General features: G+C 42.0%; 3 protein-coding genes across 3 annotated transcripts; 2 read left to right on the top strand and 1 right to left on the bottom strand.

Moving 5' to 3' along the window:
- Positions 1-37,077: 37,077 nt before the first annotated feature.
- On the bottom strand, positions 37,078-78,324 carry MOV10L1 (Mov10 like RNA helicase 1). Its single transcript, XM_060279556.1, has 27 exons — positions 78,125-78,324; positions 71,289-71,473; positions 66,650-66,806; positions 65,891-66,003; positions 64,144-64,334; positions 63,681-63,821; positions 61,911-62,062; positions 61,600-61,777; positions 60,243-60,437; positions 58,229-58,343; positions 57,465-57,642; positions 56,873-56,943; positions 56,188-56,279; positions 55,427-55,485; positions 54,908-55,017; positions 53,416-53,506; positions 52,780-52,958; positions 51,585-51,731; positions 50,669-50,790; positions 49,963-50,062; positions 46,900-47,064; positions 44,861-45,034; positions 43,009-43,158; positions 41,741-41,848; positions 39,695-39,832; positions 38,035-38,126; positions 37,078-37,306 (listed from the first exon to the last, which is right to left on the bottom strand). The coding sequence occupies exons 1-27, from the start codon at positions 78,210-78,212 to the stop codon at positions 37,297-37,299; spliced, it is 3,501 nt and encodes a 1,166-aa protein (XP_060135539.1). The 5' UTR covers positions 78,213-78,324; the 3' UTR covers positions 37,078-37,296.
- A 2,743-nt stretch (positions 78,325-81,067) lies between these two features.
- On the top strand, positions 81,068-100,405 carry MLC1 (modulator of VRAC current 1). The gene is made up of 12 exons (XM_035127804.2): positions 81,068-81,172; positions 82,068-82,251; positions 87,469-87,558; positions 90,206-90,259; positions 90,394-90,495; positions 91,172-91,273; positions 92,929-93,000; positions 93,091-93,207; positions 94,882-94,938; positions 96,043-96,165; positions 98,371-98,538; positions 99,774-100,405. The coding sequence occupies exons 2-12, from the start codon at positions 82,072-82,074 to the stop codon at positions 99,846-99,848; spliced, it is 1,140 nt and encodes a 379-aa protein (XP_034983695.1). The 5' UTR covers positions 81,068-81,172; positions 82,068-82,071; the 3' UTR covers positions 99,849-100,405.
- Positions 100,406-104,622: 4,217 nt separating this feature from the next.
- On the top strand, positions 104,623-138,206 carry TTLL8 (tubulin tyrosine ligase like 8). Its single transcript, XM_035127743.1, has 14 exons — positions 104,623-104,698; positions 106,121-106,216; positions 108,546-108,637; positions 110,484-110,634; positions 112,665-112,732; positions 115,308-115,436; positions 118,300-118,414; positions 119,687-119,812; positions 123,555-123,735; positions 125,133-125,281; positions 126,862-127,108; positions 131,485-131,920; positions 134,219-134,690; positions 138,001-138,206. The coding sequence occupies exons 1-14, from the start codon at positions 104,623-104,625 to the stop codon at positions 138,204-138,206; spliced, it is 2,544 nt and encodes an 847-aa protein (XP_034983634.1).
- The last annotated feature ends 5,973 nt before the right edge of the window (positions 138,207-144,179 follow it).

Raw genomic sequence — 144,179 nt, 5'->3', positions numbered from 1 at the left:
CAAAAATCTGACGTTCTCCAATTAACTCAAGAATGGTGCCAAAATGTTGCAAAGACTCCCCTGATACGTTTGGCGGTCGAAACAGAGGGGTTTTAATCATAGGAAATGAAATCAGACCTCGACAACTTAACCTGCGGGAAAGCATTTTTTTTTAAAAAAAAAACCCTGACCGGCGGGTCAGAATTTCACCAAAAATCTGACGTTCTCCAATTCACTCAGGAATGGTGTCAAAATGTTGCCAAGACTCCCCTGATACGTATGGCGGTGGAAACAGAGGGGTTTTTATCAAAGGAAATAAAGTCAGAGCTCGACAACTTAAGCTGCGGAAAAATATTTTTTAAAAAATAATCCCTGACGGGCGGGTCAGAATTTCACCAAAAATCTGACGTTCTCCAATTTACTCAAGAATGGTGCCAAAATGTTGCAAAGACTCCCCTGATACGTTTGGCGGTGGAAAGAGAGGGGTTTTTATCATAGGAAATGAAATCAGGCCTCGACAACTTAACCTGCGGAGAAACATTTTTTTGAAAAAATCCCTGACGGGCGGGTCAGAATTTCACCAAAAATCTGACGTTCTCCAATTAACTCAAGAATGGTGCCAAAATGTTGCAAAGACTCCCCTGATACGTTTGGCGGTCGAAACAGAGGGGTTTTAATCATAGGAAATGAAATCAGACCTCGACAACTTAACCTGCGGGAAAGCATTTTTTTTAAAAAAAAAAAACCCTGACCGGCGGGTCAGAATTTCACCAAAAATCTGACGTTCTCCAATTCACTCAGGAATGGTGTCAAAATGTTGCCAAGACTCCCCTGATACGTATGGCGGTGGAAACAGAGGGGTTTTTATCAAAGGAAATAAAGTCAGAGCTCGACAACTTAAGCTGCGGAAAAATATTTTTTAAAAAATAATCCCTGACCGGCGGGTCAGAATTTCACCAAAAATCTGACGTTCTCCAATTCACTCAGGAATGGTGTCAAAATGTTGCCAAGACTCCCCTGATACGTTTGGCGGTGGAAACAGAGGGGTTTTTATCATAGGAAATGAAATCAGGCTTCGACAACTTAACCTGAGGAAAACCTTTTTTTTAAAAAAAAAACCCTGACCGGCGGGTCAGAATTTCACCAAAAATCTGACGTTCTCCAATTCACTCAAGAATGGTGCCAAAATGATGCAAAGACTCCCCTGATACGTTTGGCGGTGGAAACAGAGGGGTTTTTATCATAGGGAATAAAATCAGGCCTCGACAACTTAACCTGCGGGAAAACATTTTTTTGAAAAAATCCCTGACCGGCGGGTCAGAACTTCACCAAAAATCTGACGTTCTCCAATTCACTCAAGAATGGTGCCAAAATGTTGCAAAGACTCCCCTGATACGTTTGGCGGTGGAAAAAGAGGGGTTTTTTATCATAGGGAATAAAATCAGGCCTCAACAACTTAACCTGCGGGAAAACATTTTTTTGAAAAAAATCCCTGACCGGCGGGTCAGAATTTCACCAAAAATCTGACGTTCTCCAATTCACTCAAGAATGGTGCCAAAATGTTGCAAAGACTCCCCTGATACGTTTGGCGGTGGAAAAAGAGGGGTTTTTTATCATAGGGAATAAAATCAGGCCTCAACAACTTAACCTGCGGGAAAACATTTTTTTGAAAAAAATCCCTGACCGGCGGGTCAGAATTTCACCAAAAATCTGACGTTCTCCAATTGACTCAAGAATGGTGCCAAAATGCTGCAAAGACTGCCCTGATACATTTGGCGGTAGATACAGAGGGGTTTTTATCATAGGAAATAAAATCAGGCCTCAACAACTTAACCTGCGGAAAAACTTTTTTTTTTGAAAAAAACCCTGACCGGCGGGTCAGAATTTCACCAAAAATCTGACGTTCTCCAATTCACTCAAGAATGGTGCCAAAAGGCTGCAAAGACTGCCCTGATACGTTTGGCGGTAGATACAGAGGGGTTTTTATCATAGGAAATAAAATAAGGCCTCGACAACTTAACCTGCGGGAAAACATTTTTTTGAAAAAATCCCTGACCGGCGGGTCAGAATTTCACCCAAAATCTGACGTTCTCCAATTCACTCAAGAATGGTGCCAAAATGTTGCAAAGACTCCCCTGATACATTTGGCGGTGGAAAGAGAGGGGTTTTTATCTTAGGAAATAAAATCAGGCCTCAACAACTTAACCTGCGGGAAAACTTTTTTTTTGAAAAAAAACCCTGACCGGCGGGTCAGAATTTCACCAAAAACCTGACGTTCTCCAATTCACTCAGGAATGGTGTCAAAATGTTGTAAAGACTCCCCTGATACGTTTGGTGGTGGAAAGAGAGGGGTTTTTATCATAGGAAATAAAATCAGGACTCGACAACTTAACCTGCGGGAAAACATTTTTTTGAAAAAATCCCTGACCGGCGGGTCAGAATTTCATCAAAAATCTGACGTTCTCCATTTCACTCACGAATGGTGTCAAAATGTTGCAAAGACTCCCCTGATACGTTTGGCGGTGGAAATAGAGGGGTTTTTATCATAGGGAATAAAATCAGGCCTCGACAACTTAACCTGCGGGAAAACATTTTTTTGAAAAAATCCCTGACCGGTGGGTCAGAATTTCACCCAAAATCTGACGTTCTCCAATTAACTCAGGAATGGTCCCAAAATGTTGCCAAGACTCCCCTGATACGTTTGGCGGTGGAAACAGAGGGGTTTTTATCATAGGAAATAAAATCAGGCCTCGACAACTTAACCTGCGGGAAAACATTTTTTTGAAAAAATCCCTGACCGGCGGGTCAGAATTTCACCAAAAATCTGACGTTCTCCATTTCACTCAAGAATGGTGCCAAAATGCTGCAAAGACTGCCCTGATACGTTTGGCGGTAGATACAGAGGAGTTTTTATCATAGGAAATAAAATCAGGCCTCGACAACTTAACCTGCGGGAAAACTTTTTTTGAAAAAATCCCTGACCGGCAGGTCAGAATTTCACCAAAAATCTGACGTTCTCCAATTCACTCAAGAATGGTGCCAAAATGTTGCAAAGACTCCCCTGATACGTTTGGTAGTGGAAAGAGAGGGGTTTTTATCATAGGAAATAAAATCAGGCCTCGACAACTTAAACTGCGGGAAAACATTTTTTTGAAAAAATCCCTGACCGGCGGGTCAGAATTTCACCAAAAATCTGACGTTCTCCATTTCACTCACGAATGGTGTCAAAATGTTGCAAAGACTCCCCTGATACGTTTGGCGGTGGAAACAGAGGGGTTTTTATCATTGGAAATGAAATCAGGCCTCGACAACTTAACCTGCGGAGAAACATTTTTTTGAAAAAATCCCTGACGGGCGGGTCAGAATTTCACCAAAAATCTGACGTTCTCCAATTAACTCAAGAATGGTGCCAAAATGTTGCAAAGACTCCCCTGATACGTTTGGCGGTCGAAACAGAGGGGTTTTAATCATAGGAAATGAAATCAGACCTCGACAACTTAACCTGCGGGAAAGCATTTTTTTAAAAAAAAAAAAACCCTGACCGGCGGGTCAGAATTTCACCAAAAATCTGACGTTCTCCAATTCACTCAGGAATGGTGTCAAAATGTTGCCAAGACTCCCCTGATACGTATGGCGGTGGAAACAGAGGGGTTTTTATCAAAGGAAATAAAGTCAGAGCTCGACAACTTAAGCTGCGGAAAAATATTTTTTAAAAAATAATCCCTGACCGGCGGGTCAGAATTTCACCAAAAATCTGACGTTCTCCAATTCACTCAAGAATGGTGCCAAAATGTTGCAAAGACTCCCCTGATACGTTTGGCGGTGGAAACAGAGGGGTTTTTATCATTGGAAATGAAATCAGGCCTCGACAACTTAACCTGCGGGGAAACATTTTTTTGAAAAAATCCCTGACCGGCGGGTCAGAATTTCACCAAAAATCTGACGTTCTCCAATTCACTCAGGAATGGTGTCAAAATGTTGCAAAGACTCCCCTGATATGTTTGGCGGTCGATAGAGAGGGGTTTTTATCATAGGGAATAAAATCAGGCCTCGACAACTTAACCTGCGGGAAAACATTTTTTTGAAAAAATCCCTGACCGGCAGGTCAGAATTTCACCAAAAATCTGACGTTCTCCAATTCACTCAAGAATGGTGCCAAAATGTTGCAAAGACTCCCCTGATACGTTTGGTAGTGGAAAGAGAGGGGTTTTTATCATAGGAAATAAAATCAGGCCTCGACAACTTAACCTGCGGGAAAACATTTTTTTGAAAAAATCCCTGACCGGCGGGTCAGAATTTCACCAAAAATCTGACGTTCTCCATTTCACTCACGAATGGTGTCAAAATGTTGCAAAGACTCCCCTGATACGTTTGGTAGTGGAAACAGAGGGGTTTTTATCATTGGAAATGAAATCAGGCCTCGACAACTTAACCTGTGAGAAAACATTTTTTTGAAAAAAATCCCTGACGGGCGGGTCAGAATTTCACCAAAAATCTGACGTTCTCCAATTTACTCAAGAATGGTGCCAAAATGTTGCAAAGACTCCCCTGATACATTTGGCGGTGGAAAGAGAGGGGTTTTTATCATAGGAAATGAAATCAGGCCTCGACAACTTAACCTGCGGAGAAACATTTTTTTGAAAAAATCCCTGACGGGCGGGTCAGAATTTCACCAAAAATCTGACGTTCTCCAATTAACTCAAGAATGGTGCCAAAATGTTGCAAAGACTCCCCTGATACGTTTGGCGGTCGAAACAGAGGGGTTTTAATCATAGGAAATGAAATCAGACCTCGACAACTTAACCTGCGGGAAAGCATTTTTTTTAAAAAAAAAAACCCTGACCGGCGGGTCAGAATTTCACCAAAAATCTGACGTTCTCCAATTCACTCAGGAATGGTGTCAAAATGTTGCCAAGACAACCCTGATACGTATGGCGGTGGAAACAGAGGGGTTTTTATCAAAGGAAATAAAGTCAGAGCTCGACAACTTAAGCTGCGGAAAAATATTTTTTAAAAAATAATCCCTGACCGGCGGGTCAGAATTTCACCAAAAATCTGACGTTCTCCAATTCACTCAAGAATGGTGCCAAAATGTTGCAAAGACTCCCCTGATACGTTTGGCGGTGGAAACAGAGGGGTTTTTATCATTGGAAATGAAATCAGGCCTCGACAACTTAACCTGCGGGGAAACATTTTTTTGAAAAAATCCCTGACCGGCGGGTCAGAATTTCACCAAAAATCTGACGTTCTCCAATTCACTCAGGAATGGTGTCAAAATGTTGCAAAGACTCCCCTGATATGTTTGGCGGTCGATAGAGAGGGGTTTTTATCATAGGGAATAAAATCAGGCCTCGACAACTTAACCTGCGGGAAAACATTTTTTTGAAAAAATCCCTGACCGGCAGGTCAGAATTTCACCAAAAATCTGACGTTCTCCAATTCACTCAAGAATGGTGCCAAAATGTTGCAAAGACTCCCCTGATACGTTTGGTAGTGGAAAGAGAGGGGTTTTTATCATAGGAAATAAAATCAGGCCTCGACAACTTAACCTGCGGGAAAACATTTTTTTGAAAAAATCCCTGACCGGCGGGTCAGAATTTCACCAAAAATCTGACGTTCTCCATTTCACTCACGAATGGTGTCAAAATGTTGCAAAGACTCCCCTGATACGTTTGGTAGTGGAAACAGAGGGGTTTTTATCATTGGAAATGAAATCAGGCCTCGACAACTTAACCTGTGAGAAAACATTTTTTTGAAAAAAATCCCTGACGGGCGGGTCAGAATTTCACCAAAAATCTGACGTTCTCCAATTTACTCAAGAATGGTGCCAAAATGTTGCAAAGACTCCCCTGATACATTTGGCGGTGGAAAGAGAGGGGTTTTTATCATAGGAAATGAAATCAGGCCTCGACAACTTAACCTGCGGAGAAACATTTTTTTGAAAAAATCCCTGACGGGCGGGTCAGAATTTCACCAAAAATCTGACGTTCTCCAATTAACTCAAGAATGGTGCCAAAATGTTGCAAAGACTCCCCTGATACGTTTGGCGGTCGAAACAGAGGGGTTTTAATCATAGGAAATGAAATCAGACCTCGACAACTTAACCTGCGGGAAAGCATTTTTTTTTTTAAAAAAAACCCTGACCGGCGGGTCAGAATTTCACCAAAAATCTGACGTTCTCCAATTCACTCAGGAATGGTGTCAAAATGTTGCCAAGACTCCCCTGATACGTATGGCGGTGGAAACAGAGGGGTTTTTATCAAAGGAAATAAAGTCAGAGCTCGACAACTTAAGCTGCGGAAAAATATTTTTTAAAAAATAATCCCTGACCGGCGGGTCAGAATTTCACCAAAAATCTGACGTTCTCCAATTTACTCAAGAATGGTGCCAAAATGTTGCAAAGACTCCCCTGATACGTTTGGCGGTGGAAACAGAGGGGTTTTTATCATTGGAAATGAAATCAGGCCTCGACAACTTAACCTGTGAGAAAACATTTTTTTGAAAAAAATCCCTGACGGGCGGGTCAGAATTTCACCAAAAATCTGACGTTCTCCAATTTACTCAAGAATGGTGCCAAAATGTTGCAAAGACTCCCCTGATACATTTGGCGGTGGAAAGAGAGGGGTTTTTATCATAGGAAATGAAATCAGGCCTCGACAACTTAACCTGCGGAGAAACATTTTTTTGAAAAAATCCCTGACGGGCGGGTCAGAATTTCACCAAAAATCTGACGTTCTCCAATTCACTCAAGAATGGTGCCAAAATGTTGCAAAGACTCCCCTGATACGTTTGGCGGTCGAAACAGAGGGGTTTTAATCATAGGAAATGAAATCAGACCTCGACAACTTAACCTGCGGGAAAGCATTTTTTTTTTTAAAAAAAACCCTGACCGGCGGGTCAGAATTTCACCAAAAATCTGACGTTCTCCAATTCACTCAGGAATGGTGTCAAAATGTTGCCAAGACTCCCCTGATACGTATGGCGGTGGAAACAGAGGGGTTTTTATCAAAGGAAATAAAGTCAGAGCTCGACAACTTAAGCTGCGGAAAAATATTTTTTAAAAAATAATCCCTGACCGGCGGGTCAGAATTTCACCAAAAATCTGACGTTCTCCAATTCACTCAAGAATGGTGCTAAAATGTTGCAAAGACTCCCCTGATACGTTTGGCGGTGGAAACAGAGGGGTTTTTATCATTGGAAATGAAATCAGGCCTCGACAACTTAACCTGCGGGAAAACATTTTTTTGAAAAAATCCCTGACCGGCGGGTCAGAATTTCACCAAAAATCTGACGTTCTCCAATTCACTCAGGAATGGTGTCAAAATGTTGCCAAGACTCCCCTGATACGTTTGGCGGTGGAAACAGAGGGGTTTTTATCATAGGAAATGAAATCAGGCTTCGACAACTTAACCTGAGGAAAACCTTTTTTTTTAAAAAAAAACCCTGACCGGCGGGTCAGAATTTCACCAAAAATCTGACGTTCTCCAATTCACTCAAGAATGGTGCCAAAATGATGCAAAGGCTCCCCTGATACGTTTGGCGGTGGAAACAGAGGGGTTTTTATCATAGGGAATAAAATCAGGCCTCGACAACTTAACCTGCGGGAAAACATTTTTTTGAAAAAATCCCTGACCGGTGGGTCAGAATTTCACCCAAAATCTGACGTTCTCCAATTAACTCAGGAATGGTCCCAAAATGTTGCCAAGACTCCCCTGATACGTTTGGCGGTGGAAACAGAGGGGTTTTTATCATAGGAAATAAAATCAGGCCTCGACAACTTAACCTGCGGGAAAACATTTTTTTGAAAAAATCCCTGACCGGCGGGTCAGAATTTCACCAAAAATCTGACGTTCTCCATTTCACTCAAGAATGGTGCCAAAATGCTGCAAAGACTGCCCTGATACGTTTGGCGGTAGATACAGAGGAGTTTTTATCATAGGAAATAAAATCAGGCCTCGACAACTTAACCTGCGGGAAAACTTTTTTTGAAAAAATCCCTGACCGGCAGGTCAGAATTTCACCAAAAATCTGACGTTCTCCAATTCACTCAAGAATGGTGCCAAAATGTTGCAAAGACTCCCCTGATACGTTTGGTAGTGGAAAGAGAGGGGTTTTTATCATAGGAAATAAAATCAGGCCTCGACAACTTAACCTGCGGGAAAACATTTTTTTGAAAAAATCCCTGACCGGCGGGTCAGAATTTCACCAAAAATCTGACGTTCTCCATTTCACTCACGAATGGTGTCAAAATGTTGCAAAGACTCCCCTGATACGTTTGGCGGTGGAAACAGAGGGGTTTTTATCATTGGAAATGAAATCAGGCCTCGACAACTTAACCTGCGGAGAAACATTTTTTTGAAAAAATCCCTGACGGGCGGGTCAGAATTTCACCAAAAATCTGACGTTCTCCAATTAACTCAAGAATGGTGCCAAAATGTTGCAAAGACTCCCCTGATACGTTTGGCGGTCGAAACAGAGGGGTTTTAATCATAGGAAATGAAATCAGACCTCGACAACTTAACCTGCGGGAAAGCATTTTTTTAAAAAAAAAAAACCCTGACCGGCGGGTCAGAATTTCACCAAAAATCTGACGTTCTCCAATTCACTCAGGAATGGTGTCAAAATGTTGCCAAGACTCCCCTGATACGTATGGCGGTGGAAACAGAGGGGTTTTTATCAAAGGAAATAAAGTCAGAGCTCGACAACTTAAGCTGCGGAAAAATATTTTTTAAAAAATAATCCCTGACCGGCGGGTCAGAATTTCACCAAAAATCTGACGTTCTCCAATTCACTCAAGAATGGTGCCAAAATGTTGCAAAGACTCCCCTGATACGTTTGGCGGTGGAAACAGAGGGGTTTTTATCATTGGAAATGAAATCAGGCCTCGACAACTTAACCTGCGGGGAAACATTTTTTTGAAAAAATCCCTGACCGGCGGGTCAGAATTTCACCAAAAATCTGACGTTCTCCAATTCACTCAGGAATGGTGTCAAAATGTTGCAAAGACTCCCCTGATATGTTTGGCGGTCGATAGAGAGGGGTTTTTATCATAGGGAATAAAATCAGGCCTCGACAACTTAACCTGCGGGAAAACATTTTTTTGAAAAAATCCCTGACCGGCAGGTCAGAATTTCACCAAAAATCTGACGTTCTCCAATTCACTCAAGAATGGTGCCAAAATGTTGCAAAGACTCCCCTGATACGTTTGGTAGTGGAAAGAGAGGGGTTTTTATCATAGGAAATAAAATCAGGCCTCGACAACTTAACCTGCGGGAAAACATTTTTTTGAAAAAATCCCTGACCGGCGGGTCAGAATTTCACCAAAAATCTGACGTTCTCCATTTCACTCACGAATGGTGTCAAAATGTTGCAAAGACTCCCCTGATACGTTTGGTAGTGGAAACAGAGGGGTTTTTATCATTGGAAATGAAATCAGGCCTCGACAACTTAACCTGTGAGAAAACATTTTTTTGAAAAAAATCCCTGACGGGCGGGTCAGAATTTCACCAAAAATCTGACGTTCTCCAATTTACTCAAGAATGGTGCCAAAATGTTGCAAAGACTCCCCTGATACATTTGGCGGTGGAAAGAGAGGGGTTTTTATCATAGGAAATGAAATCAGGCCTCGACAACTTAACCTGCGGAGAAACATTTTTTTGAAAAAATCCCTGACGGGCGGGTCAGAATTTCACCAAAAATCTGACGTTCTCCAATTAACTCAAGAATGGTGCCAAAATGTTGCAAAGACTCCCCTGATACGTTTGGCGGTCGAAACAGAGGGGTTTTAATCATAGGAAATGAAATCAGACCTCGACAACTTAACCTGCGGGAAAGCATTTTTTTTAAAAAAAAAAACCCTGACCGGCGGGTCAGAATTTCACCAAAAATCTGACGTTCTCCAATTCACTCAGGAATGGTGTCAAAATGTTGCCAAGACTCCCCTGATACGTATGGCGGTGGAAACAGAGGGGTTTTTATCAAAGGAAATAAAGTCAGAGCTCGACAACTTAAGCTGCGGAAAAATATTTTTTAAAAAATAATCCCTGACCGGCGGGTCAGAATTTCACCAAAAATCTGACGTTCTCCAATTCACTCAAGAATGGTGCCAAAATGTTGCAAAGACTCCCCTGATACGTTTGGCGGTGGAAACAGAGGGGTTTTTATCATTGGAAATGAAATCAGGCCTCGACAACTTAACCTGCGGGGAAACATTTTTTTGAAAAAATCCCTGACCGGCGGGTCAGAATTTCACCAAAAATCTGACGTTCTCCAATTCACTCAGGAATGGTGTCAAAATGTTGCAAAGACTCCCCTGATATGTTTGGCGGTCGATAGAGAGGGGTTTTTATCATAGGGAATAAAATCAGGCCTCGACAACTTAACCTGCGGGAAAACATTTTTTTGAAAAAATCCCTGACCGGCAGGTCAGAATTTCACCAAAAATCTGACGTTCTCCAATTCACTCAAGAATGGTGCCAAAATGTTGCAAAGACTCCCCTGATACGTTTGGTAGTGGAAAGAGAGGGGTTTTTATCATAGGAAATAAAATCAGGCCTCGACAACTTAACCTGCGGGAAAACATTTTTTTGAAAAAATCCCTGACCGGCGGGTCAGAATTTCACCAAAAATCTGACGTTCTCCATTTCACTCACGAATGGTGTCAAAATGTTGCAAAGACTCCCCTGATACGTTTGGTAGTGGAAACAGAGGGGTTTTTATCATTGGAAATGAAATCAGGCCTCGACAACTTAACCTGTGAGAAAACATTTTTTTGAAAAAAATCCCTGACGGGCGGGTCAGAATTTCACCAAAAATCTGACGTTCTCCAATTTACTCAAGAATGGTGCCAAAATGTTGCAAAGACTCCCCTGATACATTTGGCGGTGGAAAGAGAGGGGTTTTTATCATAGGAAATGAAATCAGGCCTCGACAACTTAACCTGCGGAGAAACATTTTTTTGAAAAAATCCCTGACGGGCGGGTCAGAATTTCACCAAAAATCTGACGTTCTCCAATTAACTCAAGAATGGTGCCAAAATGTTGCAAAGACTCCCCTGATACGTTTGGCGGTCGAAACAGAGGGGTTTTAATCATAGGAAATGAAATCAGACCTCGACAACTTAACCTGCGGGAAAGCATTTTTTTTTTAAAAAAAACCCTGACCGGCGGGTCAGAATTTCACCAAAAATCTGACGTTCTCCAATTCACTCAGGAATGGTGTCAAAATGTTGCCAAGACTCCCCTGATACGTATGGCGGTGGAAACAGAGGGGTTTTTATCAAAGGAAATAAAGTCAGAGCTCGACAACTTAAGCTGCGGAAAAATATTTTTTAAAAAATAATCCCTGACCGGCGGGTCAGAATTTCACCAAAAATCTGACGTTCTCCAATTCACTCAAGAATGGTGCCAAAATGTTGCAAAGACTCCCCTGATACGTTTGGCGGTGGAAACAGAGGGGTTTTTATCATTGGAAATGAAATCAGGCCTCGACAACTTAACCTGTGAGAAAACATTTTTTTGAAAAAAATCCCTGACGGGCGGGTCAGAATTTCACCAAAAATCTGACGTTCTCCAATTTACTCAAGAATGGTGCCAAAATGTTGCAAAGACTCCCCTGATACATTTGGCGGTGGAAAGAGAGGGGTTTTTATCATAGGAAATGAAATCAGGCCTCGACAACTTAACCTGCGGAGAAACATTTTTTTGAAAAAATCCCTGACGGGCGGGTCAGAATTTCACCAAAAATCTGACGTTCTCCAATTAACTCAAGAATGGTGCCAAAATGTTGCAAAGACTCCCCTGATACGTTTGGCGGTCGAAACAGAGGGGTTTTAATCATAGGAAATGAAATCAGACCTCGACAACTTAACCTGCGGGAAAGCATTTTTTTTTTAAAAAAAAACCCTGACCGGCGGGTCAGAATTTCACCAAAAATCTGACGTTCTCCAATTCACTCAGGAATGGTGTCAAAATGTTGCCAAGACTCCCCTGATACGTATGGCGGTGGAAACAGAGGGGTTTTTATCAAAGGAAATAAAGTCAGAGCTCGACAACTTAAGCTGCGGAAAAATATTTTTTAAAAAATAATCCCTGACCGGCGGGTCAGAATTTCACCAAAAATCTGACGTTCTCCAATTCACTCAAGAATGGTGCTAAAATGTTGCAAAGACTCCCCTGATACGTTTGGCGGTGGAAACAGAGGGGTTTTTATCATTGGAAATGAAATCAGGCCTCGACAACTTAACCTGCGGGAAAACATTTTTTTGAAAAAATCCCTGACCGGCGGGTCAGAATTTCACCAAAAATCTGACGTTCTCCAATTCACTCAGGAATGGTGTCAAAATGTTGCCAAGACTCCCCTGATACGTTTGGCGGTGGAAACAGAGGGGTTTTTATCATAGGAAATGAAATCAGGCTTCGACAACTTAACCTGAGGAAAACCTTTTTTTTAAAAAAAAAACCCTGACCGGCGGGTCAGAATTTCACCAAAAATCTGACGTTCTCCAATTCACTCAAGAATGGTGCCAAAATGATGCAAAGGCTCCCCTGATACGTTTGGCGGTACATACAGAGGGGTTTTTATCATAGGAAATAAAATCAGGCCTCGACAACTTAACCTGCGGGAAAACATTTTTTTGAAAAAAATCCCTGACCGGCGGGTCAGAATTTCACCAAAAATCTGACGTTCTCCAATTCACTCAAGAATGGTGCCAAAATGTTGCAAAGACTCCCCTGATACGTTTGGCGGTGGAAAAAGAGGGGTTTTTTATCATAGGGAATAAAATCAGGCCTCAACAACTTAACCTGCGGGAAAACATTTTTTTGAAAAAAATCCCTGACCGGCGGGTCAGAATTTCACCAAAAATCTGACGTTCTCCAATTCACTCAAGAATGGTGCCAAAATGCTGCAAAGACTGCCCTGATACATTTGGCGGTAGATACAGAGGGGTTTTTATCATAGGAAATAAAATCAGGCCTCAACAACTTAACCTGCGGAAAAACTTTTTTTTTTGAAAAAAACCCTGACCGGCGGGTCAGAATTTCACCAAAAATCTGACGTTCTCCAATTCACTCAAGAATGGTGCCAAAAGGCTGCAAAGACTGCCCTGATACGTTTGGCGGTAGATACAGAGGGGTTTTTATCATAGGAAATAAAATAAGGCCTCGACAACTTAACCTGCGGGAAAACATTTTTTTGAAAAAATCCCTGACCGGCGGGTCAGAATTTCACCCAAAATCTGACGTTCTCCAATTCACTCAAGAATGGTGCCAAAATGTTGCAAAGACTCCCCTGATACATTTGGCGGTGGAAAGAGAGGGGTTTTTATCTTAGGAAATAAAATCAGGCCTCAACAACTTAACCTGCGGGAAAACTTTTTTTTTGAAAAAAAACCCTGACCGGCGGGTCAGAATTTCACCAAAAACCTGACGTTCTCCAATTCACTCAGGAATGGTGTCAAAATGTTGCCAAGACTCCCCTGATACGTTTGGCGGTCGATACAGAGGGGTTTTTATCATAGGAAATGAAATCAGACCTCGACAACTTAACCTGCGGGAAAACATTTTTTTGAAAAAATCCCTGACCGGCGGGTCAGAATTTCACCAAAAATCTGACGTTCTCCAATTCACTCAAGAATGGTGCCAAAATGTTGCAAAGACTCCCCTGATACGTTTGGCGGTACATAGAGAGGGGTTTTTATCAAAGGAAATAAAATCTGGCCTCAACAACTTAACCTGCGGGAAAACATTTTTTTTTTTTAAAAAAAAAACCTGACCGGCGGGTCAGAATTTCACCAAAAACCTGACGTTCTCCAATTCACTCAAGAATGGTGCCAAAATGTTGCAAAGACTCCCCTGATACGTTTGGCGGTACATACAGAGGGGTTTTTATCATAGGAAATAAAATCAGGCCTCAACAACTTAACCTGCGGGAAAACATTTTTTTGAAAAAAATCCCTGACCGGCGGGTCAGAATTTCACCAAAAATCTGACGTTCTCCAATTCACTCAAGAATGGTGCCAAAATGTTGCAAAGACTCCCCTGATACGTTTGGCGGTGGAAATAGAGGGGTTTTTTATCATAGGGAATAAAATCAGGCCTCAACAACTTAACCTGCGGGAAAACATTTTTTTGAAAAAAATCCCTGACCGGCGGGTCAGAATTTCACCAAAAATCTGACGTTCTCCAATTCACTCAAGAATGGTGCCAAAATGCTGCAAAGACTGCCCTGATACATTTGGCGGTAGATACAGAGGGGTTTTTATCATAGGAAATAAAATCAGGCCTCAACAACTTAACCTGCGGAAAAACTTTTTTTTTTGAAAAAAACCCTGACCGGCGGGTCAGAATTTCACCAAAAATCTGACGTTCTCCAATTCACTCAAGAATGGTGCCAAAAGGCTGCAAAGACTGCCCTGATACGTTTGGCGGTAGATACAGAGGGGTTTTTATCATAGGAAATAAAATAAGGCCTCGACAACTTAACCTGCGGGAAAACATTTTTTTGAAAAAATCCCTGACCGGCGGGTCAGAATTTCACCCAAAATCTGACGTTCTCCAATTCACTCAAGAATGGTGCCAAAATGTTGCAAAGACTCCCCTGATACATTTGGCGGTGGAAAGAGAGGGGTTTTTATCTTAGGAAATAAAATCAGGCCTCAACAACTTAACCTGCGGGAAAACTTTTTTTTTGAAAAAAAACCCTGACCGGCGGGTCAGAATTTCACCAAAAACCTGACGTTCTCCAATTCACTCAGGAATGGTGTCAAAATGTTGCCAAGACTCCCCTGATACGTTTGGCGGTCGATACAGAGGGGTTTTTATCATAGGAAATGAAATCAGACCTCGACAACTTAACCTGCGGGAAAACATTTTTTTGAAAAAATCCCTGACCGGCGGGTCAGAATTTCACCAAAAATCTGACGTTCTCCAATTCACTCAAGAATGGTGCCAAAATGTTGCAAAGACTCCCCTGATACGTTTGGCGGTACATAGAGAGGGGTTTTTATCAAAGGAAATAAAATCTGGCCTCAACAACTTAACCTGCGGGAAAACATTTTTTTTTTTTTAAAAAAAAACCTGACCGGCGGGTCAGAATTTCACCAAAAATCTGACGTTCTCCAATTCACTCAGGAATGGTGTCAAAATGTTGCCAAGACTCCCCTGATACGTTTGGCAGTGGAAACAGAGGGGTTTTTATCATAGGAAATGAAATCAGGCCTCGACAACTTAACCTGCGGAAAAACTTTTTTTTTTGAAAAAAACCCTGACCGGCGGGTCAGATTTTCACCAAAAATCTGACGTTCTCCAATTCACTCAAGAATGGTGCCAAAATGATGCAAAGACTCCCCTGATACGTTTGGCGGTGGAAACAGAGGGGGTTTTATCATAGGAAATGAAATCAGGCCTCGACAACTTAACCTGCGGGAAAACATTTTTTTGAAAAAATCCCTGACCGGCGGGTCAGAATTTCACCAAAAATCTGACGTTCTCCAATTCACTCACGAATGGTGTCAAAATGTTGCAAAGACTCCCCTGATACGTTTGGCGGTGGAAACAGAGGGGTTTTTATCATAGGAAATAAAATCAGACTTTGACAACTTAACCTGCGGAAAAACTTTTTATTAAAAAAAAACCCCTGACCGGCGGGTCAGAATTTCACCAAAAATCTGACGTTCTCAAATTCACTCAAGAATGGTGCCAAAATGTTGCAAAGACTCCCCTGATACGTTTGGCGGTGGAAATAGAGGGGTTTTTATCATAGGGAATAAAATCAGGCCTCTACAACTTAACCTGCGGGAAAACTTTTTTTTGGAAAAATCCCTGACCGGCGGGTCAGAATTTCACCAAAAATCTGACGTTCTCCAATTCACTCAAGAATGGTGCCAAAATGTTGCAAAGACTCCCCTGATACGTTTGGCGGTACATAGAGAGGGGTTTTTATCAAAGGAAATAAAATCTGGCCTCAACAACTTAACCTGCGGGAAAACATTTTTTTTAAAAAAAAATCCCTGACCGGCGGGTCAGAATTTCCTCAAAAATCTGACGTTCTCCAATTCACTCAGGAATGGTGTCAAAATGTTGCCAAGACTCCCCTGATACGTTTGGCGGTGGAAACAGAGGGGTTTTTATTATAGGAAATAAAATCAGGCCTCGACAACTTAACCTGCGGGAAAACATTTTTTTGAAAAAAACCCTGACAGGCGGGTCAGAATTTCACCAAAAATCTGACGTTCTCCAATTCACTCAAGAATGGTGCCAAAATGCTGCAAAGACTGCCCTGATACGTTTGCCGGTAGATACAGAGGGGTTTTTATCATAGGAAATAAAATCTGGCCTCAACAACTTAACCTGCGGGAAAACTTTTTTTTGAAAAAATCCCTGACCGGCGAGTCAGAATTTCACCAAAAATCTGACGTTCTCCAATTCACTCAAGAATGGTGCCAAAATGTTGCAAAGACTCCCCTGATACGTTTGGCGGTACATAGAGAGGGGTTTTTATCATAGGAGATAAAATCAGGCCTCGACAACTTAACCTGCGGAAAAACATTTTTTTGAAAAAATCCCTGACCGGCGGGTCAGAATTTCACCAAAAATCTGACGTTCTCCAATTTACTCAAGAATGGTGCCAAAATGTTGCAAAGACTCCCCTGATATGTTTGGCGGTCGATACAGAGGGGTTTTTATCATAGGAAATGAAATCAGACCTCGACAACTTAACCTGTGGGAAAACATTTTTTTGAAAAAATCCCTGACCGGCGGGTCAGAATTTCACCAAAAATCTGACGTTCTCCAATTCACTCACGAATGGTGTCAAAATGTTGCAAAGACTCCCCTGATACGTTTGGCGGTGGAAACAGAGGGATTTTTATCATAGGGAATAAAATCAGGCCTCGACAACTTAACCTGCGGGAAAACATTTTTTTGAAAAAAATCCCTGACCGGCGGGTCAGAATTTCACCAAAAATCTGACGTTCTCAAATTCACTCAAGAATGGTGCCAAAATGTTGCAAAGACTCCCCTGATACGTTTGGCGGTGGAAATAGAGGGGTTTTTATCATAGGGAATAAAATCAGGCCTCGACAACTTAACCTGCGGGAAAACTTTTTTTGGGAAAAATCCCTGACCGGCGGGTCAGAATTTCACCAAAAATCTGACGTTCTCCAATTCACTCAAGAATGGTGCCAAAATGTTGCAAAGACTCCCCTGATACGTTTGGCGGTACATAGAGAGGGGTTTTTATCAAAGGAAATAAAATCTGGCCTCAACAACTTAACCTGCGGGAAAACATTTTTTTTAAAAAAAAATCCCTGACCGGCGGGTCAGAATTTCACCAAAAATCTGACGTTCTCCAATTCACTCAGGAATGGTGTCAAAATGTTGCCAAGACTCCCCTGATACGTTTGGCAGTGGAAACAGAGGGGTTTTTATCATAGGAAATGAAATCAGGCCTCGACAACTTAACCTGCGGAAAAACTTTTTTTTTTTGAAAAAAACCCTGACCGGCGGGTCAGAATTTCACCAAAAATCTGACGTTCTCCAATTCACTCAAGAATGGTGCCAAAATGCTGCAAAGACTGCCCTGATACGTTTGGCGGTAGATACAGAGGGATTTTTATCATAGGAAATAAAATCAGGCCTCGACAACTTAACCTGCGGAAAAATATTTTTTTGAAAAAATCCCTGACCGGCGGGTCAGAATTTCACCAAAAATCTGACGTTCTCCAATTCACTCAAGAATGGTGCCAAAATGCTGCAAAGACTGCCCTGATACGTTTGGCGGTAGATACAGAGGGGTTTTTATCATAGGAAATAAAATCAGGCCTCGACAACTTAACCTGCGGGAAAACTTTTTTTGAAAAAATCCCTGACCGGCGGGTCAGAATTTCACCAAAAATCTGACGTTCTCCAATTCACTCAGGAATGGTGTCAAAATGTTGCCAAGACTCCCCTGATACGTTTGGCAGTGGAAACAGAGGGGTTTTTATCATAGGAAATGAAATCAGGCCTCGACAACTTAACCTGCGGAAAAACTTTTTTTTTTTGAAAAAAACCCTGACCGGCGGGTCAGAATTTCACCAAAAATCTGACGTTCTCCAATTCACTCAAGAATGGTGCCAAAATGCTGCAAAGACTGCCCTGATACGTTTGGCGGTAGATACAGAGGGGTTTTTATCATAGGAAATAAAATCAGGCCTCGACAACTTAACCTGCGGAAAAATATTTTTTTGAAAAAATCCCTGACCGGCGGGTCAGAATTTCACCAAAAATCTGACGTTCTCCAATTCACTCAAGAATGGTGCCAAAATGCTGCAAAGACTGCCCTGATACGTTTGGCGGTAGATACAGAGGGGTTTTTATCATAGGAAATAAAATCAGGCCTCGACAACTTAACCTGCGGGAAAACTTTTTTTGAAAAAATCCCTGACCGGCGGGTCAGAATTTCACCAAAAATCTGACGTTCTCCAATTCACTCAGGAATGGTGCCAAAATGCTGCAAAGACTGCCCTGATACATTTGGCGGTAGATACAGAGGGGTTTTTATCATAGGAAATAAAATCAGGCCTCAACAACTTAACCTGCGGAAAAACTTTTTTTTGGAAAAATCCCTGACCGGCGGGTCAGAATTTCACCAAAAATCTGACGTTCTCCAATTCACTCAAGAATGGTGCCAAAATGTTGCAAAGACTCCCCTGATACGTTTGGCGGTACATAGAGAGGGGTTTTTATCAAAGGAAATAAAATCTGGCCTCAACAACTTAAACTGCGGGAAAACATTTTTTTTAAAAAAAAATCCCTGACCGGCGGGTCAGAATTTCACCAAAAATCTGACGTTCTCCAATTCACTCAGGAATGGTGTCAAAATGTTGCCAAGACTCCCCTGATACGTTTGGCAGTGGAAACAGAGGGGTTTTTATCATAGGAAATGAAATCAGGCCTCGACAACTTAACCTGCGGAAAACTTTTTTTTTTGAAAAAAACCCTGACCGGCGGGTCAGAATTTCACCAAAAATCTGACGTTCTCCAATTCACTCAAGAATGGTGCCAAAATGCTGCAAAGACTGCCCTGATACGTTTGGCGGTAGATACAGAGGGGTTTTTATCATAGGAAATAAAATCAGGCCTCGACAACTTAACCTGCGGGAAAACTTTTTTTGAAAAAATCCCTGACCGGCGGGTCAGAATTTCACCAAAAATCTGACGTTCTCCAATTCACTCAAGAATGGTGCCAAAATGCTGCAAAGACTGCCCTGATACATTTGGCGGTAGATACAGAGGGGTTTTTATCATAGGAAATAAAATCAGGCCTCAACAACTTAACCTGCGGAAAAACTTTTTTTTTTTAAAAAAACCCTGACCGGCGGGTCAGAATTTCACCAAAAATCTGACGTTCTCCAATTCACTCAAGAATGGTGCCAAAAGGCTGCAAAGACTGCCCTGATACGTTTGGCGGTAGATACAGAGGGGTTTTTATCATAGGAAATAAAATAAGGCCTCGACAACTTAACCTGCGGGAAAACATTTTTTTGAAAAAATCCCTGACCGGCGGGTCAGAATTTCACCCAAAATCTGACGTTCTCCAATTCACTCAAGAATGGTGCCAAAATGTTGCAAAGACTCCCCTGATACATTTGGCGGTGGAAAGAGAGGGGTTTTTATCATAGGAAATAAAATCAGGCCTCTACAACTTAACCTGCGGGAAAACTTTTTTTTTGAAAAAAAACCCTGACCGGCGGGTCAGAATTTCACCAAAAATCTGACGTTCTCCAATTCACTCAGGAATGGTGTCAAAATGTTGCCAAGACTCCCCTGATACGTTTGGCGGTCGATACAGAGGGGTTTTTATCATAGGAAATGAAATCAGACCTCGACAACTTAACCTGCGGGAAAACATTTTTTTGAAAAAATCCCTGACCGGCGGGTCAGAATTTCACCAAAAATCTGACGTTCTCCAATTTACTCAAGAATGGTGCCAAAATGTTGCAAAGACTCCCCTGATACGTTTGGCGGTACATAGAGAGGGGTTTTTATCAAAGGAAATAAAATCTGGCCTCAACAACTTAACCTGCGGGAAAACATTTTTTTTTAAAAAAAAAAACCTGACCGGCGGGTCAGAATTTCACCAAAAATCTGACGTTCTCCAATTCACTCAGGAATGGTGTCAAAATGTTGCCAAGACTCCCCTGATACGTTTGGCAGTGGAAACAGAGGGGTTTTTATCATAGGAAATGAAATCAGGCCTCGACAACTTAACCTGCGAAAAAACTTTTTTTTTTGAAAAAAACCCTGACCGGCGGGTCAGAATTTCACCAAAAATCTGACGTTCTCCAATTCACTCAAGAATGGTGCCAAAATGCTGCAAAGACTCCCCTGATACGTTTGGCGGTACATAGAGAGGGGTTTTTATCATAGGAGATAAAATCAGGCCTCGACAACTTAACCTGCGGAAAAACTTTTTATTAAAAAAAAACCCTTACCGGCGGGTCAGAATTTCACCAAAAATCTGACGTTCTCCAATTCACTCAAGAATGGTGCCAAAATGCTGCAAAGACTGCCCTGATACGTTTGGCGGTAGATACAGAGTGGTTTTTATCATAGGAAATAAAATCAGGCCTCGACAACTTAACCTGCGGGAAAACTTTTTTTGAAAAAATCCCTGACCGGCGGGTCAGAATTTCACCAAAAATCTGACGTTCTCCAATTCACTCAGGAATGGTGTCAAAATGTTGCCAAGACTCCCCTGATACGTTTGGCAGTGGAAACAGAGGGGTTTTTATCATAGGAAATGAAATCAGGCCTCGACAACTTAACCTGCGGAAAAACTTTTTTTTTTTGAAAAAAACCCTGACCGGCGGGTCAGAATTTCACCAAAAATCTGACGTTCTCCAATTCACTCAAGAATGGTGCCAAAATGCTGCAAAGACTGCCCTGATACGTTTGGCGGTAGATACAGAGGGGTTTTTATCATAGGAAATAAAATCAGGCCTCGACAACTTAACCTGCGGAAAAATATTTTTTTGAAAAAATCCCTGACCGGCGGGTCAGAATTTCACCAAAAATCTGACGTTCTCCAATTCACTCAAGAATGGTGCCAAAATGCTGCAAAGACTGCCCTGATACGTTTGGCGGTAGATACAGAGGGGTTTTTATCATAGGAAATAAAATCAGGCCTCGACAACTTAACCTGCGGGAAAACTTTTTTTGAAAAAATCCCTGACCGGCGGGTCAGAATTTCACCAAAAATCTGACGTTCTCCAATTCACTCAAGAATGGTGCCAAAATGCTGCAAAGACTGCCCTGATACATTTGGCGGTAGATACAGAGGGGTTTTTATCATAGGAAATAAAATCAGGCCTCAACAACTTAACCTGCGGAAAAACTTTTTTTTGGAAAAATCCCTGACCGGCGGGTCAGAATTTCACCAAAAATCTGACGTTCTCCAATTCACTCAAGAATGGTGCCAAAATGTTGCAAAGACTCCCCTGATACGTTTGGCGGTACATAGAGAGGGGTTTTTATCAAATGAAATAAAATCTGGCCTCAACAACTTAAACTGCGGGAAAACATTTTTTTTAAAAAAAAATCCCTGACCGGCGGGTCAGAATTTCACCAAAAATCTGACGTTCTCCAATTCACTCAGGAATGGTGTCAAAATGTTGCCAAGACTCCCCTGATACGTTTGGCAGTGGAAACAGAGGGGTTTTTATCATAGGAAATGAAATCAGGCCTCGACAACTTAACCTGCGGAAAACTTTTTTTTTTGAAAAAAACCCTGACCGGCGGGTCAGAATTTCACCAAAAATCTGACGTTCTCCAATTCACTCAAGAATGGTGCCAAAATGCTGCAAAGACTGCCCTGATACGTTTGGCGGTAGATACAGAGGGGTTTTTATCATAGGAAATAAAATCAGGCCTCGACAACTTAACCTGCGGGAAAACTTTTTTTGAAAAAATCCCTGACCGGCGGGTCAGAATTTCACCAAAAATCTGACGTTCTCCAATTCACTCAAGAATGGTGCCAAAATGCTGCAAAGACTGCCCTGATACATTTGGCGGTAGATACAGAGGGGTTTTTATCATAGGAAATAAAATCAGGCCTCAACAACTTAACCTGCGGAAAAACTTTTTTTTTGAAAAAAACCCTGACCGGCGGGTCAGAATTTCACCAAAAATCTGACGTTCTCCAATTCACTCAAGAATGGTGCCAAAAGGCTGCAAAGACTGCCCTGATACGTTTGGCGGTAGATACAGAGGGGTTTTTATCATAGGAAATAAAATAAGGCCTCGACAACTTAACCTGCGGGAAAACATTTTTTTGAAAAAATCCCTGACCGGCGGGTCAGAATTTCACCCAAAATCTGACGTTCTCCAATTCACTCAAGAATGGTGCCAAAATGTTGCAAAGACTCCCCTGATACATTTGGCGGTGGAAAGAGAGGGGTTTTTATCATAGGAAATAAAATCAGGCCTCTACAACTTAACCTGCGGGAAAACTTTTTTTTTGAAAAAAAACCCTGACCGGCGGGTCAGAATTTCACCAAAAATCTGACGTTCTCCAATTCACTCAGGAATGGTGTCAAAATGTTGCCAAGACTCCCCTGATACGTTTGGCGGTCGATACAGAGGGGTTTTTATCATAGGAAATGAAATCAGACCTCGACAACTTAACCTGCGGGAAAACATTTTTTTGAAAAAATCCCTGACCGGCGGGTCAGAATTTCACCAAAAATCTGACGTTCTCCAATTCACTCAAGAATGGTGCCAAAATGTTGCAAAGACTCCCCTGATACGTTTGGCGGTACATAGAGAGGGGTTTTTATCAAAGGAAATAAAATCTGGCCTCAACAACTTAACCTGCGGGAAAACATTTTTTTTTTTAAAAAAAAACCTGACCGGCGGGTCAGAATTTCACCAAAAATCTGACGTTCTCCAATTCACTCAGGAATGGTGTCAAAATGTTGCCAAGACTCCCCTGATACGTTTGGCAGTGGAAACAGAGGGGTTTTTATCATAGGAAATGAAATCAGGCCTCGACAACTTAACCTGCGAAAAAACTTTTTTTTTTGAAAAAAACCCTGACCGGCGGGTCAGAATTTCACCAAAAATCTGACGTTCTCCAATTCACTCAAGAATGGTGCCAAAATGCTGCAAAGACTCCCCTGATACGTTTGGCGGTGGAAACAGAGGGGGTTTTTATCATAGGGAATAAAATCAGGCCTCGACAACTTAACCTGCGGGAAAACATTTTTTTGAAAAAAACCCTGACCGGCGGGTAAGAATCTCACCAAAAATCTGACATTCTCCAATTAACTCAAGAATGGTGCCAAAATGTTGCAAAGACTCCCCTGATATGTTTGGCGGTGGATACAGAGGGGGTTTTATCATAGGAAATGAAATCAGACCTCGACAACTTAACCTGCGGGAAAACATTTTTTTGAAAAAATCCCTGACCGGCGGGTCAGAATTTCACCAAAAATCTGACGTTCTCCAATTCACTCACGAATGGTGTCAAAATGTTGCAAAGACTCCCCTGATACGTTTGGCGGTGGAAACAGAGGGGTTTTTATCATAGGAAATAAAATCAGACTTTGACAACTTAACCTGCGGAAAAACTTTTTATTAAAAAAAAACCCCTCACGCCGCGGCGGGTCAGAATTTCACCAAAAATCTGACGTTCTCCAATTCACTCACGAATGGTGTCAAAATGTTGCAAAGACTCCCCTGATACGTTTGGCGGTGGAAACAGAGGGGTTTTTATCATAGGGAATAAAATCAGGCCTCGACAACTTAACCTGCGGGAAAACATTTTTTTGAAAAAATCCCTGACCGGCGGGTCAGAATTTCACCAAAAATCTGACGTTCTCAAATTCACTCAAGAATGGTGCCAAAATGTTGCAAAGACTCCCCTGATACGTTTGGCGGTGGAAATAGAGGGGTTTTTATCATAGGGAATAAAATCAGGCCTCGACAACTTAACCTGCGGGAAAACTTTTTTTTGGGAAAAATCCCTGACCGGCGGGTCAGAATTTCACCAAAAATCTGACGTTCTCCAATTCACTCAAGAATGGTGCCAAAATGTTGCAAAGACTCCCCTGATACGTTTGGCGGTACATAGAGAGGGGTTTTTATCAAAGGAAATAAAATCTGGCCTCAACAACTTAACCTGCGGGAAAACATTTTTTTTTAAAAAAAATCCCTGACCGGCGGGTCAGAATTTCACCAAAAATCTGACGTTCTCCAATTCACTCAGGAATGGTGTCAAAATGTTGCCAAGACTCCCCTGATACGTTTGGCGGTGGAAACAGTGGGGTTTTTATTATAGGAAATAAAATCAGGCCTCGACAACTTAACCTGCGGGAAAACATTTTTTTGAAAAAAACCCTGACCGGCGGGTCAGAATTTCACCAAAAATCTGACGTTCTCCAATTCACTCAAGAATGGTGCCAAAATGCTGCAAAGACTGCCCTGATACGTTTGCCGGTAGATACAGAGGGGTTTTTATCATAGGAAATAAAATCTGGCCTCAACAACTTAACCTGCGGGAAAACATTTTTTTGAAAAAATCCCTGACCGGCAGGTCAGAATTTCACCAAAAATCTGACGTTCTCCAATTCACTCAAGAATGGTGCCAAAATGTTGCAAAGACTCCCCTGATACGTTTGGCGGTACATAGAGAGGGGTTTTTATCATAGGAGATAAAATCAGGCCTCGACAACTTAACCTGCGTAAAAACATTTTTTTGAAAAAATCGCTGACCGGCGGGTCAGAATTTCACCAAAAATCTGACGTTCTCCAATTTACTCAAGAATGGTGCCAAAATGTTGCAAAGACTCCCCTGATATGTTTGGCGGTCGATACAGAGGGGTTTTTATCATAGGAAATGAAATCAGACCTCGACAACTTAACCTGTGGGAAAACATTTTTTTGAAAAAATCCCTGACCGGCGGGTCAGAATTTCACCAAAAATCTGACGTTCTCCAATTCACTCACGAATGGTGTCAAAATGTTGCAAAGACTCCCCTGATACGTTTGGCGGTGGAAACAGAGGGATTTTTATCATAGGGAATAAAATCAGGCCTCGACAACTTAACCTGCGGGAAAACATTTTTTTGAAAAAATCCCTGACCGGCGGGTCAGAATTTCACCAAAAATCTGACGTTCTCAAATTCACTCAAGAATGGTGCCAAAATGTTGCAAAGACTCCCCTGATACGTTTGGTGGTGGAAATAGAGGGGTTTTTATCATAGGGAATAAAATCAGGCCTCGACAACTTAACCTGCGGGAAAACTTTTTTTTGGGAAAAATCCCTGACCGGCGGGTCAGAATTTCACCAAAAATCTGACGTTCTCCAATTCACTCAAGAATGGTGCCAAAATGTTGCAAAGACTCCCCTGATACGTTTGGCGGTACATAGAGAGGGGTTTTTATCAAAGGAAATAAAATCTGGCCTCAACAACTTAACCTGCGGGAAAACATTTTTTTTTAAAAAAAAACACTGACCGGCGGGTCAGAATTTCACCAAAAATCTGACGTTCTCCAATTCACTCAAGAATGGTGCCAAAATGTTGCCAAGACTCCCCTGATACGTTTGGCAGTGGAAACAGAGGGGTTTTTATCATAGGAAATGAAATCAGGCCTCGACAACTTAACCTGCGAAAAAACTTTTTTTTTTGAAAAAAACCCTGACCGGCGGGTCAGAATTTCACCAAAAATCTGACGTTCTCCAATTCACTCAGGAATGGTGTCAAAATGTTGCCAAGACTCCCCTGATACGTTTGGCAGTGGAAACAGAGGGGTTTTTATCATAGGAAATGAAATCAGGCCTCGACAACTTAACCTGCGGGAAAACTTTTTTTTGGGAAAAATCCCTGACCGGCGGGTCAGAATTTCACCAAAAATCTGACGTTCTCCAATTCACTCAAGAATGGTGCCAAAATGTTGCAAAGACTCCCCTGATACGTTTGGCGGTACATAGAGAGGGGTTTTTATCAAAGGAAATAAAATCTGGCCTCGACAACTTAACCTGCGGGAAAACATTTTTTTTAAAAAAAAAAACACTGACCGGCGGGTCAGAATTTCACCAAAAATCTGACGTTCTCCAATTCACTCAAGAATGGTGCCAAAATGCTGCAAAGACTGCCCTGATACGTTTGGCGGTAGATACAGAGGGGTTTTTATCATAGGAAATAAAATCAGGCCTCGACAACTTAACCTGCGGAAAAATATTTTTTTGAAAAAATCCCTGACCGGTGGGTCAGAATTTCACCCAAAATCTGACGTTCTCCAATTAACTTAGGAATGGTCCCAAAATGTTGCCAAGACTCCCCTGATACGTTTGGCGGTGGAAACAGAGGGGTTTTTATCATAGGAAATGAAATCAGGCCTCGACAACTTAACCTGCGGAAAAACATTTTTTTGAAAAAAATCCCTGACGGGCGGGTCAGAATTTCACCAAAAATTTGACGTTCTCCAATTCACTCAAGAATGGTGCCAAAATGTTGCAAAGACTCCCCTGATACGTTTGGTGGTGGAAAGAGAGGGGTTTCTATCATAGGAAATAAAATCAGGCCTCGACAACTTAACCTGCGGGAAAACATTTTTTTGAAAAAATCCCTGACCGGCGGGTCAGAATTTCACCAAAAATCTGACGTTCTCCAATTCACTCAAGAATGGTGCCAAAATGTTGCAAAGACTCCCCTGATACGTTTGACGGTACATAGAGAGGGGTTTTTATCAAAGGAAATAAAATCTGGCCTCAACAACTTAACCTGCGGGAAAACATTTTTTTTTAAAAAAAATCCCTGACCGGCGGGTCAGAATTTCACCAAAAATCTGACGTTCTCCAATTCACTCAGGAATGGTGTCAAAATGTTGCCAAGACTCCCCTGATATGTTTGGCGGTGGAAACAGTGGGGTTTTTATTATAGGAAATAAAATCAGGCCTCGACAACTTAACCTGCGGGAAAACATTTTTTTGAAAAAAACCCTGACCGGCGGGTCAGAATTTCACCAAAAATCTGACGTTCTCCAATTCACTCAAGAATGGTGCCAAAATGCTGCAAAGACTGCCCTGATACGTTTCCCGGTAGATACAGAGGGGTTTTTATCATAGGAAATAAAATCTGGCCTCAACAACTTAACCTGCGGGAAAACATTTTTTTGAAAAAATCCCTGACCGGCAGGTCAGAATTTCACCAAAAATCTGACGTTCTCCAATTCACTCAAGAATGGTGCCAAAATGTTGCAAAGACTCCCCTGATACGTTTGGCGGTACATAGAGAGGGGTTTTTATCATAGGAGATAAAATCAGGCCTCGACAACTTAACCTGCGTAAAAACATTTTTTTGAAAAAATCGCTGACCGGCGGGTCAGAATTTCACCAAAAATCTGACGTTCTCCAATTTACTCAAGAATGGTGCCAAAATGTTGCAAAGACTCCCCTGATATGTTTGGCGGTCGATACAGAGGGGTTTTTATCATAGGAAATGAAATCAGACCTCGACAACTTAACCTGTGGGAAAACATTTTTTTGAAAAAATCCCTGACCGGCGGGTCAGAATTTCACCAAAAATCTGACGTTCTCCAATTCACTCACGAATGGTGTCAAAATGTTGCAAAGACTCCCCTGATACGTTTGGCGGTGGAAACAGAGGGATTTTTATCATAGGGAATAAAATCAGGCCTCGACAACTTAACCTGCGGGAAAACATTTTTTTGAAAAAATCCCTGACCGGCGGGTCAGAATTTCACCAAAAATCTGACGTTCTCAAATTCACTCAAGAATGGTGCCAAAATGTTGCAAAGACTCCCCTGATACGTTTGGTGGTGGAAATAGAGGGGTTTTTATCATAGGGAATAAAATCAGGCCTCGACAACTTAACCTGCGGGAAAACTTTTTTTTGGGAAAAATCCCTGACCGGCGGGTCAGAATTTCACCAAAAATCTGACGTTCTCCAATTCACTCAAGAATGGTGCCAAAATGTTGCAAAGACTCCCCTGATACGTTTGGCGGTACATAGAGAGGGGTTTTTATCAAAGGAAATAAAATCTGGCCTCAACAACTTAACCTGCGGGAAAACATTTTTTTTTAAAAAAAAACACTGACCGGCGGGTCAGAATTTCACCAAAAATCTGACGTTCTCCAATTCACTCAAGAATGGTGCCAAAATGCTGCAAAGACTGCCCTGATACGTTTGGCGGTAGATACAGAGGGGTTTTTATCATAGGAAATAAAATCAGGCCTCGACAACTTAACCTGCGGAAAAATATTTTTTTGAAAAAATCCCTGACCGGTGGGTCAGAATTTCACCCAAAATCTGACGTTCTCCAATTAACTTAGGAATGGTCCCAAAATGTTGCCAAGACTCCCCTGATACGTTTGGCGGTGGAAACAGAGGGGTTTTTATCATAGGAAATGAAATCAGGCCTCGACAACTTAACCTGCGGAAAAACATTTTTTTGAAAAAAATCCCTGACGGGCGGGTCAGAATTTCACCAAAAATTTGACGTTCTCCAATTCACTCAAGAATGGTGCCAAAATGTTGCAAAGACTCCCCTGATACGTTTGGTGGTGGAAAGAGAGGCGTTTCTATCATAGGAAATAAAATCAGGCCTCGACAACTTAACCTGCGGGAAAACATTTTTTTGAAAAAATCCCTGACCGGCGGGTCAGAATTTCACCAAAAATCTGACGTTCTCCAATTCACTCAAGAATGGTGCCAAAATGTTGCAAAGACTCCCCTGATACGTTTGACGGTGGAAACAGAGGGGTTTTTATCATAGGAAATAAAATCAGGCCTCGACAACTTAACCTGCGGGAAAACATTTTTTTGAAAAAATCCCTGACCGGCGGGTCAGAATTTCACCAAAAATCTGACGTTCTCCATTTCACTCACGAATGGTGTCAAAATGTTGCAAAGACTCCCCTGATACGTTTGGCGGTGGAAACAGAGGGGTTTTTATCATAGGAAATGAAATCAGGCGTCGACAACTTAACCTGTGAGAAAACATTTTTTTGAAAAAAATCCCTGACGGGCGGGTCAGAATTTCACCAAAAATCTGACGTTCTCCAATTTACTCAAGAATGGTGCCAAAATGTTGCAAAAACTCCCCTGATACATTTGGCGGTGGAAAGAGAGGGGTTTTTATCATAGGAAATGAAATCAGGCCTCGACAACTTAACCTGCGAGAAAACATTTTTTTGAAAAAAATCCCTGACGGGCGGGTCAGAATTTCACCAAAAATTTGACGTTCTCCAATTCACTCAAGAATGGTGCCAAAATGTTGCAAAGACTCCCCTGATACATTTGGCGGTGGAAAGAGAGGGGTTTTTATCATAGGAAATAAAATCAGGCCTCAACAACATAACCTGCGGGAAAACATTTTTTTGAAAAAAATCCCTGACCGGCGGGTCAGAATTTCACCAAAAATCTGACGTTCTCCAATTAACTCAAGAATGGTGCCAAAATGTTGCAAAGACTCCCCTGATACGTTTGGCGGTCGAAACAGAGGGGTTTTAATCATAGGAAATGAAATCAGACCTCGACAACTTAACCTGCGGGAAAACATTTTTTTTTTAAAAAAAACCCTGACCGGCGGGTCAGAATTTCACCAAAAATTTGACGTTCTCCAAATCACTCAAGAATGGTGCCAAAATGTTGCAAAGACTCCCCTGATACATTTGGCGGTGGAAAGAGAGGGGTTTTTATCATAGGAAATAAAATCAGGCCTCAACAACATAACCTGCGGGAAAACATTTTTTTGAAAAAAATCCCTGACCGGCGGGTCAGAATTTCACCAAAAATCTGACGTTCTCCAATTAACTCAAGAATGGTGCCAAAATGTTGCAAAGACTCCCCTGATACGTTTGGCGGTCGAAACAGAGGGGTTTTAATCATAGGAAATGAAATCAGACCTCGACAACTTAACCTGCGGGAAAACATTTTTTTTAAAAAAAAAACCCTGACCGGCGGGTCAGAATTTCACCAAAAATTTGACGTTCTCCAATTCACTCAAGAATGGTGCCAAAATGTTGCAAAGACTCCCCTGATACGTTTGACGGTGGAAACAGAGGGGTTTTTATCATAGGAAATAAAATCAGGCCTCGACAACTTAACCTGCGGGAAAACATTTTTTTGAAAAAATCCCTGACCGGCGGGTCAGAATTTCACCAAAAATCTGACGTTCTCCATTTCACTCACGAATGGTGTCAAAATGTTGCAAAGACTCCCCTGATACGTTTGGCGGTGGAAACAGAGGGGTTTTTATCATAGGAAATGAAATCAGGCCTCGACAACTTAACCTGTGAGAAAACATTTTTTTGAAAAAAATCCCTGACGGGCGGGTCAGAATTTCACCAAAAATCTGACGTTCTCCAATTTACTCAAGAATGGTGCCAAAATGTTGCAAAAACTCCCCTGATACATTTGGCGGTGGAAAGAGAGGGGTTTTTATCATAGGAAATGAAATCAGGCCTCGACAACTTAACCTGCGAGAAAACATTTTTTTGAAAAAAATCCCTGACGGGCGGGTCAGAATTTCACCAAAAATTTGACGTTCTCCAATTCACTCAAGAATGGTGCCAAAATGTTGCAAAGACTCCCCTGATACATTTGGCGGTGGAAAGAGAGGGGTTTTTATCATAGGAAATAAAATCAGGCCTCAACAACATAACCTGCGGGAAAACATTTTTTTGAAAAAAATCCCTGACCGGCGGGTCAGAATTTCACCAAAAATCTGACGTTCTCCAATTAACTCAAGAATGGTGCCAAAATGTTGCAAAGACTCCCCTGATACGTTTGGCGGTCGAAACAGAGGGGTTTTAATCATAGGAAATGAAATCAGACCTCGACAACTTAACCTGCGGGAAAACATTTTTTTTAAAAAAAAAACCCTGACCGGCGGGTCAGAATTTCACCAAAAATCTGACGTTCTCCAATTCACTCAGGAATGGTGTCAAAATGTTGCCAAGACTCCCCTGATACGTTTGGCGGTGGAAACAGAGGGGTTTTTATCAAAGGAAATAAAGTCAGACCTCGACAACTTAAGCTGCGGAAAAATATTTTTTTTAAAATAATCCCTGACCGGCGGGTCAGAATTTCACCAAAAATCTGACGTTCTCCAATTCACTCAGGAATGGTGTCAAAATGTTGCCAAGACTCCCCTGATACGTTTGGCAGTGGAAACAGAGGGGTTTTTATCATAGGAAATAAAATCAGACCTTGACAACTTAACCTGCGGAAAAATTTTTTTTTTTTTGAAAAAAACACTGACCGGCGGGTCAGAATTTCACCAAAAATCTGACGTTCTCCAATTCACTCAAGAATGGTGCCAAAATGCTGCAAAGACTGCCCTGATACGTTTGGCGGTAGATACAGAGGGGTTTTTATCATAGGAAATAAAATCAGGCCTCGACAACTTAACCTGCGGAAAAACATTTTTTTGAAAAAAATCCCTGACGGGCGGGTCAGAATTTCACCAAAAATTTGACGTTCTCCAATTCACTCAAGAATGGTGCCAAAATGTTGCAAAGACTCCCCTGATACATTTGGCGGTGGAAAGAGAGGGGTTTTTATCATAGGAAATAAAATCAGGCCTCAACAACATAACCTGCGGGAAAACATTTTTTTGAAAAAAATCCCTGACCGGCGGGTCAGAATTTCACCAAAAATCTGACGTTCTCCAATTAACTCAAGAATGGTGCCAAAATGTTGCAAAGACTCCCCTGATACGTTTGGCGGTCGAAACAGAGGGGTTTTAATCATAGGAAATGAAATCAGACCTCGACAACTTAACCTGCGGGAAAACATTTTTTTTAAAAAAAAAACCCTGACCGGCGGGTCAGAATTTCACCAAAAATTTGACGTTCTCCAATTCACTCAAGAATGGTGCCAAAATGTTGCAAAGACTCCCCTGATACATTTGGCGGTGGAAAGAGAGGGGTTTTTATCATAGGAAATAAAATCAGGCCTCAACAACATAACCTGCGGGAAAACATTTTTTTGAAAAAATCCCTGACCGGCGGGTCAGAATTTCACCAAAAATCTGACGTTCTCCAATTAACTCAAGAATGGTGCCAAAATGTTGCAAAGACTCCCCTGATACGTTTGGCGGTCGAAACAGAGGGGTTTTAATCATAGGAAATGAAATCAGACCTCGACAACTTAACCTGCGGGAAAACATTTTTTTTTTAAAAAAAACCCTGACCGGCGGGTCAGAATTTCACCAAAAATTTGACGTTCTCCAATTCACTCAAGAATGGTGCCAAAATGTTGCAAAGACTCCCCTGATACGTTTGGTGGTGGAAAGAGAGGGGTTTCTATCATAGGAAATAAAATCAGGCCTCGACAACTTAACCTGCGGGAAAACATTTTTTTGAAAAAATCCCTGACCGGCGGGTCAGAATTTCACCAAAAATCTGACGTTCTCCAATTCACTCAAGAATGGTGCCAAAATGTTGCAAAGACTCCCCTGATACGTTTGACGGTGGAAACAGAGGGGTTTTTATCATAGGAAATAAAATCAGGCCTCGACAACTTAACCTGCGGGAAAACATTTTTTTGAAAAAATCCCTGACCGGCGGGTCAGAATTTCACCAAAAATCTGACGTTCTCCATTTCACTCACGAATGGTGTCAAAATGTTGCAAAGACTCCCCTGATACGTTTGGCGGTGGAAACAGAGGGGTTTTTATCATAGGAAATGAAATCAGGCGTCGACAACTTAACCTGTGAGAAAACATTTTTTTGAAAAAAATCCCTGACGGGCGGGTCAGAATTTCACCAAAAATCTGACGTTCTCCAATTTACTCAAGAATGGTGCCAAAATGTTGCAAAAACTCCCCTGATACATTTGGCGGTGGAAAGAGAGGGGTTTTTATCATAGGAAATGAAATCAGGCCTCGACAACTTAACCTGCGAGAAAACATTTTTTTGAAAAAAATCCCTGACGGGCGGGTCAGAATTTCACCAAAAATTTGACGTTCTCCAATTCACTCAAGAATGGTGCCAAAATGTTGCAAAGACTCCCCTGATACATTTGGCGGTGGAAAGAGAGGGGTTTTTATCATAGGAAATAAAATCAGGCCTCAACAACATAACCTGCGGGAAAACATTTTTTTGAAAAAAATCCCTGACCGGCGGGTCAGAATTTCACCAAAAATCTGACGTTCTCCAATTAACTCAAGAATGGTGCCAAAATGTTGCAAAGACTCCCCTGATACGTTTGGCGGTGGAAACAGAGGGGTTTTTATCAAAGGAAATAAAGTCAGACCTCGACAACTTAAGCTGCGGAAAAATATTTTTTTTAAAATAATCCCTGACCGGCGGGTCAGAATTTCACCAAAAATCTGACGTTCTCCAATTCACTCAGGAATGGTGTCAAAATGTTGCCAAGACTCCCCTGATACGTTTGGCAGTGGAAACAGAGGGGTTTTTATCATAGGAAATAAAATCAGACCTTGACAACTTAACCTGCGGAAAAAAATTTTTTTTTTTGAAAAAAACACTGACCGGCGGGTCAGAATTTCACCAAAAATCTGACGTTCTCCAATTCACTCAAGAATGGTGCCAAAATGCTGCAAAGACTGCCCTGATACGTTTGGCGGTAGATACAGAGGGGTTTTTATCATAGGAAATAAAATCAGGCCTCGACAACTTAACCTGCGGAAAAATATTTTTTTGAAAAAATCCCTGACCGGTAGGTCAGAATTTCACCCAAAATCTGACGTTCTCCAATTAACTCAGGAATGGTCCCAAAATGTTGCCAAGACTCCCCTGATACGTTTGGCGGTGGAAACAGAGGGGTTTTTATCATAGGAAATGAAATCAGGCCTCGACAACTTAACCTGCGGAAAAACATTTTTTTGAAAAAAATCCCTGACGGGCGGGTCAGAATTTCACCAAAAATTTGACGTTCTCCAATTCACTCAAGAATGGTGCCAAAATGTTGCAAAGACTCCCCTGATACGTTTGGTGGTGGAAAGAGAGGGGTTTCTATCATAGGAAATAAAATCAGGCCTCGACAACTTAACCTGCGGGAAAACATTTTTTTGAAAAAATCCCTGACCGGCGGGTCAGAATTTCAACAAAAATCTGACGTTCTCCAATTCACTCAAGAATGGTGCCAAAAGGTTGCAAAGACTCCCCTGATACGTTTGACGGTGGAAACAGCTGTGTTTTTATCATAGGAAATGAAATCAGGCCTCGACAACTTAACCTGCGGGAAAACATTTTTTTTGAAAAAAAACCCTGACCGGCGGGTCAGAATTTCACCAAAAATCTGACGTTCTCCAATTCACTCAAGAATGGTACCAAAATGTTGGAAAGACTCCCCTGATACGTTTGGCGGTAGATACAGAGGGGTTTTTATCATAGGAAATAAAATCAGACCTCGACAACTTAACCTGTGGAAAAACATTTTTTTGAAAAAATCCCTGACCGGCGGGTTAGAATTTCACCAAAAATCTGACGATATCCAATTCACTCAAGAATGCTGCCAAAATGTTGCAAAAACTCCCCTGATACGTTGGGCGGTAAATACAGAGGGGTTTTTATCATAGGAAATAAAATCAGGCCTCGACAACTTAACCTGCGTAAAAACATTTTTTTAAAAAAAATCCCTGACCGGCGGGTCAGAATTTCACCAAAAATCTGACGTTCTCCAATTCCCTCAAGAATGGTACCAAAATGTTGCAAAGACTCCCCTGATACGTTTGGCGGTGGAAACAGCTGTGTTTTTATCATAGGAAATAAAATCAGACCTCGACAACTTAATCTGCGGAAAAACATTTTTTTTGAAAAAAAACGCTGACCGGCGGGTCAGAATTTCACCAAAAATCTGACGTTCTCCAATTCACTCAAGAATGGTACCAAAATGTTGGAAAGACTCCCCTGATACGTTTGGCGGTAGATACAGAGGGGTTTTTATCATAGGAAATAAAATCAGACCTCGACAACTTAACCTGTGGAAAAACATTTTTTTGAAAAAATCCCTGACCGGCGGGTCAGAATTTCACCAAAAATCTGACGATATCCAATTCACTCAAGAATGGTGCCAAAATGTTGCAAAAACTCCCCTGATACGTTGGGCGGTAAATACAGAGGGGTTTTTATCATAGGAAATAAAATCAGGCCTCGACAACTTAACCTGCGGGAAAACTTTTTTTAAAAAAAATCCCTGACCGGCGGGTCAGAATTCTACCAAAAATCTGACGTTCTCCAATTCACTCAAGAATGGTGCCAAAATGTTGCAAAGACTCCCCTGATATGTTTGGCGGTAGATACAGAGGGGTTTTTATCATAGGAAATGAAATCAGGCCTCGACAACTTAACCTGCGGAAAAACTTTTTTTTTAAAAAAAAAAAACCTGACCGGCGGGTCAGAATTTCACCAAAAATCTGATGTTCTCCAATTCACTCAAGAATGTTGCCAAAATGATGCAAAGACTCCCCTGATACGTTTGGCGGTGGAAACAGAGGGGTTTTTATCATAGGAAATAAAATCAGACCTCGACAACTTAACCTGCGTAAAAACATTTTTTTAAAAAAAATCCCTGACCGGCGGGTCAGAATTTCACCAAAAATCTGACGTTCTCCAATTCCCTCAAGAATGGTACCAAAATGTTGCAAAGACTCCCCTGATACGTTTGGCGGTGGAAACAGCTGTGTTTTTATCATAGGAAAAAAAATCAGACCTCGACAACTTAATCTGCGGAAAAACATTTTTTTTGAAAAAAAACCCTGACCGGCGGGTCAGAATTTCACCAAAAATCTGACGTTCTCCAATTCACTCAAGAATGGTACCAAAATGTTGCAAAGACTCCCCTGATACGTTTGGCGGTAGATACAGAGGGGTTTTTATCATAGGAAATAAAATCAGACCTCGACAACTTAACCTGTGGAAAAACATTTTTTTGAAAAAATCCCTGACCGGCGGGTCAGAATTTCACCAAAAATCTGACGATATCCAATTCACTCAAGAATGGTGCCAAAATGTTGCAAAAACTCCCCTGATACGTTGGGCGGTAAATACAGAGGGGTTTTTATCATAGGAAATAAAATCAGGCCTCGACAACTTAACCTGCGGGAAAACTTTTTTTAAAAAAAATCCCTGACCGGCGGGTCAGAATTCTACCAAAAATCTGACGTTCTCCAATTCACTCAAGAATGGTGCCAAAATGTTGCAAAGACTCCCCTGATATGTTTGGTGGCAGATACAGAAGGGTTTTTATCATAGGAAATAAAATCAGACCACGACAACTTAACCTGCGGAAAAACATTTTTTTGAAAAAATCCCTGACCGGCGGGTCAGAATTTCACCAAAAATCTGACGATATCCAATTCACTCAAGAATGGTGTCAAAATGTTGCAAAGACTCCCCTGATACGTTGGGCGGAGGAAACAGAGGGGTTTTTTTATCATAGGAAATAAAATCAGACCTTGACAACTTAACCTGCGGAAAAACTTTTTTTTTTTAAAAAAAACCCTGACCGGCGGGTCAGAATTTCACCAAAAATCTGACGTTCTCCAATTCACTCAAGAATGTTGCCAAGATGTTGCAAAGACTCCCCTGATACATTTGGCGGTAGATACAGAGGGGTTTTTATCATAGGAAATGAAATCAGGCCTCGACAACTTAACCTGCGGGAAAACATTTTTTTGAAAAAATCCCTGACCGGCGGGTCTGAATTTCACCAAAAATCTGACGTTCTCCAATTCACTCAAGAATGGTGCCAAAATGTTGCAAAGACTCCCCTGATACGTTTGGTGGTGGAAACAGAGGGGTTTTTATCATAGGGAATAAAATCAGGCCTCAACAACTTAACCTGCGGAAAAACATTTTTTTGAAAAAATCCCTGACCCGCCGGTAAGCTTATTAATCACATGTGGGGAATCTGTTGGGGAGTTGCTTGCCATTCTGCTTCCTAAAGGAAGGAAGAAACAGAAAGCAAGGACGGGTAGGGAGGAACTTTAGGGTTGTGTAACAGAAATATGCTACCAATATTTGCAGAAGGATGGGGTGCAGTTTAAACTACATCATAAAGTTGACACCACACCTTTAAACGGTGAACAAAGTATCTTACTATCATTCTTATTTCCATATATACAAGTCCCACAAGACAGACAACATGCAGAAAACTTTATTCAAATTAGTAATATTTAACAGCATAAAAATACAGCAACTTTGAAATAAACATTAAAGTGCTTTTGATACAAAGTTCTTAACCTGCCAGGGAAGTGCTGGCTTTCTATTTAACCAAACTTCGGGCAGATCGGGACATGGTCAGGAAGATTTAGCCGGTAGTGCAGCAAATCTTTTCAATTACTCAGACCTGTGGATTAACCAAGCAAGACAGGTAATGAAATAGCCCTGTTATTGATAACCCTTTTAGTTGAATAACCAGATCAAGAGCACTGGGAATCGTTTCAACAACCAAAGACAACATAGGGTACTGTATTTAAATTGCATACACACAATGGTGGTATTCAGCTAAGTTTTACTCAGAATCAACCTACTAAAATTAAAGGACCTAGCTTTGTCATATTTGTTAATTTCAGTGGGTCCACTCTAAGTAAACCCAAGTTGAATACCACCCTTAGTGTAGTAGTCGTTTCCTATTCCCACAAAAAACTGGGAATCACAGTTCTATGAAGTTAAACTGGCATAAAATGTTATAAGTACACATGTATACTTATAAATGTTATAAGTACACATGTATACCCAAATACTGTATGTTGAAATCCACACCAAATTCTAAAGTTGTTCCTCACACCTTTCACACATCTTACTGTTCTAAGCTCATCTATTCCTGGAAAATAGCAGTAAATTATTGTCTTCCTTATTCTGTTAAGATGCTACAGTTTTATAGTTTAAGGCTGTGAGCTGAACATTTTAACTGCATATTTCCTATACACAACATGCATTTTTATCACATGCTTTTTCAGATATGATAACACCAGTGGCAGATTTATCATTATATCCTTAAAAGCAGATTTTGGGAAAAAGAGCTACTGCTGATTTATCCCTCCCTCCCTTCACAAGTGCTGAAAAGACACTCACTGATTTAGATTTTGTAGTTCTCGTGGTAAGTCACAGCCAATGTAAGCTCCATTTGTCAAACTGTATTCCAACAGAGCACTAAAGCAGGCATCCTGACCAAATAATAATAATAAAAAGATTGTTAACAACTGCAGAATTTATGAATATAAATTTTAACAAAAGTAATCCTGCAACCAATTTATAACTTTACAGTATTTGAAAACAGCATGCCTAAAGAAGAATATCTTTAGAACATTCTCAGTAGCTGACTTTCATATAAAACTGTTGTTAGGAAACCTAGGACGCTATTGTATGAGCTGGACTGCAGCAAGCATATTCTAACACAGCCTTGTATTTAAACTTGCTTGCTAGCAGACTACCAGGAATTTCATGCGGACAAGTGAGCAGGCTCGGCAAGAAGGGATGGATCTGTTTCTTCGGCTAGTCTATTTTTAATGAGCATGTTACTTTTAAAAAGGTAACGGGAAAGGACCCCTGACAGTTAAGTCCAGTCACAGACAACTCTGGGGTTGAGGCACTCTTCTCGCTTTACAGGCCGAGGAAGCCGGCGTTTGTCCGCAGACAGTTTTTCCAGATCATGTGGCCAGCATGACTAAACCGCTTCTGGCAAAACCAGAGCAGTGCACGAAAACGCTGTTTACCTTCCTGCCGGAGCAGTACCTATTTATCTACTTGCACTTTGACATGCTTTCGAACTGCTAGGTTGGCAGGAGCTGGGACTAAGCAACAGGAGCTCACCCTGTCCTGGGGATTTGAACCGCCGACCTTCTGATCGGAAAGCCCAAGAGGCTCAGTGGTTTAGACCATGTCCCTATACAAACAGCTATTAAAATGAGGTGTTTGAAGAGTTTATTATGTGTGGGGTTTCTTAGCTTATATGATTTAGCCATATTTATATTTTAACTGTTGTTTTAATTTATGTTTCCATTGTTATAGCTTTAAGCTTGCAACTTACTCCAAAAGTTACAAATACTGTATGAAATACACCAAGAATGAAAACCACTCATCATTAATATCTATGCCATAATGGAAACTTCCTTTCTTCTTAGCTAATGCTTTATTGAATCATATTAATGATTTTGATGAACAATTTCTGATATTTTCTGATATTTTAAATTACTATGACTTTACTGAATTGATGAATTTGTTGCTGTTTGCTTTATTTAAATGTTATTGTGTTTGATAGTATAGTGATTGTAATGTTGTCGTTGTTTCAGTGCTTTTGAGGTCATTGTGAACTGCTTTGAGCTCAACATTTGTTGTTGGAAATGTGGAATAGAAACATTAAACCAAAATCAAATCAAATGATTGCGTTACATTTCTACTGAAAAATCTGGGTTCTTTTGGCTTCAGTCAAGAAATTATTGTTGCATCCCAGGCTGTTCCATCTTCAACATAGCCATGGCTGAATTCACCACATATTCAATATCATTATGACCCTTTTCACTCTCTCATGGGTTAATATTGCCTGAAGTAGAAAAGCTGGAATACATGAGCAGGTGTGAATGTATTCTAAATGAAAAGCCCTTGCATATAACTTTTACAGTATTTATACTAGATAGCCACAGGCAACCTGCCATTCCTCTCTGAAATTAACAGTTTTAACTGAAGCAAGCATGAATTCAACATTTTGCATTGGCAGATAGTAAGCAAGCCTTACTCTGACTAGCACATGAGGATTCCCCACTATAATGAGCAATGCCTTGGGTCTGGTAATTGCCACATTAAAGCGCTTTGAATTAGTAAGGAAACCTAAGAGTTGTCTTTCATCAGCAAATGAAGTTTCATTTGACCGAACCTGGAAGAAAGCAGAAACATTAAATCCTGCAAAGGTAATTCTACAGAAGTGTATATGTGTGTGCGCGCGCCCATATATACACTCACTGATACACACACATACTCTATGTCGTCTATACTCTATGTGTTAGGAGGTAACCACATTGCATTAGCTGTGCAACATCTGAGACTGCTGTGATTGGCTGGAGCAGTTGCAGGAGCTCCCAGCTAGAAGTTCAAAAGTCTATAATGCTCATTCCACAACTACTGCAGTGCATCTAGGATGCAAGGGCCTATGATAACAGCATGTGTGAGGGACAGCAGAGCCAGACCAGAGTCGGGTGATACAGTCCCTCAGAAATCCCAACAGAGTACTGGAGCCTCTCTGTTTGGCTACCAAGACAGCTAGCCAAAGGGAGTGAACAGCACTTTGGAAGGGAGAATACAAGGAGCATTTTCAGAGGGAGAGAGTTAGATAGGGACAGAGAGAGGGCTTGATTTGAGATGGGAGATAGGGATTAGGAGAGGATCTGACTGAGGGAGAACTGATTCTGATCTGAGTGGAACATCCACACTGAGGAGACTATCCATAGCAAGAGGAAAGAGCCTCGTGGCTTAGATAGGAAGACCAGGTTGAGTGTCTGGGGAAGGTATACAGACAGGAGTTAACTAGAGGGCTGAGTGTGAGCCAGGAGAGGTAGAAACTGTGGGAATACAGATTACCTGGGTCTTATTCTAGCCAGGAGCAGAGAGATCTTCTAGAAGGAAAAGACTCCCAAACCAGTTAAAAGGGGTGTAGTCACCCCCAAGGTCTGTTACACTATTTGGAAATGCCTCAGGCAGGAGTAGGATTGTTAAGAGGTTGGGTAACTGACAAAAAGTGCCCTTTGCTCGTGAACCAAAATATTAAGCTGTGAAGAAAGCTGTGCTGTGTCAAAAGTATTTTACTCTAACACCTGTCATAACTAAGTAAAGGAGTGAGAGTGAAATAACAGAAACTGAGTTCAGCATTTTACCATCTCTTCTAGAAAACTGAACATCTACCGGAAGTGTAAATCTTGATTTTTAGAAACTGACATTTAAGAAAAGTTGTGCATTTTACTACATTAACGCCTGACACCTTAAACTTAGTGTACTTAATAAGTTAACTGTTTCCTGAAAGAACACAACTCCACACCCATCCTTTTTTTACCAACTTTGTTTTGTAAATAAAACCTTTCTAATTTGTTCAATTTCTGCCTAAGACTCCAAATCACTAAGTTTTTCCTCACACAAGAATTCCAAAAGATAACCTGTGGAAATTTTGAAATTTAATTAATTGTAGTACCATGCGGTAGGTTCGCTACAGGTTTAACTGAGGCAGTTAGCAGTGGGATCTGCTACATTTTATTGGAGTTAGCAGTAGATCTGTTACACTGCAGGCATCCCCAAACTGCGGCCCTCCAGATGTTTTGGCCTACAACTCCCATGATCCCTAGCTAAGAGGACCAGTGGTCAGGGATGATGGGAATTGTAGTCCAAAACATCTGGAGGGCCGAAGTTTGGGGATGCCTTTGTTACAGTAACACGACTGCCATTTTAAGAAATATAACAGAGCACAATCCTATCCTCCCAACCACAAGTTCTGCCCTGGCCAGTGTGAGCTGCCAATGGTTTGGACTGTGGATTTGCCACTCTCCAGCTCTGACCAGCTGGACACTTTCCTGGGAGTAAGCATCCTGGGAGTTAGCGTCACGTAACAAGTGGGACTTATTTCTGAGCAAACCTGCAGAGGACTACATTGTCTGAACATGCTTATCTAAACTCTCTGCTGATCATTAAGAGTAATGCCACCTATTTTCACATTGTTCTGTTGCTTCCACTTGCAGCTCTTGAGAATGTGACCAACGCTTGGGTGCTTCAGACACACAAATAGCATCTCACTACATACTGTTGATAGGATGATCACTAGGAATTCTTGCCCTTGAAACTCCTCTACAGAGCCCACTTTGATGTCCGTTAAATCCACACTGCGCAAGAGAATTCTGATTTTTTCTACCTAAAGTAGAGACAGTATGGCAATTATATTTCGGTTATGGCATTCAACACAGCTAGCATTAAACAGATGAGCAAGAAATTCAGTTCCTGAAATCCAACTCTGAATATGGACCACAGACCAAAAAAGGTTAACCTCCCCAGAGCTAAACACATAACATAAAGGAGAACTGTAAATTTAGGTGGCCTTATGTGAAAACATCCTGTTGCCTATGTAATGCTTTACTAACTTTAGATTAAGATCCGCCATCACTTAAATCCACTCTTGCATCTTTCAAAATTATTAGCTATATGTGATGTAGTAAAGGACATACATATTGGCTTGGATCTTAACAAGGCTTCTGCAAATGAAAAGTCTTTATGTTCATGGAGGAGACTGAGATCTAGGAAACAACCCTACTGGTGGAAGAAGATGCATTTGGGAAGTGGCAAAAGTTAGGTCACACTGTGATGTAGATCTATCCAATTATCAGTTTCTCAAATATGCGAACCAAAACACTGCAATCCTTCAAAACGTGCAGTTCTCCAACTCTATAGTGGGTATAGAAACATGCACCTTAGGGGAAGTGTGCCTAAAAATACATTTATTAGAAAAAAATAACATGTGCAAATGCACTACAGGAGGGCAAATTGCTAACAAAAATCAGCATGTGAGAAAAAAAAATGTGTATATTTGTCAAAATGAGCTCTAAAATTCCGGTGAATTCTCATGGGGACTTTTTGTTGGATGGGCAAATCACAGTTTTATGAGGAAATGTTGAACTTAAATACAGTACTAGAAAAATAAGAAACCGAAAGAAACCAAAATGGACAAGATTTGCCTATCTCTAACGTACACTTTATTGTCTGGGGAAAATATTCTAACAACTTCAGCAATATTAGCAGACATGTCCCCAGCCAGATGTGTTATAAATAACGATCATTAATTATTATTATTATTATTATTATTATTATTATTATTATGAACCTTTTAACAGTTTTTTATAGTTGTGACTGCCATCCCACAACATGGCTTTTAGAACCTCTCAGGGTAAGCTTACAATACCACCCCAGGTAACAACAAAAACATGTACCAATAACATTCAATACAAAAAGAAAACAAAGAACAGACAAAAAACAAAGAATAGCATTAGCACAATAGAAATCCATAGCATGAAGCCATACCTGCTTTTGATAAGGCGTAATCACTCCAATATCTTTCTGTGACACTGTATGGTAGATGCTTTTGGCAACAAGGCAACAATAAAACATTACTTGGACTGCTTCTTTAGGATTGAACCAAGAAGGATTATAGCCTTCGCGTGTTTCAGTGCCCTGGCAATTGGGAGGCGAGAAAAGAAGACCGTCAACAATGCACTTTATATTTATTTTCCTGAAAATCTGATAGCCTGTTTTATTCTCATGATAACCATTTTGATAAGAAAAGTGACTTTAATGTGGTTATCACCAAACAAATAATGCATTTACCAGAAAAAGTCATGTATTTCAACGAAATTGGAATCATTATTTTTTTTAATGAAAAATCTGTCAAAATCTTTCTACAATTTCTTTTAGTTAAGTACTTGTATTTACTTGATTTAGGGGGGCAGCTGCCCTTCCCGGCAATGCGCATGCTTAGACCCTAAGTTTTGCCAACCTCTCTTTAAAGGTAAATTTCTTTTTTGTTGCAGCTAGACTGGTTGCAATACAAATTTTAGTTACACAAATTTTTGCAATTAATGCTGTCATCTCTTGCTTTCAGTATTCCATGAGTAGACTGAACAATTCCAAACTAGAACTTATGGGCATTCTTCTAAGCAATGGGGCAATAATTTTGTATAGACATCTTGATAATACAGGCAATGTAAAAGAACATGGTCTATGGCAGGGGCCCCCAAACTTATCTCGCCGAGGGCTGGTGCTGCCAGCGCCAATTGCGCTGCGGTTTGGAGCGCGCCGGAGCACACGTCCATACGCATGCGCACATGTGATTTTCGGCGCACTTCTGGGTCGCCGGAAAAACGTAAATAGCTTGTGCGCATGTGCATAGGCCTCCTCCGGCCCGGAAGTGCACCGGAATTGACACTTGCACATGTGCACAAGCTGTTTCCGACGCTTTAGCGACCCAAAAGTGGGCAGCCGCGCCGGGCTGCACCGGTAAGAGCGGGTGGCGGCAGCGAGCGGCGGGGGTCCCCAGGGGCCACATAAATGAGCCTCGCGGGCCACATCTGGCCCCCGGGCCGTAGTTTGGGGAAGCCTGGTCTATGGTCTCTATCTCTCTGTTGTTAAAGGGAAGAGCCTTTTGACAAAAGGGATTTTTCTGTAGCACCCATCTAGAAGTGCAGATGGAGGGGCAGTACACATTGCAGGTGTAAAGGCTCTCCTATGACTATGTACCTTTTATTGTTTTACTATATAGTTTGCATTAGCAATGAAGAAAAAATAGGGTGTCCTCTGAATGACACCACTGTTAGTTTGGTAAGTTTTAGGCTTCTTGAAAGAAGGCAGGAGACCACAGAGGGCTCATTGGCCCATTTCTATACCTGGCTTTTTAATGCTTGCAAGACACCTAGAAACCAAGGATGAATGATGCTGTGGTTGTCAGTTTAAACTAGTGTCCTGAAATTATAAAATGCTCACTGATGTTTTTCTGAAGCTCGACAAGCATATTCCAAATACCCTCATAGGAAACAGCCTTATTCCAAGTCAGACCAGTGGTGCAATCTACCCCAGTATTGCAGATTCTGGCTGGCAGTGGCAGTTTTAGCAAGGGTCTCTCCAAGCCATGCCTAGAGATTGAACCTGGGACCTTCTGCAAGTATAGCAAGTACCCTACCACTCACCAAGCACCTGTTACCCTTCCCTTGCACCAATAAGCAAACCTAATATATGTTTCCTGCATTATCCAATTCACACAGCATCAAAAGTGTGTCTACATGATCCTGCGCAAATAGCAATTTATACACTTTTGCGCACCCAAGATCCGCACATAAGTAGCCTCTGCCCAGTTCTTTGGATACAAACATGTTTTACATACTCTCATTCCATGGAAAATCAGGGGGAAACCTTTCCTTGGCAGCTGCTTCCATCCCAACAAAGAGTTTGTTACGGAAGGATCAGCACACACTTCCAACTCCTTATGGTAAAAGAGTCTAGATGGCAATGTGAGCAGTGCAGCATGTGACCTGTAATTCTTCACAAGCTTTGTAATCTGCAAGCAAAGAAAGTAAAATCCAGAACAGGGAGCTGTACATTATTATCTCAAGCAAACACTTATTGGTACATGGGGTCAGTTTTGCCACCTTTCAAAGAATGTCACTTCTGGAAGTGGCTACCTGATGGACTGCACTGGGAATATGTCTGTAGTTTAGATGTAAGGTAAGGTAAAGGTGGGACCCAGGTGGCGCTGTGGGTTAAACCACTGAGCCTAGGGCTTGCTGATCAGAAGGTCAGCGGTTCGAATCCCTGTGATGGGGTGAGCTCCCGTTGCTCGGTCCCAGCTCCTGCCAACCTAGCAGTTCGAAAGCACGTCAAAATGCAAGTAGATAAATAGGAACCGCTACAGCGGGAAGGTAAACGGCGTTTCCGTGTACTGCTCTGGTTCGCCAGAAGCGGCTTTGTCATGCTGGCCACATGACCTGGAAAGCTATACGCCGGCTCCCTCGGCCAATAATGCGAGATGAGCGCGCAACCCCAGAGTCGGTCACGACTGGACCTAATGGTCAGGGGTCCCTTTACCTTTAAGGTAAAGGTAAAGGACCCCTGGACGGTTAAGACCAGTCAAAGGCGACTATGGGGTGCGGTGCTCATCTCGCTTTTGTCCAGGGGAGCTGGGGTTTGTCCACAGACAGCTTTCTGTCATGCTACTAAAGCGCTTCTGGCACAATAGAACACCGTGACGAGTGCCAGAGCATACAGAAATGCTGTTTACTTTCCCACCACAGCGGTAAATATTTATCTACTCACATTGGTATGCTTTCAAACTGCTAGGTTTGCAGAAGCTGGGACAGAGCAATGGGAGCTCGCCCCATCGCATGAATTCAAACTGCTGGCCTTCTGATCAGCAAGCCCCAAAAGTGCCAACCACGTCCCTAGTTTAGATGTATAGATTGGTTCAGTTTGTGTTGATCTTTGCCAGCCCAGGTAATAAGACTGGAACAGGAGCTGTGCAGGCCACATTCTTCCCAGGGAGAAGAAACTTGAGTTCCCCAAGACAGATTCCATCAATGCCCCCAATCATACACAATGGCACTGACTCGCTAGGCTGGGGAGCCCCAAATGTTTCCAATCTTAAAGATGTGATGCTACTTGCTGATTACACCTGTTTGAAAAGGCTACTGGAGTCAATGTTAGAATTTGTACTGCATCTTAGATCTGCTATAAAATATCTATTGAGAGGTGAAGGAATTGCCTACAATACAGTAGCTTGCATTTAATGAAGAGATACAAGATTATATACTATACATCAGAGTGGAGAATCTTTTTCAGGTTGAGGGCTGTGTTTCATCTGGGCAGCCTTCCGGGGTCATGTGCTAGTGGTGGGTGGGGCCAGAGGCAAAAGTGGGAGGGGCAAGAAATATGAATTTTATCTTAGTGCAGTATGCTAGTTTCTACACACCTGCAGCCACCATCACCCCTGCTCTGTCCTCTATAAATACAAGCAAGTATTATGGGGATGACAAGTTCTGATGAAACATGGTTTTATCTGGTATTCATAACATTTGTTTTGTATTCTTTCGGTATCAGCAAAACCACTGGTTGACTATTGTACAGTGGTACCTCTGGATACGAACGGGATCCGTTCCGGAGCCCCGTATGCATCGAGCAGTACTTACCCTGAAGCACCGAATCTGTGCATGCTCCCTGTACGATTTGGCGCTTCTGCGCATGCCGTCATTCGGCATGTCTGCGCATGCGCGAATCACCGAACCCGGAAGTAACCCGTTCTGTTACTTTCGGGTTTGGTGCATACATAACCCATGTTGTACGCAACCCGCAGCATTCGTATCTAGAGGTATGACTGTACTGAATAACTTCAAAGACTGAGCAGTTAACACCATTCCCCAATTAACTTACCAACAGAGGATTGTATGATTCAGTAGCACCAAAAGCCTCCTCATCTCTCTTATATAGAGATCGACTCATCAGTCTCTCCAGCAGGGAAATGTGCAATCCATAAACTGAAGCAAGCCTGGATTTTATTACTGGACCTAGCTGCATTGGATCACCTGAAAGGACTATCTATAAATAAAATTGTTTATTATTATTTTAAAAAGGGAAACTCAAAATCAAGTTTTAATGTAACATTTTCATGCAATATATTTACAAAACATGTTCAGAGGATCCAGTAATGGGCTGTAGGAAGGCTAACAAAGTGAGGCTAAATACAGATTTTTAAAAAAGAGGTGCTGTTGATGAATGGTCTATCAGTCTAGGGAAGTGGTATTCAGTCTGCTCTAGATCCCCACTCCTCTCTTAAGGCCAGCGTTCACAATTGAAGAGGGGTGAGGGGGTACTGTGTGGTCCACCACTGCTGGTAAATGCTCAGGTGGGCAGCAAAAGCTTGCACTGGCTTCTATCAGCTCTGGTTGGTGAGAGCTAAATGGGCCTGCTTGAAAGGCACAACTGGACTGGATTCGAAAGGCACAGCTAGACTGATTTACTGCAATGCACTGCGTATACAGTATGGCATATTCAGAAACTACAGCTGGTCTAAAACACGACAGCTGGACTATTAAGTGGGAATGAACTCTCTGAGCACATCATGCCAGTATTAAGAGTGCTTCACTGGCTAGTGGGATAGTACTTTGTTTCCACACTCCAGTGCTGGTTTTCACCTTTAAAGCCCTAAATGGCATGAGTCCCAAGTAACTCAAGTACCACCCTTCTTCAAATTAACCTGCTGAGCAGTTAAGATCTTTGTCTGAAGCCATTCTCTTGGGTACTCACATATTCTGAAATTAGATGGGTGACTACTAGAGCCCCCCCCCCCCGTGATGGCTTCCAATTATGAATTTCCAATATCGAGCATATGGGTCTGGGAAGCACCAGGCAGTCTTTCAGGCTCTTAGTGGAATAACTGAGTTTATGGGTAATTTGTTTCTCCCTAAATCTGAATTAATTGTTTTAATATCTACTGGTTTCAAGATTTTATTGCTGTATTGTACTGCCTGTTGCTGCTATTTTATTGTTTTGACAGCCACCTAGAAACGTTTGCAAAAAGGCAGCATTTGTCAACTGGGCCCACAGTTCTCCTGCCTACAGTTAAGTCACTGAAATCTTCTGTCTGGAGTTGCTATGGAAAGATATATCGAGAACAATAATGTGCAATATGGAAGAAGAGCCAGTTCAGTCATTCCTCCTACTCAGGCCAATATCTTTCCCTTTTTTTTATAAAAAAATATATTTTTTATTAATTTTCCAATTAGAACCAATTATATCACATTCATTATTTCAAATTATACACATATATATATCAATCAAACCGAATGTTATGCCAAATCGTCTAGAGAATTTTTTATTTGGGTTCCCATGCTTTAAGAAATTGGGGATTCCTCGCAACCGTCCACTGCCGTCTTTTTTCTAAAGTTCAAATCGTCCTCCAAGTTCATAATAATCCAGATCTTCCCCTTACAGTCACATAGATGTTTTCCACTTTCAACCGATTGTTTCCCAGCTGCTGAGATAAATATCAAACAAGGTTTCACAAATGTTCTTTCTCCTGTGTGGGTTAATCAGTCCAGCCTCCCCATAAATCTTCTTGGTCTGGAGCTCCCTGTTGCGTCGACTCTCAACACGAAGCAGCGCCATCTTAAAAAACTCAAATCACTTTCGTTTTCTCTCATAGCCATGAAGATTAACGATCTTTATAGAATTTACAGCTTTTCCAGGCAGAAGACCCAAACATCAAACCATAAACTCTTGGTAAATTAATGGATCTCCTTGCCCTATAGCTGAACTTAGCTTCAGGTCGCTGCTCCAATTCAAAGTGCGTCACAGCTCATAAATCCTCCGAACGCGTCCAGGACTCCTTCCGTCCGACTAGGGGGGGGGGCTTTTCTCATCGGCAACTCCACATCTTTAAAAAATATGCTCAGTAACAACAGTTTATAAAGTTCAACTCACACAGTCTTTTGCTTCTCTTTCACTCCAAACAAGCCAGGACATCGCGTCTGGGAAGGTACGAAGTATGAAGAAAAATAAAAAAAAACTCAATTCCCTTATCGCTCCGTCCCCATCAATCCTTCTTCCAGATGATATACAGCCTTTGACTCCTCTCCCTCAGCAGCATAAATTTCTCAGCAGTAAACAGCGCTTCTTCCCCTCCTTCTGAAGTATGTCCATAGTTTTAAGCCTAATTATCTTCTTTAACCATGGAAATCCCCGCCATGCAGATTAGCGTCCGGGAGTCCTGGCCCTCGTAAGTGCTTTTCAGCCCAAGCTCCCCCCACTCCATAAACAGTCGGAGTGGGTCTGGGGGCATCGCGGGCCAGCGGCCCCTCTCCGTAACCCCCGGAGAGGGTAGGGGGTTGCCATTTACTCCCCTAGCAACCGCCAAATTCCTCACGAAGGTCAGAGGGATGGAAAACAGGTCCGCCATTCCTGCCGGCGGAAACCGGAACCTCAGGCCAATATCTTTCCCAGCCCTTCTCAAGAATTCCTCTCTTCCTTTTCTTTTTTTAGCTGGAGATGCTGGAATTAGACATGAACATTAATTTGTGACCATGTGGCCTATTACCTTACTAAGGCTTAACAGTGTTTGATAACTACAATATTGCAACAACATGACAATTAAAAATCAAATACATTGTCATTTAGACCATGTTCACACTATCAAATCTTGTCTTAAGAAGCATGAGATTCACGCATCCCCTTTGCTCCTGTTTGGCTTCTGTTTTTGCCAGCAAATGAGCCTGGAAGTCACAATCAGGTTTTGCAGCTTGGGCAAAGGAAGAAATGAAGTAGTTGCATGCAGCGAGTGCTTTTGTAGAAGCACATCCTTAATATCATATGCACCAGCAGCATATGACAAGATCTTCCAAAAATTTAGTATTTTCTTCTTTCTAGAAAATTTATTTCACAACTCTCAAAGGAAAGGAAAGAGGCTCAACCCAACCAAGGCGGTAGTAACGTACACACCTGCCCACTGACTTCTGAAATCAGCCCCAGTGGAATGAGGGTTTCTGGTTCACTGGCCTGTCCTGCTTCATCCACAAAGGCATGTGTAAAGTGTCCAAGCCTAGAGTTAATAGAACAAAAGTTGAAATTGCTGTCTTGTTGCATGTTCTGCCACCCTGTGGTGGTACCAAAGCAATTATTTAAAAAACCAGAAATAATATACTTGTGAATGAATAGTGTTTCAATCCAGTTAAAGCCTTTGATTATCAATTTGTACAAGTTTAAACAGGCGGCCTTGGGGCTGCTTCACATACGTTACAATAAAGTGAACATACATAATCACCTAACATGCTGATATGTGAACGAACTTTGCAAGACTTGAGGCTTGTGCAATCCTTTCTTTTGCTCATTTACAATCCGTGGAGCTCATGTGCTCCCCTCTCCTCCTCTTTCATTCATGAAGAAGAGATGGGAAAACTTTTGCCAGTAGAAGCAGTGGGTGACAAGGTCACTCAGTGAGTTTCATGGAATTTTTTGATAGTTAAAACGACATGTTAAAATATTCAATGACTCAGCTTCTACTGTGAAACACATTATGAATAAAGACCACAGAATGATGGGATGTTTTTGAATTTCCTCATTTTTTTGGTTCAGGTGACTACCTTGGGGGCATCTTTACATCCCTGTCTTGTTCTGAATGTTTCACAAAAACATGGATTTGCAATACCTTATTCCTATTTGGTAGAACATTCCTGCACTGCTGCATGTCACTATAATGATCCTGAATCGAGATGCTTTCCAAATGTCTTCTCCATCTTTGCTGTAAAGCTTTATCACATCACTGAGAGTCTATCAACACAAGCCAGTAATTCTGCATTAAGTATTTTTATCACAGGGTTAATGTACAGCGTATAGCTCATGTACACAGAAGGCACTACAGTAAGCCTGCAACTTACGTACATTTAACTTGTGAGCATTCACTTTTATTTGAGTGGCAAAAAAAAATCTTTAAAGGGGGGTAAGGTTCCATGAAAAATGACTTTGGCGATCCTACCTGCAGTTGCACTCAATGGGTTTTGACTATATGCAATTTTGGCTTTAGGTGCAATCCCTGGAAGCTAACCCCTGTGTAAGTTGTGGCCTTACCATACGCCAAAACCAAAGCATAATTTTAAAGACTGGGGGAAAAGATGCCAATAACTTGTTTTTCTTTCTGGGAAGTTTTACTGACTGCAAGTCAACAATTCTGAACTACATGGGACCAAATGTCTTGACTCCATATAAGGCAGCTTTCTATGTTCCTAAGTACTGCTCAGTACAAATAAAGGGAGAAAAACAGCAATGAACTAAACAAACTTATTGTATATAGCCAATGCAGTACTAAGCAAACTTATTGTATATAGCCAATGCTGAGCTTTTAAGTCCAGCATCCCCAAACTGTGGCCCTCCAGATGTTTTGGCCTACAACTCCCATGATCCCTAGCTAAGAGGACCAGTGGTCAGGGATGATGGGAATTGTAGTCCAAAACATCTGGAGGGCCGAAGTTTGGGGATGCCTGTTTTAAGTGCATGATCTACCTCATAATCCAATTAAGATACAATGAAGTCACATGGGGCACATCAAGCTTTAAAATAAAAATTACCTCTTCATTTCTGCTGGAAGCGTTAACTCTGACCATAACTCCTGGCTTTAACAAGTTGCTGTCATGAAGTCGTGAACAAACTAGATCTGATGCACTGTTTGATGGCGCGCAGACCAGTATTCGGCTGTCTGGTAAGGTGTAATGTATCTAAAGTTTTAATTTTAAAAAATCACAAATTGTTAAAAATACTGAACAGATTTTTTTTGCTATTTTTTTATTTATTCATGTCATCTGCCATTTAATAAACAAAGACCAACATTTGTAATAGTGATTTCCCCCTATTCACTCAAGTTCCAAAATTCACGTGTTATTATGAAATCTTCTTGAAAAGAGACTAAGATAGGTATAATGCTGCCTTCAAAATACCTCCATTATCTACCAATTACAGCTGCATTCACATGTCATGGTAAACCACAGTTAATGGTTCACTGTGAATGCATATATGGTGCCTGCTTCATTCCTCCCATAGTATGAGCAACAAAACATGATCTTTGGGCTTAGCGTTGCGTTGTGTCCAACCTGGGAATTGTGGTTTGCTTTGTAGTTTACTGTTCACACTTGTGCTAGGGGAGATACAAAGCACAAACAATCTCTACATCCAAAGCAAACCACTAACTATGGGTTACCATGGCGTGAGAATACTGGCTACGCATCAAATTAGGGTTTCCCCTTTTTATATTGATCCGCCATAAAAGGTTTCCATTCTGAAACACATTTAGTTGCACCCCTTCATTACATCAGAGCAACATCACTGTGCTGAGTCTCACACCCAGATGATTACAGTGTAGACAGGGCAGGTCATTCTGTCCGCAAATCAGAAATTACTTGTGGTAGAACTCTATTGCAGTCAATGCCTTGGTTTTCTCTTTCTACCTTCTCAAGCAATAGAAATGCACCTCAAAGCTAATTCATTGTTACACAAATTACAGTCGTATCTTGGTTTTCAAACTGCTTAGTTCTCAGATGTTTTGGCCCCTAAACGCTGCAAATCAGTGACTGTTCTGGTTTGCGGACTATTTTTGGAAGCCGAATGTCCGACAGGGATTCCAATTGGCTGCAGGAGCTTCCTGCAGCCAATAAAAAGCCGCACTGAATATTTTGGAAGGCAAACGTATTCCATTCGACTTCCAAGGTACGACTGTAGTTGACAAAGCTAAAAGTGTCGAAACCCAAATATATTGTTGCTAACTGTTACCTGCAAAATTGCTTCAATCACTGTGACAGTTTTACCAGTTCCTGGTGGTCCAAAGAGAATGTAAGGAGTTGGACGACATTCACCACTTAGAATCCTTTTCACTGCTAGTTTCTGATGCTCATTCAGCATGGGATTGAAGAAGTCACACTTTCTTCTACTGGATATTGAAGTTCCATTAACTACATTCAAAATTGTGTATATTAAAAAGTGTTTTTCTTTGGCTTGCAAATAATTTTTAAAAGTCAGTATTTAAACGTTTTTCTATTATTTATAATATTCTTAAAGAAACAAATATATCTAAAAACACCAGCCAAATATAGAAAGTTTACCCTAAAATACAGCAGGTCCACCAAACCACTTTATATTAAGCAGAAATAAACCATGCATTAAGCTTATACAGTGGTACCTGGGGTTAAGAACAAATTGTTCTGGAGGTCCGTTCTTAACCTGAAACTGTTCTTAACCTGAGGTACTACTTTAGCTAATGGGGCCTCCCACTGCCGCCACCGCACAATTTCTGTTCTCATCCTGAAGCAAAGTTCTTAACGTGAGGTACTATTTCTGGGTTAGTGGAGTCTGTAACCCGAAGCGTCTGTAACTTGAAGTGTCTGTAACCCGAGGTACCACTGTACTAACTTGTTTGTGTGGCAACAGTCACCACGTCAGAAATGACAGCTGCCTCGTCTTTTGGCATCCTTCTTTCATTGCCATTTTGTACCCTCTTATCCTGCAAGTAGCAAAAGAGAAGATCAACAGTATTTAAATATACAGTATTTAAAAAAATAGTGGCATCTGTTCAAATTTTAGATTTGATAATTGCTAATGCAAGTCATGACTTAATAATTTCAGGCACAGCTTATTCATGTGTACATTCCAAAGAGACTTCAAACAGTTTGCATATACAACACTGCTCGGAAAAACATTTGAAAAATGTTTGGAAAAGCATTCTTAAAATGTGAAGAGAGAAGACAATGCACTTTTCTCCTCATGCTGTCCCTGACTTAACTAAACACATTGGGAAGAAGAGAGAGATTAGTTGCTTAATTTGGAAGAGGGAGAAGATGTCCATGCTTAACCTCCAGGTACAGCTACTCTGGGCCTTTTCCATTCTGGTAAGCAAAATTTAAAGTTTATGATGGAAGGAGTAAAACAGGGCCTGAAAAAGCCAATAAAGATTTAATAGAAATTCCCCAGAGAGATCAGTGAGCTGTAGAGGCCAGACAGGGCATGCAGCTACCCAGCTTAGTCATGCAGCTATTCAAAAGAGCTATGCAAACATGCAGCCAAACTCCAGGTTTCTCTGGTTTGAATATTTTTCCCACCAGGAATTTAGGAGTATAGCACATCAACTCTGCCAACCCGTTCGAGCAATGTTTACAGAAGAGTGTTTGGCATACTTGGATGCAACAATGCAAAAAGCCCGCTGAAATGAAGGGGTAGGGAAAAGGATCTGCTTGGTAGGCTGGACCCCCACTTTGATAGGTGGGTGGGGCTTAATTTAAATTCAACCCTCCCCCTTGTGACAGGGATTGGTTCCACTTGGGAGCAGATCCCAGTGGCACTTGCACCAAAATTTAAGAAGTGTGGAGTGCAACCCCTGCTTGCAGAGGAGCAACTGGAAGTGCACACTAACACTCTTGAATATTCCCTTGCAGCTGTGGCCTTACCCACCCCACACCTGACAGCTTCATAGGTCAGACTACTGGTCTGGTCTGGGGGCCGGAGGTTCCCTATGGCTGCTCTAGCATAAGAGGAATCTGCATCAGTTTCCTCTGGCAGGTCATCTCTTTAGTACTCATCTATAGGGAAAACTATAACGGAGGCATTACAAAGGGCAGAAGGCATAGATGGTGAAGATGTGAAATTGCTATGGAGAAAAACATGTATGAGTTATTAATTTCAGAACTTCGGTTTGCATTTTCAAGACAGAAAACAAACTACTGTATGGAACATCCCAAATGACATTCTGACGTTAATATCCAAGTATAAAATGTTGGCAAGTAGGCTATTTATAGTGGCAAAGGAACAAAATTAGGTTCTCTTATACATGAACTTTACAGACTGCCACACCATTTGGTAGTAAATAGCTTATTGTAAAGCGGATAATAAATGGATGGCAAAGGCATACCTCATCTTCTTCTGTGATGTTTTGCTTTTGTGCATCGGAAAGACATTCTGAATCACGCCACTGCTTGACAACTTGTGGAGATTGCACAGTGACACGATCTGGAAATAAAACTTGGGAAGGAACAGGAAGGAGAGGGAAATGGGAATGGTATATAATTCTGAATAAGAATTTGATCCACTGAATTGCTTTAATAGAAACTGACAGTAGAAGATCTCAACATTATTTATACTTGCAGTCTTTTAAGGACCAGAATTTCAATACAGTAGTGTCTTCCCTCAGCCTAACCCTTTTTCAGCTGAAGTAGCCCACGGGGACAGGGGGGAATCAAAGTTACAAAGTCAGCAAAAATTCAAACAGTAACACTCTCTCCAAAGTGCATTAGTTATTCCCCTGTGGGCACAAAGACTTGCAACTTCAAACCTCAACTCCAGTTCTACACCAAAAAACTGCCCCGAGACACATCAGTAGTGGCGTATGGTAATGTAGAAAAACTGATCTGATATGTGACAAATATCCCACCTTTTTCTCCTAAATGTATGGCTTGTTCTACTGCAAAATGGCATCTTCGGCTGGTGGTCCTGTCAACAGATCAGATTACTAGTAAGAGACTACAATAGTATCCATAATCAACATACGTAACATACCTGTGAGGGACAGAAGTTATAGACAGCCGCCTCCCATCTTATCCACAAGCTCTTCCCCAAGCGCAAGTGGGAGCGGGGAGGGGGATGTCTCTAGTGAGGAATCAGGAAGTAGGAGCCAGGGCTCGGGCAAGGTAGCTGAGCCAAGGCGCCGCTTGGGAACGGAAGGGGGAAGCAGGGAAGCCGCGGGAAGAAGACCGACCCCAGCGACCCCGGAATTGCGCAGGAAATGTCATGGGCAGAGATTTAGTATCCCCAGGCTACTTTGCTGGAGGAAAACGCGGGAATCTCCATTCGGAGGTTCTGCACCCGACTAACAACATGTACATAGCACTGTTTCAGCACTGTAAATAGACTGCACTAAATAAAAGGATAAAATGCAGAGCTGTGAGGAGTCGTTACTCTAGAGTAGCCACCAGCGCCACTGTGACAATACCTAATATACTTTAGGGCTGCTGCAATATTTACACAAAGAAAATAGTACTTTCATAAGCTAGTTGTTCTGTTAAGCCAATGCACATTAACAACTATGAAAAACTGACTCTGAAATGTATTATTCAGCCTTTCCTAAGTTGCATGAAGAATGTGTTCCCTTTTGCTTCATAATAAATTGAAATACAATTTCAAGAAAAAGCATACCTGCTAACAGTAAATTCCACATCCATAGGTTCAGAATTATATGCCTGTTCGAACTCTGGGTTAAGCTTCAGAGTAACTTCTTCATCATGAATCTGTATACAGAAAGGAAAAAGATCACAAACAAGTATTTATTATGTTGTAGCACTGACAGAACTCTTAACATGGTATGATGATGATGATAATAATAATAATAATAATGATAATGAATTATTTGTACCCCACCCATCTGACTGGGTTGTCCCAGCCACTCCGGGTGGCTTCCAACATATATAAAAACGTAATAACATTAAAAACTTCCATATACAGGGCTACCTTCAGATGTCTTCTAAAAGTTATATAGTTACTCGTCTCCTTGACATCTGATGGGAGGGTGTTCTATGTGAACAGTAACTTTTAAGCTTCTAAGAAAAATGTTTTAACAGAAATTGCATTTAACTGTTGAAATTCAGATTAGAAGCACTGAACAAATCTAAGAACTTAGATATACCGTAAAATAATTCCAAGGAATACCAGTAACAAAGTATTTCTTGCACTTAGTTTCCTTTCAAAATCTTAGGCTGTCATGCTATGAATGCTCACCTGGGTGTAGGTCCCACTTACTTCTTAGTAAACATGGATAGGGCACCGCTGTTAAAAAACAAAACAGGACAAAAGCCAAAAAGAGCAAAAGATATGGGAAGCTTACCTCAGTGACAAATGCAATGTAGTGGACTATGGGCTCTGAATAATCTTGGGTCTTCAATATTACTCTGTCACCTGAATTAGAAGATATAAATCATTTCATTGGTCCTGTACAAATTATAGCAATTAGGTGGCTATCCTGTACACAGGAGACTGAAAGAAAAGATTACTGAGAATGATCAGCATAGTGCTATTGTGAAACAACATCTTTATGAAAAATTATTATGATTTGTGATTTAAAAAACCAGGTATTTGTCAGGACTTTAAGGACACTGCTATAGAGCTTTATATACCCTACTTATCCTGCTGTTTCTGAATTTTTCTGTCTTATTGGGAAATAAATGAAAACAGATAGGCAATACATATCTGAGATCTCTGATGAAAGATGCACTTTAAAATTAAAAAGGGTTTATGTTTATATGTATATTCTCTGTAGGTTTTTGGTTAAAAACGATACAGTATAAGAAACACAAGTATTTTACTAGGTCTGAGCCCTGCCAAAAGGTATTGGCAGGACCACTTAATGCTGTTCAGATCAGTGTTCTGCTGACAGAGCAATATTAACACTGTGTTTAAGACAATAGAAAATTCCACACCTATACATAAAGAAGGGCGGCCCTCTGTAACTCCTGGAACCCGAAGTACCAACAAATTTGCATTCTTTTCCAAGGTGACTCCACACATAGATAATTCTTTGATTTCCATCTCTTCATAGATTTCCTCCAGCCACAGCAGAGCAGAAAATTTGGCTTTATAATTAGCTAGAGTCAGGGCCTGAAAAGAAAGAAGCTTTATCATATCCTTTATATGTATGTTACAGAACCATGAGAGCCCTCAAATACCAATGAAGGGCTGTGGAGCTGTGAACTTAATGCAAGAAAACATTGCTTTTGAGGAAGTCACAACGCACATCAATTCATCTGCAAGCACTTCTGAAAGTCTTTGTTTAGTACAGTAGATCTATATCCCCTTCCGTTCATCATGGAAGTCAAGGCAGTATTTATAGAGAATCCAAGGCCCTCCAACAGCTAAGTACTGACTGGGCACAACAAGTTTAAGATGTCCACCATGTAACAAATGGGGGCAAGCTGGTCATTTAATGCTGGGGTGGACAGAAAGTCGATCTGATCTACTGTTATATCTCTGGGTGATTTGCCGTAGATCAGCAAGGATTTCTGGCTCAATATTGTTTAACAATAGCAACAAACATCCCCCTTCCCCAAAACCCCTCCACTGAAATGAATAAAGCTTGGAGAAACTAAGAACACAACGAAAACACGTATTTATAGGCAAGTATAGCCCACCCTTCAGCTGCCTCTGAGCTATGTATGTTATCTATGCTACAGCAATATCATCCTACCTCTCCAAGACTTGGTTGAAAAATCAGTATGTCCATTTTCTTTTCCACACATTTTCTTAATCTATCTGGAATAGGGTACTGGGGAAGGAAACTTGGTAGTTGTCTCCTTGAGAGTCTAAGGTATCAGAAGTTAATAAACAGCAGTTTAACATCAGGATACCAAATCAATTCTTACATATTGCAAGTTGGCCAGTTAGGATGGGATTTCATTTAGCAAATTAAGAAAACTTGTATCAGCCACAAAATGCATAGGGACTAGAGCAGGCATCCCCAAACTGTGGCCCTCCAGATGTTTTGGCCTACAACTCCCATGATTCCTAGCTAATATGAAGATGGGAATTGTAGTCCAAAACATCTGGAGGGCCGAAGTTTGGGGATGCCTGGACTAGAGAATGACTTGACAAAATGCAAGGCACTGATCAGCCAGCTGAACTGCTAGATTTAAAATTTTAAACATTTTAGATTAGTTGGTTCCCGTAGACCTTATCAGTAAACATGCAACATCCATGTTAAAGAGCTATCTTGGTCATTACCACAAGGACTTCCACTAGCCCAATATGACTTCCCCTTCATATTCCAACCACAATCATTTGCTCTGGAAGGCACATGGCCCTTTGAAGATTGAACATAGTATGTCAGAGCAAATACATTTAAATATTGGGAAATCTGTTGCTAATACAGATCTATATCATGTGCAGTGCTGTTTTATATGGATTTGCAACATGTCTGGTGGTCCTTTTCTAAAATTCAACTTAAGTGGGAACAACAGTTGTTTGAGAAACTGCTTCTCTTCCCATGGGGAAGGATAGAAAATTAAACAACTCAAGAGTGGTAAAATGGATAAAACTGACAGATGCAGTTTCCTGAAGAAATGGACAGCTAGAATAAACACCCTAATTAGTATCCTTTTATTGTAGTTTAGAATAAAGATTAGGTTTTAGAATAAAGATTAGGTCACAGGAATATTAAAAATCCCATTGTATTTATCTAATCAATTCTCGGTCATTAATTTTTTTTAATGGAGATTGAAGATTTGTTGCTGTCCACTCCCAGCCACATTTCAAGGTGCTGGTTTTATCTTGAAAACCGTAAATGAACTGGCCCACAAAAGTAAAGGACATTATCTTCTCTACTACAAGCTCCAGCCTCAATTTTCTCAGCTTGCCAAGCTAAGCTAATGGCCACAAGGAACAGGGATCTATCAGGTAATGAAGTCAATGAGACTTTAAGATTTTATGTATATACTTCAGGATGCTGCCTCTGCACGTGCTGCTTGCCAACCCCTTCACACTTTCTTCAACCCCCTATCCCCTACAGCCCCCCATCTCCTCCAGCTCACCCCAATTCCAAGAACCCCGTTGCAGCCACTCACATAGTGGGAAAGGAAGAGGAGAGTGTCTTTCCCCCCTCTGCCCCATGCTGCTAAAAGAAGAAAGTGTGTATTCTGAAATGCATGCTTCCTTTTGACTGCAGTGGACTAAGGGGTGGCGAAAATGATGGGGAGTGTGTGAAGGCTTTCCTGAGACTCTAGTTAACCGTTGGAATGGCTCAGTTGGTAGAGCATGAGGATCGTAATCTCAGGGCTGTGTGTTCGAGGCCCACTTTGGGCAAAAAAATCCCTGCAATGCAGGGGGTTGGACTAGATGACCCTCAGGGTCCTTTCCAGCTCTACAATTCTATGGTTCCTGCTAGCCAGTTTGCTCAGCCAGACCACCTGCCCATGTGTCTGGGGGCTGCCCACTTGCTTGGACTCCGGGCTTGCCTTGCTGTTGTGAATACATGCAAGAGGCAGCAGTGATGACGACAACAGAGGGAACATGGGAAGGTCTCCCTTGCTCTGCTGGCCTGCTCACTTTGCCCCATTACTGTCATACTGTAGTTCACATGGCTGCCAGTACAACTTTAAATTACAGAATTATTATACAACAATAACCCCACCCAATTATTATTATTTTTCAATTTAAAAATCTAAAGGCTTGCTTAAAGCAGATTATCATGGTGTACTTGGCAGTACCTTTTCAAGTCTGGTAAAACTATTGTTGCCCTGTCGCTATGAGAGTCGAAAGTGATTTGACGTTTTCGTTGGGAAAAAGGCTGGGTGGCAGCTATTAACGACTCCTCTTCTGTTTCTATAGTTGCTTCAACGTAGCGACCGATAACACAGTCAGAAAAGCAGAGCAACAAGAGGTCTCTGCAGCGGCCAGGGTTCCTTTAAAGGCACAAAAGCAAGGCAAAACTTTCATTAAAAAAACTAAATGAGACAAAGCCTATAGAAAAGTTGTATTTTACTCTGTGCCATGCATGCGAACAAGGGAACCAAACAAAGAGTATCTGAGCAGTTTTCCGCTTCTTTGGTGGACAGCAGAGCTTGAGGTTGGAAGGAGAACACAGGAGTGAATGATGAAAATGGTGTGTACAGAGATGTATGGGGCAAAGCTGTGAATGAGACAGTCAACTTTTCATTCTTGACTGCAAACTGTTGGACCTGGAAGGTGCAAAATTAGGGCTAGTCATCATCAGACATGACAGTGAAACAGGTTCCAGTGACTGAAACAGAAAGCACTCTCTCTTTCTCTTTCAATGAACTTAGCCGAGTGTACTGTATAAGAAAACGCAAATAGCAGCTGTTCTGGAGAATACCTGTCCCTATTACATCCACAAGTGCAACTTATTATCTTTTATTATCTGCTGCTACTCTGATCATTTGTCCAGCCTATTTTGCTCTTATTCTCATTAAGTGAGTTTCTATACTCATCACCCTCTTTGCTTTGCCACTAACTCAGCTGTTCTGGTGCCATAACCTAAGAATTCAGAGAGCCATGCCCAATGTCTCTGGCTACTTTAAATCAGAACCTTTGATTACAAATTCTTTCAAACATCACCTTAATGGATCAAACTGGTTGAACAGTAAGACATTTCATGCCAAGACAGATCCCCTTGCATATAAGCTAGGACAGATTCAAATGTTGTTCTGAATAATTGGTGCGTACTCCAGAGAGCTAGAATTCCCTCTTGGGTGACAGCTACTTCCCTGATGAGATCAATTGCTAATTAGGCAATTCCTTTCCACACTGCAGGCAACCTTCACTGCTGCTAGCCAAACCTCTGGTGAGGCGGAGGAATATGAAAGCATAAATGTTGAATATATTATCTGTTCTTAAGACAACCAGATCTTTTGAAGTCAAAAACAGGTATTTAGCTAGACCAAAGTTGTGTCATACCTAGGGATTTGCATTACTAAAATTGCACACTGGACTGCAATTCCATCTGACTACAGTATCTTTTAGCTTTCTGTCCACCAATGCCAAAGCCCATAATTTTCTGTTATTTTGTAACATTTTAAAACGGCAAGATAAAGAACACATACTTACTTTGCAGTGCATGTAACTACTATAGAAATCTTTCTCCCAGAAGGCAGAGAGATAGCCTTGATGGGTTCTGCTGTTTTCTCTTCTCCACTTTCTTTTTGCTCTTTTTCTTGTTTCTCAGGTTGTCTGCTAGCAGAGTTGTCATTGTCTCCAATATTGTTTTGATCCACAGGCTGAACTTCTATGGAAGTAAACAAATTACACTACTGTATTCTAATTACACAGAATGACCGCTCCCCACATCAAATGGGGGGGGCGCCTTTTGCTTATATTTTTTCTATTATATTATATACTTTTTCTTATACTGTATTTACCTGATGGAGTCCCTTTACAGACCACAGTTGATGCGAGGGATGCTGCAGAACTCTCCTGACATGTTCCTGGCACTTGAAGACAAAATTGCTTCTCTTTATCCCAGCCACCTAATTTGCAGCTAATTAAAGAATGTGCTGATTTCCCTTTATTCCTAAAAAGGGGGGACACACACATTTAAACCTCATTGTTTATATGTCAATAGAAATTAATGACATTACAATTTTTTGTATTATAATAATTGTTAGATTTACATGCCACACCTTCCTCCACAAGAGCCCAGGGCAGCAAGATGATACACACGCCCACCCTGCTAAAATTGTAATTTGACAGTAGCAAGCAGATGCTCTGAGAAGCATGTCTGTGTTCCAAGACATCCACAAGGCACAAGGGGTTGCATCCAATACTGCCCTTATGCAAATGGAAAAAGTCCTTTCAGCTGCAGAAGGGCACTTGGTCTAGCAGAGGAATCCGTGAACACAGGGGAAGCTTAATTTCACCAACTCATCCCACCCTTTGGAAAATCTGTTAAGAGAAATTGGGGGACCCTGTGGAACATATTAGGAGGAAATGAAAAGACTATACAGGCAACACCTGATTTGTGTGGAGGTTGCGTTCTGGGTCATTGTGTGCAATGGTGGAGTACGTATAAGCACACCCCATCCCCTTTTCCAGCTCCTTCCGGGTCGCTGTAATGCAGTCATTTACTGTAAATCAGTTGTTGCCTGATAAAAGCACCAATAGATGCAGGCCAAGATTTGTTATTATTTAAAGATGCAACAATGCTCTTTTTTAAATTTAAACCTATTTCCTCTATTTATCAAGTTTAAGTAATGAAACAGATGTGGCTTCACCTGCCCTTTCGCCATGAGATGCAGCATTACCAGATTTACATTTTCCAGTTTGGGGTGGGGGGTGGGGCTATATAACCAAATACTTAAAATCCCCATCACCTGGGTCCTCCATGGTCCAGATGCATGGCTCATCTCTACCAGGAGGTATGATTACAGTACTGTGGACCAAGCTTTGTGGAGCTAACTCCAGACAGAGATCAGACAGGTCGCATTCCTGTTATTCTGGCATTTGATGAAGACTCTATTTCAGCAGCCATCTTAAGTAAGCTTTTCTGATATTATGGTTCATGTCAACTGATTTTACTCCTACTGCACCCCTTCTGTAACCTCATTGTACATCACTGAGAAACTACATGGTTAAATGATATTTAAAAACACTGAAATTAAATTAAATGTGGTTCGTGTGTCAGACTAGGACCTGGGAACCAGGATCCAAATCCCCGCTCAACTGAGGTGAGCTCACTGGGTGACCTTGGGCCAGTCACTGCCTCTCAGCCTAGCCTTCCACACAGTTGTTGCGAGTATTAAATGAAGAAGGAGAAAAGCATGTATTCTGCTTGGGAGCTTCTTGGGGAAAAGATGCCATGTACCAGTAAGTGCAATAAACAAACAGTAAGTGTAGGGAGAATGCTAGAAATAAATGGAGGTCTGTGTGCTACTTACCAATCACAAAATTTACAATCATTAATTAATATTTTTGTAAAATTAATTTTTCACATAAAAGCTTCATGCATCTAATGTAGCAGCTATTTACAAAAGGAATGTTACCAGTTTTCTTGACCCTCCCACTTCCAAATTCCTGGCTGAATGGACTCTAAAATCCCAACTGCAAAAGCAACTGTGAGAAAAAAATACATCATGGTTTCAGCAGAATGCTTTTAAAAGGAAATATCTAGGGAAGAAGAAGTTACAACTTACTCTATCCATACTTTGATGCTTTTATTCATTCCTAATTTTAGTGTTCCAAAGTTTATCATTTTTGATACCTCTAGGCCTTCTTTGTCTTTCATTAAATTTTCGTATGATTCATCCAAATTGGTTGCATTGGTTAGAGGGGACCTGTAAGATTTCAAAATTAGAAACCATGCTGCAAAACTATGCATATACAATTATGTAACAAAGCCCAATCTGATTAATTTCAATCATGTGTCTAAAGCTAACACATATCTACATTTTTCTTTTCTCAAGTTAGAATGTTAAAACTGACAAAACTTTCATAAAATGCTAAAACCAGAATGCTTTAAAAAACCACTCTTCTCCTCAAGACATACATAGAGAATTATGAATGCAATTTTAATACTTCTGGCTTCACTTCAAAGTAGATTTTTAAAAAGTGAACTCTAAGCAGTCATTGACTGAGGGAAGAAGTTTTTTTTATTACCAGTTATCTTCTGTTGGAGCCATACAAAGTGCTCTCCATATATAACATGATTGGTTACTCTCTACAACCACCACATTGACCAGGTCATGTCTACGAGGAAAATAACCAACAGGAAGTTTCAGGAAATCCAGGGTGAAAAAGATACTGTCGTCGACTACACCAGTTCTTCCACACACACTGGAAACACGAACCTGTAAAAAAATGTAGTTATCTTTAGATGCAATAAAATCAATGTAAGCATGCATAACCCATTTGAGGTTACTGAGTGGGCCCTGTACTTCAAGCCATCCAATTACAGTGGTACCTTGGAACTCGAACGTAATTCGTTCTGGAAGACCATTCAACTTCCGAAACGTTTGAGTTCCAAGGCGCGGGTTCCGGTTGGCCAACGGCTAGGTTTTTGCGCAGCGAAAGCCACGTTGGAACATTTCAAAACTGGTGCACTTACTTCTGGGTTGTCGGTGTTCGGGGGCTGAAATGTTCAAGAACGGAGCTGTTCAAGTTCCAAGGTACCACTGTACTCTTTAAAAACTGCCACATAATATATTAAACCTTAAACCGTATGTTGTATTGTACTCTAATGATCTCAGAGGCTCCCTTGTTAAGGAGATGTATCAGCGCCTCTGAAGGTGGAAGAGACCATGGGCCAGAAACTCAAAAAGTCAGCTCTGCTCTGCCTCTTCCCCCCTGTTAGTCCATCCATCTGCCTTCCTTCCTTCTTCCACTCGCTGCGTTCTCTTCTGCCCCCTTCCACCTTCCTCCTCCAGCAACTCTCGTCTGCCAAATATCCTAATTCATCTTCTATGAGCTGCTTGACCAAAATATTGACTTTGTTAACTTTGACTCTTGGAGCACTACATTCAAAGTGAATGATCACTCCACATCACCTGTGGAGTGATAAACAATAACTAGATTTTTAAAAAATTGCCAGTGAACATTACATACCCTGTTTCCTCCATTTTAAGATGAAGTCATAAAATAAGCCACAGCAGGATTTTTAAGCATTCAAGGAATATAAGCCATAACCCGAAATTAAGACATAGTGATAGGCGCAGCAGCAATGCCGGCCGCAGGAGGAGGAGGAGGGGAAAAAATAAGACATCCCCTGAAAATAAGCCAGTGTGGGTTTTTTGAGGAAAATTAAATCTAAGACGGTATCTTATTTTCAGAGAAACATGGTAGTAATAGTAACATTTCCAAACTACAGCTCCATTCAGGTGTTAATACTTTGGTTGCCTCTATGCACATCTCGGAACACTCCCAATGTCACTGTGTAAGTAACATTCAGACAAGTTTGGAAATCCATTCAATGGACACAAGCTAACTCTCGCTGTTGTTGTTTTTTATATACAGGACAAGCTTCAAGTCAAAAGGTATCCCTAAACTAAAATCTTGAAACTTTACAGTGGTTTACCTGTCATGGCTTTCTATAATACTTTACAACTGTACTCTTGTGAAGGGTTGATGACTCCTTTACAGATTCCACAGAACTAAAATTGTCATGGATCCTGATGATAGAGGGAGCCATTAACAGTTAAACTACTTGAAGTCCAAAATGTGGTTTTCAGAGTTGAAGCCCAAATCAGTAGATTTTAATATAATGAACATGCTTCATATATAAACAGGGTGGCTTTACATGCAAAGACAGTTCCAGCTATATAGTTACCCATCCTTCATTCTTTTACATTACAGTATTTGATAAAATATTTTTAAGAAATCCCAAAATCAAACCATTCAATAGACATACCTTGTCAATTCTCTTATACCTCAAGGGCTTTACAGAAACTGCTTCACTGGTCCAGGTTGTTGGGTTAATGAAATATTCTACTTGCACCCAATCTCCTTTACAAGGGTCAAAACCTTAACAATAACATCACAAGAAAATGGAAACAGTTTGAACAAGGTTAAGTCACTTTAAGAAGAGTTAAAAGTACTGGAGCACTAAAAGGCAAATATACCTAGCTACTAGACCAAAATTGGAATTCATTGAAGCAATGACCAGAAGGGTAGCCATATTAGCCTGTTGCAGCAAAACCCAGGAATTTTCTGGCACCTTAAAGACTAACGAATTTATTATGGTATAAGCTTTTGAGGACTTTAACCTACAAATGCTGTAATAAATTCATTAGTTTTCAAGGCATCACAAGACTATTTGCTGCACTGTTTTATTCTTCAAAATACCAGAGGTCAAACAAAGTTTCAAAACGGAAAAAGGGAAAGTACTCCAAACTTCAAGAGTCCATTCAAGTTTTGAGCAGATCTAAGATTACATGGCTTTTTCAACAATAAAGACCATACTCTCAAGAGAAAGCATCTCTGAAATGTAACTGAGATGATAAAGATGCTTAGATTCACATATACAAAATGCCGTTTTCTAAACCAATTTATATTCTTAGAAACCCTTTTGTCAACTCATCTAAAGCAATTTTCAAAAAAAGAAGCCCTTTGGAACTTAAAATCACAACTTTGTGTTTATAACAATTATCAAGGTAGACATAACAGTTACCTTCACAAACATCATTCATGGAAAAGGAGGTTGTCTGATTAACACTGCCACCAGCTGCAGTCAGAGATGTAATACTGCCAATGAGTGTTTTGGTGTCCTGGTCCCATTCAGAAGGACATTTGCTGTCATCTTCCCATTTATCAGATACCTTTTCTACCTGTAGAACAATTCAAAATTACCTACAGGAGGCATCCTAGCAGGACCTTCAAATGTGATTTGAGACCTACGGCTGAGATTCATTTGTTGAGTGCCCCCTCCCCAAATGCTGCACAACTTCTTCAAACATGTACACAGCTGTTAACCTTCCACCAATACAAATCTTTATGGACAGAACCTGGAAGTGTGCTCAATACAAACCAATGGGCCAAAAGCCAGCTTCCCCCTACAGGTGGGCAACCAGGATCAGCCTTTTATTAGAGAGCTTATCAGTATTTTGACCATGAAGAGTGCACTAAAAGAGAGCCATGAGGATCCAATTCACTGAGCTGCAGACATTGGAGAGGGTGAAAATGCAGGTGACTGCCCACAGATCTTAGCTTTGAAAGCAGGAGCACAGAGTTTCAGAAAGAAAAGAGTTTTGGTATCATTTAATTAATTTACTCTTAAGTTCTGCTGAACGTACTATTAGAGCATGCACTCAAGATTGTAAGGGCCCAACAAGGAATCAGGTGTGCCACTCAGGCCCATTTAATCAAGCCAGCTTGGTAAGAGAACTAGATGAGAGAGTGCACACTGGTTTTTTTTTGGGGGGGGGGGCTGAACCAGAAGAAGGTATATGCTTTCCAAGACTTTCCACAGTTTATCAACAACCACTGGGGCTTCCGGTCTGCCGCGCTGACGAGAAGGCGCAGAGACCTCGAGCTCGCGGAGGGGGGGGGAATCTGCGGGGGCACGCGGATCCCTGTAAAAACCCCAGGTAGAGTGTCCCGGAGGCTTAGCAGCCCGGAAGAGCTCCAAACGCGACTCCTCCGCTGCCCGGGAAGCTCAGTAGAGCCCCCGAGAGCCAGCGGAGTGGAAGTCGCGGGAGCCATTTTGGGCACCATCGTCACCTCCAAGAAGCGAAGCTCAGAGCCTTCAGCCTGCAAGCGATGGATTCTTCCTGACAAAGTAAAGACTTGGACTAAGTAAGTCAAAATTTATTGATTGGGACTAAAATTTTTATTGGATTACAATTTGGAAACGGGAGATAGATAGAAAATACGGAAGCCATCTCCTCCCACCGGTTGATCTGAGAAACAGTTATTTAAAGAACCCAAAATTGGGACAAGAAGTATGCTTTCTTAAGGATAATTTCAAAGACCACGAAAAAAGATTCCCCCCTCGAAGCAGGGTAAGAGGGGAGATGGACAGTGCTGATTAAAATTCCCTGTAATAATAAAGTGAGATATAATTTGGGAAAGGTCTGCTCTTTCTTTGGAGCCAGCAGCCCTGACAGACCAGCGAGCTGACAGTATTATTAAAAAGAAAAGAAGGAAAAGAGTGCATAGACTTTCGAACATTATATATTAAATACTTTTTCAAAATTTAAGGCAATAGAACTTGATAAATATGACAGCCAGTTTTGCAAGAGGTGGTTGATGAAACTACCTAACTATTGCCTGACTCCCAATACAAGCGACCTTGAAAGAGTCTGAGAATGACAACAAAAGTATATGCACCTGGGTTCCAGCAAAATGTTTTGAGAAGACTGTGGGAACTGAGAATCGGATTATACTATGAGGAAGTACAGTTGCAAGAATGGAGACAACTTTTACAGTCGGAGGACATTAACAGTGTAACAGCAGAGGAAGACAATATAAACAATGTATCAAATAACAGTGACATTGTAAAGCAAGAAGAAATCCAACAGGAAGAGAAAGAGGAAGAAAATGAGGAATCTGCTCAACAAGAAGATTTGGAATTTACTCCCCCTATGCTGGGGGAAGGACAAGAAGTTCTCGGACTGATCGAAATGATGGAACTTTTTGGAGTTCAGAATACCCACAAGGAAATGGACGTGCAAGGAAATGGGAAAATCCAGGGGGACTGTAAGGGAGATTGGAGTGCAAAACATTGGAAAAAGGGGGTGGGATGAAGGAAGAATGGATAATTTATTATTAGGATGGATCAAAAGGATTGAAAACTGGTTTGATGATTATGGAACTTGCTGGACTGAAGGGGGTGGGCTGGGGCCAGGGGAAGAATAGATATATTAGTAAATAGATATACAGCAAATTTAAATGCGTAAGGATTAAATGATGGAAAAAGAAGGGAGGTCTTTGGAGGATAAAAATTAAGTAGGGGAAGAAAAGTAAGATTGATTAGATGAAATTATGATAGGATTTGGAAATATTAAATTTAGAATGTGATAAGAGGATTTAAAAAGGGATAGTTTATATAATATAAGGTTAAAAAATTGGCAATTAGAATGGGAATGATGATAAGAAATCTGTTAAATGAGAATTGAAAATGGAAATCGGGGTAGGGGGGTTGGGGAAGCCCCCACAATGTCTATGAAAATGGAATGATTATAATAATTTTTTTTCTCTTTTTTCCTTTTTCCTTTTTTGGGGAGGCTGTTTTGGGTAAATGGTTGGGTGGACACCCCCCTTTTTTCTCCCTTGTTTTTCTGGAGCTCCCTGGTGGCAGGGGGGGGCTTTGGGGCGGGGGAGAGGGGGGACAAACCCAATTATAAAATGGACCACCTTCGACTGCCTACCTTCATGGGACTCTCTTGTGGCAGGAGGGGGTCGGTGGAGGGGGGGGGGGTTGGAAGAAGGTGGATATATGTTAGATATGCTTTGTTTTTTATTTTTTTTTAATGTGAAATTAATAAAAATTATTTTAAAAAAAAACAACCACTGGAAGTTGCTTGTGAATGCGCCTTAAATTTTTCTTTATATACAAATCAACCACCTGAACAAGGTGAGATAATTCAATACTGTGAAGACTACCAAAGCATGTACTGTATTAGGAAACTTCTTAATATGTACTCTGCTGGATGGGTTACTGCTCAATGCTAGCTGATTACCTTCCATCTTGGGCAGTTACTGAACTACTGCCAGTTAGGGATGTTGGAGAATTCTGACAAAAACGAAGATGAATGGAAATTGCCAATGTTCCCTTATTTGTCCCATTTCTGGAATAGAAATCAATCCAGCAGGTATGATTGGTATTCAGCGCTGTTATTATTTTCAGTCTGCAAATGACATATAAGTTATTTTATCCTCCCATCTCCTCGCATTTTCTTTGTACTGAAATGGTGGAATAATGTAATGAAAATTAATTGCGGAATGTAAATTATGTAATTTTGCCACAGCAGACAACGAGACAAATATGAACTGCAGCAGAACCAAAACACTGCTGCATATATGTATTAGGTTTCTCTTCTGTTCAAATTCGTACATGTTAGCTTTCTTCACTTTGAGTTCGCTTTGATTTTCAGCTCTCAACAGAATTGATCTTTCTCTCTCTGGAGCAATCTGCTGGCAACTTCCTGCAAGTTTAATGGAAAATAACCTTTCCTATTTGCGGGATGGGAAGAAGTGCCGCTTCTCTGCAGTATCTTTCCATATGCATCATTGTTTAGTGTTTTTTCCCCCTACAAATCCCTGGAAATGATTACTGTACATTTTTGGAGAGGTACTTGCATCTAACATTTAATTTTTCATTCCACATTCTCTTCTCTCTTGATGTTGTATTTTGTCTACTGCCAGCCTTGCTGATTCTAGAGGAGGCTGTAACCAACTACTGGAACTTCAGCCAGTGGGACAGCTCTGCCACCTACTGGGTCTTGTAAGTATTCCTTCATCTGGAATACCAGCGATGTACTTTATATGCTTTATCACATGCAAATACATCCTTTAAAAATTGAATGTTAGGGGCCTAGCTACACTACAAATGCATAAACTGTTTCTAGAGCAGGTGAACAAAGACATTGTTCTTATAAAGGAGACATCCTCTTTCATAGGTAGCTGAATGTAACAGTGACTGCCTTCTGAAGACTACTGCCAAATTATGATATTTTCTGTATAAACTGAGACAGCTCACTATCAGTTAATAAATGTGTATGGACCAAACTACATGCTATGAAATAATAAATCTATCTGGACTAAACCAGGTTGCCTCCTTGTGCTTCAGCTCAGTAATACTAAAATCCATTTATGGAAAAATTTAATCAAATGCTGAATTTCAGAGCAGATTGGTTTAAATTAGCAAGAAAAACCGGCTGTTTAAATCATGTTTTCCACACTTCTGCTTGTTCTGTACCTAGAAAACAGAAGCCCGATTGGTTTTTTTTCCCTTTGTCCCCTCATTTTCCTCAGGAAAACCTGCTGTTTACTGCTGAGTTGGAACAAACATCAATCCACTGAAAAACTGATTGACATTTGTTCCAATTCAACAGTAAGCAGCGGGTTTCCCCGGTGAGGGGAAAGTGGCGGGACAAGTGGAAGCGTTGACAAAAGCCCTAAATTGGTAGAGGAAGAGCCTATCTATGTTCAAAAGTCTGAAGTGACTTTGGCTTTCTTGCCGAATTGGCATATGTAGGAAAGTCTCCCATTCTGATCAACTGAGATCAGTTATATATAGAAATTGAAGTTTATTTTACAGACAGTTAACATAATCACATGACCAATATCTACAGCTATTTGAATCTTACCCTGATTGCCTTTAATCCATGTGAGGTTTTATCTTCTTCAACAAGAGCTACAACCTGCTGTCCAACTTGCAGTGGAATGTTGCTCATCACAGCTTCGCTGGTGAAACAGATCAAATCATCTATCAAGCCGTAGTCTAGGCAAAATCTTGTCACTACACCATGTACGGTTTTTATCTCACTGCCATCTAAAAAGAAGATAAAATATATTTAAGTTGTCTCAAGAATAATTTGCTGTATTTGCTACAGCATTGGGAAATTATTCTTGCTGCATCTTGCCACCTCTAACAGAACATCTGTAAGGATTTCTATAAATGAAGATTGTTAGCAAAATAAATGTTATGAACACCTCTTATGATTAGATTTTTAAGCAGCATAGAAATAAAGTGGTTTTTCATGACTAGCTTATTGGAGCAAATGAAGCCGATACTTGCCTTTTCATTCCTTTCCTAACAAGCTCAGAGTAAAAAAGGTAAAGGTAAAGGACCCCTGGACGGTTAAGTCCAGTCAAAGCCGATTATAAGGTGTGGTGGTCATCCTGCTTGAGACTGAGGGAGCCGATTCAGTGGTTTAGACCACAGCGCCACTTAGCCTCTTGGGCAGGCACCCCCAAATTTCGGCCCCCCAGATGTTTTGGACTGACTACAATTCCCATCTTCCCCGACCACTGGTCCTGTTAGCTAGGGATCATGGGAGTTGCAGGCCAAAACATCTGGAGTGCCGCAGTTTGGGGATGCCTGCTCTTGGGCTTGCCAATCATACAGAGCAACAGGAGCCACTGTCACACGGATTCGAATCAATCTTCCAATTGGCAAGCCCAAGAGGCTCAGAGGTTTAGATCACAGTGCCACTGTGCCTCTTGGGCTTGCCAATCGGACAGTCAGCTGCTTGATACATGTAACAGTGGTGAGCTCCCGTTGCTCTGTCCCAGCTTCTGCTAACCTAGCACTTCGAGAGCATACCAGTGTAAGTAGATAAATAGGTACCACTGCGGCAAGGTAAACGCCGTTTCCCTGCACTCTGGCACTCATCATGGTCCTCTGTGTGCCAGTAGTGATTTAGTCATGCTGGCCACATGACCTGAAAAGCTGTCTGTGGACAAACACTGGCTCTCTTGGCCTGAAAAGCGAGATGAGTGCCGCACCCCATTTTCGCCTTTGACTGTACTTAACCATCCAGGGGTCCTTTACCTTTACAACCTCAGAGTATTGTCTGGGTTTTGTCACACCATAGATTTACTAAAACATCCAAACTGACAAATGATTTGCAATTGAGCAAGGGAAGTAAGGAAGTAAGGAAGTTAACATGCAAGCCTAAAGCTCCTTCCAGGCTTATTCCTGTGGTGCCAAACCATAATTTGGCATTTTGGTCAAATGTAGAGAAAACTGAATTATCTTAATTTGGTTAATTCCTTGACAGGAGGTAAGGAATATTGCTGAGTTTATTTAAGTGATAATACAACATTGGGAAACTTTCCAACATTGGGAAACTTTCCCAACAGCCCTAGTGTTGGAAGGGCCTTCACCAGAGAGAATTTAGTTGAGCTGAACTTGATGAATGAAGGGAACTCCAGTTTCTATATTTTTAATGGCAATTTCCCTATGTTCCTAGGGTTTCTAACATTCTCCACAGTTCACTATACATTATGATTTTGTGGAGAATAGCTATCTCCAAATGGGGATCAGGTCAGATAAATTTGTTTGACAAACATCAAACCCACAACATGGAGGGGGAAGACCTTCCCATTCAGCACTGAGAAAATATCCAATAGTTCCTCAGAATAAAAGCAAATCACAACTAGGTTTTAAGTCTACTGAAAGAGGCAAGCTATGTACAACTTTACAGACAGGGTTTCCTTAGCCTTGGGAATAATTTATATAAGGGTGGGAACCAGCAGACCTCCAGACATTAAGATCATAAGCCAAAGGTCTATCTATTCCAGCATCCTGTTCTTACAGTGAATGATCAGATGCCTATAGGAAACCTGCAAGCACAAGAGCACTCTCAGCTGCAACTTTCAGCAACTGATATTCAGAGGCATATTCAGAGGGAGAAAAACAACTCTGTATTTGTTTTCTCTATGCAGGGGTTCCCAGCTGGTAGTCTACTGCCCACAGGGGGTCCAGGTAACCTACCCACGAGGTTCGTGACACCATTCACATAACAAAAACTACCACAGAGATATCAAAATTTTCAAAAGGAGGGAGTCCATGGCTTGGCTTTTCAAAAACAGGGGGTCTGCAGTACTTAGCTAACAGGCAACCACTGTTCTACCCCATGTATATTATTGTGCAAGGAAAGAATGCCCCCCTCACCTTTTCCCTAAATTTAAGTGTCAAATCTTGTAACCTTTCCACATTGGGGTAAAGGTAAAGGGGCCCCTGACCATTAGGTCCAGTCACGGACGATTCTGGGGTTGCGGCGCTCATCTCGCTTTACTGGCAGAGGGAGCCGGCATACAGCTTCTGGGTCATGTGGCCAGCATGACTAAGCCGCTTCTGGTGAACCAGAGCAGCGCATGGAAATGCAGTTTACCTTCCCGCCAGAGCAGTACCTAGTTTTTTTTTAAAGCAATTTATTAAATTTTCCAATTAAAACATATTAAAAAACATTACACAAACAAACATTACAGAGACAATCACACACATACATCCATCTTTTTAAACAATTCTCTCCCAAACTCTCATAAACAATGCTCCACCGAGCTTGACTTCCCTCCCTCCCCTCATTTGGTTTTCTATTCAGTTCTTATCTCGCAGTTCCTTTTTACTTCCCATTTAATGTCAGTTCGTAGGATTTATTTCAGTCCTGCAAGTGTCTTTAAACTTCTACAGTTCTTTTCCATATAGTCCACAAATTTACTCCAGTCTCTTTGGAACCTTGCTTCCCCCTGGTTCCGAATCCTGCTAGTCAGTCTTGCTGCTAATTCTGCATAGTCTATCATTTTTGTCTGCCACTCTTCCAGAGCAGTACCTAATTATCTACTTGCACTGTGTGCTTTTGAACTGCTAGGTTGGCAGGAGCTTGGACCGAACAATGGGAGCTCACCCCGTTGTGGGGATTCGAACCACCGACCTTCTGATCGGCAAGCCCTAGGCTCTGTAGTTTAACTCACAGCGCCACCCACATCCTTTCCACATTGGGGAGGTAATCCTAAATTTGTTTTATGAACCCCAACATGGAATTCATCTTCTTCACAGCATACTGCACATTGGGTCAACTTCTTCAACAAGCTATCTACTACAGCCACAGAGTCTTGTTACTTTTTAGTCACTGCCAGTTCAGACCCCATTACCACATAAGTAAAATTGGGATTTTTTTTTTTTGCCCCAATGTGCATCATTTGTAAAGGCTTGTAGAGCATTCAGTGTTGCACTCAGAGTTGTTGCAATCAATGTCATGACTAACGTAAACATTTATCAATTTCAACAGGTTTATCTGAGTAGGACTTAGCTGGATACACCCCTCGGCACTTAGATTGTGGCTACCTTCTGTAATCATGATATCAATCAGCAGGACATATTCACAGACAATGCATTTGGAATCCGGATATACTGATAAAGCTGCCATAATTGTTAGCAGCCTAGTGATTAGAAAAAGGAAAAAGGCAGAAGAGGAACAATTTCATATAAATTCTTCTTCCCCTAAATCAACTTGAGCATTGAGACATTCTCATGTTGACAGTCATTTTTATGCCTGGTTGGCGAGTACATGTGTGAGATTGAGGTAACACTGCCAATCTCACTAGACAAAGTAATGTCTAGCAAGAACTACAAAGGCCCACGATTTAGAAGAGTGCCATGAACTGTAGAAACTACCGGTAAGTAAGACTGTTGAACACTGAAGAGAATTCCCAGTGAATATGCATGAGGATATTTCTCAAACCCTTTTGTAAAGTGAAAAGGCTAGCTTCAAACTTGAGCACACACCTTTCAAAAACATCATAATTTGTATGATAAAAATTATTGTTTACTATATCCTTGTATTTAAGCAGTGATGGGCAATAAGGAATTGCATGCAAGCAAGTACATGGACTTCTATATATGAGAATGAGTGGAGAAGGGGCAGAGTATTCTATACCTCTTGTACAAGCTCCCAGCTGGCTAACCAGGCCTCTTTTTTTTTTTTTTTTGGAAGGCTAGTAACATTAATGGGCTTATTTACAAGGCTGGTTTACGAACAGCTACTCACTTTTTGAACAAGTAATGTTTACATGGACTCTGTTGTCACTTGAAATGTCACCATTCGTGTGGGGTATGTATGTAGTAATATTCACAGAACTATACTTCTTAGAAATCCACTGATTACTAACAGTAAACATCACGCAAGAAATAGAACACACACAAAAGTTGAACACAAATTAGGCAACAAGTAGGAATCGTTCCCAGAAATGTAGAAGCCTAAAATGTTAGTAATTTCTTAGAAAGGCTCTTTTGTAGCCAAGAAGAGCAAATTCATAAAGGAATCTATTCCAGATTTCCTAATACTGTTGTTGTTGTTCATTTATTTTCAACAAGTAAGTTTAGACTCCAAGAATACAAGAGCAAAATTCATCAGCCCACAGCCAAAGTTAATCATGACAGAAATTATAGTCCAATACACCTGGAGCTCACCAGTTTGGGAAAGACTGGTATATAGTGAAGATGTGTGTGTGTGGAATAGTCACACAGGACATGATCTCAAACATAAAACCCTTGTACGTTAAACAGCCTCGGAGCGCCACATACCCTGTTTCCCCTATTTTAAGACGTAGTCATAAAATAAGCCACAGCAGGATTTTTAAGCATTCAAGGAATATAAGCCATACCCTGAAAATAAGCCATAGTGATAGGCACAGCAGCAATGCTGGCCGCGGCAGGAGGAAGAGGTAAAAAATAAGACATCCCCTGAGAATAAGCCATAGTGTGTGTTTGTTTTTTTGAGGAAAAATAAATATAAGACGGTGTCTTATTTTCGGGGAAACACGGTATTTCTTTAAGAGGAGAAATCCCAATGCCAAAGATCCCTCAGTAGCTGAGGCTGATGGGAGGTGCTGTCCAGAATTTGAGGGAACAGCATTGTCTACCAGATGAATGGATTATCTTTTCTAATAATAACAGTAATAAATTAAAATGCCCCTTAAGACTTTTAAGTGATGTACACAAGAACCCCTATTCTTGGGACAGAAGTCTAAATGCAACCAGTCATTATTATAATAACCTGGGATCCCTGGATAAAGGCTGGTACATAAACTGAATAGCTAGTACAGGTGAAACTCGGAAAATTAGAATATCATCGAAAAGTGCATTTATGCAGTAATGCAACTTAAAAGGTGAAACCAATATATGAGATAGATGCATGACATGCAAAGCAAGATATGTCAAGCCTTTATTTGTTGCAATTGTAATTAGGTATTTGTCGTTAGGCGGGTCAATTATAAATGGAATGTAATTAATGAAATGTAATAGCAATGTTTATTTTGTATTATTGTAACTATTTGTTTTTTTACTGTGGAATTTCCAAAAGAAAGCATTTGTAAAAATTATATATAACACAGAAATAAGATTCCAAGGAATCTCTTGCAGTTCCCTCCTTCCCTTTGTTAATCATTTCCTCCTGCATCTTTTATGATAATCCAAATCTTTTACCCCTCCATTGTGTCAAAAATTCACCATTAAACAACAAGTGACATTCCAATCCTAGTGACGACTTTACCCGTTTACAGACTCTCAATCCGAGGGTCATGGGTTCAAGTCTCAGGTCAGGCAAAAATATGAGGCTGGACTAGATGATCCTTGTGGTCCCTTCCAACTCTACAACTCTGTGACCCTATAAAACCTTTTTGTAAAAAAATAATAATTGAGGTAAAGGCAAAGGTAAAGGGACCCCTCACCATTAGGTCCAGTCGTGACCGACTGGGGTTGCGGCACTCATCTCGCATTATTGGCCGAGGGAGCCAGCGTACAGCTTCCAGGTCATGTGGCATGACAAAGCCGCTTCTGTAACTGATGCCAAAAAATAGTAATGAGGGAACTAATGCCAAGAAAGTTATCAGTGGAGTGGCAGATGAAAATGATGGACTCTGGGGGACTGGCAAAGCTGACGGGAAAAACCTGAAACCAGCATGAATCAAGTATTCCCAAAAAACTTTCTGGAAGCCCAGCCAGATGGGCGGGGTATAAATAACAAATTATAAAAGTCTGGAGTAAATTTACACAGTATTTGAAAAAAAGACTTGTAATGAGATTTTGTTTTACCTTTCTACATTTATTTAAACTTTGAGGTATGTTGTGATGAGTTTTATTAGAAATGGAAAATATATAAAATGTTGTGATATAAAGGTTAATTTTGAAAGCCAAGAGGTGGGAGGGAAGGAAGCCGATAGGCTCTAAAGAGCCAAAGTGGATAATAACGTGATTATATATGTTTAAATGGAAATTTAATATTATATATATAGATGTGTGTGTGTGTGTGTGTGCATTGTTCCAATTTTTTTTAGTATATGTGCTGCCGAAGGAAGCGAGCACGTGTATATATATATATATATATATATATATATATATATATATATATATATATATATATATATATATATATATATATATATAAAAATTTACACACACACACACACAGAGTATTTAAAGAAAGGCATCAGCGAAGGCCTGAGCAGGGACGTCAAAGGCTTTTTGTGTGTGTTTAAGGCTCCAGTCCTATGCACGCTCGCTGTCCTGGGAATAAGAACCAGGGAACTCAACCGGGCTTACTTCCGAGTAGACCCTGCAGGAAGGAACCCAAGGAAGTGAACAAAGCAGAGCTCGGAAGGAAGGGAATGAGGGGGGGGGAGAGTCAGCTTCTTCTACCTCCAGCTGCCCGGCGCCTGCCTCTTTCCATCTCCTCGTCAGCCCTTCGCCAGAAAAAAGAGACGACTTTGGACAACAGGTGGTACATCTTCTCACAAGCCGGCGGGACGGCTCTCTCGCGCTGCCCGCGGGGCTTCCCGCGCCTGTCCGCCTCCGCCCAACACCACGAAGCGCTGGAAACCAAAGCACCGTTCGAGAGGGACGCGGACTGCGCATGCTCGGGCCCGCTCTTATAAAGCCGCGCGCCGGCGCAAGCGCAGCAGCGACGTTCAATTTCGTTTTCACGCTCGCGCTTTTCCCGTTGCTGAACGGTTGACGGGGGCAGGTCTTTTGTTGTTTGTTGTTAAGCCTTTCCAGTCGGGAGGTTGAGCTCTACGTTTCCTCACTAGCACGTATTTGTGTGCTGTATTGTTAACAACTTCGAGGTGCCAACTCGAAGAAAATATTGCGGTTTTTTTTGGGGGGGGGCGCAGGAAAGCCCCGCCCCGCACAATCGATCACATGACACACTCTTTGAATGGCAAAATCCATCAACTTTGGGGGGTCGTGGCCGTCTCAAATATTTTATTGGGTGGTCGAGGTCCCCTCAGGCCCTAGGAGTTGGCTATTTATTATTAATATTATTACTATTACTACTGTATTATTATTATTTATATACCACCCTATACCTGGAGGTCTCCAGGGCGGTTGACAGAATAAAATCAAAATATGGTATTATTATTATTTGAATTTTTATACCATCTTATACCCAGAGGTCTCAGGGCAGTTGACAGAATGAAATCAAAATATTATTATTAATAATAATTTATTATTATTATTATTATTTGAATTTATATACCACCCTATACCCGGAGGTCTCAGGGCAGTTCCACAAAATACAGTAATCAAAATAAAAACAGCAACCCAATAACAACCCCCCCCCCCAAAAAAACCCTACATTTTAAAAGGGAATAGGATGCCAATCAAATCAACCAAAGGCCTGGTGAAAGAGGAATATAGAGTGCATGGGACTGCATTGTAAGTCAGTCTGCAGTGTGTGTCTGGGTACATTCCCTCATGGATACATTGCTGCATGTTTTGTAGCATTGGGCACATCAGATCCTTGTGAGTATGTAAGTGTACAAACTTTGGACTGGATCCAGATTTAGCCTCTGGGTTGGATCCCTTGATATTGCTAAGCTTGACAATAGGTTTTCCATTAGTGAAAAAGGAACGGGTGCAATTTTTGGCATATCCCCTCCAACTTGCTCCCATACCTGCTCCAAATGGTTGGGGGACCCTCCAAAACAGATTTCAGGAAATGTGGGAGTGAGGACCCTCCCTATTTTCCAGGGACAGTTCCAGATTTACAGAAGCCACCCCGGTTTCTGATTTAATCCCGGAATGTCCCACTTTTCCTTAGGACATCCCTATTTTCATTGGATAAATGTTGGAGGGTATGGAGATAAGCCAAGGAGATAAGTAACTATACAACAATACTTAAGTTACAACAGGTAACAACAAGAAGACATCTGAAGGCAGCCCTGTGTAGGCAAGTTTTTTTAAAAAAAATGTTTTAATGTTTTATTATGTTTTTATACATGATGGAAACTGCCCTGAGTGGCTGGGGCCACCCAGTCAAATGGGCAGGGTGTAAATAAAAATATTACTATTATTATTATTATGGAATAGGTCGGATGTCCCTATTTTCATCAGAGAAATGTTGGAGGGTATGGGGAGGCTGTAGTAGAGTGGCAGAAACCACAAAGAAAAGTTTCTCTCATTCTGATGGAAATCTTACTGTCAACTGATTGACACTGTTGAATACAAACCAATGTTCCTCATGCAAAATCTTGTGGAACAGCCCATGAGCATGTCATGCATTTTCCCCATGCTGCACAATGTTACAATGGAGAAATGCATACAAAACTCAGAAACCCAGCAGCATGGAACAATTCCCATGTGCATGAGGTGCCTTCAGATGGTGTGATGTATGCCACTTTATGTAGCAAGTTTTAGTTCAGGTGTAACTACATAGATTCAGAAAGACCAACCTTTTAATAAAATAAAAAAGTAAGATAATAATGCGGGATGTTTACAAACATTTCACATTTTAGCCTGAAGTTTATTTTTAAGCCTGTTACAAGCTGACTAAAATTTAGAAACTGTTTAGCTCATTAATGTCACAACATTACAGAGACAGATAAATTAATTTTTGGACTCCCAAACGTATTTTGTACTTGATGAAGTATTAATTATCTTCAAAGCAATTGTTGCTGCAATAGTGGCAGATGTCCTGTTTTTAGAAGAAAGATTTAAAAATGGTTTCCCGTAAAATGAGCAAATATTGAAAGTGTGTATAGAATTGCACACTTGTTTGGGATTAGTAAAACCCATTGCATTCAATGGGATTTACTACAAAAGCTTGTCCAGATACGTAGAACATCCACTGAAATCTGTGAAACTTACTTCCAAGTGAACATATTTAGGGTTTCTTTACCTTTTATGTTGAAGTCCCCCCCCTCCTGTGATCACACGTTTTACAATGTTGCTAGCTTCTGAGGATAAAAGTTATATAATTTAGCAAGAACAGCTAATTACTGTACAATTCTATACATGTCTACTCAAAAGTAAGTCTTATTGAGGCTTACTCCCAAGTGTGTATAGGATTGCAACTTCATGACTATCATAAAATATAACTTGATTAAACTGTGTATTAAGTATTCTGAACATCAAAAATAGTTTGTATCTTTGTCATATTGAAACTTTTGCTTCAATTTTGCTTTCCCTAAGACAATTATGGAATCAGCCTTGTGAGAATATGGTACAGTAATTTTCTAGCATGTTCTGTTCATTAAAATTCAGTTGGCATTTCCCTGTTCTCTGGCTTAACTGTGGTTTTTGCTGTGCTTTTGTTCCACGTATGAATAGACCTTGTTGAAAGCCAAAGTAGAAGAGCAAACTTTTCAAAGGCAGCATGAATCACTAAGCAGTGAGACTATAACAAAGTGCACGGACAACTTTACTCACAAAACTATTCAAAGCTGAATATTAATTTCTCAGTTTAATGTAAGTATAACAGATTTTAACGACTGGTAACTATCTGGTTAAGCTATAGTAATCGGTATACTCCATATGAGTTGGGGGGGGGATAAGTAAAATGGATAAGTAAAATAAGTTGCATTTATATAACAACAAACTATTTTGTCATGTCAAGTACTGTATGCTGCTAGTTTCCAGTGTGTTTTTAATGCAATCCTTTACATTTTTACTCAGACGTAAGCCCCCACTGAGTTTAATGGGACTTACTCCCATTGAAGTATGTATAGGACTATTGCCATAATTGTGCTTATTCCCCATTCTGTTGATAATTATGCAGAAGTGAAAGTTAGGAAACTGTATTTTTAAAAAAAATTATTCAAGCTCTTTATAAAAAGTAGAAGTTGTTAAATGGTTTGGATATATTGAATTATACTCATTTAATTTGTTGTATTGATGCTGGCCTCTATGAAACTTTAAGTATAATTGTTGATGTGTTTGCACACTGGGGTTGCTCAATATGATTAGAATATAGAATGCAGAATTGTGCACTAGTTTGAAAATAGTTATTCACTGTACAATCCTATTATACCCATTTAACTCAGTGGGACTTCTGAGTAGACATGCATAGGATTGTGTTGTGATTAAAATTGTCTATAGTATTTACTTAATAATTCACAATTCAGTCTCTTTTACTGTCTTAGAATGGACTTTTGAGTACCGTATGCAAATTGTTAGGAACACAGCTTAATAATGTGATCCTAGCTATGTTAATGTGAAAGTAGAAATATGTAACTTGAAGCATACGTTGAAGTAAAAAAGAAAGTTTTTAGCTCAAGATCCCCAAACAAATATAGAAACAATGTAAGATTTATTGGGAACGCCAAATTCAGAAATAAAAGGAAATTTTATTTTCACTTTAAAGCACCATGACCAAGGAGGAATCTTACAGGGAAGAATTTAGTTATGACAGAATGCCAACCTTGGAGCGTGGAAAACAAGAGAATGGAAATTATGTTCCAGATATTAAATCAAGCGACCTTCAATTATCAAAGAGGTTTCATCCGTGTTTTAGTTATAAAACATGGATATATTCTTTGCTGATGGGGGTAAGTATGAAATGTTATTCCGGTCTGGTCAGGGGCTGAATAGGTAAAGCTGTACCGGGCAAATATAGTAGGTTAATTTTTATTACATTATTACCCATGTCATTAAATCTGTTTGAAGTTGGAAAGTCTTGATTTTCAAAAGGTAGTATTTACTGGAATTAAGTCCTACCAGTGCCAGCCCAATAGTATGGCAAAATGATACAATTGTCACAGAGGGCTGGTCAAAGGACCCCTGGACGGTTATGTCCAGTCAAAGGCGACTATGGGGTGCAGCACTCATCTCACTTTTCAGGCCGAGGGAGCCAGCGTTTGTCCACAGACAGCTTTCTGGCTCATGTGGCCAACATGACTAAACAACTTCTGGTGCAATGGAACACCATGACAGAAACCAGAGCGCGTGGAAACACCGTTTACCTTCCCACCAGAGCGGTACCTATTTATCTACTTGTACTGGTGTGCTTTTGAACTGCTAGGTTGGCAGGAGCTGGGACAGAGCAAAGGGAGCTCACCCGTTGCGGATATTCGAACCGCCGACCTTCTGATCGGCAAGCCCAAGAGGCTCAGTGGTTAGACCACAGCGCTACCTTCGTCCAGTTCCAGCCCAATAAATTTGGCAAAATGACACAATTGTCACAGAGGGCTGGTGCGGGACATGACAAACTGGTGCTCTCCAGGCTACGTTCTCACCTCATTGACCTCTTGTCTGTCCAGCCAGGTGGTGAGGGCAGGCTCTCTGCTACCCTTTCCACTACTCCTCTCTGCCTCCTCTTCTCTTGCTCTGAGAAAAGGATAAGGGGGTCCTTCTGCAGAATGAGGCCCTCTCGGCAGGATGATCAGGAGAGTCCCATTTAGGTCCCTTCCAACCTAGCACAAAAAGAGTTTTTAAGCATTCTGCCTTGCTTGCCTTTAACCTCTGGAATTTCAACCAGTTGGTCTTCAACCACATATGGTTGAAATTGATGAGTTAAATGTGCATAAGATGTGATTGGATTGTATTTTAAATTGTGCAGGTAGCATAAATTCAAGGTTTTCAAAACCTTTCCAACCGATATGGACCATGCATGTATAAACCACACAAATGACTATAATGCACAATGGTTACCACAAAAATAACATTCCTTAGTTTGACTTTTTTGTTTTTGTAGACTTGTTTGCTTTCTGAGTGTGTTAATAATTTCATTATAGTTTGTAGTTTTATAACTGGCATTGCTAAGTGTCTAAGTCAGGGCCGTCTTAAGCATATTCAGTGCCATGGTTCAAAGATCCCTCTGGTGCCCCCCCCCCCGTTTCCCAGAGTTGCTCTCCTCCTGCAGAGGCTTGGTAAGGAAGCGGCACACCCGCCAGCCATATAGTTTGGCGGGGCGCAGCTTCCATTCTAAGCCTCTGCAGGGATCGCTCTCCTCCCGCGGAGGCTTGGGAGGCAATCTGCATGCCCACCAGCCATATGGTTGATAGGGCACAGCTGGTGGGCTTGCAGGGAAAGGGGAGGCCGCTGGCAAAGCTGCGCAGCTCCCCCACTCGCTGGGGCACTCGAGAGGCCAGCGCCTTGGCGCAACGTGCCAGTAAGCGCAATAGGAAAGATGGCTCTGGTCTAAGTATCCATAGGTTGCAATCCTATACAGTATACACTCACCTAGAAGTAAATTCCACCCAGTTTTTGGCACTTGGTGTGTTTTGAAGCATGTGATGAATTTGTAGATTGTATGAAGTGTTAAGGGAGGAGTGGTACCTCTGGTGGGTCACATATCATGCTCCTGAGGTAGCATAGGTGCCATCTCGTGCTGAAGATTGTGGGTGCTTGCAACAAAGGGCTTCAACTTTGCCCATTGACTGGGAGGGCAGCCCCCACAAATATATTATTGTGGGTGCTGAAGTTGGCTCCAGTGTAAGGTAGTTTGCCCAGGTTTGGTCCCCAACCTGCACTCAGCTCTCACCCATGGCTCCTAGAAGCGGTCAGCATGTGACAGCAGCCACATCCCAGGAAACAGTTTTGACTGTCCGGCCAAACCAGGTGAAGGTAGCCAGTGGGTATCAAAGCCTCGGAGAGTTAGGGACTTCCCCTGCATGCGAAGACAGGCTCTAGCACAGGCATCCCCAAACTCCGGCCCTCCAGATGTTTTGGACTACAGTTCCCATCTTCCCCGACCACTGATCCTGTTAGCTAGGGATCATGGGAGTTGTAGGCCAAAACATCTGGAGGGCCGCAGTTTGGGGATACCTGCTCTAGCAGATTAAGACCAGCAGTGGGTTCAATGGTCAAGAAAGTGGTTTCTGCACGTACTGTAGAAGGAAGTGAGGGGAAGATGGGAAAGTAGCCCTTCCCATCTGGGAAGTCAACCTGGGAGAAGGAAAACTCTGGTCCTAAACCTCTGCTGCTTTGTGGGATATCATTAGGAGAAGAAAAGTCCAAGGAATAAACCCTATACAAAACTGGTGGCAACATGTCAGCGAGGTTGAGAGGGAGGGTGGGTTTTGTTGTTTGGGCAACCCAGGACCTCCATACACACTGCCCAGGCTTGCACCCCAGGGAGGTCACTCGAGTGCTGCTAACATGGCGGTTTGACTTCACCCCCAGAGGCGCACTCCATTGTCTCTCGAGATAGACAACAACATGAGAATAAAAGTGAAAAAGATAGTTCTTGCTACTTCTTGGGAATACTTTGGAGCATAAGTGTGACTATAATAATTTAAATAATATAATAGGCTTGTTTATTAACAGACAATGTTAGGCACTGAAGCTGCTAGCACACTATAGTTGCAAAATAAATGTTTAGTAGTAGTAACAGAAACTCCTGAGGATTTCCCCTGAGTACTGTACTTTGTTTAACAAGAACTATTAAAAAATACTTGGAATGCTCCACTGCATAACCACAAGATGCAGACAAGCTGTCTTTGCTGAGACGTTTCATTGTTTTGTTAAGCATGCCTGCCAAGAAAGGAGCTTATTTTCTTTAGTTAACTTTTAATTTACTGCTTTAGTAAGATTTTCTTTTTCCTAAATTGTTGCTGCAAGTGACAGTTAATTGGTATCTTTTGCTGAATTCTTGCTGTCAGTAGAGGAAGCATCATAAAGAGTGCCACTTATTTTTATGAATATACTGAGCAATTTCAGTCTATTCAAAGACAATGATTCCCACAACACTGAGATTCCCAAAATTGCTTGTGCTTGGGAGTAAAATATACACCAAGGAAGAGAGATGACAAGCACTAGAGAAGGCTGAAAGAAAGAGTTACACAGAGACTAAGGGTGCTTCCAGGTGTCCTGTTTAGTCAGCATTTATCCTGAGTTGTTTGTAGGGAAATTAGACAATGTTGGCGGTTTAATGAATATTCACTCTAATTTGTTTGCAGGGAGGCTAGACAATGTGGTGTCAAAATGTTATCACACACTTTCCATTGCATTTTCCTCATTACATCACAAAAGTCTAATCTTTTGGGGGAAACAAGTCTGTTGTGCAAGACCTCCCAGTCATCTATAATTGTGCAAGCAGAATTTACCTGTATGTGATTGAATCCCACCCCAAAATAGCAATAGTCTGGAACTATCCAAATAAACTATTTGGGTGATGCTTATTACTCTTACCTCTACGTTCATTGAGATTAGGTGTGAGCAGAGGACTTGCACACCCCTTCCCATTGTGTGAAGAAGGTAACAGCTAAATTTCTGTGGCATTTCCCAACATTGCAGACTCAGGGAAAGAACATTGTGGAGGCAATATTTCCACTAAAACTCTTTAAGTATGAAGTCCTACTTAAATCCTCTCTGAGTCCTGTATAAAGTGATGTGTAAAATAAGATAGGATTCTTGACTTTGTTGTAGAGTAGAACTATATGAAACAGTATGCACGCAATTTAAGCACATTTAAATTGTATGTATTCAGCTTTACATGCTTGGCTTTATTTTTAAAAAAATTAAAAGGGAGCAGACATACAGGGGGAAAAACCTCTGGCAATCTCACTTGCCATTGCTAGGGTTGCCATATGGACATAGCCAGAATACTGCAGTAGGAAGCAATGTCCAGGCAGAAATCACAAAAATGTCCTGGGAAATCTGAATGTATGGCAACCCATTTTGGCAGTGCCATTTTTGGCGATTTCCCTTAACAATAGCTTTAAAAAACTTCCTGTTTTCTTTACTTTTGCAATTTTGCACCAAATGTGTTTTGATTATACACAAATTTGGCTTTTGGCGCAATGGCTGGAATGTAAGTTGTGGTCTATACGGCCTCGGCCCAGTATACCTGAAGGAGCATCTCTGCTCCCATTGTTCAGCCCGGACACTGAGGTCCAGCTCTGAGGGCCTTCTGGCGGTTCCCTCACTGCGAGAAGTGAGGTTACAGGGAACCAGGCAGAGGGCCTTCTTGGTAGTGGCGCCCGCCCTGTGGAACGCCCTCCCATCAGATGTCAAGGAAATAAACAACTATCTGACTTTTATGAGACATCTGAAGGCAGCCCTGTTTAGGGAAGTTTTAAATGTTTGATTGTTTTTAATATTCTGTTGGGAGCCGCCCAGAATAACAAATTATTATTATTATTATTATTATTATTATTATTATTATTATTTACTGTACATGTAGTTTTGGGTTGTGAATTTAGAGCAAATAAGCGGTCGTGGGGTGGGAGAGATGAGAGGGCTCACCTCTCTGCTTCTTTTCATCAAGTTTCTCATTCCCCTGCCTCACATAGGGATCTAAACTGATATCTGGCATCCTATTAAAATCCTCAGATGTGGCATGTAAAAGCAAATGGGGATGAAGTGTGTACAATTTGGAGAGCAGGAGTAGCAAATCTGGAAAGGTTAACCACCCCTCCCTCTCACTTCCTGAAGTTGTTTCCCCCCAGTTTTTTACATGCAAAGTGTCTGTGCACAATCACACAGAAAGCAAATGAAAGTGCTTGTTTGTGTGAATCTTCCCACAAAATCAATGTATTTATTGATATCTATTTTTATTTAGTTAAATATGAACACTTCCTAAGTTGTTACTCTTTGATATTGTTGCCAAGTCATTGCATAATAGTTCTCGGACTTAGCAGCAAGACAACATGTTCTTTTGACTTATAAAGATCTTTTGATGTTTGGTTTTAGTAGCATTAACACAGAGAAACAGTTGTTAATGGTTCTAGTATTTTCATTTTTGAAAAGAACTGCCAATTCTCACGAAGTTGCTTAGCTATATAATTTATACTAATAAAGTAATGTCAATTTCTTCATTTCAGACTTGCATCCTTGTTACCTCTGGATTTTCACTTTATTTGGGGAATGTTTTTCCATCTGAAATGGATTACCTGCGCTGTGCAGCAGGTTCAGTAAGCATTCTTTGTAATTTCTGTGGCTGTCTAGAAATATAAATTAGAAATATAATTCAATTATATTATTTTCATTATGCTTTAAAAGTCTTATCTCAGATATACCACTTGATCCAGAATCAAACTGCTAACACATGCTCTCTTTAGATAATTCCTTACTCTTGCTTTCAGAGATATTGTTTGCTTTAAAATTAGCAGCAGCTGGCCAATTAAACACTTGGGTTTTTTTCTTCTGCTTTATAATAGCAGATGCAATGTTTAGTTATTGTGTGTTATTTATATTCAAATAAACAATGTAATGAAATATCACATGAGCAAATTTCAGGGGCACAGAGAATCCTATAAATTTCCTTCTCTCTCAGGGTATATTTGTAAGAATGAAACTGGGATTGTGTAAGTATCTTTTATCTCTGAATGATGTTTTTTGAGTTTTGTTCTTAGCGTGTTCTCATGTGCACACACACAAAAGGCCCCGATTCAGTTAAATTAGTTATGACACCAATGGGACTTGAGTGAGTTATGTCCAACTGATTCTATTAGCTACAGTGGAACTTTAAAAACCCAGTCCTATGCATTCTATCCTTTCTGACTGCAACGTGGAAGATCAATTCATGTATATGAAGATTGCCAATGAGCAATTGACGTTTAATCTTGTCAACCACCCTGAGATCTTCAGATGAAGAGCAGTATATAAGTATTATGAATAGTAATAATAATAATAATTTCTTCTTGGAAGTAAATCTCATGGCATATTAATGAATGCATCAGAGTGTAGCCCTAAGTCATGGATAGTTCAAGTGGATAGGAGCCAAATTCTGTGGCAATTCAGTGTGAATGGGACTCTGTGCTTTGGGCGATTTTGGTGATGAGAAAGTGGGGCTCAGCTGTCACACTGGAACAATCCAAGACATGCTCTCAAGGCATAGCTGCCAGGTCTCCCGGTTTTTGCGGGAAACCCCCGTATTTTAAACCGTTTCCCGCTGGCAGCCTGGAATGGAAAAAATCCCATAAATCGCCCAGATTTAAGTATCTGCCAGGGAGGCTCCTTCCATGTCTGGGCACCGGAAATCGGGCAGAGTGGCACCGGAAGTCACTTCTGAGCATGTTTGGACATGCGTAGAAGCGACTTCCGGTGCCGCTCTGCCCATGTCTGGGCACCAGAAATCGGGCAGCGCCGGCACCGGATGTTGCTTCTACGCATGTCTGGAAGTGACTTCCGGTGCCGGCACTGCTGATCCCGGATTTTTCTAACCGGGAGTTGGAAGGTATGTCTCAAAGGTAGTCTGGGAATGTAAATGAAGATGGGTATCTGCCATTGTTGACTAGGTCAAATAACAACAGTAACTGGGACAGATTTAGAGGTTCTGAAGTGGCTGCAAGAGGCCCACTCAGTTGATCCAGAAACAGAATTAGAAGGGTGGCATGCACAATGGGCCTTTACTGAGCTGGTCTTTGCTGCTCTAGCTGGTTTGGGCATGGAGGAAGGACAATAACACTGCTTCACCCTGTTCTGGGTAGGCTAATCTTAAGGCAGGAAACTCTTTCCCCAGTCATATTGGTGGTGCAAGAGATCCTGCTGCAGTAAGTCGAGTAGTACAACTGCAGGGCAAGAGGAAATGAACTCTGAGGAGGGAATAAAGCCTGCTACTGTATCACAAAGCAGTCAAACCATATTTACCTGATACCTATCTGCCGATATCTCTGTAGCTTAATGGAAAACAGGGTGCCAACAGGGTACTGACCAAGGGGCAACAGTTCTGATCCAGCTGCCTCAAACAGTCAGCTGCATCTTCTCTCTCTGCTATTCACAGAAAAGCATTGACCATGTTGGATGGGAGTTGGAGTTCAACAACATCCAGAGAGCCGCTTGTTCCTCATACCCACCTTGGTATCAAGCCTTCCAATTTCCGTTAAACATTTGCTCACTATACAGTCTGAAAGAATTAGGCATTCTTAAACACATTTATTTCAGTGAACTGAGTTTAAATGTGTCCATCCCTGTATTGGATTGTGGCCATTGTGGATTTTGTTAAAACAATATTCTTATTTTCTATTATGATTATTTTTCATATTTGTAGCATTTTTCAGGGTGCATTCATTGTACCATGCATCATGTGTGCCAGAGGGCTTTTGGATGTGTTTACCAAACATTCACCTTCCCGTCACTGCATGGCAAATCACTTTTGAAACAGAGCGGAGGTCTCAAAAAAAAATGTGCTTGGGTTATTTGGGGTCTGCTGTTTTGTTTTGTTTTAAGTCAGTGGTCCCCTCTAGATATTTGGATTGTGACTCTTATCTTTATCACAGTAAGTTTATATTTAGGGAAGTAGTGGTAGGTAATCTGCGGGCTAATTTTAAAAGCCCCCTGCAAGTTCAGACTTGCCAGAAGAGAGTAGGGAGGAAGAGACAGAAAAAAATGGGTTTCAGAAAGAGAAAGAAAAAATGAACAAAAATTTAGGCTAAAATATAATGGATTTGCCTAAATTATCCAACAAGCTTCATGGGTGAGATGGGGCTTTTGCTGTGATTTACTATGTTCACATAGGCAAAGTATGTCTATTCTATACTCAGTGGGAAATTTTATTATTCATGAAATTCTAGTTTAGTTTGTAAATTGTACTCTTAATTTTCATTAATTTCTCTTCAGTGTATTCCCTCAGCAGCTGTGAGTTTTGCCATAGCCCGAAACAAAGTTAACGTGGTAAGTACTTTATAAGCTTGGAATGACTGTTAACACTTAATTTCTTTAATTAAAGCAAAAATGAAATATTCTTAATGTGTGTGTGTGTGTGTGTGTGTGTGTGTGTGTGTTGTTCTTTGTTTTTGTTTTTACAGATACCCAATTTCCAGATGCTGTTTGTTTCTACATTTGCTATTACAACAACATGTTTAGTTTGGTTTGGATGCAAACTTGTCTTGAACCCTACAGCAGTAAATGTGAGTTCTTAACAATAAAGATAAATTCTGTAATGAGTTTATTTGATATTGAGTTTGCTTATTTTGTTCATTGTATATATACTCTTTCAAAAAGTTAATTGGATGCTAGGCACTATTTCATAATTTGCTGCTTTTGTTTTTAAATCTGAAGAGACTTTATAGGAAAATACTTTTAATGCTGGCATGTGTTTGGGCATTTCATTTCCACTTCTTTCCTTGCTATATTATTATTGGTTCTTAGAGTTCAAGCAACAAATGATCAGACATATCAAACAGATTGCCAGCAATTCTCATTCTCGAAACTCTAGGTATAAAAAATTGAGCGAGCTGTTCTAGGCCTGATTCAAAAGTTGCATTTGCATTATGCTAGCCATTGAAAAACCATAACTGTGTTGATCCTGTTCCACATGGAAGGTTTGTGTGAAATGGTTCCCTATATGGTTCATCCAGTTTTAAGTATGCCAATGCAAAGCCCCTGTTTAGAGGGGCTAAACTAGAATGGTTAGCCAAACTTCATGAGAAGCCACAACAATGGTGCTCCTATGGCTCCATTTTTCATTGCAAGTGCTCTATTGCAAAGGTCATGCTCTGGATCGGACCAGGTGACATTAAACTATAGTAATTATGTAGCTAAGTTTATGTTAATCTAAGAATTTTAAATACCTTTTATGCACAGATAAATTTCAACTTGATTCTCCTCATTCTACTGGAAATTTTCATGGCAACTACTGTAATAATTTCAGCAAGGTTTAACGAGGAGTGCTGCAGGAGGAAGAAAGTAAGTTTTTCCTTAAATATTTCTAAAATAGCCTAAAGGCTCTCTACAATCTCTGCTTCATATTTGCATACTGCCTCAGAAACATAGCCACAGTCATATAGCTGTGATATCAAATGCCTGTGTACTACTGAATATTGGGATTTTTGGGTGCATTTCAGCTGGGGACTAACTCCTTTTTTCTGTATTTTATATGAGCATTACAGATTTCATACAAACATCTTTCTGGCAGTAAGATCAGGAGCTTCCTTTTTCCTTTCCAGATAGCACATGCTACTTTCAAAAATTATCAGTGCAATGCAATCCACTTTGTACTGGGCTTGGTGGTGGTGGATTGGACAGAGATATTCCTCTGTCTAGTCTTGCCAGTCTTCACTGTGAAGTAATGCCGGCATTATTCTGCTGGCATGGAGCTTCCTGTTTGGCTCACCAAATGGGGCATGGAGGGACTGAGCCATCCCAAGCTAGCCTCGTTGTTGTCACATGATGGCGTTGGGCCTGATTGCTGCACCAACTCCCGGCTGACGCCCCACCTTTTGCCCAGGCAGGTACATGCAGCAAGGATGTGGGTGTAACTTTGACTCTACCATTCAGTTAAGCCCCACTGGGCAGCGGCCAAGGTTTACGCTGCATCCTAAATCAATATCCACATTGTAATGTCGACAAGTACATAAAATCTGTCTTTGCTGTAGCAATTTTCTTGTGAATACACTGGGCCTGTATAGTTATGTGTAGTCCAGACATTCCAACATCTCCATATGATGTACTGCCTATAGCTTTGCTAGCATATCCACCCATGTAGATGTAGGAAAATTTCAGAACACAAGGAAACGAGGAGCTACAAAATCAAACAGCCTTATTTCACCTTAAAAACTAACAAAACTTGCTCGCAGTAGAAGAGTAAGACTAAAATTCTCAAACTATTCTACCTAGCTAACCTTAGGTAGGATCTTACATGAGTTGAATGATTTTTCCTCCCCTAGCACAATATGCGCACTTGAGAAAAGAGAACTGAAAGCTCATTTTGTGTCGGTATTAGCACAGCGTTGCACAATTTCTTGGACAAGGTCTTTCGCAACATCTCAGGATGCACACTTGAACTCCTTGCTGTGCCTAGTTTTCTGCTAGCTATTGCTTAACTGTTTGCAGAACAGCGCAGCTGCCAGAATTTCTTTCACTGCAGTATCTCTGGAACCAATCCCCTATCTATGTAATCCTCCCTCTGAGCAAATTGTTTTATGAATGGTATTGGCATTTCAGCTGCAGTACTTCAGCATGAGTGGGTCATGTTAATGATCAGGCATATTTGTGTACATATACGTACATGTGTTGATATTTAGATGGATAGATTTGTATATCTTGAATGGAGAGAGGGAGAAATTATGCTGGTTTGTCTTGTATTTTAGTACAGTACTGGTATTTTATGCACACAGGTGGAAGCAGCAGGAGGAAAAAGGTCCTTTTCACATAAAACACACACAGCTATGTGTGTTATGGGTTGCATGAGTTTAAACATGAATTCCCTTCTAAGTTTTTAAACATGAAGTCGTAAGTTACCAAGTCACAAGTTCTTCCAGTCTGTGGGTAGCTACTACACTCAGATGACTAATGCTTGGCTAATGGTTTATTTACTCTGATCATCTTTTCCCCCCTTTTAGACTACAATGTATGATAGTGCGATCACATTGAATAATGTCAGCTTTCCAGCACGGATCCTAAAATCCTACTCAGTAAGAGATCTTTGTTTTATCAGTCTCTAAGATTCCGCTATGAATCTTTTATTATATCCAAATCCCAAACAAATTATTCTTCTTCTTTAGGTAATTGAAGTGATCATTGGAATTTCTGCTGTGTTTGGTGGAATAATAGCTTTGAATATGGATGTGCTAGTCTCAGGTCCATATCTTTCAGTAACTTTCTTTTGGATTTTAGTGGCTGTAAGTATTACATCATTGAATATAACATTTTATAAACTGTTGTTCACTTTGATAAATAACAGTTTTTAAAATTTACCATCAGTTTCTTATGCATATACATTAGAAACATTCTACTTATTTTTGTAAAACTCACACTTTGCTATTATTAACAGCATCTGTACGCCTTTAAGTAACAACATTCTGTGCAGATAAGAAAGGCAGGTACTCTTGGTCAGCATTCAACTAACTTGCTTTGTCTACACAATGATTTCTGCTTGTGCAGTGGACTTTTCCCCTCCTCTCCCTGTGTGCACCCCTCCCCAAATCAGTTCTGGAGGGCTGGGAGAACACCCAGAACAAATCCAGGGTATGCAGGCAGGGAGAAGAGGGGAAAAGTATCCATTCACAAGCAGAAATCATTGTGCTAACAGTATGAATTAGGTGGGAGACCACATTGTGTCTTGGTTTACAGGACTACTTGGAAAAGAGCCCAGGTCCTTTGTAGTCACACATATATTTTTTTATAAAAAAAAAACTGGATTCAGAAAGGTGTGTGATCTAGTAGAAATAAAGGAATGTGAATCAGAAAAAAGAACAAATAATTTAGCGAGAGATTCCTGGGTTCCCAGCATTTACCCAGATTGTTTCCTTAGAATGAAGGCCATTGGAGACTGTGGTGTATTTAGAATGTATGGTCTTATTTATACATACAGTATATACAACCTGAGTACAAGATGGAGGGACTCGTGGCATTAACAGTCCAACAGATCTTGATTGCCTATTAAGTTTTTACAGTGCTATTTTTCTAGAAAAAGAGGTGCCAGAACTCACCATGAAAGCCTCCCTCTTCCTCTTAGAATGACAGTGGCACTCACCTGAGAGGTGCCAGAACTCACATGAGAGGTTTTGGAACCCATCTAAGAGATGCTGGAACTGAGTTCCGACGAGTTCCCCTTGAAAAAAAAAGCACTGGCAATGTTTGAAACCATGCCATAGTGAAAGTTCTCCGAAGGGTGGGATCAGTGATTTCCACCAAGTAGTTGGCACAGATTTTGACTGCTTTCACTCGGGGAAACCAGTAGGAAAACCCAGGTTTTTTCAATCTTCGTGGTGTCCAAAAAGGCGTCTTTTTCAAAGATCCATTCCCGAACTTTATCAGGGCTCCACAGTTTAAGAGTATTAAACTCGGGTAGATTGTATCTGGATAGAATATCTAATAGGTTTTGACGCCAAGTAGTATTATGTTGTAAAGATACAAAGGCTAGTTTAGCCAATAAGGTGTTCGAGGCATCTGCGAGGTTGGTGAAAAAACTATAATCAAATGCCCCCTTTTCTAGCCCCATTGAATACAGCAGGACATACCACTGAACAAATGTGCACTGGGTTGCTCTTTAAATCAAATAGGTACTGGAGTGATAGTTCACTCTCTGGCCAAGCTTGCTAGCACTCCAGAGGAGGGGGGTCAGTCAGAGATTCTGTTGGAGTGAATCCCGCCTCAAGCAACAGCAGGAATATGTTGCCTACTTGGTAGTGTCCTAGTGCCCCCTGAAAAGCACCCTTTTCCTTCTTATAAAACAACAAGAAATCATTGGAAGTGCAGTTGGGGTAATCAGTATACAGTATTTGCTAATACGCACTGCTCTCTCTATATCCTGATTGGTCCTGAACATTTTCTCATATTTAGTTTATTTTTAGTGTTTCCCCAGTGCCATTGCAAGCCATGTTGCCGCTGAATATCCAACTAAATGCTTGGTAAGTATATCATTAAAACAGTCTGGTAGAAGCACTTCAATGAACTGATGCAATCATAAGTGTTATGGTGAAAATAAGTCCAGTAGAACTTTCTGAAAACTGAACAGCAACTAGACTGATTTAATATTTCTGTCATTTCAAATCTCTTCATTTGGGCCAGGGAGTGATGATATTTTTTTCACACAGTTTATGAAGGAGGCATAATGAAATCATTATTGTCTGGGTGCCCAGTGATGCGTTAGTGATCTCCAACAAATTGGCTTTGTAGATGTTTATGCTTCTTCAAAAACTGATTGGATAGGAGATTAATGGTGGGTCAAAATGCTGTGTACTTCTATGTCCAAAAACATTGCAGTCCATATTTATTGCACTTTGATGCTCTCCATTCCACCCAAAATGTGACTATCTGCTACCTAAGCTACATGAAACATAGTGAAAATTCTCCACTGGCTCATATACAGTATCAAACTTTATGATCTTAGCATTCACCTGCTCTGTTTTTGTTGGCTTTTTCATGCATAGTTATATCTCTCCCTATGCTGTGATGCATTTCAAAGCTGGAGAGTCTGTAAGCATTTACAGTAATAGTGTAACACTATGTATGTCTACTCAAAAGTAAGCTCCATTGGTTTCAATGGTACTTCCAAGTAGGTGTGCTTAGGTCTAGGAATGCAGCCTAAGTATATCTGTAGTCACTTTTGGTCCCAGCTGCATGTGTAATGTTTTACTCTCCTTTCTCTCCATCTCTGTTTTGTTGTCTTTCTCCCTTATTCACCACTATCCAAAGCACCACACAAATGGAGCATAGCATGCAGTTCTTTAGAGGGGACTGGGCCTTTGTCTGGATGTTACGAATAGCTTGGGTGCTCTGAATACACACTTATTAATATGAGTTCTATAATATTCATCAATGTAAATACTTCATACTCCTCATTCACTTTTCCAGGGACTAAGCTTACATTTTGAATTTCTTTTTATGAATAAATTGCAGCAAACTTCATTCATGCAAGCTTGCTCAGAGACACAAGAATACATACATCCATGACTCTTTTTTAAAATTAATAACAAATATCTATCTAATCGTAATGCTATGCTTAATTTTAGGTAGAAGTCCTGATTGCCATAAGCAGTGTTACATCTCCATTATTATTCACAGCTTCAGGATACTTGTCCTTCAGTATCATGCGAATTGTTGACATCTTTAAAAACTATCCACCAACAGTTAAAGTATGTATTGCTTTTGAATTACCAAGCAAACAGTCAATGTATCTTGTCAGTGTATTGTGACCAAGGCAATGTTCTGTACAAATTACTGGTTTCTATTCTAAATAGTCCTCACTTTTATAAATGCTGTGATTCAGGTTTTTTTTATGTGTGACTTCAGAACACTTAGGGAGAGAAGTAGGAGTATTGTGCTGGGTGCAAGCAGGATTGCTTTGGAGGCTGAGAAATTGTGAGCCAGGTTCAGGAGCCAAAGGGGAGCAAGATCAGAGAGGGAGTATAGCATATTTAAATTACCTATACATTATATAGCTGCATTCTTATAGTTTTCCATAGCATGCAGGCTTAGTAAAGGCTAGTGAATATATGTAGCATCCCCCCCCCACGCGCGCGCCTATGATATCACTTGTGCAATTTCTAGTTCTTGGGATGTTTTAGAGATGCTTATCAGTTGATTGAAATCTGTTGTATCTGTTGCTTGCAAATTTGCATATTGCCAAGAACATCAGTTTCAGGAAATAATTTCAGTCACACTGTAAAGCATGACAAGTTTGTTCTTGCCAAGTATGATTACTTAATGTGCTGTGGTAACGGAATGTGCTGGGACTCCCAACCACAGATGTCCAAAACAAAGGTCTTAGCCACTTTAAAATGTGAGATACGGAAGCATAGGGTACATGAACTTTCCCCAAGGTATTATGCTACTGCTACTGTTTGAGTTTGTACACTGTCCTTATTCTTGTGCGCATTGTAATGCATAAATTATTATTTTTTGTGCACTGTAAGAGGTGGGGAAGTATAAACGACAACTTTACTTCCTATAATATCAGGTGATTATTTGCCAATTTATACCCAGTGTTAGCAATTATTTAGAGTAAGTCTATGTAGTATATAAGGAGTACAGCAGATCTGCCATAATGTTTTGTGGTTTTCCCATAATTTCCCTAATGACTATAAGACATATACAAAATGTGGCCCATAGTTGCTGCTTGCTGGGAGGGAGAATTGCAAAGCGATACAGTGGTACCTTGGTTCTCAAACTTAATCTGTTCCGGAATTCCGTTCCAAAACCAAAGCGTTCCAAAACCAAAGCGTGCTTTCCCATAGAAAGTAATGCAAAACAGATTAATCTGTTCCAGACTTTTGAAAACAACTCCTAAAACAGCAACTTAACATCAATTTTGCTATCTAACAAGACCATTGATCCATAAAATGAAAGCAATAAACAATGTACTGCAGTCACACACTCAATCAGTAGCTGAACTGGGTTCCACACAGTCACAAAAACAAAAAAAATGAGCCGCAAAAATACAAAATAAATAGCAAAAACAGACAGAGCTCAGCGTAACACTCAAAATGGAAGTGTGGCACTCAAATCGGAAGTGTAACACTCAAAACGGAGCACGTTCGGCTTCTGAAAAAAGTTCGCAAACTGGAACACTTACTTCCGGGTTTGCAGTGTTTGGGCTCCAAGTTGTTTGAATACCAAGGCGTTTGAGAACCAAGGTACCACTGTAGAGAGGTTAGCACTGTGCAGAAGCATGGATTGGCTCTATCATACCGTGTCAACCCCCCCCCCTTCCCTCCTGGTCAGTGGGCAATGAATCTTGCCGAGAGGCTAGGCATGCAATGGCACCCTCCTTACCAATTGCTTGAGTCCTGAGCATAGCTGCCAAGTTTTCCCTTTTCTCGCGAGGAAGCCTATTCAGCATAAGGGAAAATCCCTTAAAAAAGGGATAACTTGGCAGCTATGGTCCTGAGTGGGAACAAATGCTGATCATAGCCCTTGGAAACTTTATAGGAGTTGGCAATGGGTGGGCACAGAGAGAAGGAGGAATAAGTAAAAATCTGTTTTCTTACAAGTCAAACTATAGAAAAACTTTGTAAATCTCTTTACTTTTGCATTCACATAATAAGCAAATATACACAATTGAATGTAGTATGCCTGGGCATTCATACTTCATATTGGAAAACTCATGCCAATAAATGGTGACAAAATATGCCACTGGCTCCCAAACCAGTACAGAATGGCATTTAAGGACATAGAAGCAGGATTAGGCCTTTTCACTGCTACATTGATATTGGAAGTAAGGGGAAACCAGAGTATTGCAGGTGCCTCCAGTTAATGTGACCTTTGGAGGCAGAAAAGTGTGTAACAGTTAGCATACCTAAAGGCTAAAGCCTTTCCTATGTATGTATTTATTTTTTTAGCAGTCTTATGACGTGCTCCTCCTGCTTTTAATGCTGATGCTGTTAATTCAAGCTTTCCTGACTACTGGCACTGTCATATTGTGTGTGAGCTTCAAGGCAAAAATGAAGATGCGGGACTCAGTGTGGGCTGTGCCACAGATGAAGAAACAAGAGTACAAAACAACAGAGGTGAGGGATAATTTCACTTTAAGATTGGAGTTATTATGGAATGTTGCTGATCATTTAGCGTTCATTGTCATCACCCATCACAGTTATTCTTTAAAATACAGATTTATTTGTAAGTGAATGTTATATTGACATGGCTAAGTATGAACGAGCAAACATATGGGTTCCTAAACTGCAGATTTTGGGTACAGCGCTCCTACCATTGATGTGCTGTCTGGAACTAAGCCATGGTTTGGCTTAGTGTTACTTCCAGACCCAGGCTCATAGTTCCAGGCAAACCACAAGCTGTGACAAAGTTTGTTCTTGGTTTACCACTTATGCTTAATCTAGGGCAGGCATCCCCAAACTGCGGCCCTCCAGATGTTTTGGCCTACAACTCCCATGATCCCTAGCTAACAGGACCAGTGGTCGGGGAAGATGGGAATTGTAGTCCAAAACATCTGGAGGGCCAAAGTTTGGGGATGCCTGATCTAGGGAGAGGACCTGATTCAGATTGGGACTGCAGTAAAGTGGGAGGGGGGATTGTTTTAAGCTTTCCCTCCAATTCCATTTTATCAATGAAATCCCCCCCCCCATGGCTAAGTGCCCCCAAAGAGAAACTGGTACGTGCCTCCAAAGCTGCCTGGTCAAACAGCAGTTGGGGAGGGGGCATTTTTTGCTCAAGAAAATGGTATGAAGGAAGGGGTTAGATCCCTCTCACCCTGCACTGCAGGCCCAATCTGGATTAGGCCTTTTCACTGCTACTAAAGGTAAAGGTAAAGGGACCCCTGACCATTAGGTCCAGTCATGACCGACTCTGGGGTTGCGCGGTCATCTCGCATTATTGGCCGAGGGAGCCGGTGTATAGCTTCCAGGTCATGTGACCAGCATGACAAAGCCGCTTCTGGCAAACCAGAGCAGCACATGGAAACACCGTTTACCTTCCCGCTGTAGCGGTTCCTATTTATCTACTTGCATTTTGACGTGCTTTCGAACTGCTAGGTTGGCAGGAGCTGGGACCAAGCAACGGGAGCTCACCCCGTCACAGGGATTCGAACCGCCGACCTTCTGATCAGCAAGCCCTAGGCTCAGTGGTTTAACCACAGCGCCACCTGGGTCCCCACTGCTACTACTTCCATATAAAAATGCAAGACGTGGAAATATGACCGCACATCTAATGTATCATCTAATGATTTACCCTTAGTCTGGATTCTTCCATTCTAATTTTTCAATAACAGTGTTTGAAATTTTTTTTGTAGGTTTCCAATAACAGCATGAAGGATTTTGACAAAGAGAAGGCTTGGAAAGCTGTTGTAGTGCAGATGGCCCAGTAATCTGGATTTAGGAAACTGGAGCAGGAATAAAGGCATTCTTGCCTTTGCATTTGCAAGTGTTATGGTCACAGTCACAAACATCATGACAGCCCTATTGACCACTTCCCCGTGGTTTTCAAACAGTAGAATCTAGTCAGAATGTTAGCACCAATACAGTCTTCCTTTAAAACCTCTCTCATGCCTTTCTAATAACTTAGAAATTAGTATAGCTTCAAGTTTGCAACACAACTTGTTTCAACAGAGTGTGTCTTTCATTTTAGAGTACTAGCATCTTAATTGTGATGATTTATTTGCAAACCGACTCTACAACAAGAAACTGCCAATTAGAAATTAAGTCCATCTGAACAGCTAAACATAAGTAACTGTGTGGTAGGTCTTGCTTATTGCAAGAGAACTAATATAACAGCTGGTATTCAGTTGATGATAACAGGCACCTTTATAAAGTTACAAATGCATGTCATCATTGATGCTTTTGCCTATAAAGTTCACTTTTGTAGGAGTTAAGTCCTTAAGAATCGCATGTTACTTTTTGTATAAAATAAACATCTTTATCACAAGTCGCTTCTAGGTGTACATTGTTGCTGATAGATGCAAAATGGGAGAAATACCCTTTATAATGAGTGTGGTGTATTGTCACACATACAAAGGCACATCATTCACATGGTGACCAGGCCACTTGCTGAGTTTTGCCCCTCTGCATCATTGCCCCTATAAGAGTGAATGTCAACCATCATTGATGGGGTGTGTGGGGTAAGAAAGTATACTCAGAGACACTATTCAAGTGGGTTACACCTGTTCCTCAACCCTGGTGCCTAGTGGGGTGGAGATTTTCCTGCTCAAATTACAGCTGGTTTACTTTGTACTGCAGTTTTCAATGGGGGCATGAAAACTAAGTCTGCTACTATTTGCATAGCCCTTTCTCTTATCTGCTCTGAGTACTGCTCCTTTGTTTGATGCCAGAATATTATGGAGGTTTAGAAATGCTACAGACACACAGAATACTTGGGCTATAAAGTATATACCAAAGAATGAGAATGCTGGGATTTGGCAAATAATTCTCTGTGCTCCCCAGTAATAATTTCTGAATTGTAGTAGTAGTAAATCTTTATTGCGGTCACCGACCAGCATAGTAATTTGCATTACATCATTAATGTTTGAAATATTTTTTTAAAAAAATTAAATAAACTAAAATAACTTATCTAAAAGGGATCAACCAACCTTTGATCCTTATTTTTATATTAATTATTTACTTTGCACCATATATTTTTTCTGACTTGTATTTATTTCTAAAAATCATTTACACGCTAAAAGCAGAGAACACTAAAATACAGCCATTAAAACATAATTATTATTATTTTTTTTAAAAAACAACAACCCGGTAAGAGCGAGTTTGAGGCAAACACCTGCATGGGTAAAATTAAGTTTTTAACATCATGTCAAAAAGTTTGAGTATATTCAAGTAGCCCCAGAGTAATGTTCTTACAAGTCCCTAGTAAACAAATACTGTATGCTGGACTGGCACAAGGAAAACAAAGGCTTCTTGCACAATCAAATCCTGACTCTCAGGAAGGTAAGATTAGGTCTTCCCACAAAGACATGTGTTCGAACTAGGAACTGTCTATCACTTTGGAACCCTCTGTGGTATGGTCCCAGTCTTCATTTGCCAAGAATCATTTCAAAATTTGCAACTAAATATTTCCAGGGACTATCAATGAGGCTTGAACAAATCTTAGTAACTACAAAAAGTAAAGAAAAAGTCTACGTATATGTTTTAAAACATTGGTGGTAGCCCTACCACAGAAAAGCTTGCTTTAGCTACAGCTCCTCCAACCAGAATGCACAGGGTTGCCTACCTGCAAAGGTCACAATGGTAGTTAGGGAGGGAGGATGGGAAACCCTTAGTGAGGGAAAGGGACTAAGCGAGGAGCCTCCAGTGTCACCAAGTAGAGGAGCTTTGCTGTTCCCTGGAGGGTAAGATTAGCATTTGGAAGGAAAAACAGTCAAGGATGCCATCATTGTCCTTTTAAAGCCAATAACTACATTTTTGAGATGCCCAGGTATAATACATATATATTTGACACAGAGAGCAAGAGGATCAAAGGATTGCCTACATAGACCTGTGATATGCCTTAAGATCCTTTATGAAATGATTTGTGAGAATCTGATGTACAGCTGACGTCCCACATCAATCCACAGAAGTGGTTTGTTGGGACATAAACACAGCTGCTGCCATTTTTGCAGTGACAGCAGAAAGCATTATTTGATCTGTTCATTTTGTGTCCCTGTTAAGGGGACATTGCAAGGAGATGTTGGACTGGAAGCGGCTGAATGGGGAACATGTAATTCTACCCTTTCTGAAAGAAGAATTTCACTGAGAGTAATGATGGCAGATTCCCACGTAGGGCCATGAGCCATGCTAGTATTTCCTATTTGAGATTTACTTTCTTCACAGAGGCTATCTAAGTCTAGCGTTTGGTCTTTAGAGGGGTGCCCTAGTTTGGCTGCAGGGATGCAGGTGGCGCTGTGGTCTAAACCACTGAGCCTTGGGATTGCCGATCAAAAAGTCGGCGGTTCAAATCCCCGCGACGGGGTGAGCACCCATTGCTCGGTCCCAGCTCCTGCCAACCTAGCAGTTTGAAAGCACGCCAAAAAAGTGCAAGTAGATTAATAGGTACTGCTCCGGCGAGAAGGTAAACAGTGTTTCCGTGCGCTGCTCTGGTGTCAGTGTTCCGTTGCTTCAGAAGTGGCTTAGTCATGCTGGCCACATGACCCGGAAAAACTGCAGAGCGGACAAACGCCAGCTTCCTCAGCCTGTAAAGCGAGATGAACGCCGCAACCCCAGAGTCGTTCACAACTGGACTTGACTGTCAGGGGTCCCCTTTGCCTTTACCTAGTTTGGCTGAGAAGAAGAAAACAAGTTTAATTTAAAAGCAGTGATGGATTTATAGCAGGTTTCTCTCATAACTGTAACTGGCACATGATAACTGATCATTTATAGCATTTATCAGTGATATTGCTGCTGGTCTATTACAGCCAGGTTTGAATGGATTGTCAGAATGTGGCATGTTATAAAAACCAAGCATGAGATGTTACCTAAGCTGGTTGTCTGAATTATTCTAAGCAGAATGCCCTGGAACCTATTTTCTGTTCCTAAACTCAACTGTAGCCCATATGAAACAATAATAGCTTACCTCTGTGCCGGTGTAGAGTGCCTATGCTACACCTCAATGAAATGATAGTAGCAGAGAGAAAATAGGTGGTAGAAAGAAAAACTTTTTCTTTGAAGAGAGCACACAGCTAAGGATGAGCTGGAAGAGCTTGAGAAATGGCAGGATCAGTAAAACATGGCTGGAACATCCTTGGCTTCCACCGGTTTTGTATAACTGTGACTTCTTCGTTAAGAAATCACAAACCAGCTTCAACACATCTGGGATTATAAAGGGAAGGGTTTTAAGGCTGAGGGAATAGATCTGAACTGTGGACAGGGCCAGCTCTACCATTAGGAAATGCGAGATAGCTGCCTCAGGTGGCAAGATACCTTGCCCGTACCCTGTAAACTTTCCTACTGCCCTCCAGTGTGCTGGAGAATCCTGTCCTGTAGTCAGAATTGAAGTAGGATTATGAAGCTGAAGTGGGTTGGTGGGTGGGAACACACTACCTTGTCCTTCACACAAAGTGTAATGAGACGGACCTGACAAGAATTAAGTACTGAACAGAACACAATTTTAACGTGTAGTTTTCACTGAAAAGGAAACTGCATTTCGCTACATTCACATTGGCGTATTGGGATTTCATGGTCAAAATCACAGGATTCTGAGTTCATGGCAAAAGTGGTTGTGGCTCTGCTGTGCTTGGAGCCCAGACCTGTCCACGTCTATTCAGAAATGTTCCCCTGATTTCAAAAGGAGTTAGTAAAACTGGACTCCCACGCGCCTTTACTTGGGAAGTGATTTAAAGCAAGCAAGCAAGCATAGCACTGGGCTGCCCAAATGTGTTTTCTGAATTCTGTTAAGAAGGCTTAGCAAAAGAGAAGTATGACTTCTCTCAAGGAAAGTACGGTCTCTTTTAAAGCAGCAGTAATATAAATATAGAAAACATCTTTAAAAAGTTAGAGAAGCAATCAACAATTATATAATTGTTCACCCCACAATGTCACTATCTTTCAGGGGTGGAGGAAGTGGGGTGCGGTGGACCGCACTGGGTGTCACCACTGAGGGGGGTGACAAAATGCCAGGCAGCACTCACTGAGGGGCTTGCAACGCCCCTGGGGGCAGGGCATGCGTGCCACCCGCCCGAGCCGCCTGATCGGCTTGCTCCACTGCTGCTATCTTTGTTTTCCCCTAACGTTTTTTCCCTGACCTTTTAGGAAACCGTGTGCTTATCTAATTCAATTCCATTGGACTCATTCTGTTGATGGTTTTGGGACTGTTGGGTATCTGTCTACTATGTAATAAAATGTGGTGACAGAGCAGCATACTGACTGGAAGGCCACATGCCTGTTGCATCCTCCTCGTGCCACCCTGCTAGAGGCCCCCCCCCATGTGCCTGGGGCCATCACCCTGGCAGGCCCTGCCCCCAATGCTGTGCCCTTGATAAAATGGAACAAAAATGGAAGGTTTCCATCAGTTAAAAAAGATCTAAATATTGTAGCCAGATGAAAGCATTTGGCTGTATGTGTAGCCTCTCTGCACCTTTCATTGGAAGCAGAGTTTCAGTTATTCAATGTTTCTTAGTTTGCAGGATTACTGCAAAGCAGTGGAGCAACAATGACAGGATGAACCGGCTTCATATAGAAAGAAAACCGTTCCTGGTACCTATAAACGAAGACGCAAAACATGAAGGAGAAAATCGTTAGTGTTCGCAAATCATTTTTGTTTTGTCCTACTAATTACAGGGGGGAAATGATTTTAAGTTAGTAAGTAAAAAATGGAGTTCAAGATCTCCTTTACAAAGGCAGGAAATCGATGGATCAAAGTGCTCCAAATTAATATTTTTAGAGATGACCCCCAAATAGGGTGACATGACCTTATACACTGCTTCATTGCAGTAACAATTCATAAGCACCAATACAGTCTGAAATCTGATTCCTTTCCCATCCGTGGGAGCCACTGACTCTCTTCCACTGCTGGATTCTTGCTGTCCATTGTGGCATCATGAGATCAGGACTTGTCCAAGGTCATCCAATGAGTTTGTGAGACAGAAGCAGTAGGAAAAAATGGTCTTCCAGACCCAAACTCAAGTCAATTCTGTGTGTGTGTGTATATATATATATATATATATATATATATATATATATATATATATAATAGTAAATCAAGAAAGCTTTATGTCCCAACTTCCTGTAAAATGGGTTTCCAAAGAGGTGACCAGGGAGGCCAAACCTATGCATGTTTACTCCAAAGCAGGTTTTGCCGACTCCTGTAGAACTTACTCCCAGGTAAGTATGCATAGGATTTTGCCCGCTTCATAAGAGCACATTTGAGTGAGCAAGTGGATCCCCACTGTTGGAAATAGGATGCATGGATGAGATATTACAGTTTCATGTAAAGGTTCTTACGTTAATCATGTACGTTCAACAGAGAACCACAGTCGATGCTGGTTCTCTGACTCATGGAACTGCATGATGCACAACTTTGCCATCTTGCTCCCAGCTGGGCACTAGTTTTAAAACCAAAGTAAGGGCACAAAACATCACCCACACTCTGACTTGGCTTCAGACGTTATCGCACTGGCAACATGAAGCCATATCAGAGCGAGGGTAATACGCCTGCCCTCTGTAGTTTTAAGTTTGTTTGCTTTTTTAAAAAATGAGGTAAAAATGTGGCATTTACCAGCAGTCCCATAATGCAATTACTGTTCACCCCAAATTTTGCCCTTGTTTGTGCTCCCTCAGAATCACTGAATCAGCATTGCTGCCTCCCCAAACAGTCTGTACCTTTTAAAGCACATTTAGATGTGCATTTCATGTAACATGTGTTAAAGATCTTAGGAAGGTACTCAGAGATCTTTAAAAACTACAGTACAGTATAGTCTGTAGCTGTCTCTGTTGGTTTGTGATCTCAAGTACTGTAATCTTACTTCCTGGAAGTGTATTCTTTCTGTTTGTTTGGAGGAGTTTTGCTGATGGGCTACAGTAAAAAATCCCATGTTCAGCGGTGCAGGCATAAATGAACATAGTATGATTATGTCACATAAATAAAACACTGCTCTAGCTACCTCATGGATTGTTTCTCAGGTTTCCTGTTATTCTGTTCTTATTGTCCCTCTAACAGGACTGGCAAAGCCTGAACTCCCATCTCAAAAATTCCTGAAAATCGCTTTAGACAATTGCCTTCCTGTAGTTTCGTGCCACCAGGGACTGTTTCCTGGTACGTCTCCAGCAACTTTGTGTTCAAGAAATGTATTGGGAATTGGGTCAGAAAGGTTGATTCGAACTTTGAGTGTATTCTGACAGGAAATCCAAACAAAAAGAATATGGGTATTTGAAGGAAAATTGGACAGCGGCGCCAACTATAGGGGATGGAAGGGGCTTCAGCCCCCTAAATATTTCTGGGCAGGGGGCCAAGGCCCTCCCCCCAATAATGAGGGGGCCGCTATCCCTCACCACTGGCTGACTCGTCGGGTGGGGCCAGGTAGGGCGAGAGACGCAGTGATTTTCACTCCGTGCTCCCCACCACTGACCTATTCCCCAGCATGCTGCTGCTGGGAGAGTGCTGGTGATGCCAGGCCTCCTCAATGTGTGGGGCAAGTCTCAAGGTAAAACACCTTGAATTCAATGGGGCTTCTTAGCAGGTTAGTATGCAGCACGTCAAAGTGCAAGTAGATAAATAGGTACCGCTCCAGTGGGAAGGTAAACGGCGTTTCCGTGCGCTGCTCTGGTTTCACCAGAAGCGGCTTGGTCATGCTGGCCACATGACCCAGAAAAACTGTCTGTGGACAAACACTGGCTCCTTCGGCCAGTAAAGCGAGATGAGCACCACAACCCCAGAGTCGTTCGCGACTGGACTTAACTGTCAGGGGTCCTTTACCTTTACCCTTTTATGCATAGGGTTACAGCCTTCAATAGTGATTCTCGACTTTCCTGAAACAAAGCAACTATTGGGTAGGTGTGGCGTGTGGATAACATCTCGCCCACTGTTCCACACCTTGTTGGAAGAGTTAATGGAAATTTTTAAAAATGATTTCAGCTTACATGATCTATGAAGAAATTTCCCATTGTGGGCAGGGGCCTAGAACCTCGAGAGCGATTCTGTTATTGAAGTCAAACCAAAGTTCACGGTTAGTCCAGACTGGCCCCAGGATGCTAGCTTGGAGGTGCAGCTGAAATAACTGGGGGTTGTGTGTGTGCATTTCTTGTCTACATGCGCAAGGATTGGTAATTCAGGATGACAATCCCCCAAACGTTCTTGGCATCAACTCCTGGTTCAGCTTCTGCTCACATGGAATGTTCTTCACTGTAAAGGCATTTGTTGCTGAATTCTCTCCCGGGGCAACAATCCAAGAGAGAGGGGAAAAAAAAAGCTCAATAAAGCCTTATTCTGTGTGGGCAGAGACTTAAGAGTATATGTGGGCAGAGTTTTAAGAGCAAGCCCTAAGGCGTTAAAGGGCTCATTGCCATTAACTTTGGCTAACTTTATTGGAGAATAAATGGGTTGGGTGTTGTAATAAACTGGTTGTGTGTTTCAGTAGCATTTACACAGCATTCTAAACTCTAGTTTGATTTTATTTAATTTGATGTTCTTCCCATGAGCGTGTTTCCAGTGCTGACTGATGTATGTTTCTTCAGCCATGGCATGTAACTTTTTTTTACGAGAGGTCTGGCATCAGTACCTGGTGTGGGATAACCAGCCTCATGTATAACCAACATGCTTAAATCTAATTAATGCATGAAGGGGTTAATGCCATAGAGAAAGCTGTCCTGCCAGGCTTAGCTACCGTAGGTCACTGTGGAAGGAAGGTAATTAAGCCTTTGTTTCCTTTCCATTTACTTGTGAAGCTCAGTGTGTAAAGAGGTTGGAGCTGGTTGCTCCAAATTCAGACCCCACGGCTCTAACAACCTTTTCTTGTATGCCTGTACCAATAATTAGGAACTTACCACCACTTTAATGAAATTTTATTCCCTGTGTTTTCTGCCTGATGTATTGAAAACACATGAATCTGACATTTGGAGAGTTTGTAAGTACAATACACCATTTTTCGCTCACCAAATGTGTGGTCTTTTTTTTTCTATGCTAGGGGAAGAGGGAAACTTTGGAAGGAACTCACAAGGACATTTTAAAGGTTTAATAACCTAGATTTCCACTCTTTACTTTGCTGCATATTTTGTGATTTTAAATCTCTGCTGGGACTCCCTCACCAAACAGTACTTGCCCCAAACCTGGATCTTGGTTTTTGTGAATGCTTTTTGCTGTTTTTATTCTTTGATGTGGCACAACGCCCTGATATAAGTGCAGATGATAAAGATATAAATAAAGGAAAGGGATAAATAAATAAATAACTTGATGCTGAAATACTATGCGAAATGGTTCTCTTTCGTCCTGGGATTAATTTTTAGCTCTCTCTTGTGTCAGCACAGCTTATAAATGCCAAAGGTGTGAGTGGATGGGATCTACAAAAGCAGCTTTGTATTGATTGAATAACCAATTTTGTATTTTTCTTGTTTATTTTGGTAATGTGATATTTTCTTTATACTTTTAGAGCTGACCTCGAGGACTGTGGAAGAGTTGCCTCCTCCCCCCAAAATAGACAAATACAAACTTGCAAGATTTTTAACAGAGAAGGCCATCAGGGTATATGTGACTAGAAATAGTTTTTTTAAATCCAAAGTATTTATTGGTTGTACTGTATTATTAGCATGCGTATAACAAATTTGCTTCAATAAATATGGTACTATTGATTCTGAAAGAGGAAGAAAGCGGAATGCATCCAACCAACAAAAAAGATTCTAAAAAAAATCAATTGCTTGAAACTCAAAGGCCCACACAGCAGCAGTTTGCAAACTCATCACTGCTCTTGGCTTATTTTCTCTTCTTCCATCCTATAATAAATATTTCCCAATTTTTCAGTTTACATCTGGAGGCATAACCTCCCCGTCCCTGAGAGTCAAGAAAATGTTTGAAAGAGAGATTCCCTGCTCAAAGTTCTGGACTCATTCCACTTCTTCCTCTGGTAAACAGCTTTTTGCAGGTTTAAGCCTTTCCTTCCACTCGGCAGTTTTAATCTGGAATCTTAGGCGTAGTAATGCACCCAGAGTTCAGAAACTGCTCGTGCTAAGGAAATTTCCTGTTGCAAAATGTGCCTAGAAAAATGGGGGTTTCAAACAGTGCTTTCAGGTGTCTTCGCATTTATTATTTCCCCCTAGCAAGTTGCTATTCCACAGTGATGAGGTAGAGCCATAGCTGCCAAGTCTCCCGTATTCCCTGGGAAACCCCCGTTTTTCCAGCCGTTTCCCGCTGGCAGCCCGGTTTTTTAAAAACTCCGTAAATCCCCCAGATTCTTACCGGCCCAGGGAGGCTCCTTCTGCGCATGTCAGGAGTCTCTGGACATGTGCAGAAGTGATTTCTGGCGCTGCGGCCATTTTGGAAATCGTCAGAGCATGCGTAGAAGCGACTTCCGGTGCTGCTCTGTCCTGTTCCAAAACGGCCGCAGTGCGACTTCCGGTGCCGCGCCACTGCCGATCCTGGATTTTTCCATCTGGGAGTTGGCACCTATGGGTAGAGCCAGACCGGGTCCAGATCAACTCAATGGCTTTGGGGCTGCTGTTTCTCACAGCTCCGCCTCAGAGTTCTTCTGAATGGCATGGACACTTGAGGGTGCTGGAATTGTTTGAAGAGCCTGTAGCCATCATTGTGCTCTCCGTGACATTGCCAGGAACGTGTCAGGGCCTAGAGATCTTGGAGGATAGCCTTTCCCAGCATGGCTTGCGCTCTCCTTGACCATAGCTGTCAACTTTCGGATTTGAAAATAAGGGATCAGCAGCCTCACCTGTCCCGGGGACAGTCTACGGTATATCTAACAACAGTGGGAAACGGTGCTGGAATAAGGGAATTTCCAGCAAAAAAGGGGAAGGTTGACAGCTGTGTCAACGCATTCACCCTCTTGGATAGCACTGTGGAGATGACTGCAAGAACAGGAAGGGAGGGGAAGTAAGCTTGGATGGTGATGTTCCTAGTGATGGGCCCGGAATCCTAACCTGCGGTTTTGTGGGACTCTTCCTGCTACTCCCAAGTTTGTATGAATTAGTGGACGCGGTTATGCCACGGCCACAATGGAGAGGACCTCATCCAAGCTAGGAAAGACATACACTGTGCGGGTGCATTAGATTATTTTGTGCATACAGCCGTACCTTGGATCCTGAACACCTTCGTACTCGAACGTTTTGGCTCCCGAACACCGCAAACCTGGAAGTGAGTGTTCCGGTTTGCGAACGTTCTTTGGAACCCGAATGTCCAACATGGCTTCCAATTGGCTGCAGGAGCTCCAACAGCTGCCCAAGGAGGCGGTGCCAAATTACTAAAAAAAAAAAAGGTATAGGGATGCTAAATTGCTAAAAAATGAAACTGTGGGAGCTGTACATCAGAAATCTCCTCTATCTTGTCTGCTCTGAGTCTGAAAGGCATTTGCCTGTGATTTCAGGAAAAGAGAATTTTTACAATCTGTGGACCTTACCCAGTAATCCGTGCATCTTTAAGAAAGAGAGGCTGGGTAGAGAGAAAGCACACCGTTAAAGGCGACATTCCAGACCACAAAGAGGAAGGGAATGACGCTGAACGCGTTGTCAAATCTGGTAAGAGCCCTTCAAATGCCATTACCCACTTTCAAATACTTCCCCCTGCTTTTTATCTGTGTAGAAATAGGCATAAAAATATTAGAAATAAGCATGCAAGTTTATATTTTACTGCTTTGACCTTTAGGGGGGGGAAGTTATTGCGGGTACCTTGGTAGTTCTTAATGGTTTAACTTGATTATCATGGGGGAAGGGAGAATTCTTTGCAGGCTTTTGCATGCTTATTTCTTTCTCACAGCCAAGAGTTGCCTGGTGCCTGTCTTCAAGTTTCATAGACAGTGCTTTTTTTTCTTAAAAATAAATAAATGCTTAGGCGTACTCTCATTTTTCTACTCATATTGTTTAGGGATATGTGTACCCTTCCTTCCCCCCAGAAAAAAGTGCTGCTATTAGCTACTGCGATGTCACAGAATGCTAATAATAATAGTAATAATAGTAATAATAATAATAAATTTTATTTATACCCCGCCCTCTCCAGTCAAAACCGGGCTCAGGGCGGCTAACACCAATAAAATTACAATAAAACATAAAAAGCAATTAATTGAAATACAGATTAAAATACAATGTTAAAATTTGAAATGCAGCCTCATTTTAAGTAAGCCATGAGGGAGGAAAACACAGGGGTCAGACTAAGTCCAGCCCAAAGGCTAGGCGGAACAACTCTGTCTTGCAGGCCCTGCGGAAAGATGACAAATCCTGCAGGGCCCTGGTCTCCTGTGAAAGAGCGTTCCACCAAGTTGGGGCCAATACTGAAAAGGCCCTGGCCCTAGTAGAGGCCAATCTAGTCACCTTATGGCTCGGGATCTCCAGAGTATTGTTGTTTGTGGACCTTAAGGTCCTCCGCGGGGCATACCAGGAGAGGCGATCCCGTAGGACAAACATTCTAGCTCAGGGGTCCACAACCTTTTTCAGCCGTGGGCCGGTCCACCGTCCCTCAGACCATGTGGTGGGCTGGACTATATTTTGGGTGAAAAAAGAACGAATTCCTAAGCCCCACAAATAACCCAGAGATGCATTTTAAATAAAAGGACGCATTCTACTCATGTAAAAAAACCGCTGATTCCCGGACCGTCTGCAGGCTGGATTTAGAAGGCGATTGGGCTGGATCCGGCCCCCGGGCCTTATTTTGCCTACCTATGCCATAGTGCCTGGATTTTCTCATACATTTTTACCAATTTCCCGGAAATTCTGTCCAGACGCTATTCCGAATGCCGGATATTTCTGGGAAATTCTGTACGTATGGCAGCCCTACAGTTTACACTTGGCTGAAGGATTCCTACCGTAGGTCTAAATCCCAACACTGAAAATAAGTTCTGGTGATGAGGCCTGGTGCATTCAGACTAAGCACTGCCCCCCCTTCTTGTAGTAAAATCTTTATGAATGGCATTGGAGTAAGATGTGCCTTATGCATTACCCCTATTCAGAAATTTTACTTGTGTTAGCCACGCCCCTGATGCAGAGGCGTAGCAAGCCCAGGTGGTGGTACCCAGTGTGGATTTTTTTGTCACACACCCCAATCGACAGCTCAGGGCAGGCTTGGGAGTCACAGGCGGGCGCCGAATGTCCCCCCCCATTCCTATGCCTCTGCGCCCACACCCCCACATCTCCCAAGTACCCCAAGCCATTGGGGGAAGGGGGGGAACCATGCCGCTTTGCTGGAGCGCTGGCAAAGCTGTGTCCTCTTGGGGGAAATATGGTGGAGGAACTCACCACTAAGTTTGTTTGTGGAGGGCCCAGTTGTAGTGCCACACCCTCCCGGTGAGTTGCTAACTGTAAAATGGGATTAATAAACTCAAGCAGACAATGATCTGGATTAGAAATGGCCACAACTTTATTGAATACAGATATAGGTGGAATTTTGGCTCAGGCATTGGGTTAGCCTGGCCAGACCAATATAATTAATTGAAAGGTAAGGGAACTCAGTTCCTCTGAGTTCCTGCTCAGTTTAATTTGCTGCAATCTCCTTGACTTGTCTGAAAGCAACATACTGATGATTCCTGTTCTGTTATTTTTCCCGGCTCTCTGAAAAGAAAGCAAAACTACTTTGCGCGATGAGGAAGGTCAGATTGCCAATTCAAATGACATCCATGATATAATGGTAAGGTTACAGGGGTAATGAGCGTTCCAGTGAAGCAACCTTTGTGAAATAGATATGAAAAATCTGCTCTGGATTTCATTCCCCTTCCCCTGATTTTCCACACACCTCCCCACCGTTGGGCAACATATTTTGGCCACAGAGCAAGCTTCATCCTCATTGGGCTGTTTGTCAGGTTCCACCTCCTTCACGCTCCCCCCGAAAATTTTTGCAGTTCCCCCAAACCTACAAAGCCACCACAGCCATGTGAGATGTAGCAAGGACTGTTTTGTCTGGATGGGTTCACTGGAGCATTATCAGACGTCCCCGGTTCCCGGGGACAGTCCCCGGATTTGCAAATCTCTCCCCGGACAAATTCCGTCCCCGGAATGTCCCCAGATTTGCAAATCTGTCCCCAGAAAATGTGGCAGCGGCAGCCTCAGCAGCCCGGAGCCAGCCTGGTAGCACAGTTGGCTCTGACTGGCTTCAGGAGCTGCTCGCTGCTGCCGCCACTGCCGAAAGGGAACCGGGGACGTCCGGTGGTACAGATCTCCTGTCCCCTTCCTCCTTTGTTTTGACAGATCGGGGGAGGCTTGGGAGTCTTGGGCAGGCGGGCATTGCCCAGTTTCTTTAAAAAAAACTCTGCACATTTATGTTTCACAGGGTGCGAAAGAATAGCTTTGCACCTTTATACAATATGCATGTGTGCTTGGGCCCAGGGTCTTTTGCCTCACCATCCCCACTACTGACTCTCTGTTGCTACTGTGTTTTTTTTTAAAAAAAGTGTCCCCGGATTCCTCTCATGGCACCATGATATGCCCCCAAACATGGGACCAATATTTGGGGGCAGATCACGGTGAAACATGAAACTAGTCACATGTTTATGTAAGTGTGCAGAACCTGGCAATTGATATTTTTTTGGAGAGAAAGCAGAGTTGGTGCAAACAACACTTTTGAGGACAACTCGCGCCCAAATAGAGGGCACCCTTTAGCTGAAAACCAGTGTGATACTGTGAGCTGGATTGAGCGAATGTTCCAAATCAGAGCCACCCACCTGTTTTTTTGTCCAAGATAAGAGTGACCAAGTTACGCATGCTTGTTTCAGCACATGACAAATGCCGCTTGTAGTTTGGTCCACTTGTAAAAGTATAGAAATCAGGCAGGTGCCTTCACTGTATTCCTTTTGGCGCCTGCTAAAGATATTCTTATTTAGACAAGCCTACCCAGCGGGTGGCACTGTGGTCTAAACCACAGAGCCTAGGGCTTGCTGATCGGAAGGTCGGCGGTTTGAATCCCCGAGATGGGGTGAGCTCCCATTGCTCGGTCCCAGCTCCTGCCAACCTAGCAGTTTGAAGGCACGTAAAAATGCAAGTAGATAAATAGGTAGGAAGGTAAACAGCGTTTCCGTGCGCTGCTCTGGTTTCGCCAGAAGCGGCTTAGTCATGCTGGCCACATGACCCGGAAGCTGTCTGGACAAACGCCGGCTCCCTCAGCCTATAGAGCGAGATGAGAGCCGCAACCCCAGAGTCGTCCGCGACTGGACCTAAAGGTCAGAGGTACCCTTACCTTTACCCAGATGTTTAGAAAGTCTGCCTGAGTTTCAATTTGTTTCAGTCTATTCTATGGTGGTTTTTAACTTTCTGTATAAAAGGTTACCTTTGAAGGTGACCCAGAAACTACAACTAATTCAGAATGAGGCAGCAGACTGGTGACTGGGAGCAGCCACTGAGACCATATAACACCAGTCCTGAAAGACCTACATTGGCTTGCAGTACATTTCCGAGCACAATTCAAAGTGTTGGTGCTGACCTTTAAAGCCCTAAACAGCCTTGGACCAGTATACCTGAAGGAGCGTCTCCACCCCCATTGTTCAGCCCAGACACTGAGGTCCAGCTCCGAGGGCCTTCTGGTGGTTCCCTCATTGCAAGAAGTGAGGTTACAGGCAGAGGGCCTTCTTGGTAGTGGTGCCCACCCTGTGGAATGCCCTCCCATCAGATGTCAAGGAAATAAACAACTATCTGACTTTTAGAAGGCATCTGAATGTTTGATGCTTTACAGTCATACCTCGGTTTAAGTACGCTTCGGTTTGAGTACTTTCAGTTTAAGTACTCCGCGGACCTGTCTGGAACGGATTAATCCGCTTTCCATTACTTTCAATGGGAAAGTTCGCTTCAGGTTAAGTACGCTTCGGGTTAAGTACAGACTTCCGGAACCAATTGTGTACTTAAACCGAGGTACCACTGTATTTTGTTTTTAATATTCTGTTGGGAGCCGGCCAGAGTGGCTGGGAAAACCCAGGCAGTTTGGTGGGGTATAAATATTTCATTATAATTATAATTATTATGAAATTCTGGTGGTAACTTTTTGTGATAATTTTATTTCTTTATCTTTTTTTGTAAACCGCTTTCATGCTTTTTAGTTTCATTTTCATTTCGCTTTTAATTTGTATACTGCCTTTCTATATGCCCATTCACAAGGCGGTTTGCATGCTGAAGAAACAACAATCAAGAGGCATATGAATTTTATGAAATAAATAAATATTGGGTTCGTAGGGTAGGAGTTTCCTGGTGGAATCATAATGCAGTCTTCTTTGGGCCAGTCTAGGTTGGTAAGAAATGAAGAAACTACCTTTTACTGGACGATAAAAAAGGATGCTGTTGATTACTACAATCTCCACATTGATCAGATGCTGAACCATTACGCAAGAACTGGCTCCTTTACAACTAAAGTAAGTATCGCAAATAGTGGGTAGGATAACTTGCCATTACAGCAGCGACTGACTTCTGGTATCAGAACTGTAAAGAAAGCAACGTGTGGGATTTTCTGTGCAAGAAAAGCAGTCTTGTAGCCGAATCGGTGCTTTCCATCCCTTTCCATCCCCCACATTGTTTTGGAATTTTAGGAAATCAAAATAAAATCCACCCATTTTGTCAGAAACAACCCCCACCAATAAAGAAAGCTCAGCATTGGTATTGATTAGGGAACACATCCTAATTGGGTGAGCTTTGATTGCTTACACTTATTACTGATCAATACCACTTACAAGATAAAAAGCAGCTGGTGAGAACCTCTTTCATCTTGTTTAGAAGGATTGTATTGTTGGGACCCAGGTGGCTCTGTGGTTAAACCACTGAGCCTAGGGCTTGCTGATCAGAAGGTCGGCGGTTCGAATCCCTGTGACGGGGTGAGCTCCCGTTGCTTGGTCCCAGCTCCTGCCAACCTAGCAGTTCGAAAGCACGTCAAAATGCAAGTAGATAAATAGGAACCGCTACAGCGGGAAGGTAAACGGCGTTTCCATGTGCTGCTCTGGTTTGCCAGAAGCGGCTTTGTCATGCTGGCCACATGACCTGGAAGCTATACGCCAGCTCCCTCGGCCAATAATGCGAGATGAGCGCGAAACCCCAGAGTCGGTCACGACTGGACCTAATGGTCAGGGGTCCCTTTACCTTTTTATTGTTCCACCCAGGTTCTTGCAAAGCACAAGCTCTCACTTGTCAGCTTCCACCTCCTTCCTGATTTTCTTCCAACGCTTGCCACCTTTTCCTTGCAGGATTTTATAAGCACAAGGTATCTACTGTTAACTGGCCCTTTGCAATGGGCCAGTGCCTTGGTCTAATTCAGGGGTCAGCAAAAACTTTTTTTTTGGAGGGAGCCAGTTCACCGTCCCCCAGACCTTGTGGCAGGCCGGACCGCACACTGCGGAGGGGGCACCTCTCTCTCTCCCCCTCTCTCCCCAACCCCTCCCCTCCCCCTGCCTACCTATGCTGCTGCAAAGCCGCTCGTCCCTCCACCGCTGCCGCCACCAGCCTCTGCCGATCGCAAGGCAGGCACAGAAGCCATGGCTGGGAGACGAGCAACCTGAAAGGGCTGGCTGGCTGGCTCCAGAAAAGTGCTACTCAAAATGGCGCTCAGCCAGCTCAGCCCAGCCCCCTTCCTCCACTATGCAGGGCAGGGAGGAGGGAGAGAGGAGGTGTTGCGGTGTGTGAGAGGGAGGGGGGGGGGAATGGTGCCAAAAAGTGGCACCGCTGGAAAAAATGAACAAACAGAATTCATGGAATGTCCGTGGGCTGGATCCTGAGGGCAATTGTGCCGGATCCGGCCCACAGGCCATAGTTTGCCGACCCCTGGTCTAATTCCTTCCTTTGTATCACCACGCCATGTTTTGGGTCTGGGCAGAACCGTTTCCTGAATGGAAGGGATTCTGTTGAACAGGAGAAAAACAGAGCCTTAGTGCTTGCTTGCTGGCAAACTCTCGTCCATCCCATTAGGAAATCAGAAATCACCTTGCGGGCCTCTTCAATGATGCATAAGGCTCTTACAAATACTGATGGCATCATTCACTTGACCAATTTCCATTCCTGTCCACAGATAAAACCTGCCAACAGCAGCAATTTTCACCAGAATGCTGCAATGCTCCTATGCACGCTGAATGCATGGTTGGTGGGGGCCATGGTTGGTCACGACCCTGCTCCCACCTCCCAAAAACAGCCGGGGTGTTTTTCTGATACCCCTTCCACAGTACTGCTGAAGCCAAGAAGGTCTGGTCATGTAAACTCCCTCAGTGGGAACTGTATGCAAGCTACTCTGAGAGAAAGCAGAGTGAAAACGTAATTTAAAGATGAAGGCTGATCTCTGGATACATGTGTCCAAAGACTGCATTGGTTTGCAGGGAGGAGAAGCATCTCTAGCCCACAGCCCTACAGTACCTGATAGAGTGAAGTAAAAAAGGTAAAAGTAAAGGATCCCTGGATGGTTAAGTCCAGTTGAATTCAACCATGGGGTGCGCCGCTCATCTCCACTTTCAGGCTGAGGGAGCCGCATTTGTCCACAGACAGCTTTCCGGGTCATGTGGCCAACATGACTAAATCGCTTCTGGTGCAATGGGACACCAGAAACGCCGTTTACCTTCCTGCTGCAGTGGTACCGACCATATTTTTCTGTGCCATGTATAAGACGACCCCTATTTTTTTAAACCCAAAATTAAGAAATTAAGTTTTGGGAGGGTGGGGGAGGTCACTTCTGGCAATCACTCACCCGCCTGCCCACCACTGCCGATCGCTTGCCAGAGCCACTGATGATCGCACACCTCGCTGCGGCCAATTGTGTGCCCGCTCGCCGCCGCCACCCACTTGTCACAGCCACCAATCACCTGCCCAATTGCCACAGCCAATCGACAGCAAGTCTTGCCGCAGGCACCAATCACCCGCCCAATCACCGCTGCCAATCTCCTGGTTGCTGCTGCCATTAATCACACCTCCCCCCCCCCTGCATTCACATCCGTGTATAAGACAATACCCAATTCTTGGCTAATTATTTTTTTAAAAAGCAAAAATATAGTCTTATACACGGGAAAATACGGTATTTATCTACTTGTGCTGGCATGCTTTCAAACTGCTAGGTTGGCAGGAGCTGGGACAGAGCCATGGGAGCTCACTCCGTAAGCAGACTTATATAGAACATATATCATTTTTACACATTTGGAGACAGGCAGGATTGTTTTCTTAGAATCACAGAATCCTTCCTTTTTCTTTTGACTTGCACGTGTCTATTAAAGCAACAAACCTCAGGTAATCCCCTTGTTTTATTTAAAGATTGGGCTTTGTTTGCATATGAGGAATTTGCCATGGTATGTGTCAGCCAACCCAAACTCTTTCTTCCCTCGGTGTTACGGCATTTGCATGGACGACGAGAAACTAGATTTTATTGGTGAGTTGCTTTAAATTTCTTTCCTTTCGGTCTTGGGAACGTGGCACGGTTTTAGCCTCGATAGGCAGAAATGTTTTATATGCTTACGGTACTTTTAAACATGCACAGTTATTTTCCTTTGGGGTGGGGGGCATGCTCAGTGACTCATGCAGGCCATCTTGAAAAGTGCCAGATATACGTATAAACTAAACAAGCTATAGCTTAGGGCCCCACTCTCTTGGGGGCATAGCTGTCAAGTTCTCCCTTTTTAAAAGGGAAATTCCCTTATGCTGAATAGGCTTCCTCGCGAGAAAAGGGAAAACTTGACAGCTATGCTTGGGACCCCCCCAAAAAAATTAAAGGAAAAAACCACCTGGATGTACATTTCCAAACTATAAGATAAAAAAAACAAATAAATTAAAACCTACATACAGCAAATGGCTTTAGATACCTGTTAGGTCCATAAATTACCATATAGCATATTTTCAACACAAAAAACAGCGACAATTGTTGACAAAGGAGAGCTGGACATATAAAGGGCCCCATTACCTTCAGTCTTTGTCCATGGAGTTTTCTTGGCAGGGATACTGGAGTGGCTTGCCAGTTCCTTCTCCAGGTTGATCACATTTAGTCAAAACTCTCCACTATGTCCTGTCCATCTTGGGTGGCCCTGCATGGCATAGCTCATAGCTTCTCTGAGTTATTCAAGCCCCTTCGCCCCGACAAGGCATTGATCCATGAAGGGGAAATTAGCCCTGAGCGCTCACTGGAAGGACAGATCATGAAGCTGAGGCTCCAATACTTTGGCCACCTCATGAGAAGAGAAGTCTCCCTGGAAAAGACCCTGATGTTGGGAAAGATTGAGGGCACTAGGAGAAGGGGATGACAGAGGATGAGATGGTTGGACAGTGTTCTTGAAGCTACGAACATGAGTTTGACCAAACTGCGGGAGGCAGTGGAAGACAGGAGTGCCTGGCGTGCTATGGTCCATGGGGTCACGAAGAGTCGGACACGACTAAACGACTAAACAGCAACCTTCAGTAGCTTAGGGCCTCACCAAACCTAAACCCGGCTCTGTCCACGAAAACACTTGCAGTTGCAGAACTAAAAGTTGCCCTGTGGTCATTTACTTGCCACACTGAGGTTATGGTTCGGCAAAATGTTTACTGGATTTATGTGGACTTTGTAATGCTCTCACCAAATTCTTACAAAACTCCCCAAGGCTCTGTCATATATATAACTTGTGTTTTGCTTAATGGGACAAAGTCCAAAATAGTATGTCATTTATTTCAGATGACTTCAGGAAAACAGCAGCATCTTCCATAATCAAATGGGTTGTCAATTTACGTCTTTCGGGTGATACCTTTAACAGGTCATGTAAAGAAAATGCTGATAAAGAAGATGCGACTTCCACTAAAGGTATTGCTTAGCAGATGTATTAAAATTACAATTTTTTTAAAAAAACCTTTCATCTGGGGTATTTTGTGTGCTGTGCCTCTCCTGCAGCTGTTGAGGCATTTTTATTTTTATTTTGCTGCCGCAGCTTCTTCTTCTGTGTGACAGCATTATGGCATAATAGCAACACATCTTTTTAAAACAGCAAAACACATCAAAAAAATTCGAACAAGGACGCAAAAAAGATCAAAAGGTGGTGGCAGTTTCAGAAAAAAGAGAAAAAACAACCAAACTGGTAAGAGCAGTTTTGGACATTGCCTTGGTTAGAATAACATGAGGTGTTACTGGTTAAAACGAGCTGCATTTAGAACATGTAAACAAGGCAGCTTAGAATCACATTAAAATTAGGTGTAATTGCTTCAAACCAATAAATACATAACAGAATGAAAAATAAATCTAAAGAGCAACTAGAGCAGCTTTAAAACAATTTATATAGTTTTAAAAAATAATATTTATTAAGTTTTCCAATTTAATAAACCAATAAAAACCACATTAAAACATTCTAAATTACAATACAATCTGAAAAGCCAAATATAAATGCCAAATTATATATCTTTGGGTAACTTCCCATGCTCTGAATTTCGCAAAGTGCTGATCATCTAATGTTACATTGCATTTCTTCATTAATCAATGAACCATTCTGATGCTAATCCTTCATTTAATTTTCATTTATTTTTGCAACCACTGGTCTGTTCAACTTTCACCTTCTTAGTTCTGTAGGAAATATTTTTCCCTGTTGTTATCCACACTCCAGCAATTCCATTTTCGGTTTCTGCTCACAGGAGCCATAATAACATCCCAAACAAAGAGATGCCCTTAGCTCCGGGCAGACCCCCGGAATTCCCCTCTGTAATCTCGCTCCATCTCTCAACATGCTGGTACCTCTGCCGAAACACCATAACTCCTGTCCAGAATTCATTCCATCCTTCCACTGAGGGTAGCTGTCAGAATCTTCACCCAGTCAGTATTATAATTAAATCACAATGGCAGCAGGATGCTCTTTCGGGCCTGCTTGCATATTTCAAACAGTTGCCTTTCGGGGGAGGTTTACCAGCTAAAACTGCAAGTACAAATATATCAAAAGAGAATAATAAAGGCTCACCTCCCCCTGGGGCTATACAATTAATCCATCAGTTAATTCAACAAGTGGGTCAGTCCTTTGTGCTGTTGTTCTTGCTCCTCAGCGATGTTACTTTCATTTTCTGCTCACAGGGATAATTTTAACTGGGTTACAGTCCACCATTAATCCCAGGCAGATACCCAGAATTCTTCTCTTTGGTCTCTTTCCAGCTGCTAATGAGATGTTGCCTCCGCACAAACACAATAACTCCAATCAGGAATTCCTTTCATCTTTCTCTTAATGGTCATTGCCAGAGTCATAGTCAAAATTTCACACAGTCCATTTCATAGTTAAGCTTAGCGTCCACTCACATATTTCAAACAGTTGTCCTTTAGTTACAACAAAAGACTTTCTCCAGATCGAGTCCTTCTCAGTGGCGGTTAAATCAGCAAGTTATTTTATCTCCTCTAGTTCATTAAGTTAATTAAGTCCGAATTTTTATCTTAAAAAACAGGTGTCCTCTGCTCATGGCACCGGCTGTGGAGAGTTCCCAAGACGCATGGTGCATTGCACCTAGCTCCCCCTGCCCCCCGCGTTCCTTCAGGATGGGCAGCAGGTATCGGACGATCTGCGGGTGGGTTGCCCCCCCTGGCCCTGGGGGGGGGGGGTTGGGGGAGGATAATTACTCCCATATTATCCTTGTTATCCACACAAAAGGGCTCTGCTGTTATGGTACAGCCGCTCGCCATGGCAGCCAAACAGGAACCCCATAAAACAATTTATAAACTTGTAAAATCCACCAACTAGTGGTACAAGCACAAGTAAAATTTTAAAGCTCAAAACAAGATTAAAATGATACAAAATTGCATATACATTTTTTTTAAAAAAAACCGTTCTGGGGGTCAATAATCTGTCAGAAAGTAAACCCTTCTGATCTAGAAGTTTCCATTGGTTGATATATTATATATTATACTAATCCTGGGTGCTAATCATTATATGTCAAATTTTGATCATTCAAGACCTGGGCAAATAAATAATAATAATAATAATAATAATAATAATAATAATAATAATAATTTATTTATACCCCGCCCATCTGGCCGGGTTCCCCCAGCCACTCTGGGCGGCTTCCAACAAAATATTAAAATACAGAAATCCATCATACATTAAAAGCTTCCCTAAACAGGGCTGCCTTGAGATGCCTTCTAAAGGTCTGGTAATTGTTATTCTCTTTGACCTCTGGTGGGAGGGCATTCCACAGGGTGGGTGCCACTACGGAGAAGGCCCTCTGCCTGGTTCCCTGTAACTTGGCTTCTAGTAGCGAGGGAACCGCCAGAAGGCCCTCGGTGCTGGACCTCAGTGTCCGAGCAGAACGATGGGGGAGGAGATGCTCCTTCAGGTATACTGGACCGAGGCCATTTAGGGCTTTAAAGGTCAGCACCAACACTTTGAATTGTGCTCGGAAACGTACTGGGAGCCAATGTAGGTCTTTCAGGACCGGTGTTATGTGGTCTCGGCGGCCGCTCCCAGTCACCAGTCTAGCTGCCCTATTCTGGGTTAGTTGTAGTTTCCGGGTCACCTTTAAAGGTAGCCCCACGTAGAGCGCATTGCAGTAGTCCAAGCGAGAGATAACTAGAGCATACACCACTTTGGCGAGACAGTTCGCGGGCAGGTAGGGTCTCAGCCTGCATACCAGATGGAGCTGATAGACAGCTGCCCTGGACACAGAATTGACCTGCGCCTCCATGGACAGCTGTGAGTCCAAAATGACTCCCAGGCTGCGCACTTGGTTACCCCATTCAGGACCAGGGAGTCCTCCACACCTGCCCGCCTCCTGTCCCCCACAAACAGTACTTCTGTCTTGTCGGGATTCAACCTCAAAAGTGAAATATACACTTTAAAAGACACCTTAAAAATCTGACATAGGTGCCTGGCAGAGGTGCTGAAGGGAGTAAAGCTTATGTTTTTTGATGTAAAGCAAATCAGTTTCCATGTGAGATGCAATGTTGGCACTGGAAGGCTTCTGTTGTCTTTTGACACATTTGGATCAGACCCAGACTAGACATTCATTGTTGGCGGAAGTCAGTTGGTAGAGTTCACCACACCTCAACCAGTGTGATGTATCAGCAGAGTATGAAGAACCCCAGCAAGAATCTTCAGAGATTTCCATATCCCAGCAGAACAGCTTTTCCAGACCCACTGTTAGGATGTCATGCAAGATGGCGTCTCTGGGCTTCATTTACTGATACCCTATAGGACAATTCATTTTTGTTTTATGGAAATATCTGAACTTCAGGCTATTTACCCGAAATATTTACACATCCTACCATGTCATGGAAACAATTGAAGACATTTTTTTTTCCTAACAGGCCTTTCCATCAGGGTAAATGGGTCTGTTGTGCATTGTTCTAATTTTGTTTAAGACGTATTTGCTGTTCTTTGTGTTTCAATCTTTTCTTTGCTGCTTTTATTGCATACCACCTTGAGACGATCGTGTAGAAGATGTTCAATACATGATGATGGTGATGATGATGATGATGATGAAGAATAATTGCATGTCCCTTACAGAGGATTCTTTATGAGAGAAGGTTTTGCCTACAGGGAGGGTGCAAATCACTAATAAATACTTTGCTTCGTATTCCGTAGATTCCGATGATAATAAAGCAAAAGAGCTCCCTGAAAGACTAGTCGAGATGGCTTGCAAAGTGTGTGAAACCTATCTTGCACAATTTGAACATAATGACATTGACTCAGAGGCAGAAACTACTCCTGTACTTTCCGACAGAGAATGGAATCAATTAATTGAGCAGTACTACTCTCTCATTCAGTAAGTGTTCACTTCAGCATCTAACTGTGTTGACAGAAGATTGTGAGCCTTTCTCTTGATTCCTTACTCTTCTTACCATTTCTACTGAATCGAGGTTCTGAGTGGAGAATTCTAATTCGGAGTGAGAATTGGAATATCATATGGATCTAGACAGGCACCCCCAAACTTCGGCCCTCCAGATGTTTTGGACTACAATTCCCATCATCCCTGACCACTGGTCCTGTTAGCTAGGGATCATGGGAGTTGTAGGCCAAAACATCTGGAGGGCCGCAGTTCGGGGATGCCTAGGAGGGAAAAGCCCATCTCAGATGAATTAAAATGAAGCTCAAGGGTATCCTCTCGTGAGTGTACTTTAGGAGATTAGTGAAGTCAATGGGGCCTATAATTTTAGTTCCCTCATGATCTGACCCTCCCCATTATAGCAAAAATTGAGGCCCACTTATAGACTTGGAGAGTTTGGGGGCGCAAAGTTCATCTGAGGCGCCTTTCTCTCTCTCAGTCCCAGGCACACAGGAGGGTGGAGCCGGCCAACCACCTCAGCGTCTCCCTGGTTCGGTTGCCCCCGAACTCGCGGCACAGAGCCACCCGCAGCAGAAGAGCCTGCTGCGGCGCTCTGAGTGACGGGCGGGCTCTTTCCCAGACTCCACTCTTGGGCCCAGACTCTCGGCCTGGCGCTCCTGAGAGCCCAGTGCCTGGGTGCCCTGCACCCCTAGCACCTATGGGTAAGACGGACCTGACTTTCAGTAGCTTAGGTAAAGCTAAGGTCAAACCTAAATTTGGCCCTGCTGGCAGCCATGCTTTAGCCAAGCTGGAATGCTCTGAGCTGTATGGGAGAGGAGGGAGAAAGCAGTTGAAAACTCTGTGTCAAATAGGTCAACCAGCAGGGCAATGAGAGCCAATCTCTCCATTGAAGTCAATCACCCAGTAATTGGAGCTCAACTCAAATTTAAAGTGCTGTGCTGAGATTCCTCCATAGTGGCACCCAGGCTGTGCAACACCCTCCCGTCAGATGTCAAAGAGATAAGTAACTCTACAACCTTTGGAAGGCATCTGAAGGCAGCCCTGTATAGGGAAGTTTTTAAATGTTTGATTCTTATTTTTTTACGTTTCTGTATATGCTAGAAGCTGCCCAGAGTGTCTGGGTTGACCAGGGCAGATGGGCAGTGTACAAATAAGAAAATTATTATTATGAATTATTCCTCCTGTCCTGGAAAAACCACAAGAATTCTTCATAGCATTTTGAAGACCAAGAGGGTCCACAAGCTGTTATAAGACTGTTAGCCCCACTCCATTTTCAAGTACTCTACCTGAAATAACCATTGTTTTAATTTTAATTGCAGGAAGCATTTCTAACATGTTTCTTACGGAGTTTTAACATGGCTGTTGTTTATTTCCAGTGAGGGCGCAGTGATTTGTAATGCAGAGAACTATTTTACTCAGTGTCAAAATATTTTGCGCAGAATTCTATTAGTAAACCCGCAACGAGATATCGATGGCCTCCACAACATCTGGATTATTAAACCTGGAGCAAAATCCCGTGGCAGAGGTAGGAATATTATTACCCTTTGGTGAATAAAGACATCAAGCCCAGGAATGCTTTTTGGGAAGTCTGGATGGGAGACTCTCATAGGTTCCGCTTGGCAGGTAAAAGCAATCCTATCCTATTCTCCCAGGCATTTGGAGTAAATTAGTACCCACTTTTCAGTTTTATTGTTCCCATACTGCTGCTCTGTTGGTTGTATTTATTAACTGGGTTGTTAATAAATGTTATATATGTGTGTACTCAGCGATCTATTAAATATTAATTGTACACCCATACAATACTGATAATGGTGGTTTTTCAAAGCGGTTAATAGACAGTCAATGTTTATTACGGCAAACAGCCAGCATATCAAACCAGAAATTCTGCATAATTCCCTACATAAACAATAAAAATGACTGATACGGGGTTTCAACAGTCAATATACTAATTAAGTGTAGAGTACTTAAAATACAGGTCCAGAGGAATAAAACACCATACAAAAATAAGAGATTTAACTAAAAACTGTAGCAGCAATATCATCGTCGGAGGGCAGGACAAATTGTTATAATATGTTATTCAATAAAGGAGATTTATGTTTTTTAATAGCTAAGGTGCTATTCCCCCTTCGTGGTAGCATCATGTACACATTTTCCATGAGGCCTGGTGAATATGCACAATGGTCAGTTGTTCTGCACTTTAACTGTTCAACTTACATTCCTCTTAACATATATATTTTTAATTGTTGGTCAGGATCCTGGGATCCTGGGTGTGTTTCTGCCATACCTGCCAAGTTCCTGCCGGAAAAATAAGGGATTGGCAGAACGGAAGGAGCGCTGCCGCCATTTTGGAACTGGGCGGAGCATGCTCAGAAGTGACTTTCGATGCTGCTCTGCCCAGTTCCAAAATGGCCACCGCGCCGGAGGTCGCGCTCCTCCATCAATCTCTCTCTAATATATATTACAATGAAAATTACGAAACAAAATTGTGTGGGGTACATATAGCTAAATGCATTACGAAGTAGAATCAGTAAAATGTTCATTCTTTTCACTAGACAAACTCTTGTGAACCTGAAACTTCCTTCTCTCTCCCCCCCTTTTCTTTTGACAAAGTAATAATCATAAATAAATAAGAATAAAAATGTGCACCCCACCACCGAGACCATTCCATTGCAACTATCTAACCTCCCAAAATTTCAACACCTCTTGCGACTGTTTGACCCCTTTCTATTTTATTCTCTTTTTTATAATTTTTTATTAAATTTTCTGTTTTACAGTTTTGAATACTCATTTAAACAACTTTAAAATGTCAAAAAACTTCCCTTCTTCTCTTTCCATGGTTCATTTTGCATAACATAAATCCCTGGATATTTTATATAAACTAAACCATTCACTATTCCCCTATTACATCCATCAAAACTTATTTACACTGTTGAATTTATCTTAATGCTGCCAACGTTTTCAAGTGTACACATCCCCCCCCCACATATATTCAATAAACATTTTCCAGTCTCCTTTAAACGTATGTTCTTCTTGTTCTCTTATTCTGTATGTTAGGTCCGCAGGCTGCGCATATTCCATTCACATTTTTATTTTCCTGTCTTCTAGAAATAGTATGCAAGAACCGGCTGGATGATATATTAAAACTAGTGGAACCAACGGATCAGCTTCCAATAAAGGACCATAAGTGGGTTGTCCAAAAGTATATCGAAACTCCTCTATTGATCTTTGATACAAAGTTTGATATTAGACAGTGGTTTCTTGTGACAGACTGGAACCCGCTGACTATATGGTTCTACAAAGAAAGCTATCTGAGATTTTCCACGCAGCGCTTCTCCTTGGACAATCTACACAGGTAACCAACAGTTGCTGCTGTTTAGTCATTTAGTCGTGTCTGACTCTTCATGATCCCATGGATCAGATCACGCCAGGCACAGATCACGCCATGCTATAGTCCATGGGTAGGCAAACTAAGGCCCAGGGGCCGGATCCGGCCCAATCACCTTCTAAATCCGGCCTGCGGACGGTCCGGGAATCAGAGTGTTATTACATGAGTAGAATGTGTCCTTTTATTTAAAATGCATCTCTGGGTTATTTGTGGGGCATAGGAATTCGTTCACCCCCCTCCCCCCAAAAATAGTCCGGCCCCCCACAAGGTCTGAGGGACAGTGGACCAGCCCCTGCTGAAAAAGTTGGCTGACCTCTGCTATAATGTTTTTATTGTGTGGGACCTAGTTTGAGCACACGAAAGCAAGGGGTGAATAAATGTGTTGACATTGTTATGAGAGACTCATGACGCTGTGAAGCCAGTGTATGCTGATGATCTCATTTTTGCTTATTTTATAAAGCTGTTTTTAGTCATGACAGCAGTTTGGATGTCTCACTGGACATGACATTTTGTTGACAGAATAAGAGGTAAAAGGTTTGACCTCATTTTAATCCCTTAGTCTTCATCCGCAACAGAGGCAAAGCCTAAATATGTACAGTGGTACCTCGGTTTATGAACACAATTGGTTCCGGAAGTCTGTTAATAAACTGAAGCGTTCATAAACTGAAGCGAACTTTCCCATTGAAAGTTCCGGTTTCCGCCTGCAGGAATGGCGGACCTGTTTTCCATCTCTCTGACCTTTGTAAGGAATTTGGCGGTTGCTAGGGGAGTAAATGGCAACCCCCTACCCTCTCCGGGGGTTACGGAGAGGGGCCGCTGGCCCGCGATGCCCCCAGACCCACTCCGACTGTTTTTGGAGTGGGGGGAGCTTGGGCTGAGCACTTACAAGGGCCAGGACTCCCGGACGCTAATCTGCATGGCGGGGATTTCCATGGTTAAAGAAGATAATTAGGCTTAAATCTATGGACATACTTCAGAAGGAGGGAAAGAAGCGCTGTTTACTGCTGAGAAATTTATGCTGCCGAGTGAGAGGAGTCAAAGATTGTACTGCATCTGGAAGAAGGATTGATGGGGACGGAGCGATAAGGGGAGTGAGTTTTTATTTTATTTTTTTTCTTCATATCGTTGCCTCGTACCTTCCCGGACGCGATGTCCTGGCTTGTTTGGAGTGAAAGAGAAGCAAAAGACTGTGTGAGTTGAACCTTATAACTGTTGTTACTGAGCATATTTTTTTAAAGATGTGGAGTTGCCGATGAGAAAAGCCCCCCCCTAGTCGGACGGAAGGAGTTCTGAATGCGTTCGGAGGATTTATGAGCTGTGACGCACTTTAAATTGGAGCAGCGACCTGAAGCTAAGTTCAGCTATAGGGCAAGGAGATCCATTAATTTACCAAGAGTCTATGGTTTGATGTTTGGGTCTCCTGCCTGGAAAAGCTGTAAACTCTATAATGATCGTAAATCTTCATGGCTAAAAGCGAAAGTGATTTGAGCTTTTTAAGATGGCGCTACTTCGAATTGCTTCAACGCAACAGGAGCTCCATTAAGAAGATTTATGGGGAGGCTGGACTGATTAACTCACACAGGAGAAAGAACATCTGTGAGACTTTGTTTGATATTTATATCAGCAGCTGGGAAACAATCGTGAAAGTGGAAAACATCTATGTGACTGTAAGGGGAGGATCTGGATTATTATGAACTTGAAGGACGATTTGAACTTTAGAAAAAAGACGGCAGTGGACAGTTGCGAGGAATTCCCAATTTCTTGAAGCATGGGAACCCAAATAAAAAATTCTTTAGATGATTTGGCATAACATTCGGTCTGATTGATATATATATGTGTATAATTTGAAATATTGAATGTGATATAATTGGTTTTAATTGGAAAATTAATAAAAATATTTTTTTTTTAAAAAAAGAAAGTAATGGAAAGGGAATTAATCTGTTCCAGGTGGGTCCGCGGGGTTCGTAAACCGAAAATTAGTAAACCGAGGTGTTCATAAACCGAGGTTCCACTGTATAACTAAATATGTATGAAGGTCCTGTGTGAGTGCCTGGAGGCGGTTGGAGGATGGATGGCAGCTAACATGTTGAGGTTGAATCCTGACAAGACAGAAGTACTGTTTTTGGGGGACAGGGGGTGGGTGGGTGTGGGGGACTCCCTGGTCCTGAATAACTGTATAACCCCCCGGTAACTGTGCCCCTGAAGGACCAGGTGCGCAGCCTGGGAGTCATTTTGGACTCACAGCTGTCCATGGAGCCACAGGTTAATTCTGTGTCCAGGGCGGCTGTCTATCAGCTCCATCTGGTACGCAGGCTGAGACCCTACCTGCCTGCAGACTGTCTCACCAGAGTGGTGCATGCTCTAGTTCTCTCCCGCTTGGACTACTGCAATGCGCTCTACGTGGGGCTACCATTGAAGGTGACCTGGAAACTGCAATTAATCCAGAATGCGGCAGCTAGACTGGTGACTGGGAGTGGCCGCAGAGACCACATAACACCGGTCCTAAGAGACCTACATTGGCTCCCAGTACGTTTCCGAGCACAATTCAAAGTGTTGGTGCTGACCGTTAAAGCCCTAAACGGCCTCGGTCCTGTATACCTGAAGGAGCATCTCCACCCCCATCATTTAGCCCGGACACTGAGATCCAGCGCTGAGGGCCTTCTGGTGGTTCCCTCACTGCGAGAAGCAAAGCTACGGGGAACCAGGCAGAGGGCCTTTTCGGTAGTGGCCCGCGCCCTGTTGAACACCCTCCCATCGGAGGTCAAGGAGATAAATAACTACCTGACATTTAGAATAACTACCTGACATTTAGCCCTGTTTAGGGAAGTTTTTAATCTGTGATATTTTAATGTATTTTGCTATTTGTTGGAAGCCACCCAGAGTAGTGGGGGAAACCCAGCCAGATGGGCGTGGTATAAATAAATAATTAATTAATTAATAATAATAATAATAATAATAATAATAATAACAACTGCATTTGATCTGGTTCCACCTAGCCTAAGTGAGAATGATCCAAGAAATGAAAACTTGTTTCGACTCAACCAAGGACAGGTCATATTTCATTGCTAACACTGCTGGCCATAGACATTTTGCCACCCAAAGCAGAACTCAATGGTGACACCCTCTCCCTTATTAAGGCCAATGCAAAGTCAAACACCAGTGCCTGCCTTCATCTGTAACAAAAAGTAAAGGACCCCTGACAGTTAAGTCCAGCCGCAGATGACTCTGGGGCTGCGGCGCTCATCTCGCTTTACTGGCCGAGGGAGCCGACATTTGTCCGCAGACAGTTTTTCCGGGTCATGTGGCCTACATGACTAAGCCGCTTCTGGCACAACGGAACACCAAAGCCAGAGCAGCGCATGGAAACATTATTTACCTTCCCGCCGGAGCGATACCTATTTATCTACTTGCACTTTGAGGTGCTTTCGAACTGCTAGGTTGGCAGGAGCAGGGACCGAGCAACGGGAGCTCACCCCGTCGCATGGATACGAACCACCGACCTTCCAATCAGCAAGCCCTAGGCTCAGGAGTTTAGACCACAGTGCCAGCTGTGTCCCGCCTTCATCTGTACCTGTTTCCAAAACTTTTTGATACTTTCTGAAGTGGTTTGCGTCACCCTGTAGCATGGCAAGGCTGACCCTGTTGTCCAAGGTTCCTATTGTGGCTCCTATTGGGAGTCACAAATCCACACCAAAACTGAAGCAAAACTGCTCCTGCAAACTGTAGTCTTGTCAGGTGCAATGCTTCCCCCATGTCTTCATTTTACTTAATATCAACGAGTAATTTTAATACATTTAGGGTTTTATTGCTTTTTAATGGAACTCAACAATGCTTTGACATTACTGGGACTTGAGTTTAGTCATGACTGCCATAATGATGATGATGATGATGATGATGATGATGATGATGATGATATGCCACCCATATGACTGAGTTGCCCCAGCCACTTTGGGTGGCTCCCAACAGAATATTTAAAACACAATAAAACATCAAACTACTTTAAGCTGTTTGGCAGTGGAATTTGCTGCCAAGGAGTGTGGTGGAATCTCCTTCTTTGGAGGTCTTTAAGCAGAGGCTTGACAGGCATATGTCAAGAATGCTTTGATGGTGTTTCCTGCCTGGCAGGGGGTTGGACTGGATGGCCCTTGTGGTCTCTTCCAACTCTAGGATTCTATGATTCTTTAAACATGACCAAACCTGGATCCAAGCCTATATCTTTAAGTAAGTGGGATGTTTTTACACTTCCCCTTGAATTTATTTTTTATAAAGATGATTTTCTTTCTACATTTCTGTGCCATGTTTCTGTGCTTTATGACAGCAATTCTTGCACCCCATTTTCGCAGCTCGATTCACCTTTGCAATAACTCCATCCAGAAGAACTACAAGAACGCACCAGACCGCAGTTCTCAGTTGCCATATCACAATATGTGGACGAGCAGCAAATTCCAAGAGTATTTGCAAAAGAGGGGTCTTGGCCACGTCTGGCGTAATATTATCTACCCGTCCATGAAGAAAATATTAATCTACACAATGAAGATGGCTCAGGACCAAGTTGAACCCCGGAGGAGTAGCTTTGAACTTTACGGGGCAGATTTCATTCTCGGAAATGACTTTACACCTTGGTTGATTGAAATCAATAGTAGTCCAACCATGTACCCCTCGACCCCAATAACATCCAACCTATGTGCTCAGGTTCAAGAAGACACAATCAGGGTAGTTATAGACAGAAAACATGACAGGAACTGTGACATTGGGCAGTTTGAACTTCTCTGGAGACAGGTAAGACCATGAAATGCAAATCTTGAAATAATCGAGGGGCGTATTATTATTATTTATTATTATTGATTTTATTTATTAAATCTATATACCACCCTTCATCCAAAGATCTCAGGGCAGCATAGCTGCCAAGTCTCCCGTATTCCCCGGGAAATCCCCGTTTTTCCAGCTGTTCCTAGCTGAAAAAACGGATTATTTTTTTTGTTTCCCCCCGGTTTATTCTGGCGCGGCGGCCATTTTGGAACTGGGCAAAGCAGCATCAAAAGTCACTTCTGAGCATGCTCCGCCCAGTTCCAAAATGGCGGCAGCGCTACTTATGGTCTGCTACTTCCGGCCCGGTCCCTTATTTCTTGGACAACAACTTGGCAGGTATGCAGGGCAGTTCACAGCACAGATGTACAAAATACAGAATGAAAACAAGGACAAAACGAACCCATCATCACCACTCCCACAAACATGTGTAAAAGAACATAGAATGTTCACCAGCCCAAGGCCTGGTTGAAGAAGAATGTTTTTGCTTGGCTCCTGGAGGTGTATAATGAAGGTGCCAGGCGTACTTCCCTGGGGAGAGCATTCCACAGATGGGGAGCCACTGTAGAAAAGGCCCATTCTTGTGTTGCCACCTCCGGACCCCTCGTGAGGAAGCCACATGAAGAAGGGCCTCAGATGATGATCTCAGGGTCCAGGTCAGATCCTATGGGGAGAGGGGGTTCTTTGAATTATTGCAGTGCTGAACCATTTAAGGCTTTATAGGACGCGGGTGGTGCTGTGGTCTAAACCACAGAGCCTAGGGCTTGCCGGTCAGAAGGTTGGCGGTTCGAATCCCCGCGGCGGGGTGAGCTCCCATTGTTCGGTCTCAGCTCCTGCCCACCTAGCAGTTTGAAAGCACCTCAAGTACAAGTAGATAAATAGGTACCGCTCCGGCGGGAAGGTAAACGGCATTTCCATGTGCTGCTGTGGTTCGCCAGAAGCTGCTTAGTCATGCTGGCCACATGACCTGGAAGCTGTCTGCGGACAAACGCCGGCTCCCTCGGCCTATAGAGCGAGATGAGCACCGCAACCCCAGAGTTGTCTGTGAATGGACCTAAGGGTTAGGGGTACTGAAATATACTCGGAGTCGAGAGTGAATTTCATGCTCTTTATTCAGCTCGTAGTCATCAAGGAGAAGAGAAGAAGAATGCCCTTTTCGCAAAACCATCTGCTTATATACATTATTTACACAATGGGCTTTGCATGAGTGGCTACTTCAGGGCTACACCTGTGGGCCAATCAGTATGTGGATTCACTTCTGCCAGCCGCCTGATTGGCTGCTCCTGCAGGCCAGTCAGGTTGCGGATTCACTTCCACCTGGAGTTGGATTGGGTGGCTCCTGCGGACCAATCAGACTGCTGATTCTGGATCCTATTGTTCTATGATTCAGCTCAGTACATAACAGGTACTTTTACCTTTACCTTGTTCAAAACCAGCACTTTGAATTGGGCCCAGAAACTAATTGGCAGTCAGGTCAGGATTGGTGTAATATGCTCAAATCATCTTGCACTGGTGAGCAACCTGGCCGCTGAATTCTACACCGGCTGAAGTTTCCGAACCCATCTTCAGAGGCAGCTTCTGAAGCCTCACCTACTGAAATTCCCCCTTCTATGAAACTCTGAAAGATGCAGGAGACACACCCTAGAGTGGCAAACGGTGCCGCTTGGCTGCCCAAGGCAGCCAATGCGGAGGCACCCCCTGGGGGCGGGGCATGGTGACGTGATGTCACAGCACACGTGTCAGGACGAACGGCGCATGTGCAGTTCATCCAGGCTGGCACTGCTGCTCCCGCGGCAACCTTACGATCCAGCAAGCGGCAACTTATAAGGCTGCCTCGCGCAAACAGCGTGCGTAAGTCTGCCCCGTCCGTGCTGCTTTTTACACGTGGCAGCCTTACGAGTTGCCGCTCGTAAGGTTGCCGTGGGAGCAACAGCGCCAGCCCGGCTGCTGCTCGCACACAGCCGCCCCGTAACGGGCTGCCGTTTTTTAACGGTTCCATTTGACTCCCAGAACCGTTAAAAAACGAAGGCGCGGTTTCCGATTGGCTGCAAGAGTTTCCTGCACTCAATTGGAAGCCGCGGAAGCCACATTGAACGTTCGGCTTCCAAAAAACGTTTGCAAACTGGAACACTTACTTCTGAGTTTGCAGTGTTCGAGAGCCAATTTGTTTGGGAGCCAAGCTGTTTGACAACCAAGGTTTATAATTGTGAGAACAAACCCATTTGTATAAGAGAGGAGTGCTGAAAACCACCATGTTGTTTTCCTCTACAGCCCATGTTGGATCTGCCGCCGTTTAATCCTACAGACCTTTTTGTGGAAGGAATCAATGTTAAGAAACTGAAAAAGCATATAGTTAACATCACTAATTTTAATTTTCTTGAACCGCTGCTGGGGGTAACACAACCTGTAACCGATCTAGAAAATGACGGAGACCAGGGGACACCCGCCAACAACAAACGAACTGTAAAAGGAAGACATGGAAATAGCGCTCCTTGTCCTTTGCCAAAGACCCTCAAGAAGTTGCAAGAGAAAAGCCCTAAAGTGAAAAGCACCTACAAAAAGCCTGCCCAAACAATAGACTTTCCTCGCATAGCTCATGGCCGTGGAGCAACCTCTGTTTCTGATAAGAAAAAGTCAAAGCCCATTGATGAGCCAAGCCTTCAGATTGGAAGTCAAGCTACCATTCCCTCTCAAAAGTCTCATTCACTGGACTGGACATTACTTCAGCCCTCTATAGATGCAGGTAAAATGAGGATGAAAATATTTCACATATATCTTTATAATATAAACCTTTTTCATATATATATATATATATGAAAATCAATATGACAATAAAATAAAATCAATTGATTAACAGATAACTAATTAGAGCAAATATTTGTTAAAATAGGAGTATTGGGGGAAATCTCTTTCACTTTGAAATTAAGCTCTACAAAGCAAAATTTGAATGGCTTTCTGCCAGTTTAACTCTGTCTCAAATAATCCTATGGAAATGACATTATTTAATTCCTATATTGGCATAAGTGGATGGAATTTGCAGGTGATGCTGAGGGCCACTGAAACTAGGGTGGGCATAGGATTTGGATGAATCCCAGACTGAAGCAGACCACTTCAGACAGCTTTTGGACTTGGGTTTTTCTGTTATCAGCCAAAGAAACTGACATTTTAGGGACACCAAGGAGGTTTTCTCTCCTGTTACACAACCGCCATTCAGAATTCTATACGTTTGACTTTTAAGAATTTAAGAAGAAGAATCCTGCTAGTTCAGGCCAAAGGCCCATGTTCTCCAGCTTCCTGTTATCACAGTGGCCAACCAGATGCTTATGGGAAGCCTACAAGAAGGACTTGGATGCAAGACTGCTTTCCTTGCTTATCATTCCCAGAAACGGCACTCAGAGACATATTGCCTCCAATAATAGAGATAGACCACAACCATTGTTGCTAGAAGCTATGGATAGCCTTATCATCCATGCATTTATCAAATCCCTTTTATGGTGGTGCCCATCGTTACCCCTTGTGAATTCCATTGTTTAACTGTGCACTGTGTCTTTCTCTTACCTTGTATCTTATCTTCCAACATTCAGCTTCATTGGACGGCCATAATTCCTTGTACTATAAAAGAGGGCAAAGAACTTTTGTCTATGCTCTTTCTCTACACCATACACAATCTTGTACTCCTCTAGCACGCCACCTCTTACTTGTGTTCCCTCGCCAAAAAAACTGAAAAGCGGCCACTATCGTAATCTTTCTCATAGCCAAGTTGCTCCAGTTCCTCGGTCATTTTGGTAGCCCCTTTCTGGAACTTTTCCATTTCTATATCCTTTCTGAGGTGAAGGAACCAGAAGTGTAGACAGCATTTCAAGGGCAGCCTCACCATAGAATTGTAGGAGTCAATTATGAAATTGGCAGTTTTGTTTTCCGTTCATTTCCTAATGATCCCTAACACGGAGTTCACCTTTTTCACAGCTGCTGTTGACATCTTCTTCAAGCTGTCTACTACAGTCCCAAGGTTTCGTGTCTGGTCAGTCTCCATGAGTTCAGATCACGCTAGCATATATGTGAAATTAGGATTTTTTTGCCCCAATATGCATCATTTTGCACTACATTGAGTTACATTTGCCACCCCACCCCCCCGTACACCCAGTTTGGGTAGGTCCTTTTGGAGCTTCTCATAATTTTTTTTGTTCATACCACCCTGAACACTGCTCATCCCTAACTGTTGATTATTTTTGAGCACTTTCTACAGCCCTCCATTGCAATAATTGTTTGGTTTTTTTTCCTGTTCTCCGGTTCCTATTTCTTAACAAGTTCCGGATCCATAAGATGACCTGTCCTCTTATCCTTCAAATTCTAAGCTTACTCAGGAGTCTTTGGGATGTTACTTTGAACATCTTAGTACTGTACACAATATTTACAGAATCACCTGTATCTATATGCTTGTTGACACACAAAGAACTCTCAAAGGTTAGTGAGGCAGAAATTACCATTGTGGAGGCCATGCAGGTTCTTCTCCAGCAAGACTTCTTCTTCTACATGCTTGTTAATTCCATATTTAATATTGCTTTTGACTAACTTTCCTGGAGCAGATGTTAAGCTAACTGGTCTATAATCTCCTAGATCCCTCCTGTATCCCTTCTTTAAAAAACTGGTGCTACATAGGCTACTTTGCAGTTCTCAGCATCAGAAGCTGACCATAGGGACAAGTCAATCTTTTTTTTGTTAGAAGATCAGCAAATTAATATTTGAGTTATTTAAGGATTCTCTGGTGGATGCCATTTAGACCTGGCAATCTGTCAGTTTTTAATTCACCAATAAGGCCTACAAATTTGTCTCACCGCCACTATTTGTCTCAGTTCCTCAGATGGTAGGCACAGGGAGAGGCAAATAATTATTTCAGCACTCAGCTACTAAAATCACTTGTTACCTTGATGCTCTGCAATTGGGTCGAGACGCTTCATCGGCTGAAGCTCTGCCCTTGCTCATGGAACCAATTTTCAGTTGTGTCTGCTAGAGACTCTGACAAGTGATAACTTGTTGACCAGAAACACCTAAGACCATTTCCAGTTATATCCGATTGGATGCCCTTCCTAATGATTGGCTCAAGGTCTACTTGTGAAAGAGAACAGAAGGCTCTTCAAACAGAAACAAAGTGGGGAAAGTGATATTTTTGACCTACCCAAGGCCTGAAAATGATTAGCGCCATTAACAGCATTAAGTGCAACGTAATGTTTATCCTTAATTTTAAAGGCAACTGGCTGCTAAGTTTGGAAAACTGTTGGGAAGCCATTGCTGGCATCTAGGTAGAGCAGGATTTTAAAATATGTTATTCAGAGGCAAAAATGCCCTGACTAATGCAGGCATTGCCAGACCCTCCAAGTGTCCCTATTTTCCAGGGACAGTCCCAGATTTACAGAAGCTGTCCTGGTTTCTGATTTGACCCCAGAATGTCCCGCTTTCCCTTAGGGCGTCCCTATTTTCATCGGAGAAATGTTGGAGGGTATGGTAGGATGTCCCTATTTTTATTGGAGGAATGTTGGCAGGTATGGAGTTATGCAGCCCCCAAACCAAGGAGATAAGTACAGTGGTACCTCTAGTTGCGGACGTAATCCGCAAACCACGATCGAGTGATTCTGCACGTGCACGAACCGCGCAGATCACTTCTGCACATGTGCGGACGGCAAACCCGGAAGTAAACACTTCCGGGTTTGCCATGTTCATAAGCTGAAAGTCCGTAACAAGAGCGGAATGCAACACGAGGTATGACTGTAACTATACAACCCTTAGAAGACATCTGAAGGCAGCCTTGTATTGGGAAGTAATGCTTTATTATGTTTTTATTTATGTTGGAGGGTGCCCAGACTGGCTGGGGCAACCCAGTCAGATGGGTGGGATAATAATAATAATAGAATAGGACAACCCTATTTTTATCAGAGAAATGTTGGAGTGTATGCATTGTTTCTCTGTAGAGTCTTTTGTAGAATCCTAGTAAAAGGAGCATTGCTAACTATGCAATTCAGTGTTGGTGGGTGTTAATATTTGCTCTCTCTTTAAAGGTCTGCAGAACAAAACCAAGAAGATTCCATGCCTAATTTGTGGAGATGGTTTCCAGTCAGAGAAAGCTTGTAAACAATGCAGCTCTTTTTGTGCAACTGTATTACAAGGAGATTCATACCTACCTATGAGTCCGTGTTCTCCTCCTGAAAAGATGACAAAGAACAGGCTGACCGTCCCATGTTATGGACTACCAAAATACCTTTGACTGTATTCAAAGTGCTTTGAGAAAGTGTTTTTTAAAAAGCCAATTCCCCAAACCTCAGACAGAGCTCAAGAACCTTCCTTGTATATAAAAAGAAGAAGAAAATGCTGAAAGGCCCCGTTTCTTATCAAATAGCTGTAGCCAATTCTACAGCAGAAATGCTGTGGAAAAGAATGGAAGCTGTGCTATTAATGCAAGTCTGAGAATTTCAAACTGATGTAGCATATCTTGCAAGGAAAAAATGTGTGTGACGTAATACGGATGGTTATTTTTAAATTGGAAAAGGTGTGTTCAGAGGGATGAATAGGATCAGAGAAGCAGGGCAAGGGCAGATTGGGAGCACAGAGTTTGACCCTTATTGTAACCACAGGACTTCAGGAACATGAAGGGAGCAATTCCCTGTGACACACTTTTAAAGGTATTCCTAAATGGTGAATTGACCTCCAGTAGCGGTGATGATAAAGAAGGGCTTGCTCCATTGACCATTAGCTTCAATAGTCATGCAATCTATGTGGGCAAATGCTCAAACCTCTCAGGTGCATGACTGCCAACGTAGGGGTGAAATCTGATATTGAAATGGCTAAGTCACGGAAGAATTTGAACCTCCCTTGCAGCTGCAAGCATGTACAGGAGCCGCCTTCAGGTTTTCAAAACCTTGGTATCAGAACTCTGGCAAACAGTGGCAGAGCAAGCCAATTGGGCGCCTGGGGTGGTGCCCTGCGCCCAGGGGTGGGGCCAGCCACCCGTGGGGCGGGGTGAGCCGGGGCAGGACGCTCCGCGGGGCTTCCGAGGGGTCTGCCTGCCTCCTCCCACTCAGCTGCCCTGCAGCTAAGGGGGAGGCGGCGGGCGGACCGTTTGGGCAGCGCAGAGCCTGCGCGCATCCAAGCCATCGCGCCTATTCCAGGAGAGATGCGTGGCTCGGGCGCGCTGCAGGCCCCGCAGCGAGTGCCGCCTGGTATTTTGTCACCCCCCCTGTGGTGACACCCGGGGCAGACCACCCCCACTGCACCCCCATTCCTTTGCCCCTGCTGGCAGAACTCCTATTAGAACTTGAAAGCATGGTTGGGCAAGAAACTTAGACTAGCCAGGCTTTGATCTGATTGAGAGTTTGGGGTTTTAATTCACACGCACATACAATGAGCTGAAAGATGCAACTTGGTTGAGTCATGTAACGAAAGTAGGCAAAGCATGTTACTACTACTAATTTATTACTTATACCCCGCCCATCTGGCTGGGTCTCCCCAGCCATTCTGGGTGGCTCCTAACTGAATATTAAAAACACTATAAAACATCAAACATTAAGAACTTGCCTAAACAGGGCTGCCTTCTGATGTCTTCTAAAAGTCAGATAGTAGTTTATTTCCTTGAAATCTGATGGGAGGGTGGTGCCACTACCGAGAAGGCCCTCTGCCTGGTTCCCTGCAACCTCACTTCTCATAGGGAGGGAACTGCCAGAAGGCCCTCGGAGCTGGACCTCAGTGTCCGGGCTGAAGGATGGGGGGTGGAGACACTCCTTCACGAGCATCATGTTGAAACCCAGAGGATGGGATGAGCTTCAAGAACCCTATCTCTAAGCTACAGAAAGGGGGGAGGGATTTTCTAACATCTTACATCAAACTTTTGCCCGTCTAGCCACAGTGGTAGTAGGACAATGTGTTTCCCCCCTTGAACTTCCCCACAAACCAAATAATTACATTTTGTCATGTAGAATGGGCTGGAGTTGCAGAAAATCCCACCTCAATATAGCAAGGACACCAAATTACAGAATGTTTAAATATGGTTGGGTACTAATTATGGACTAGGTTGCAGTCTACTGAGTAGGTCAACTGGGGACAAGAAATAGGAGCAAGTCTCTCCCTAAACAGCAAAGAGAAAAGATTTGTAAATAGAAAATGGCCACCCCTTGCCACAGAGCTTTTGGAAAACAGAATTCAGAATTACAGAATTCAGAATTCAGAAAACAGAATTACAGTTCTTTCATTAAAGTTTTTTTTAAAAAAAGCTTTAAAAGTGCCACCTGTAGCAGAGATTTGCATGAACCAGTCATGTTATATATTCCAAACTCTTTTAAAATGTCTCAAATGGAACAACATTTATACCACACCTTATATCATAGTTCTACTGTAACTGTGTGGTCCTTTTAGACTAAGCAGCATCTTCTATGGAGCCTCTCCCAGACTTGCATACTGTACTTGCTACATTAATGGATACACAGAAATGTCATAAATTATCGTAGTGTTCATGGAAAGGTAGCCTAGCAGCAGCTGTGCTGTGCATTTTATATTGCAGTTCTGTTGTTGTATTGAAGTATCAAATAGCAAGCTGTACAAACTAACAGCCTGTATTCTTTTATTTTGGTAGACGAACTGTGCACCAGACTAGGCCTTATGTCATAGGGTTGCTATATTTCAAAATGTAAAAACCAGGACACCCCGATAGTTGTTGAGCTTTTTCAATCAATCAATCAGTAGCTGAGCTGGGTTTCACACAGCCACAAAACCAAAACCAAAAGAGCCGCAGAAGCAAAAACACAAAATAAATAGCAAAAAGAGACAGCCCTCAGCGTAACACTCAAAATGGAAGTGTGGCACTCAAATCGGAAGTGTAACCATCAAAACGGAGCACGTTCAGCTTCCAAAAAAAGTTCACAAACCGGAACACTTACTTCCGGGTCTGCAGTGTTCAGGTTCCAAGTTGTTTGAGTACCAAGGCGTTTGGGAACCAAGGTACCACTGTAAAGAATAATATACGTAATTAGGCCAAGGAGCACCCCAGTTTTCAAGCTATTCAGTTTCAGTGCAGGATTCCAAAAGCTTTGCTATATATCAGTTATCCGTATCCCAGTGGTCTCAAACAGTAAGCCCTGTCTGTGGAGCACTGATGACAGGGTAAGACCACAGACTTGGGCACACTTGCCAAGGAATGAGTTCCATTAAATTCAAATTGGCTTGCTTCTGGTCGACATATATAGAGTTACACTGCAAGGAGGTGTTTCTGTACTAAGAGAAGCCGTATCTGTGGAGCTAGATTTGCTGATTCAGACAGCAGGTGGCACCAGGCATTGTATGACGGCTCCGTTTCACTGATCTAGGAACAGAGAAAACTGCCTTATAGCAAGTCAGAACGCTAGACTATCTTTCAGGGTAAAAGGTAAAGGAAAAGGGACCCTTGACCGTTAGGTCCATTCGTGGACGACACTGGGGTTGCGGCATTCATCTCGCTTTACTGGCCGAGGGAGCCAACATTTGTCCACGGACAGTTTTTCCAGGTCATGTGGCCAGCATGACTAAGCCCCTTCTGGCGAACCAGATAGATCTTAGTGAAGATAATATAGGCTATTAGCGTAAGAATCAGGATTGGAATGAAGAGATAGTTGATGTAAAAGTTAAGTAAAAAGTTAATAAGAAATGGATTAATTAAATTAATAGTTGATTTTTAGATGACGGTGATTAAACTGCTAAAGATGTATTATAATGAAATTCGGAAGGAAGGAATCGAAGGAAGTCAGTTGATGATGATAACAGAAAAATAGGTTTTATAGAAGAAATATTTGTATATGTTTTATATGTTTGTATGTATTGTTTGTGTTGATGTATTTTTGTGTATATATATATATATATATATATATATATATATATATATATATATATACACACACACACACACACACACACACACACACACACACAGTGGTACCTCGGTTTATGAACACAATTGGTTTCGGAATTCTGTTCATAAACTGAAGCGTTCATAAACTGAAGCGAACTTTCCCATTGAAAGTAATGGAAAGTGGATTAATCCGTTCCAGACGGGTCCGCGGAGTACTCAACCTGAAGCGTACTTAACCCGAAGCATGGGGGTAATTGGTTCCGGAAGTCTGTTCATAAACTGAAGCGTTCATAAACTGAAGCGAACTTTCCCATTGAAAGTAATGGAAAGTGAATTAATCCGTTCCAGATGGGTCTGCGGTGTTCATAAACTGAAAATTCGTAAACCGAGGTGTTCATAAACGGAGGTTTATGTATGTATGTATGTGTGTGTGTGTGTGTGTGTGTGTGTGTGTGTGTGTGTATATATATATATATATATATATATATATATATATATATATATATAAGAAACTGTCCCTACGTGTTTTATTTCCCCAGGAAATAATAGTGTTGGGTATCGTGGTGGTCCTGAATGAGAAAATGATGATCATTGCCTCCTTTTCTTGCACCGCAGTCCCAGTCCAGATACCTACCCTTCTCCACACATTTTTTTTTCATATCCAGTTTGTGCCTAAGGCTGCCACCTCAATCCTTGCTCAACTGGGAGCAAGTCCCACTGAATTCAACAGGACTTCTGAGTTGACATACTTACTGTCTACTGTCATAGCAAAAGAATGTTCTGGCTGAGACTCTGAATATCTTTCACATGATGTACAGAGGTGTATTGAACAACCTCTAGGAAAACGTGGCATTTGCACTAATCACAGTTCTACCTGAGGCTCTCATTGTAGCAGAAGACAATTTGAATGTGTGGTCTTCTGATCAGTATTTTTTTTAAAAAATTATTTATACTTTTCAGGTTTATACATTTCGTTAATTTTACAATCATTTTAACATTTCAAAGTTTGACTTCCTTCCCCCTCTTTCTGAGGTTCCTTAAATTTTTTTAAATATCTTCTGCATATCCAATTTCATTTAATTATCTACTTTAAATATATATTCTTATGAAACTGCAGGTTATTACAATAATCCTGCCAATGTTTTTATCTGTTTGCAATTTATCTGTAAATATTCAATAAACGATTTCCGTTCTTTTATAAAAAAAATTGTTATCTTGATTTCTTATTATTCTGGTAAGTTTCGCCATTTCTACATATTCCATAAGTTTTTGTATCCATTTTTCCTTTGCTGGGACTTCTGCTTCTTTTTTGGGCAAGTAGCATTCTTGCTGCTGTAGTAGCATACATAAATAAATTTCTATACAATTTAGGTAGTTATGTCCCTATAATTCCCAAAAGAAAAACTTCTGGTTTTTGTTTTTGTTTTACAAAGGTTATTTTGAACATCCTTTTCAATTCATTATATATCATTTCCCAGTAAGCTTAAACCTTACTACAAGAACACCACATATGATAAAAAATAACCTTTCTCTTTACATTTACAACACTTGTTTAATTTAGATGTGTACAAAAGTACAAAGATTCACAAAATGTTTAAGGGTATGCGTCCCACCAGAAAAAAAGCCATTATTGTACCCCCAGTTTAATTATGACAATTCCGTTACCAATTTCCCGACTATATCCAATTAGCCAATTTTTCTTTCTTTCCTGAGTGCAATTTAGTTACACTAGGATGCCATGCCAGCATACTTTCATTTTAAAACTTTCTACCTTTTTATCTTCCAGCCGTGCTTGCTGTGCTAAACCACTGCCTGTTTCTCACAAAAGCCATAGCTGCCAAGTACCCCGTTTTCCCCGGGAAACCCCCCATTTTTACTTACCTTTTCCCGGTGGTCCCCCGTATCACTTCGTCTCCTGTTTTTCTCTGTTATTTTCTCCTGCCGGCGGCCATTTTTTTCTTTCCGATTTGCCCTTCTATGGGCACCAAAAATTCGCTTGTACGCCTGTCTGGAAAGTCGCTTGTACGCCTGTCCGGAAGTGCATAGACGTGACTTCCGGTGTCGGCGGCGGCCATTTTTGGTGCCCATAGATGGGCGGAGCGACACCGGAAGTTGCGTCGACGCACTTCCTGACATGCGTACAAGCGACTTTCGAAGCCAGCGGCGGCCATTTTTGGTGCCCATAGAAGGGCAAAGCGACACCGGAAGTTACGTCGACGCAACTTCCGGTGTCACACGGCTGCCGGTCCCGGATTCTGCAGTCCGGGACTTGGAAGGTAAGAAAAGCATAACGCTGGTGTCTGGCCGCCATAGGAAAGTGTTATGTACTAAGCTTGCATCCTGGAACAATAGGCAAGTAGGATCCTA

This window comes from Zootoca vivipara, chromosome 10, assembly GCF_963506605.1.
Source record: "Zootoca vivipara chromosome 10, rZooViv1.1, whole genome shotgun sequence".
NCBI classification, from domain to species: domain Eukaryota; kingdom Metazoa; phylum Chordata; class Lepidosauria; order Squamata; family Lacertidae; genus Zootoca; species Zootoca vivipara.
Note: the sequence above shows the minus strand (reverse complement) of the source record. Positions and strands in the feature narration are given on the sequence as shown.

Bases quoted from the DNA above. Each gene is read 5' to 3' on its own strand.
- MOV10L1 (XM_060279556.1), bottom strand. From the start codon at position 78,212: ATGTACCACCTGTTGTCCAAAGTCGTCTCTTTTTTCTGGCGAAGGGCT. The intron at 50,791-51,584 runs GTAATTTTTATT...TTGTGTTGATAG, and splicing joins CTTCCAGCAGAAATGAAGAG to ACTCTCAGTGATGTGATAAA. The intron at 45,035-46,899 runs GTAAGTTAATTG...CTTTGCTTGCAG, and splicing joins AATCATACAATCCTCTGTTG to ATTACAAAGCTTGTGAAGAA.
- TTLL8 (XM_035127743.1), top strand. From the start codon at position 104,623: ATGAACCGGCTTCATATAGAAAGAAAACCGTTCCTGGTACCTATAAAC. The intron at 119,813-123,554 runs GTATTGCTTAGC...CGTATTCCGTAG, and splicing joins AGATGCGACTTCCACTAAAG to ATTCCGATGATAATAAAGCA. The intron at 125,282-126,861 runs GTAGGAATATTA...CCTGTCTTCTAG, and splicing joins AGCAAAATCCCGTGGCAGAG to AAATAGTATGCAAGAACCGG.
- MLC1 (XM_035127804.2), top strand. From the start codon at position 82,072: ATGACCAAGGAGGAATCTTACAGGGAAGAATTTAGTTATGACAGAATG. The intron at 94,939-96,042 runs GTAAGTATATCA...GCTTAATTTTAG, and splicing joins AATATCCAACTAAATGCTTG to GTAGAAGTCCTGATTGCCAT. The intron at 98,539-99,773 runs GTGAGGGATAAT...TTTTTTTTGTAG, and splicing joins AAGAGTACAAAACAACAGAG to GTTTCCAATAACAGCATGAA.